General features: G+C 39.8%; 1 protein-coding gene across 1 annotated transcript; it reads right to left on the bottom strand.

Moving 5' to 3' along the window:
- Positions 1 to 4,606: 4,606 nt before the first annotated feature.
- On the bottom strand, positions 4,607 to 64,915 carry LOC113037702 (5-hydroxytryptamine receptor 1E-like). The gene is made up of 2 exons (XM_026195038.1): positions 64,756 to 64,915; positions 4,607 to 6,101 (listed from the first exon to the last, which is right to left on the bottom strand). The coding sequence occupies exon 2, from the start codon at positions 6,017 to 6,019 to the stop codon at positions 4,901 to 4,903; it is 1,119 nt and encodes a 372-aa protein (XP_026050823.1). The 5' UTR covers positions 6,020 to 6,101; positions 64,756 to 64,915; the 3' UTR covers positions 4,607 to 4,900.
- Between the last annotated feature and the right edge of the window lie 47,247 nt (positions 64,916 to 112,162).

Below are 112,162 nucleotides of genomic sequence, written 5' to 3'. Positions count from 1 at the left end.
GTTAGGAGGACAATATTTGAACTATTGAACTATTTGAAAATCTGGAATCTGAGGAAGCAAAAAAAAAAATCTAAATATTGAGAAAATCATCTTTAAAGTTGTTCAAATGAAGTTCTTAGCAATGCATATTATTAATCAAAAATTAAGTTTTGATATATTTACAGTAGGACATTTACAAAATATCTTAAAGGAACATGATCTTTACTTAATATCCTAATAATTTTTGGCATTAAAGAGAAATGTATAAATGTGACCTATACAATGGATTGTTATCTGTTGCTACAAACTGCTTTTGTGCTGCAGGGACACAGATAACACTGTAAGCAGTGGTCAAAAAATATTTGGACATTGGGAATTATAAACTAATGCCCTATGTGTAATTTCCATAAAGGTAATTAACCAGGGAAGATACACTCTTAAAGACACAGGCCTTTCCATTAAATTAAGCTGTACAGAAGGTAAAGGTGAGCACAGCTTCTTAAACCAGAAAACACACACACACTTAGTCTGTCTGAAGAAAGATTCAAGAAGACTTCAGTTCTGTCATCATTAACTCACAGTCACCTGGATGAGTTTCTTCCTTCGGTTAAACACAAGAGAAGATATTTCAAACAATCTGTCTAACCAAATACTTGATGGTTTCTGTCGACTTCTGCTGATTTTCCCCCTATAATATGGAAATCAATGGCTACCAGAAACTGTTTGGTTACCCACATTCTTCAAAATATCTTCTTTTATGTTCTGCAGAAGAAGAAAGAAGAACGTCTGTACTATTCAAACACATTCATTAACAACAACAACACAATTATTTCTCAGTATCTTTATTACAGCCTGGTCAGGGTTATGGCATACTGATATTATCAAACAGATGTTCAGTCTGACACAAACTAAGTGAAACATAGCAGAATTCATGGACTGCTGTGTGTCTGTTCTCCATCAAAACATGCCACCACTTCCTTATGTTATTTAAATAGATTTTACAAAAGAAAGAAGATCAGATGAACTGATTATCAATGAAAACAATATTCCCAACATCTTTAATTGAAAACATTCAAGGGAAGATAAAAGGAGGGAACTCTGGGATTCTTCTGAGGTGAGTTTTGTCAGAACAGTGATTAGAGAACTGACTTCAGATAATATGACTTCTGCCTTTGTTTTATTCAGTTTATTAAGACACATATGAACATGCACTGCATAGTCAGGTTGACCCAGACTTAACTTTATTACTTTGTCTTTTGAAGTATGTGCTGGGTGTTGTCATGACTGAATGATATATTAATAATTGATCGTTCAGTTAAAGTTTGGCTGTGCAGATTCAGAATACAGTGAGTAGAGACCTTTAAAGAAATCATTACGTTCAGAATTATAATGTTGTGGCTTTCAGTCTCTCTCTCTCTCTCTCTCTCTCTCTCTCTCTCTGTGTGTGTGTGTGTTAGCTTTAATCCTATTTTAGCCTTCATTTTCAGAGGCATATTCACTGCTGGACCAAAGTGTGAAATAGTTACAATTGTATAATGTTTTTGTCTCTTCTGTTCACCCAGGCTGCATTTATTTGATAAATAAATATATAAAAATTATATTAATTAATTAACTATATATGTATATATAGTCTTGTTTTTCAAGAAACATTTCAGATTATTATCACAGTTTTGCTACACAACCATTCAATAATTTGGGGTCAATAAGATTAAAACATAAATAGAGAATTTTTTTTTTTTTTTTTTTTTTTTATTCAGCAAGGAAGCATTAAATTGATCAGAAGTGACTGTAAAGAAAAATTATAATGTTACAAAAGATTCTATTTCAAATAATTCTGCCCTTTTGAACTCTCCATTCATTAAAGAATCCTGAAAATTATTAAAAAATAAAATTTATCACAGTTTCCAGAAAGATTTGCAGCAGTTAATCTAAATGACAGTTTAACATGTAATCACATAGAACACATGATTTTTAATAGTAATAGTAATTTAAAACAATTTATTTTTTATTTTTTATTATCAATTAAACACAGCCTTGGTGAGCAGAAGAGACTTCTTTCAATATATTAAAAAACCCTCTTAGTAATGTCCAGTCTTTAGCTCTCTAGAATCCCAGCAGTGTGAAATATCTCAGTGTCTCAGTCTCTGTTAACTCTCTGAGCAGCGGTGGTCAACGTCTAAGAAGCCAAACAGGTGATGTGATGCCTCTGGAGTGCAGTGTTCTTGACCACATGCTGTTCTCTGAGTGTACACGCCACACGCTCAGAAAACACATCTGGAGCAGGTGCAGATGTGTTCCATCAGGTACAAACATGCACCTTTAAGGTACTAATATGAAGCCTTTTGGGGTAAATGAGGTACAAATGCATGCCTTTTGAAAGGATACTGCTCCAGTGACAAATTTTGTAGCTTTTTTTTCTGAGTGTGGTAACACATAATTGAAAAGGACAACAGACACAACAGTATCGTAACAGTATTAAAGCAATGCATTTGGAGACAGGATTTTGAGTTTAATAATGTGTTTGAGGTATGTGCATTTAAAGATAATAACAAAAGAGAGCAAGAAAGATTAAGTAGTTAATAACTTAAAAGCACACGTCTGTGTACTTAAAAAAAACTGTTGACAATTTTAGGGAATGAAATGTCTAACTACTAGCTTGCTGATTTTTCTTTATTTTTACTTTTATGTGTGTTAAAGGATTGACATATTGCATCAATTATATTTGCCTGAAATGCCTGTATTGTAATATTTCACATTGTGATGAAACTGTTCTAGATAATGAATTTTGTGTGCTTTTGATATACAGACCCAACAACTGTGCTCATATCCAAATGATTAAACTTAAAGTTCATTCATTTAAAATCAAGGTAATTAGTAGCCTTAATGGTTTTGAGTTCTGTTAACTCTTTCCCCACCAGCGTTTTAGAAAAAAGATGTTAGCCGCTGACAGCATTTTTGATAATTTTCACTAAAACTTCATGGCCCCCAGAATATTTTGTTGCATGGTTATCTGAACATGCAGTACATTAAACATCAGACCCTCTACTTTCAAACTAAGTTTTTTATCAACACCTAAATGTAGGTAGGTTTCATAAAAAGCAACATTTTGAGTAAAAAAGCTGAGAAAATCATTTTATCAAACACTACATCTGGATCATATTCAGTAACATTATCAAACCAAAGATGCAAATATACGGCTTCCATCAGGGCTCCCAAAGCTTGCCCAGGCCTTTACCACTTTCTGGATTGACAATTCACTCGCTAACATAAGGCAGTTTTAATTTATATGCAGTTAGTGTTGAGGATCTCATAAGTTTTTCAGATGCATATGCTTACATAACAGATGCTCATTCCTGCGCTTCCTCACCTGTGTTTGTATTTGAGTGATTCTAGACTCATTAAGGAGATAATTTAGGTATAATAGCACCCCCTAGTGTATAACAATGAGAACGAGGAAACCTGGAAAATGCTGTGTTTGGTGGGGGAAGAGTTCATGAACTGTACTAGTATTATGAGTATTTTATAGTCTTTCTTTACCTGAAAAGCAGATTTAAATGTTTTTTAAATGTTGTTTTGACCAATCAGAAGCTCCCTAGCATGAGCATGTCTCCACCCCTCTATGAACATGACCGGAAGCCTATTGGTTACATAAAAAAGCACAAGACGAGCCCTTAGGATGGATGTGTCCCACCCAAACCTCTTGTTTGAACAGGAAGTGCATTGGTACACTTGTCAAGTCATTTCACATCATTGATCAGGAATCAGATGATACTGTGCTGTAGAAAAGCAGGCAGTGGTTTTTCATTGGATTTTATTAAAATGTTTTCCATACTGCTGCTAGACTCATGAGAGATGTACGAATCCATCTCAAATGGAGCTCCAGACTATCCTGAACCCAGTGAAGCCGCTGCCCACGAAAAGATGCATGTCCATAGCCCCTTTCACACAGCAATACCATTAAATTACTGTAAAATTACCGGAACGACTTTACCTGTAAATTAAAAAATGTGCTGTTCACACAGGCAACAGTGTTCTGTCTTTTTTTCCGGTAAAGCACCTTTCACACATCGGTTTCAAATCATCAGTAAGTGCTGTGATATCATTAAACAGAAATGTCCTCTAAATGGCTGCGCCTCCCAGTGTTGTGTTTGTAAACATGGAAGGGTATGCATGGTCATTTTTTATTAATATTTTCATTTTTGTTTCAAATGTTCACATTCATGCTGCTTTTGGCCCAGAGACATCATATTAAACGCCTTCAAACCGAACCAGACCAATGCTGTGACTGGCCCAGAGTCTGAATCATTGGCTCAGATGGGCCCGGAGTAGACCTCTTACATCACCGTGCTCTGAACACATGCTTTTGAGACAAGCATATTTGGGTTGATGTATATGCTTTGCTTTCTTTCTTTCTTTCTTTCTTAAATTAACTGCCCCCCACCCTAAGCATTGCTAGTTGCCAGTGTTTCCTGTAGATATGTTATTTCTTTATTATCATCTCATTTCAAGTGATGAAGGATTGTGAAAGTCTGACAGTAATCAGTGTAGAGCACTGCTGTAAGGTTATCCCCTGCCCGCTTTACATGTTTCAAAATGATTAACAGTTGAAAACATTAATTAGCAAATTTAGAAAAGTAATCATAAGTAGTCAGTTAAATTACTTTAATAAAGTAATTGAAGAAGTTACACTACTATTACGTTTTAGATAGGGTAACTCGTAATCTGTAATCTGTGACCAAAGTAACCTGCCCTGGTCCACACTGGTCTTCAGTCAGTGCTAACTGGTTCCTGCTAATACCAGCAATCTTCATTCTGTGTTCACACACAGCATCATTCTGGCAATTTACCGGTAATTTTAAAATGAGCCTGTTCAAACATGATCTCTTTACAGCAATTTACCGGTAACATGTGTAAAAGGGGCTTATGTGTGCTCCTTCCACCTAAACAGTCTCTTGAAAGCCTGCTTGAAGTCCTCATTGAAGATAGTGTACAGTAGCGGGTTAATCAGCGAGTTGATGTATCCCAGCCAGGTGAGCGCATCGGACACCTGAGGCGAGGGGCTGGGCACATTCAGTCCCACCAGCAGCTCTTTCAGGAAGAACGGGAGCCAGCACAGGATAAAGGCTCCCAGGATGAGCCCCAGGATCCGAGCCGCCTTCCTCTCCCGAGACGTGCAGATCTGGTTCCTCTCGTCCAGCTCCGGTGTCTCCATGTCGAGCGGCGCACGGATGGCAGCGTGGTTGCGGTCGAACTCTGTGGTGTGGTCAGAGGTGGAGACGCAGAAGGCGTGCTTGACACGGCAGCGGTTCAGAGAGTTAGTGCTGTCTGTGCTGCGACTGCTGAGGTAGCGCGAGGAGCCGCGCTTCTGGTACAGCGTCTTGGCGGCGCTGTAAATCCGGGAGTACAGGATAAGGATGAGAGTCATGGGGATGTAGAAAGCACCGAATGTGGAGTAGATGGTGTAGCCCACGTGATCGTGCTCGATGATGCACTGCTGCGGGCCAGTCCCGTCCCCGCGCTGCCTCCAGAACAGAGGCGGGATGGAGATGAAGATGGAGATGAACCAGACGGTGGCCACCATGACACCGGCACGCCGGGCCGTCCTCTTGCGGGCGTACTCGATGGCTTTAGTGATGGCCCAGTAGCGGTCGAGGGCGATCACACACAGGTGCAGGATGGAGCAGGTGCAGCAGGTCATGTCCACACTCAGCCACGCCTCGCACACGAATGGCCCCAGCAGCCAGCTCTCAGTGGTGATGTAGAGGATGCTGATGGGCATCACCAGCACAGCCACCAGGAAATCAGTGACGGCCAGGGAGCAGATGAGGTAGTTTGCAGGCAGGTGGAGCTTCTTGGTGGTGCAGATGGCTGCGATGACAGCCCCGTTCACCACAGCCGTCAGCAGCGTCAACAGCGCTAGCAGAGCCACCACAGCCAGTCGCTCCATCAGCAGCTCCATGCCAAAGGCCGACCCTGGGGTGGCGGTGGTGTTGGTGTTGGTGAAGTTGGCCAGAGAGCCCAGGTAAAGCTCCATCTCCATCCCACAGCTTCTCCCTCAGTCAGGAGGATCCCTCTGCCCAGGACTAAAGCCCCAAAGACCTGCGTGCTGGATCAGTGACGGCCTGCCACACACACAGATAACAAGCCATTAATGTCAAATTAGTTACTTAAAAGGTTTACTAATGACTAGGGTTGCTGCAAAAAGGTGGAACATTTCCAGGACATTTAGGAAACATTCTAATTTTTTATTTTTTTATTTTCCTGGATTTTTTGGAAACTTCCAGGAATTTTGTGAAATTTTCCAGAAATGTCCCACCCCTTTGCTACCCTACTAATGATTTAAACACAGTGGCACCCAAATTCACTGTCTATGCAGTAGAAATGTGAAAACATTTTGAAATCGGTGCTAAATGACTAGAGACAACAGAAAAAGGCCTTGACATTTGCTTTTTCCAAAAGCTTTAACACATTTATGCACTTTAGAAGTTCAGTGACACCCCTCTTTCAATCCCTTTGTCTGTTCAATCTGCACAGTTAAAAACAACTAAAATTTGACCAAAGTGCTGCACAGTAATAGAAATACAGAAACAAAAATATTCAAAACAGCAAAATAATATGAGAGACTGTATTAATTTTTTATAGTACATTAAAAACCAAGGAAAATTGTAGCTGTCCGAGTGTTAAAAGGGTAAAGTGCATGTGTCTCGTTTGGGGAGATGCTTCTGCTGAGGTGGGTGGGGGGTGGGAGAAAAGGGGTTTTGTTGCTGTTTTCATGTTTTTTTTTTTTTTTTTTTTTCGCTTTGTTTTCTCTTCCTCTTTCCTTGGTCTCCGCTCAATTTTTGTCAGTTTCACAGTAAATAATTATTTCACATTCAAAATTTGATCCATATCATGTATGCCACAACCTAAAATGACGCAACATCTAAGTGGGAGGAGTTTTACATTTATTAGTTGGAACTGTAATGGAGTGAACAATCCCGTTAAGCGTAGCAAGATACTACATCACCTCCAACATTTAGGAGCTCACATTGTCTATCTTCAAGAAACACATCTTAAAATTCACGACCACCTATTGTTGAGGAGAAGATGGGTTGGGCAGGTATTTCACTCCAAATTTCAGGGTAAAGCCAGGGGTGCTGCAATTCTTATACACAGGTCAGTTCCTTTTGTGTGCTCTGATGTCATAGCAGATCCCAATGGTAGATTTGTCATTGTCACAGGTAAAATCAGTAATTATTCTCGCCAATGTTTATGCGCCTAACTGGGATAACGATAATTTTTTTAGACATTTATTTTCTGTACTACCTGATACTTCTTCTCAACATCTTATTTTGGGAGGTGATTTTAATTGCTGGATTAATCCCAAACTTGATCGTTCCTCTGTTAGACACAATACACCATCAAAGTCTGCAAAGGTGATTCAGTCTTTTATGGAGGAATTTAAGGTCTCTGATCCTTGGCGCTTTTTTAACCCGTCTGGGAAAGAATACTCTTTCTTTTCTCAGGTTCATCATACTTTTACTCGGATTGACTTTTTTTTGATAGATAACAGGTTAATTTCTTCAGTTGAGTTATGCTCATACAACGCTATTGTTATTTCAGACCATGCCCCGGTTAGTATGAAGATGTGTATTAAGGAACTCGAGGGCACACGGCCACCGTGGCGTTTAAATACCCGTTTGTTGTCAGATGAGCAATTTGTGGAATTTGTTTCTAATCAGATAGATTTGTTTATATTGACAAACAAGTCTTCAGATGTTTCAGCATCCCTCCTTTGGGAAACCATGAAGGTGTACTTAAGAGGGGAAATCATCTCATACACTGCATATAGGGAAAAAATGAGGAAGCATAAACTATCAGAGATCATTCAGAAAATCGCCCATATAGATAATATCTATGCAGTTTCTGCATCCCCAGATATATATAGGGAGCGTCTTGCTCTACAGGCAGAATTTGACATTCTTTCATCATGCTACGCAGAGAATTTAATGCTTAGATCTAGATACAAATACTATGAAGAGGGTGATAAGGCAAGTAAGTTGCTGGCCCATCAATTAAGACAGGATTCATCCTCGCATCTCATTCCTCAGATTCAAACCTCATCAGGGGTAACAACAAACCCTCAGCTAATTAATGATCATTTTAAAGAATATTTTATTTCCCTATATACATCTGAACAAACTGATAACCCCCTTGCTTTTGATGTCTTTTTTAGCAAACTGAACATACCCATTGTCGATTCTGCTGCCCATTTGGAAGAACCAATCACTATAGAAGAACTCACTCAAGCTATTACCTCTATGCAAAATGGTAAATGTCCAGGGCCAGATGGGTATCCAGTAGAGTTTTATAAAAAATTTCTAGACAAATTGGCCCCCATGATGATTGACATGTATTTTGAATCATTTGATTCACTCAAGCTCCCCCAGACACTTAATCAGGCTTCCATCTCTTTGATATTAAAGAAGAATAAAGACCCCTTACACTGCACTTCTTACCGCCCGATCAGTCTTCTTAATGTTGACTTTAAGATATTATCAAAGTTGTTGGCAATACGTTTAGAGTCCATTTTACCATCCATTATCTCCCCGGATCAGACCGGGTTTATAAAAAATAGACACTCTTTTTTTAATATTAGGAGACTGTTTAATGTCGTATACAATCCCTCTTCTTCTGTTGTCCCAGAGGCTGTCATTTCATTAGATGCAGAGAAAGCATTTGACCGGGTGGAGTGGAGGTATCTTTTTTTACACTTTAGAAAAATTTGGTTTCGGTTATAAATTTATCTCTTGGGTGAGGTTACTGTATTCTGGCCCACAAGCTTCTGTCAGGACCAATAATACTCGTTCAGGTTATTTTCCCCTCCATCGGTCCACTCGCCAGGGATGCCCTCTGAGTCCGCTACTCTTTGCCATTGCTATTGAACCTCTCTCTATTGCACTGCGATCTGATTCTTCTATAATGGGCATAAAAAAAATGGGTACAGAACAAAAGGTATCTTTGTATGCGGATGACCTTCTTCTCTACATTTCAGATTTGGATAGGTCAATACCTACAGCACTTGGTGTCTTAAAGTCCTTTGGTTCAATTTCTGGTTATAAATTAAATCTAAGCAAGAGCGAGATTTTTCCACTGAACTCTGCTGCTAGAAATTACCCTTTACATAATTTTCCATTTAAGATCTCTCATCATAGATTTACCTATCTTGGAGTTTGCATCACAGATACATTTAAAGACCTTTTTAAATTTAACTTTTCTCAGTTGCTTCTACAGATGGAGAAAGATTTTGAGCGCTGGTCACTGCTTCCCCTGTCCTTGGCTGGAAGAATCAACTCTGTTAAAATGAATATTCTTCCAAAATTCTCTTATTATTTTCAGTGCATACCCATTTTCCTTCCTCAACACTTTTTTCGTCAAATTGATTCTCTAATTTTGGGTTTTATTTGGAATAAAAAGATCCCCAGAATTCGTAAGGCTTTTCTTCAGAGACCCAAAATACTTGGGGGAATGGCTTTACCTAACTTTCAGTTTTATTACTGGGCTACAAATCTTAGGGTCATGCAATACTGGTTAAATCAAGATTTTTCACATGATTCATTTGTATGGCTTACCATGGAAGCTACCTCGTGTATGCCTACTTCGCTAGCAGCCTTAGTACATGCTCCCATTAAATGCTCATCTTCTCCCTACACCAAAAATATTATCGTTAAAACTACATTGAGAATCTGGAGGCAATTCAGACTCCACTTTGGTTTACAAACCTCTTCTATTTCTGCACCTATAGCAGCAAATTTTGCTTTCTTACCATCATTAATGGATAGGACTTTTTCTCAGTGGTCGGCATTAGGTATTATAACATTTAAGGATTTTTATATAGATAATGTATTTGCGTCTTTCCAGCAATTACGGGAAAACTGTGCAATGCCCAAACACAATTTTTTTAGATATTTGCAAGTTCGTAGTTTTGTTCGGGACACGCACCCTCAGTTTCCTAGTCTCCCTAGTGTTACTCCCATTGACTCCTTCCTCAAACCTATTCATGTTATGAAGGGTATGATCTCACATTTTTATGAAGAAATCTGCTCCTTACGTGAAAGCTCACTTGCATCTATTAAATCTCAGTGGGAGGAAGACATAGGAGAAAATATTCCAGAAGAACAATGGGAAAAGATTCTAAGTCGTGTGCACTCCTCATCATTCTGTGCCAGACAGGGTCTGATGCAGTGTAAAATCCTTCATCGCAGCCACTGGACCAAAGTTAGACTTTCTAAAATATATCCTGAGGTAGATCCCATGTGTGATCGCTGTCATCAAGCCCCTGCATCTACTGCGCATATGTTTTGGTCTTGTCCATCTCTACACAAATATTGGTCTTTGATCTTTAAAACATTATCTGAAGTTCTTGGAATTTATGTTCAACCTTTGCCTGTCACAGCTCTATTTGGTACTCTTTCTCTTTCACTTGACATGCCCAAATATAAGACTGATTTTGTAGCTTTTGTTACTCTTCTGGCGAGACGCCTAATTTTAATAAATTGGAAATCACCTACACCTCCCACTCATTCTTCATGGATTAATGATATCTTTCATTTTATCAAACTAGAAAAAATTAGGCATACAATAAAGGGGTCTTCTGACAACTTTTATAAAATTTGGGGCCCTTTTCTAGATTGTGTAGGGAAGTGAAATGGTTTTAAACACCTGTCTATATCCCCTCTGGCAGTAAAGAATCTTCTTACACGCAAGATTAACCTGAATATGTCTTTGGATGACCAAGCTTTATATGGCTTCTCATTTTTTTATTTATTTCATCATCTCTCCCTTTTTTTTTTATTTTTTTTTTTTTTTTTACTTTTTACTTTTTGGTTTATGTTGCTGTTCTTGCTTATTGTTTATACTTATGTCATTGTTTTATTCTCTCATGCTGAATGCTGTTTGGACGTAAGGTGCATCATATGACGGATCCATAATTGTATATTTCCTTTTTATTATTCCTTTTTTCATAACTTAGAATTAACTTTATTCTGTCTCTATTTGCTATTTGGTTCTTTTTATGAACAAAAGAGACGGAATTGATTACATTTATGTGATATTACAATGGTATCTGTAATTGTGTGATGTACTCTGTTTATGTGAAAAAAAAAAAAAAATCAAAATAAAGTGAAAAAAAAAAAAAAAAACAAGGAAAACAAATTAGTTTAAGCAGAGATTTAAAATCAGAAATGGTTTGAGCAGCTTTTACACACAGTGGAAGACTGTTCCACAGTTTAGGGCCGATAACAGAAAAAGCTGGATCCAGGGCTTGACTATTGCCACTATGCTATTGTATCGTTATAAACACGAGCCGCGTCTAAAAGGCAAAGGGGGAGGAGTTGCTTCAATTTATAACAACGTTTTCAGGATTTCTCAGAGGGCAGGCTTCAAGTATAACTCGTTTGAAGTAATGGTGCTTCATATAACATTATCCAGAGAAACCAATGTTAAAGATAAATCCCCTGTTATGTTTGTACTGGCTACTGTATACAGGCCACCAGGGCACCATACAGACTTTATTAAAGAGTTTGGTGATTTTACATCCGAGTTAGTTCTGGCTGCAGATAAAGTCTTAATAGTTGGTGATTTTAATATCCATGTCGATAATGAAAAAGATGCATTGGGATCAGCATTTATAGACATTCTGAACTCTATTGGTGTTAGACAACATATTTCAGGACCTACTCATTGTCGAAATCATACTCTAGATTTAATACTGTCACATGGAATTGATGTTGATAGTGTTGAAATTATTCAGCCAAGTGATGATATCTCAGATCATTATTTAGTTCTGTGTAAACTTCATATAGCCAAAATTGTAAATTCTACTTCTTGTTACAAGTATCGAAGAACCATCACTTCTACCACAAAAGACTGCTTTTTAAGTTATCTTCCTGATGTATCCGAATTCCTTAGCATATCCAAAACCTCAGAACAACTTGATGATGTAACAGAAACTATGGGCTCTCTCTTTTCTAGCACTTTAAATACAGTTGCTCCTTTACGCTTAAGAAAGGTTAAGGAAAACAGTTTGACACCATGGTATAATGAGCATACTCGCACCCTAAAGAGAGCAGCCCGAAAAATGGAGCGCAGCTGGAGGAAAACAAAACTAGATGTATTTCGTATTGCTTGGCGGGAAAGTAGCATATCCTATAGAAAAGCATTAAAAACTGCTAGATCTGATTACTTTTCTTCTCTTTTAGAAGAAAACAAACATAACCCCAGGTATTTATTCAATACAGTGGCTAAATTAACGAAAAATAAAGCCTCAACAAGTGTTGACATTTCCCAACACCACAACAGTAATGACTTTATGAACTACTTTACTTCTAAAATCGATACTATTAGAGATAAAATTGCAACCATTCAGCCGTCAGCTACCGTATCACATCAGACAGTGCACTATAGACCCCCTGAGGAACAGTTCCACTCATTCTCTACTATAGGAGAGGAAGAAATGTATAAACTTGTTAAATCATCTAAACCAACAACATGTATGTTAGACCCTATACCATCTAAGCTCTTAAAAGAGGTGCTTCCAGAAGTCATAGGTCCTCTTCTGACTATTATTAATTCCTCATTGTCATTAGGATATGTCCCCAAAACCTTCAAACTGGCTGTTATTAAGCCTCTCATAAAAAAGCCACAACTTGACCCCAGAGAACTTGTTAATTATAGACCAATCTCGAATCTCCCTTTTCTGTCCAAGATACTAGAAAAGGTGGTATCCTCACAATTATATTCCTTCTTAGAGAATAATGGTATATGTGAGGATTTCCAGTCAGGATTTAGACCGTATCATAGTACTGAAACTGCTCTCCTTAGAGTTACAAATGATCTGCTCTTATCATCTGATCGTGGGTGTATCTCTCTATTAGTTTTATTGGATCTTAGTGCTGCGTTTGACACAATTGACCACAACATTCTTTTGCATAGACTTGAACACTTTGTTGGCATCAGTGGAAGTGCATTAGCATGGTTTAAATCGTACTTGCATGACCGCCATCAGTTCGTAGCAGTGAATGAAGATGTATCATATCGATCACAAGTGCAGTATGGAGTACCTCAAGGCTCAGTACTAGGGCCGCTACTCTTCACGCTTTATATGTTACCCTTGGGAGATATCATCAGGAAACATGGTGTTAGCTTTCACTGTTATGCTGATGATACGCAGCTCTATATTTCCTCGCAGCCCGGTGAAACACACCAATTTGAAAATCTAATGGAATGCATAGTCGATATAAAAAATTGGATGACGAGTAATTTCTTACTGCTAAATTCAGAAAAAACAGAGGTGTTAATCATAGGGCCTAAAAACTCTGCTTGTAATAACCTAGAACACTGTCTAAGACTTGATGGTTGCTCTGCCAATTCTTCGTCATCAGTTAGGAACCTAGGTGTGCTACTTGATCGCAATCTTTCCTTAGAAAGCCACGTTTCTAGCATTTGTAAAACTGCATTTTTCCATCTCAAAAATATATCTAAATTACGGCCTATGCTCTCAATGTCAAATGCAGAAATGTTAATCCATGCATTTATGACTTCAAGATTAGACTATTGTAATGCTTTGTTGGGTGGTTGTTCTGCACGCTTGGTAAACAAACTACAGCTAGTCCAAAATGCAGCAGCAAGAGTTCTTACTAGAACCAGGAAGTATGACCATATTAGCCCGGTACTGTCAACACTGCACTGGCTCCCTATCAAACATCGTATAGATTTTAAAATATTGCTTATTACTTATAAAGCCCTGAATGGTTTAGCACCTCAGTATTTGAATGAGCTCCTTTTACATTATACTCCTCTACGTCCGCTACGTTCTCAAAACTCAGGCAATTTGATAATACCTAGAATATCAAAATCAACTGCGGGCGGCAGATCCTTTTCCTATTTGGCGCCTAAACTCTGGAATAACCTACCTAACATTGTTCGGGAGGCAGACACACTCTTGCAGTTTAAATCTAGATTAAAGACCCATCTCTTTAACCTGGCATACACATAAAATACTAATATGCTTTTAATATCCAAATCCGTTAAAGGATTTTTTAGGCTGCATTAATTAGGTAAACTGGAACCGGAAACACTTCACATAACACCGTACTTGCTACATCATTAGCAGAATGGCATCTACGCTAATATTTGTCTGTTTCTATCTTGTTCCGAGGTCACCGTGGCCACGAGATCCAGTCTGTATCCAGATCAGAGGGTCACTGCAGTCGCCCGGATCCAGTACGTATCCAGACCAGATGGTGGATCAGCACCTAGAAAGGACCTCTACATCCCTGAAAGACAGCGGAGACCAGGACAACTAGAGCCCAGATACAGATCCCCTGTAAAGACCTTGTCTCAGAGGACCACCAGGACAAGACCACAGGAAACAGATGATTCTTCTGCACAATCTGACTTTGCTGCAGCCTGGAATTGAACTACTGGTTTTCGTCTGGTCAGAGGAGAACTGACCCCCCAACTGAGCCTGGTTTCTCCCAAGGTTTTTTTCTCCATTCTGTCACCGATGGAGTTTCGGTTCCTTGCCGCTGTCGCCTCTGGCTTGCTTAGTTGGGGTCACTTCATCTACAGCGATATCATTGACTTGATTGCAAATAAAAACAGACACTATTTTCAACTGAACAGAGATGACATCACTGAATTCAATGATGAACTGCCTTTAACTATCATTTTGCATTATTGAGACACTGTTTTCCAAATGAATGTTGTTCAGTGCTTTGACGCAATGTATTTTGTTTAAAGCACTATATAAATAAAGGTGATTGATTGATTGATTGAAGAGCCTTAGGTGGTAAAAGCTTTTTTTATGATTTATAAACGAAAGATAACCGTTCCAGATTAAAATTTTGCATATTATTCCAGTCAGGGAGACAAAACACAACAACCAGTCTAAATTTACAGCAGGGCATGAAAATTCGGTCTGTTTTTGGCCAGATAGAAATTGCACACAGGTTGAAAGTAAATATAAGTCTCTGTAAATCCACTCATTGACAGCAGGTGGCGCTAATGGAAAAGCTGAATTAGAGATGTTTCCCGTAACCTCCGTGAACTAAGCAGTACTGCGATCAAGAACACTTCCTTTAGGTATTAAATGGAGCGAAGATGAAAACAAAATGCCATTTAATATTTTCTGAAGACTGTCAGAACCTTCCGAGGTACATTCACATAATTAATTAATTCATATATTAATTTGATTAATTCCCTTAGCACTGTTTTAATACCCTTCCAGCTGTTCCACCCTGTTTTCATTTAAAACAAAGCTACTTTGCATGCTGTGCACACGTGAGACTGTTACTAAAAACTGTGCTTTATGCTGGACAGTATTTATTTATTTACAGTTGTTCAAATCGCGGTAGTCTAATATGGTTTTAATGATAATTAAAAGATGAAACAATAACACTAACCGTAGGGAATTTTATCATGATTTATTGTCAAACCGCTAATCATTACATCCCTAGTTGCAGGGATTTTTAACGCATTTATTGCAACTAAATTTTTTACATGCAGATGAAATGTCGTTGCAAGAAATGCATTAAAGGATCCGTACAACTGCGGAAGAACTGATGACGGCATGGTTTGACCAATTTGCAGAAACGGGTGTTTAATTCCAACTCATGTGTAGAAATCGAATATTCAAGCTGTTTATTCATTTTTCTACCCCTGAACAAAAAACTAAAATTTAAGCTGAATTCTCTGTTTTTATTTTTTTGGAAAAAGAAAAAAACAAGTGAAAAAGGAGACATTTTCAATATTAAATAAAAAAAGGAATGAACGAATAAGGACTTGTTTACACTGTGTTACAGTGTACGCTGCCGGAAGGAACAAGGAGCCGAGGATAAACGAAATAAGGCTTTTATTACATACAACAAAGGGGATATCCAACATGGAGCACAGAGGTAGACACACGTAGGTGGTTAGTAGCAAGTAGACAAGACAAAACTGAACTGAGAGGACAAGGCTTAAGTACATGGGGTAATTGGTGAAACACAGGTGGATGGAATAACTAAATTAACAGGGACATGGAACACATGGGGAAGAGAATAGACACACCTGGGAACTAATCAAACCAAACACGGGAGACGGAAACTGGGTCACATGGGCAAACACACACTAAAAGAGTCCAGGGGTGTAACACACTGCAGGTATTTATGCCCAATTTCTAATGTGTTGCCTATATTCGATTACACGTTCTTTCAAGTGTGACCCATATCCGATTCATGTGCTTACACTTGCTATACCACCTGAAACATTGCGCATGAATTGTTGTTATTTACCACCTCCACATGTGCTCCTCATAAGAATACTGTGACTTGTGCTGACAAAATGAGTCACAATGAGCAATTAAGAGAAAAAAAGAAAAAATGGGGGGAAATTACTTCTCTCCATTAAAGGACCTTCAATATTATTTATGATTTGTTGGAATCTGACAAAAAAATAACTGAGCCACCCATTTGAAGTCGATATTGAAGTCCTCCATCTTTTCTTATTATTAATTACTGTATTAATAATCACAAAACAGCTATTTTTTATTTAATCTTTACTATTATAAATAAGAACAGATGCAAAAAAAAAATAAAAAAATAAAAATAGTACAAACCAACTAACAGAATTTTGTTATAAGAACATTCTCCAAATATTCAGTGTTGGTTCTAGGAACATAGAAAATGTCCAGTTTTCTTGACGTTAGAGGAACATTTTTAAAAGGTATGGTGTTCCCCAAAATGTTCCTTCAACTAAATTTTGATTTAAAATTCAACATTCCAGGAACATTACTTTGTGACATTCCAAGAACATAAAAATATCCAGTTTCTTTAATGTTAGTAGAATGTTATTTAAAGGTTAGTATGATGTTCCTGAAACACTCACTGCTGTGAACAAACACTGAAAGAAAGAGAAATAACACAAACTACAACTTTCTTCAGCCACAGCCTTAGATGAACTGAAGATACAATACTTTAAATCTCTCAAGATCTGATTAAACAACTCCATAAACAGCATCACCAGCTTCAGTTATTACTGCCCAGATTTTTTGCCCAGATAATTTACTTCTGTTAGACATCTACATAAGTTCTTATTGAGAATTAACAGAGGTTTAGATGTTGACATTATATGTTTCATTCAAAATCACCATCATGGAGATCAGAGTTATACCGTTTTTTTTTTTTTTTTTTTTACGAAAATTGCAGGTGTTTTCAGAAAATATTTCTGTGTTGATGTCTGTTTTAGTGACAGACAAATGGCTGCATTAAAGAGACTTTAATAACTCAACCAATATGAAAGGAAACAACTAGTAATCTGTAAAGTAACCATGCATAGCGAAGAGTGTCATTTCCTGATTTCTTTATATATTAGTTCTATAGCTTCAGGTAGAAAAGTATTTCTGTATTGTCTAGTTGTCCACCTAGGAGCCACGAAGTGACACCCAGAGGAGAGAAGCTGAAACTCAGCAAGTAAGGGATGGGAACTATTTCTAATAATAAAACTTGCCTTACACTGTAAATGGGTAGAATAAAGACCTGCTAAATCAAGTTGATGTTCACCTATAATCTTACTTGCCCACCTAACAATTTGTTTCAAAGAATTTTTGTTCTTCAACGACAAATTACCAAACCATGCCACAAGAGAAAATGTCAAAACTGATTTAATAAAAGCCTGATAAAAAAAGAGTCATCATATATTTATCAATGTAAAATCTGGACAGCTTTCTGAGACAAAACTGACCGTGATGTCCCTTTTTATATACCATCCCACAGTTCTTTTCAAAAGACAATTTAGAATCTATGTCCTAAGATATTTGTAGCTTTCTACACAATCCACCACCTTGTCTTTAATGATCATAGTCTCAAAACGTAAAGCACAAGTTCTAAAATCTATAATCATGTCCTTTTTTTAGCTATATTTAACTCCAAATAAGATTCATCACACCAGGTGACAAACTCCTCAACAACAGGATCATAACTGGACTCATTATCGTGTAGCAAACTCACAATAACTGTGTCATCAGCAATTTTCAATATAGTCTTATTTGCATGCTTACTTTGGCACAAATTTGTATAGAATATATAAAATTACGGTGAAAGAACACAACCCTGGGGTGAACCAGTGGATGAACATAATGGATCTGATAAAATACCATTTACTGTACACACATTTCATAACTGAGGCCCCATGTTTCCTAAAAATGGTGGAAGCATATATAGAGAAAATAATTAAGGGCTAGGATAGATCCCTGTGGGACACCAAATATGAGGGGAACTGCAGCAAGACTTATGTTTCACAGATAAGGCCTCTACACCATTTTAGGGCATTTCCTTTAATCCCTACACAATACTCAAAACAGGAGATAAGAATATTTAGGTGTTTAATGATGTACTCAAACATAGTATGATCACCTGGGTCCACAGTTAACTTGTGCTAAGTCACACTTCATTAGATAATACAACATCAACCACAGAGGTAGTTTATCACATTAACTATCAGCATGTTCCACTAACCACAAACAAACAACTATTTCCATTGTTTTAGCATGTCTAATCCAACAAATTCTGTCTGTCAGATGTTTTGATTGTGAAGTGCCTAGCCTAACCCTAACTGTATTTGATTCAAAGCAATTATCTGTACATATGCTGGTCAATTATTAAGATCTTGATAATTATTTTGTTTTATTAATTAATGTGTGCTAGCCTGTGTCTGGTTTTTACAAAGCATCTTTTTTTCATATAAAAATCTCTAATGTCATATCAGAGTTCATTTACAGAAACACAGCCCAATAGCAATATGTTCATTGTAATAATATTGACTAAACTTAATAAAATTATTGATATGTGTTAACACATTGGGTGGCGCTGGATCTATAGCTGCCCACTCTTCCGGGTGTGTGTTCACGGTGTGTGTGTGTTTTTACTGCTCTCGGTGTGTGTTCACGGTGTGTGTGTGTGTGTGTGTGTTTGTTCAATCCTCCAGGTGTGTGTTCATGGTGTGTGTGTGTGTGTGTGTTCACTGCTCTGGGTGTGTGTTCACGGTGTGTGTGTGTTTTCACTGCTCCTGGTGTGTGTTCACGGTGTGTTCACTTCTCACTGCTGTGTGTGCACTAGGATGGGTTAAATGCAGAGCACCAATTCTGAGTATGGGTTAGTATGACTTTTTTTAAGTAACGCGAGTTGCGTAATCAGATTACTTTTTTCAAGTAAGGTAATGTTTCAAGTAGTAAAGTAACACATTTAATCTTATTTAAAGCAAAGAGTGGAGCTAATTAATCTCCATCAGTTATGAGCATAGCACATACTAAATATAACCTCTCTAACATGAATTTAATTTAGAAGTAAGCCATTACTAGTCACTGGTATTAGCAGAGCTAATGTGTGAAGGGACATACTCTATAGTTACTACTCTTCTGAGCAATGGTGACCACAAAGGCATGGCACACTAGCAGGACTCACAATCACATAAAATAACACTTCATTTCAGCATTTACAATCAGGATCCAGCCGTTTGCAAAGTTGGGAACTGGAAATCCACAATCCTGCTTTGGTTAATGCAACAGAGTTGATTCATATAGTCCTTCATGTAATTCTTGTGAAGGGAAGGAAAGAAAGAAAGTAAGAAAGAAAGAAAGAAAGAAAGAAAGAAAGAAAGAAAGAAAATATCATTAAAGGGGTCATCAGATGCAAAATACACTTTTACATGTTTGAACTGAAATGTCTCTTGGCAGTACACAATCACGCTATAATGATAAAAGTCTACACTGTTTTTTTTCTAATCCAGATAATCCAAACCCTCTTTCTCATATCAAGCTGTTCATAGATTCTTGGCAGAATGACGTAGTTCAACACAGGCCTCTCCCACCATTTCTGTAAACAGAGCTGTTTTTGACAGGGTAAAACGAGTATTGTTTTACACTAACATTGAGAAATTTTAACAAATATATGTTATAAACAAATTCATTAAGACCCTTAAGAATCATGTCAACTTGTGGAAAATGGGCATCAGATAACCCCTTTAAGACATTTTAACATCAAATCATTTCACCTACATATTTGTTCATAACCCTTTTGGCTTGTAAACAGATCTGTGCATATTTCTCTCCTGATTCAAACCAGATGACTCTTTCACTGGAGAACACAATATTATAGATTATAGTTAAAAAGCATCTTGATTAAGCTGTTTGTTACAAACATGCAGCTTTTGGCTCCACTAAACAGTAATTGATGGAGTGCTGTGGATTATTGTGATGTTTTATCAGCTGTTTGGACACTCAATCTGACGGCACCCATTCACTGCAGAGCATCCACTGATGAGACACTGATGCAATGATACATTTCTGTGGCGAGTGGGGCGGGGCCGAGAGGCGTGGGAACGAGGAGTGAGGCCAGGTGTAGTGATTGGAGATGAGCTACACCTGAGCCCCACCGCTAGTATCGAGTCCCACGTAGGAGATGGAAGGATATAAAACTGGAGCGACGACCATGAAGGAGGAGAGAGGACCAGGCCTGGGACATTATTTTATGTGTTTACTTTTAATTTATGCGCGTCAGTCGCCGTGAGGGGCTGACGCGCTGTTTTGTGTTTATTTTTGAATATTAAAATGTTTTTGATTGTGCGCCGGTTCCCGCCTCCTTCTTCCCGATGAATATGGAGATTTGTTTGTTACAGTGGTGCCGAAGCCCGGGAGAAGGAGGGACGCGCTGCTGAAGATCCCTCGCCGCTGTGGTGAATCCGCGGTGCCCTCGAGCTGGCGAGGTATGTGCCGCCATGGACGCTCGAGGCGGTGGGCTGGAGCGAGTTGCCAGGGACGGGCGAGCTCGCTACCGGCCGTCCACGATATAGAGGGGCGGCTGCCGTCCGTGAGGGAGCGGAGGAGTCGGCGCCGTTCGCCAGGGGGCCGGTGCCTGCTGCCTCCGCGAAGGAATCCGGAGGGGCAGGGAACAGGGGACTCCTGCCGGCTGCCCAAAACCGGAGGAGCCGTCGCCGTCCATCGGGCGGCGGAGGAGTGTCGCGCCGTCCGCCGAGGGCCGTCCAGTGCCACCGCCAGGCACCGCGGAGGAGATCACCCAGCTGGTGGAGGGCCGAGCAGCAGTGCGTCTGGGAACCGGAATTTTTTTTTTTTTTTTTTTTCCTCTCTCCCCTCTCTCGTCCCTGTCGCTGCTCCTTCCATCTCCTTTTCTCTCGCCTCGTCTGTCCTACCCCCAGGTTCCCGCAGGTCCCCGTGAGCGGTCTCCCCCGGAGGGAAGGGGGGGGGGAGTAGAGCGCAGTCTCGGGAGTACCCCCCGGCCTGCGAGGGGCGATGGGGGTATGTGGCGAGTGGGGCGGGGCCGAGAGGCGTGGGAACGAGGAGTGAGGCCAGGTGTAGTGATTGGAGATGAGCTACACCTGAGCCCCACCGCTAGTATCGAGTCCCACGTAGGAGATGGAAGGATATAAAACTGGAGCGACGACCATGAAGGACGAGAGAGGACCAGGCCTGGGACATTATTTTATGTGTTTACTTTTAATTTATGCGCGTCAGTCGCCGTGAGGGGCTGACGCGCTGTTTTGTGTTTATTTTTGAATATTAAAATGTTTTTGATTGTGCGCCGGTTCCCGCCTCCTTCTTCCCGATGAATATGGAGATTTGTTTGTTACAATTTCTACAAACCTGATGAAGAAACATATTCACATACATCTTGAATGGCGATAGGGTGAAGTATTCCTTTAAGATCATTAAATTTTTCAGATTTCTATAACAAACTACATGACTGAATAGCTTCTTAAATTATCTTTCAGACACATAATCACACAGCATGTACCACTAATTGTGCTCCGTAATTCTGCTAAAGTTAGGTCATTCTAATCCCAACAACTGAATTACAATAGTTACATTTGTTGGATAATGAAATAATTAACAATTTAATTACTTATCTTCTATTGAACATAATTTTTTGTCTCTAATTGCATGTTGTTTGCATCAGAAAGAAAGTCAAATTTCAGTATCCATTAAGTAATAGCAAAAAAAAAAAAAAAAAAAAAAAATAGCAAATGTTAGCCAATATGTGTGGGATAAAGTGCAGTTACCCAGCCTTTATCAATGAGTATTCATGCATTTTTGCATTATAACCCTCTGATGATCTGGACAACGGGCAGTATTCACAAATCGTGAGCTATGTAAAAGGTAGTGTCCTGTGTCATTAAGGAAAGTAAGCCGAATTAAAGCATTAAAACTTAAATGATAACAAACTCACCCAGTTGAATGTGCAGGTGAGCTGCTGTTAACTCTCTCCCAGAGACATGCTCTCTCTCTCTCTCTCTCTCTCTCTCTCACTCACACAGACACGTGTTTTCAGAAGACTGAATATCTTTCTAGAGGTTTGGTGTGTCCTCCAGGACCCGTTGCAATCACACTAATGATAAAGACATGAATGTGCAATCACACAACAGTAGCCTGTAATTGCACAGATTTGATCGACAGCTTGGCCGGTCCCTAGAGGTCAGAGGCGGCTCTGAAATCATTCAGAAGAGGTTCAAGCCTCACAATAACACAATCACCTCTGGCACTCTTCACAAGCAGCATTCTGCGATGTTTTACGTGAGAGCTGTGTTTGCGTGGGCCGACTCATTACTTGTTGTTGTTGGGATATTTCTAAAGTGGCTGTCGTCATACACGGCCTGAGCTCTCGTCTGTACGCACATCTCTAAGTGAAGCCCAGGGATATGAACTCATGAGGTGAGATGATTATGTTTGACATGGTTTGACATGTTTGACATGTATGACACGGTTTGAAAAGTAGTGAGGTCTGGGGTGAGGTTAAGTATTGTGCAATAATCCATTCCCCGACAATCAATGCTCCAGTGAAGACTCCGAGGCGACGTCTCGTCAGGACATATCCACAAACAGGTACATTACAGCTTCTTGTTAAGTTACGTGCTCTAACAAAGACATAGTTTGAACCATTTCTTTATCAATGACACTCCTATTGGGTATGAATAATATTTGGTGCTAAGCTGAAGTTGTTGATAACAGTAGAAAACTGTAAAAAAAAACAGCGCATAGAGGAATAGCTAAAATTAAAATTTTAGCAAATCTTGGGTCTCATTCACTTCCATAATAATAAGAAATAGTATACTATGGAAGTGAATAGGATCCAAGGATAGTTTTGTATATTAACATTATTCAAAATATAGTCTTTTGTGTTCAGTAGAAGAAAGAAATGTATACAGGTTTAGAACAAGTCAAGGTTGAGTAAATGATGGTGAACTATCCCTGAAAGCCAGGTAACATTACTGTGTTTGTATTAAATAAAAGTATCACTGTACTGGGACTGGAACATCATGGTGCCATGTACAAAATACTTTTGCTACTTTTTGTAAATAGGGGCTGGAGAATTGATCAGTTTCTCCTGAGCATCTGGCTGTCTTCAGTGTTGTGTTTTGCAGATGATGACCATGAGACCGCACAAACGGAGTCATTGCAGCTGCCCCTTCAGTACAGTGATGAAGTCCAGGCATTGACAGACCACACTTATGCCTCAGGGGATAAAATAATGTTACACAAACCAACACAGTTTCACAGTGATGATCCCTTAGCCCCTTGCCCTTCTCAAGAATGACACTAGCTCTTCATTGTACTCTGTTAAATTGTACTCTTCCAATTTTAAGATACTTAATGGATCATAATGGATCAAATTCTGATGACCATGATGAAGCTGAAATGGAATTTATTTCAAGGAGTTCTTGCTGAATGCTTTGAGGAGGAGGAGCACTTGAGTCTAACAATTCATGGAACAAATGGAAATCATTTCGTATAGTACTACAAAATGAATAATTGCATCCAAAATAAAGAGTTATATAAATAAATAAATATATAAAATATATTTATTTTAGTTATAACCTTTATTTTAGATGCAATTCTGCATTGCCTAATTCTGCACTTGTTACAGGTGCATCTCAATAAATTTGAATGTCGAGGAAAAGTTCATTTATTTCAGTAATTCAGCTCCAATTGTGAAACACATGTATTAAATATATTCAGTGCACACAGACTGAAGTAGTTTAAGTCTTTGGTTCTTTTAATTGTGATGATTTTGGCTCACATTTAACAAAAACACACCAATTCATGATCTCACCAAATCAGAATATGGTGACATGCCAATCAGCTAATCAACTCAAAACACTAGCAAAGGTTTCCTGAGACTTCAAATTGGTCTTGGACAATCATTAACACCCTTCACAAGGAGTTAAGTCACATAAATTAATTGGCAATAAGCTGGTTGTTCACAGAGTGCTGTATCCAAGCATGTTAACAGAAGGTTGAGTGGAGCGAAAAAGTGTGGAAGAAAAACATGCACAACCAACTGAGAGAACCTCAGCCTTATGAGGATTGTCAAGCAAACTGGATTCAAAAAAATTTCTAGAACTTCACAAGGAATGGACTGAGGCTGGGGTAATACTGACATGTCAAGGAATTTGGCTACAGTTGTCGTATTCCTCATGTTAAACAACTCCTGTACCACAGACAATGACAGAGGTGTCTTATCTGGGCTAAGGAGAAGAAGAATGGGACTGTTGTCCAGTGATCCACAGTCCATTTTTCAGATGAGAGCAAGTTTTGTATTTCATTTGGAAATCAAGGTCCTAGAGTCTGGAGGAAGGGTGTAGAAGCTCATAGCACAAGTTCCTTGAAGTCCAATGTTAAGTTTCCACAGTCCGTGATGATTTGGGGTGCAATGTCATCTGCTGGTATTGGTCCATTGTGTTTTTGGAAACCAAAGTCAATGTACCCATTTACCAAGAACTTTTGGAGCACTTCATGCTTCCTTCTGCTGACCAGCTTTTTAAAGATGCTGATTTCATTTTCCAGCAGGATTTGGCACCGTCCCACACTGCACCAACAGTTGGTTAAATGACCATGGTGTTGGTGTGCTTGACTGGCCAGCAAACTCACCCGACCTGAACCCCAGAGAGTATCTATGGGCTATTGTCAAGAGGAAGATGAGACCAAACAATGCAGATGAGCTGAAGGACACTGTCAAAGAAACCTGGGCTTCCTTACCACCTCAGCAGTGCCACAGACTGATCACCTCCATGCCATACTGAACTGAGGCAGTAATTACAGCAAAAGGAGCCCCTACCAAGCACTGAGTACATGTACAGTAAATGAACATACTTTCCAGAAGGCCAACAGTTCACTAAATGTTTTTTTTATTGGTCTTATGAGGTATTCCAATTTGTTGAGATCATGAATTGTTGGGTTTTTGTTAAATGTGAGCCAAAATCATCACAATTAAAAGAACCAAAGACTTAAACTACTTCAGTCTGTGTGTATTGAATTTATTTAATACACGAGTTTCACAATTTAAGTTGAATTACTGAAAATAACAAACTTTTCCTCAGCATTACTACTTTAAAACAATAAGTGATTTCAAAGATGAAAGAGAAAAAGGAGAAATTAAAAATTTATCAGTTACATAAATCCTCAGTGCAATCACATAGCTACAGGGATTCACGTCTGCTTTTAAAAACATAAATTTCGCTTAACGTTACTGATAAATGCCTCAGTGCTTTTATAATTCTGTGTCGAAGACCCGTCTACTCCATGTGCCCAACGAAATATTTGAAAAGTTATTGCAGGCCACTTCTTCATTTCATCCTCCCACTGTGTCATACACTGCGGGTGTGCTAAATATTTACCATCACGGAGTGTAATATAGTGTTCTGTCTGTGTGCCCACCATATCAATCCTAAGCTCCTTATCTACCGGCTAGCGAAACAGAAGTTTAACACATTATAAGAAAATATATCATCGTACATGCTTTATATGTTTACGTATATGTTTAGCGTCACCATTGTGGAGATCAGTGTTTGCTTTAGTTGGGCTCCTGACCCTTGAATTTTGTACTTTCAATGTTGTTTCATTGCTATATTTGTATCTTTATGATACATATGTTACAGCAATATTAATTGAGATGGTCAAGTGATTATGATTGTTTCTGTCAGGCATGATCTACTAGACTGACTTAAAGCGTTTTTTATAGTAATCAAATATTAGTTTGGTGTTGAAATATGTGTGGGAATTAAACATTTTTTTGTTTCCTCAATTTTATAAGCTTGAACCGTAATGTGATAACCAGAAAATATGTTTTTAACAACAGTTTGAGTTTTACATATTTGGGCAGCGGTGTCCGCAACACTCAAAGAGAGACATCAACAATCAGATGAATCTCAACAATGGTGACAATCAAAAGGTTCATGATGCAATGCATGCTGGGTACCAGCACAGGATAAAACTCATCCATGAATCCCAGCATGCATTGCGGCATGAATAAATTATGCCCCTGAATTGTTCACTTATTTTCTTGAATTCTTATGTGCTTATAATTTTGCATTTGTCTTAAGTTTTAGTAGCATGTGTTGTGATGTTCAGAACTGATCTGTTTAATATTTTGTGGATTGTCAACATTGTTGTGATTCATACGCTGATTGTTGATGTGTCTGTCTAAATTTCAGCAAAGGTTCTTTTTTATGAGTGAATTTTTTTTTAACAGTCTTCCATAACTTATGGCTCAGCAATGTTTATTATTTTGCTGTAGTATCAATAAGAGAAGGGACATAGGATTGGATCAGAAACAATAGTGTTTGTTCTTGTCAATCTATAAACAACAACACCAGATTTTTTTGCTATAACAAGTTCCAAAGATGCATTGTTACAGCATGCAAAAAAAAAAAAAAAAAAAAAAAAAAAATTTTCGTTGTTGGAAAGTCACTTTCAAGAGCCCAGCTAAAGTAAACACTGATCCCCATCATTGTAGTGAAACAATAAGACTCTCAATGAGATCTTCTGTAGACATCTAGCAGAAATAAAGTCAGTCTGGTTAATAATGTGAATCTGGTGAAGCTGTTTTAGTAGTTTTTTAATCAGATCTTGAGAGATTTGATGATTTATTTTATTTCAATTGATTTCATCTAAGGCTGTGGCTGAAGTCAGTTGTAGTTTTTGTGTTTCTCTTTACTTTAATGATCCTGTTTGTTAATAGCAGGTGTTCATCACTAATGCTCAATCATCAATTAATCACCGAATTATCTCATTAACTTCACTGATTCAGTGTTACTCTAACACTCTGTAGTGTGCACACATTATAAGTGTTCATTTAAAACTGAGGATTTTGTTGTGGGGTTTAAAGGGTTAAAGATTTAAGATGAAGAAAAACAGCATGAAACATAATTTAACAGTAATAAACTGTAATTTACAAGAAACAAACTGTAGAAAAACTGTTATTTACTGGCACCCCTGCTTCCAGTAAATAACTGTTTTTCTACAGTTTGTTGCTGTAAATTAATGGTTGCCAGAAAAAAAGTGTTTTTTTTACAGTTTGTTTCTTGTAAATTAATTACTTAATTAATTACCAAATGAAAAAAGTTAATGTAACTAAAATATTTGTGAACATCCATAGAAAAAAAGTTATGCAAAGTCATACACTGATAATGACAGTAAATACTGAACTCAACTGTATTAATGTGTGTTTGCACAAGAGAGATCTGTTAAAGTAGTTTTGTGGTTCACCATTGTGCTGGAGATTAGAGCCTGTGCTTCAGTCAATGATGAGCCACAAACACTGATCTTCTGCTGCTTTATATAAGCACAGTAAATGTGGAGTCGCTGATACAGTGATGATCTCTATGTTAAGTACTTCAGCACATACATGTGTGCTGTAGCTGACAATGAGCTGCAGTGATTTGAGTAAAAGTCATGCATTTAGTTACTGTCACGTAAGTGTAACGGGAAACACAGGAGAAGGAACCAATTTGCAGGTACGTCGTTTATTAAAGGGGTAATCCAATAGAGTAAACAGTCCAGGCAGGGTCAAAACCAGCAGATCAAAGCAGACATAAACAAGACACTAACGCAAGGCAAGACAAGGATGACGGGAATGAATAACGGTAACATTTAAACAAGGACTCCGTAACACAGACTAAGACAGACTGGGTATTTATACACAGAAGGATAATGGGGAAACAGGAGACAGGTGGGGGAAACAATCAATTACGTAACAAGGAGGAAGGTGACCATATAAGGATACAGGAAGTGCTCTGGGACAGACACCGTGAGAAGGAGGACATCTAGTGGAACCCCGGGGAACAACAACCCAGACACTGTGACAGTACCCCCCCTCTACGGAGCGGCTCCCAAACGCTCCAAGACAAAACACAACACAGAGACCAGGAGGGAGGCGGACAGGTGGAGGCTCAGGGTGAGGGACGGAGGGCCGGAAAAGGAACACATGGGGGACAAACACCAGAAATGAAAACATAAAACAGGGAGACCAGGAGGGAGGAGGACCGGAGGAGGTACAGGGGGAGGGACGGAGGGCCAGACAAACTGAGGGGAACAGACAGAAAGATAACAAAACCCAAAACAACCCACAGAAATCCCTGAAGGACCTGTTGAGGCGCCCACCAGGACGGAGCGGAAGACCACCACAGCCTTGTGGTCAAAGTCAAAGGCCTCCCGGGCGGAGAGGAAGACCACCACAGCCTTGTGGTCAAAGTCAAAGGCCTCCCAGGCGGAGAGGAAGACCACCACAGCCTTGTGGTCAAAGTCAGAGCCCTCCAGGGCGGAGCAGAAGACCACCACAGCCTTGTGGTCAAAGTCAAAGCCCTCCAGGGCGGAGCAGAAGACCACCACAGCCTTGTGGTCAAAGTCAGAGCCCTCCAGGGCGGAGCAGAAGACCACCACGTCCACGTGGTCAATGTCGGAGTCCCCCAGAACGGAGCAGCAGACCACCCAGTGACTTGACTTGGCTCTGGAGGGTAATTGGTGACTAGCCCTGGCTCTGGAAGGTCCTCGGTGACTGGCCCTGGCTCTGGAGGGTCCTCGGTGACTGGCCCTGGCTCTGCAACAGCCTCTGGCACCACCTTGGCATCAGGCACCGCCTCGGCCTCCAGAACTGGATTGGGCGCCGCCTCGGCCTCTGGAACAGCCTCGGGCACCGCCTCGACCTCCGGAACAGCCTCGGGCACCACCTCGGCATCGGGTGCCACCTCGGCCTCTGGAATAGCGTCGGGCACCGCCTCGACCTCCGGAACAGCCTCGGGCACCGCCTCGGCCTCGGGTGCCACCTCGGCCTCTGGAACAGCAATGGGCGCTGCCTCGACCTCGGGCACCACCTCAGCCTCTGGAACAGCGTCGGGCACCGCCTCGGTAACTGCATTGGGAACAGCCTCGGGCACCGCCCCGGCCTCCAGAACTGGATCGGGCGCCGCCTTGGCATCAGGCACCGTCTCGGCCTCCAGAACTGGATCAGGTGCCACCTCGGCCTCTGGAACAGCGTCGGGCACCGCCTCGGCCTCCAGAACAGGATCGGGCACCGCCTCGGCCTCTGGAACAGCAACGGGCACTGCCTCGGCCTCCGGAAAAGCATTGGCCACCGCCTCTGCCTCCGGGACAGCATCGTGCACCGCCTCTACCTCCGGGACAGCATTGTGCACCTTATCTGGAGACTCAGGCTTTGAGTCTGCCATCTTGTGCTGTGGCGCTGGGCTGGCGGCCATCTCGTGCTGTGGCGCTGGGCTGGCGGCCATCTTGTGCTGTGGCGCTGGGCTGGCAGCCATCTTGTGCTGTGGCGCTGGGCTGGCGGCCATCTCGTGCTGTGGCGCTGGGCTGGCGGCCATCTCGTGCTGTGGCGCTGGGCTGGCGGCCATTTTGTGTTGTGGCGCTGGACTGACGGCCATCTTGTACTCTGGCGCTGGACCGGTGGCCAATTTGGGCATTGGCGCTGGGTTGGCGGCCATCTTGTACTGTGGCGCTGGGCTGACGGCCATCCTGGGCAGTGGTGCTGGGCTGACGACCACCCTGCCGGAAGAGACAGGAGTGGCTGGGGCATCCCACCGACACCGAAACTGCAGGTAGCGCACGAATTCCCAGAACTCCAGCGTCTCCAACTGCTCCATCTCTGCCTGAGGCACTGGATCATCCAGGCCGCCATTGAAGTGGTCCTTAAGGGCCGCATCATTGTATCCCAGGCCTTCAGCCAGGGACCAGAACACTTGAGCCAGGGCACCCACTTCGTTGCCCTCTTGACGGAGGGCGGTCAACCGAAGATACTTGACCCGCCTCTCCGCCATCTTGGCTGGGGAACGGAAAATTGACATACCGCTGGTTCCTATGTTGACGGAGTCCTTCTGTCACGTAAGTGTTACGGGAAACACAGGAGAAGGAACCAATTTGCAGGTACGTCGTTTATTAAAGGGGTAATCCAATAGAGTAAACAGTCCAGGCAGGGTCAAAACCAGCAGATCAAAGCAGACATAAACAAGACACTAACGCAAGGCAAGACAAGACAAGGATGACGGGAATGAATAACGGTAACATTTAAACAAGGACTCCGTAACACAGACTAAGACAGACTGGGTATTTATACACAGAAGGATAATGGGGAAACAGGAGACAGGTGGGGGAAACAATCAATTACGTAACAAGGAGGAAGGTGACCATATAAGGATACAGGAAGTGCTCTGGGACAGACACCGTGAGAAGGAGGACATCTAGTGGAACCCCGGGGAACAACAACCCAGACACTGTGACAGTTACTTTACTACACATTAGTGTTTGCTTTTAGAAATGTTCCTTCTCAGTGGACTCAAATTAAATAAGTTCATAGTACTAACATCGTAGGAATGTTTGAAGCAGTGGGAGTGGAGTTAATTTCCACGGTAGAATTTACGGTAAAATACTGTAAAACAAAATAAGAGTGGTAAATCAATGGTTGAAAGCTGTAAATTAACAGTACTTTACTGGCACCCCTGCTGCCAGTAAATTACTGTTATTTACCAGCACAATATTTTACAGTGCAGTAGATTACCCTTAATTCATGGAAAAAACAGCAATATACTGTAAAATGTAAAAGTCAGATTTACCAAACAAAACAAGTTAATTTCACTGAAATATTAGTGAATGTTCATAGGAAAGTCATGAACAGATAAGGAGAGTAAATACTGAACTCAACTGTATTAATGTGTTTTTGCTTAAGAGAGATCCGTTAGTTTAATGTAGCTTTGTAGGTCACCATTGTGCTGGAGAGTAGAGCCTGTGCTTCAGTCAAAGAAGACAATTAATGACTGATTCAATTATCATCTTCTTACTAAGCATGTTAGTACTTATTTGTATTATTGTACTGTAATTTGTACTATTGCTAATAGCTTAATGACAATCTACAAAAATTTGAATAAAAGTCATTTTTTGGTTGTATTATTACTGCATTATAAGTGTTTGTGTTTTTTTTTTTTTTTTTGGATGAAATAACTTCACTGTACTAACACAATGTAAACACATTTTCTTTTTATTTAATGGTTTGAAGTTATTGGTTTCCTAAATGAAATGAGTTACCACATGGTATAATATTGGTAACATACTATTAAAATGTTGTGAATTAATGGTAGGGAGCTGTAAATTAACACTACAGTGCTGGCAACCACAGTTGCCATTGGATTACCGTTATTTTCTAGCACAATTTTTTTACAGTGTACAATACTCAATGAAATAGTATAGACTTCTTTTTGGCTAGTGCTTGTTTTTTTATTTTGTAACATACTTGTTTGACAGATCTCTGCACTAATGGCAATCATTGCAATGTTGCCAGATATTGCTGTGAACAGAAAAATATAGAAAATAATAATAATAATAATAATAAATAAACTGAAATTAGTTAAAATGTTTTGTAAATAAAATAAGATAAATTTTTAATAAATTTTAAGATAAATTTTAGCAAACTGTCTAAACTTAATCATACATACAGACACCGAGTTTCAAACAGCAGATTACTCATTTAGAGAACACATTTATTTTTCATGAAAGAAATTACCAAGGTCTACTCTACAGGGAAGATTACAGATATGAGGAAATGCTTCAATGGCAATTTCTTTTGAAAGAATAAGCTTCATTACAGGTTTAATTATTTAAATGTTCCCTTTTAAAATGGTCTCTAAGTAATACTCTGAATACTGAAGCCTGATTTTGTAACGTTTTGTTCCGATTTTGAAGTAGAGCAAATTTCCACTTCTAATTTAGCAAATTTTTGCATTGTTGCACAATGAGTGCGCTGCTTGCCTGGGCTGTCCTCACATTGAGGCAGCACTTACACTGGATTGCTCTCACTGCATGAACATGAGTCTCACCTCGCTATGCTCGCAGATCACTTCTTTCAAAGAAGAGCCTAGGAGGAAGAAACAGTGGAGTCAGAGGGCTGAGCGGACAAGCTTGAGCAAGCTCATGCCGCCGTGCAAAGCTCTTCCTGCAGCGATATAATTTGCCGGTGCTCTTCTTCCATGTGGATCAGCTCCCCTCTTCTGAAGGGAACAGCATGGTCTCTTTTGAAGGATGTTGCTGATGATTCCATGTCTCTGGCAGCCTCTGATTTGTTAGATTGGTCATGCACCATGGAAGACCCCAGCTCCTTTCTGCCCACAGAATGTGGTGGTGTATGGCCAAGTGTGGATAGGAAGCTCATCTGCATATTCACAAAGGCCGTTGAGGAGCTCAGCTTGTAGTGGTTGTCCATGAAAGAGTACCCCAGGGAAATGGTTCCTTCCAAAATGACTGCCCAGGTGATCAGCATTTCGATGGAGATTAAGGAGACGGACAAGAGCACCTTCTTCTTCTCCCGTATCCCCTACCGGCTGTTTGGCCCTGCTGTATACCGTTTTGTGAAATGCTTTACTGTTACTGTAATACAGTTAAGTTGTTGCAAGCCATGTGCCACTTCCTGCCCAAGTCCTCTAGCCCTGTCATCCATAGATCTCAAGCAGGTTTCAGGAACAACTAGAAAATTCATTTGAAATGATCATAATCTGTGATTAGGAGTTTAAGGATGTAGTTGTTAAACTGTTAAATATTGTGTTACCAAGCCATGCAATGCTTTGTATGTCAGCATCATAATTTTAAAATGAAGTAATATGGTTGCATATCCTGGACCCAGTGTTCTGTCTCGTTTATTCTTGATGACCACGAAATGAAACTAAAAATACTTTGTAATTTTTGATCATACTGATAAGAATAATGTATCTTTTCAAATTGCTTTCACGTACGGTGATACAAGAAACACAGGAGAGATCCAAATGCAGGTGCGAGGTTTATTTGAGGGGCAATCCAAAAAGAGTAAACAGTCCAGGCAGGGTCAAAAACCAGAAATTCCAAAAACATAAAAACAAACAAAAACACACGGGAAGAGCAGACTCTGGAAAGTATCATTCATACGACAAGGACTCAGACAGACCGGGTATAAATACACAGAAGGATAATGGGGAAACAGATGACCAAATAAGGGAATAGGAAGTGATGAGATGACATACACCGTGGGAATGGAGGACACCTAGTGGACACCCAGGGAATATAACCCAGACACTGTGACAGAACCCCCCCCCTCTACGGAGCGGCTTCCAGACACTCCACGATAGACAAAACAGAGACCAGGAGGGAGGCGGACAGATGGAGGCTCAGGGGAAGGGACAGAGGGCCAGACTAACAGAGGGGAACAGGGACAGGAGTGAAGACACAAAACAAGAAAACAAACAGTAACATGAAGCCCCCCCAGGGCGGAGCAGAAGACCACCATGTCCGAGTGATCAGAGCGGAAGCCCCCCAGGACGGAGCAGAAGACTACCACGTCCTCGTGGTCGCCGCCAGAGTCCCCCAGGGCGGAGTGGATGACCACCACGTCCTAATGGTCGACGTCGGAGTCCCCCAGGGTGGAGCAGATGACCACCACGCCCCTGTGGTCGATACCGGAGTCCAACAGGGCGGAGCAGAAAACAAGCACGCCCCTGTGGTTGAGGCCGGAGTCCCCCAGGGTGGAGCAGCAGACCACCCAGTGACTTGACTTGACTTTGGAAGTTTAACGGTGACCCGCCTTGTCTCTGGAAGGTCCCCGGTGACTGGCCCTGACTCGGGAGGGTCATCGGTGACTGGCCCTGACTCGGGAGGGTCCGCTGGCACCTGACTCGACTCTGGAGAGTCCACAAACACCTGACTCGACTCTGGAGGGTCCGCTGGCACCTGACTCGACTCCGGAGGGTCCGCTGGCACCTGACTCGACTCCGGAGGGTCCGCTGGCACCTGACTCGACTCCGGAGGGTCCGCTGGCACCTGACTCGACTCCGGAGGGTCCGCTGGCACCTGACTCGACTCCAGAGGGTCAGCTGGAACCTGACTCGACTCCGGAGAGTTCACTGGAACCTGACTCGACTCTGGAAGGTCAACAGGAACTAGCCCTGACTCTGGATGGTCATCTTGTGCTGTGGCGCTGGGCTGGCGGCCATCTTGTGCTGTGGCTCTGAGCTGGCGGCCATCTTGTGCTGTGGCTCTGGGCTGGCGGCCATCTTGTGCTGTGGCTCTGGGCTGGCGGCCATCTGGTGCTGTGGCGCTGGGCTGGCGGCCATCTTGTCTGGAGACTGGAGGTCTGGAGGTGTGGTTGCTGCATCCCACTGAGCACGATGGCGCAGGTAATGGGTAAACCCCTAAAAGTCCAGGATCTCCAACCCCTTCATTTCCCATTGAGGCAAAGGGTCATCCAGGCATTTATTAAATAAGTCTTTCAGTGCTGCATCATTATACACAACAATTGCGCCAGGCCACCCACCTCACACCCCCTTTGACGAAGGGTGGTCAAATTTGAGAGTCTCTCCCTCCGTTCCTCCATGGTGGCTGGGGAACAGATATGAAATCCCACACCGCTGGATCTAAGCATGACGGAGTCCTTCTGTCACGTACGGTGATACAAGAAACACAGGAGAGATCCAAATGCAGGTGCAAGGTTTTTTGAGGGGCAATCCAAAAGAGTAAACAGTCCAGGCAGGGTCAAAAACCCGAAATTGTAAAAACATAAAAACACACTGGAAGAGCAGACTCAAGAATCATTAATACGACAAGGACTCCGTGACAAAGACTCAGACAGACCGGGTAGAAATACACAAAAGGATAATGGGGAAACAGGAGACAGGTGGGCAACAATCAATTAACTAAAACAAGGAGGAAGGTGACCAAATAAGGGAACAGGAAATGATGAGATGACAGACACCGTGGGAATGGAGGACACCTAGTGGACACCCAGGGAACATAACCCAGACACTGTGACAACTGCAAATTGCGTACTTTTATAGGTGTATACTCATAATAACAACAAAACAATGTGCTTTTGTAAAATAAAGAAAACACACAGGGTGCACTCTCTGCTGTCTCAGTCTCTGTCACCTTTCTTCACAGACACATAAATAAAACAGCCTGAATCTCAGAGAATACCTCCCAAAATGAAGCAATTCACATCGAAAACAAATATTAACTGGTATTTTCTGAAGTAATCTGTAGGGCTTCCAACAGTTCCTAATATAACTCCATATTTACCAAGAATTCACGTTTAACATATTTAGCTAACTTGATACAGATCATCAATCTGAAAGATCACTCAAATCAGAAAGAATGTGATGGCTATGATGACGACAATGGACATGAACAGGATGTTATAGTTCTCAAGGAATTTGTTTGTTATTTTCAGCATGATTTAAACCAGTACAACACTTATTCACACGCAGTCGCTCTCTCAATAATGCATTGAAAAAAATGTAATCTTACAGTGCTACTTCATCTCTATGCGATTTCGAATGAAACATATTATTTTCATCACAAACAAAATTTGCTCTGTAAAAAGCAGCAATTATACTTTTTAAAGCTGTCAACCATGTTATTACAGTAGCTTGTCATGTGGTAGGAAAAAAGGTTTGCACACTAGTATTCTAATAAGCCACTTTGAAACTACACTCCTGTTATTTTATTTTTCTTTTAATATACATTAATGAACAGAACTGTGATATTTCAAACATACTTTAGCGGCGGAGTGAAGGCAGAGTGGTGTTTCTATTATAAGTGAGCGCGGAGTGGAGCTGAGATTACATTTAGTAACTGGAGTGTTTCACTGGCTGTTATTCCTTTTTACACATGTCTGAAATATGTAATGAATTACAATTATGAGTTTTTCCATCTTTTATGGTTTTGGAATTGTATTTAAGCAAAGATTTGAAGTTAAAAACATCTTAACATTTTTATGACTTTTTACTTGATGGCTATACACCACTTAACAGTCATAAAATAAATCTTTGTCCCAAATCGTCACATAATGATGCGTGGTCAGGACCCTTTGGTATCGCTTTTTGTCACTCAAGGTCCCCTTTAAGCATCATTTTTTTTAAATGCAAAGGTTACATATTTAGCGCCACTTTTTGACGTGCAGGGTCCTCCATTGCTTTCAGTTCTTTGCCTTAATTTAATGGGTTGCATGCATTTGTAAAAATAGAAATCATTTTATGTAAATGTATACTTTAATTGGAGCACCTGACCCCAACAGGAAACAGGAGACAGGTGGGGGAAACAATCAATTACGTAACAAGGAGGAAGGTGACCATATAAGGATACAGGAAGTGCTCTGGGACAGACACCGTGAGAAGGAGGACATCTAGTGGAACCCCGGGGAACAACAACCCAGACACTGTGACAGTTACTTTACTACACATTAGTGTTTGCTTTTAGAAATGTTCCTTCTCAGTGGACTCAAATTAAATAAGTTCATAGTACTAACATCGTAGGAATGTTTGAAGCAGTGGGAGTGGAGTTAATTTCCACGGTAGAATTTACGGTAAAATACTGTAAAACAAAATAAGAGTGGTAAATCAATGGTTGAAAGCTGTAAATTAACAGTACTTTACTGGCACCCCTGCTGCCAGTAAATTACTGTTATTTACCAGCACAATATTTTACAGTGCAGTAGATTACCCTTAATTCATGGAAAAAACAGCAATATACTGTAAAATGTAAAAGTCAGATTTACCAAACAAAACAAGTTAATTTCACTGAAATATTAGTGAATGTTCATAGGAAAGTCATGAACAGATAAGGAGAGTAAATACTGAACTCAACTGTATTAATGTGTTTTTGCTTAAGAGAGATCCGTTAGTTTAATGTAGCTTTGTAGGTCACCATTGTGCTGGAGAGTAGAGCCTGTGCTTCAGTCAAAGAAGACAATTAATGACTGATTCAATTATCATCTTCTTACTAAGCATGTTAGTACTTATTTGTATTATTGTACTGTAATTTGTACTATTGCTAATAGCTTAATGACAATCTACAAAAATTTGAATAAAAGTCATTTTTTGGTTGTATTATTACTGCATTATAAGTGTTTGTGTTTTTTTTTTTTTTTTTGGATGAAATAACTTCACTGTACTAACACAATGTAAACACATTTTCTTTTTATTTAATGGTTTGAAGTTATTGGTTTCCTAAATGAAATGAGTTACCACATGGTATAATATTGGTAACATACTATTAAAATGTTGTGAATTAATGGTAGGGAGCTGTAAATTAACACTACAGTGCTGGCAACCACAGTTGCCATTGGATTACCGTTATTTTCTAGCACAATTTTTTTACAGTGTACAATACTCAATGAAATAGTATAGACTTCTTTTTGGCTAGTGCTTGTTTTTTTATTTTGTAACATACTTGTTTGACAGATCTCTGCACTAATGGCAATCATTGCAATGTTGCCAGATATTGCTGTGAACAGAAAAATATAGAAAATAATAATAATAATAATAATAATAATAATAATAAATAAACTGAAATTAGTTAAAATGTTTTGTAAATAAAATAAGATAAATTTTTAATAAATTTTAAGATAAATTTTAGCAAACTGTCTAAACTTAATCATACATACAGACACCGAGTTTCAAACAGCAGATTACTCATTTAGAGAACACATTTTTTTTTCATGAAAGAAATTACCAAGGTCTACTCTACAGGGAAGATTACAGATATGAGGAAATGCTTCAATGGCAATTTCTTTTGAAAGAATAAGCTTCATTACAGGTTTAATTATTTAAATGTTCCCTTTTAAAATGGTCTCTAAGTAATACTCTGAATACTGAAGCCTGATTTTGTAACGTTTTGTTACGATTTTGAAGTAGAGCAAATTTCCACTTCTAATTTAGCAAATTTTTGCATTGTTGCACAATGAGTGCGCTGCTTGCCTGGGCTGTCCTCACATTGAGGCAGCACTTACACTGGATTGCTCTCACTGCATGAACATGAGTCTCACCTCGCTATGCTCGCAGATCACTTCTTTCAAAGAAGAGCCTAGGAGGAAGAAACAGTGGAGTCAGAGGGCTGAGCGGACAAGCTTGAGCAAGCTCATGCCGCCGTGCAAAGCTCTTCCTGCAGCGATATAATTTGCCGGTGCTCTTCTTCCATGTGGATCAGCTCCCCTCTTCTGAAGGGAACAGCATGGTCTCTTTTGAAGGATGTTGCTGATGATTCCATGTCTCTGGCAGCCTCTGATTTGTTAGATTGGTCATGCACCATGGAAGACCCCAGCTCCTTTCTGCCCACAGAATGTGGTGGTGTATGGCCAAGTGTGGATAGGAAGCTCATCTGCATATTCACAAAGGCCGTTGAGGAGCTCAGCTTGTAGTGGTTGTCCATGAAAGAGTACCCCAGGGAAATGGTTCCTTCCAAAATGACTGCCCAGGTGATCAGCATTTCGATGGAGATTAAGGAGACGGACAAGAGCACCTTCTTCTTCTCCCGTATCCCCTACCGGCTGTTTGGCCCTGCTGTATACCGTTTTGTGAAATGCTTTACTGTTACTGTAATACAGTTAAGTTGTTGCAAGCCATGTGCCACTTCCTGCCCAAGTCCTCTAGCCCTGTCATCCATAGATCTCAAGCAGGTTTCAGGAACAACTAGAAAATTCATTTGAAATGATCATAATCTGTGATTAGGAGTTTAAGGATGTAGTTGTTAAACTGTTAAATATTGTGTTACCAAGCCATGCAATGCTTTGTATGTCAGCATCATAATTTTAAAATGAAGTAATATGGTTGCATATCCTGGACCCAGTGTTCTGTCTCGTTTATTCTTGATGACCACGAAATGAAACTAAAAATACTTTGTAATTTTTGATCATACTGATAAGAATAATGTATCTTTTCAAATTGCTTTCACGTACGGTGATACAAGAAACACAGGAGAGATCCAAATGCAGGTGCGAGGTTTATTTGAGGGGCAATCCAAAAAGAGTAAACAGTCCAGGCAGGGTCAAAAACCAGAAATTCCAAAAACATAAAAACAAACAAAAACACACGGGAAGAGCAGACTCTGGAAAGTATCATTCATACGACAAGGACTCAGACAGACCGGGTATAAATACACAGAAGGATAATGGGGAAACAGATGACCAAATAAGGGAATAGGAAGTGATGAGATGACATACACCGTGGGAATGGAGGACACCTAGTGGACACCCAGGGAATATAACCCAGACACTGTGACAGAACCCCCCCCTCTACGGAGCGGCTTCCAGACACTCCACGATAGACAAAACAGAGACCAGGAGGGAGGCGGACAGATGGAGGCTCAGGGGAAGGGACAGAGGGCCAGACTAACAGAGGGGAACAGGGACAGGAGTGAAGACACAAAACAAGAAAACAAACAGTAACATGAAGCCCCCCCAGGGCGGAGCAGAAGACCACCATGTCCGAGTGATCAGAGCGGAAGCCCCCCAGGACGGAGCAGAAGACTACCACGTCCTCGTGGTCGCCGCCAGAGTCCCCCAGGGCGGAGTGGATGACCACCACGTCCTAATGGTCGACGTCGGAGTCCCCCAGGGTGGAGCAGATGACCACCACGCCCCTGTGGTCGATACCGGAGTCCAACAGGGCGGAGCAGAAAACAAGCACGCCCCTGTGGTTGAGGCCGGAGTCCCCCAGGGTGGAGCAGCAGACCACCCAGTGACTTGACTTGACTTTGGAAGTTTAACGGTGACCCGCCTTGTCTCTGGAAGGTCCCCGGTGACTGGCCCTGACTCGGGAGGGTCATCGGTGACTGGCCCTGACTCGGGAGGGTCCGCTGGCACCTGACTCGACTCTGGAGAGTCCACAAACACCTGACTCGACTCTGGAGGGTCCGCTGGCACCTGACTCGACTCCGGAGGGTCCGCTGGCACCTGACTCGACTCCGGAGGGTCCGCTGGCACCTGACTCGACTCCGGAGGGTCCGCTGGCACCTGACTCGACTCCGGAGGGTCCGCTGGCACCTGACTCGACTCCAGAGGGTCAGCTGGAACCTGACTCGACTCCGGAGAGTTCACTGGAACCTGACTCGACTCTGGAAGGTCAACAGGAACTAGCCCTGACTCTGGATGGTCATCTTGTGCTGTGGCGCTGGGCTGGCGGCCATCTTGTGCTGTGGCTCTGAGCTGGCGGCCATCTTGTGCTGTGGCTCTGGGCTGGCGGCCATCTTGTGCTGTGGCTCTGGGCTGGCGGCCATCTGGTGCTGTGGCGCTGGGCTGGCGGCCATCTTGTCTGGAGACTGGAGGTCTGGAGGTGTGGTTGCTGCATCCCACTGAGCACGATGGCGCAGGTAATGGGTAAACCCCTAAAAGTCCAGGATCTCCAACCCCTTCATTTCCCATTGAGGCAAAGGGTCATCCAGGCATTTATTAAATAAGTCTTTCAGTGCTGCATCATTATACACAACAATTGCGCCAGGCCACCCACCTCACACCCCCTTTGACGAAGGGTGGTCAAATTTGAGAGTCTCTCCCTCCGTTCCTCCATGGTGGCTGGGGAACAGATATGAAATCCCACACCGCTGGATCTAAGCATGACGGAGTCCTTCTGTCACGTACGGTGATACAAGAAACACAGGAGAGATCCAAATGCAGGTGCAAGGTTTTTTGAGGGGCAATCCAAAAGAGTAAACAGTCCAGGCAGGGTCAAAAACCCGAAATTGTAAAAACATAAAAACACACTGGAAGAGCAGACTCAAGAATCATTAATACGACAAGGACTCCGTGACAAAGACTCAGACAGACCGGGTAGAAATACACAAAAGGATAATGGGGAAACAGGAGACAGGTGGGCAACAATCAATTAACTAAAACAAGGAGGAAGGTGACCAAATAAGGGAACAGGAAATGATGAGATGACAGACACCGTGGGAATGGAGGACACCTAGTGGACACCCAGGGAACATAACCCAGACACTGTGACAACTGCAAATTGCGTACTTTTATAGGTGTATACTCATAATAACAACAAAACAATGTGCTTTTGTAAAATAAAGAAAACACACAGGGTGCACTCTCTGCTGTCTCAGTCTCTGTCACCTTTCTTCACAGACACATAAATAAAACAGCCTGAATCTCAGAGAATACCTCCCAAAATGAAGCAATTCACATCGAAAACAAATATTAACTGGTATTTTCTGAAGTAATCTGTAGGGCTTCCAACAGTTCCTAATATAACTCCATATTTACCAAGAATTCACGTTTAACATATTTAGCTAACTTGATACAGATCATCAATCTGAAAGATCACTCAAATCAGAAAGAATGTGATGGCTATGATGACGACAATGGACATGAACAGGATGTTATAGTTCTCAAGGAATTTGTTTGTTATTTTCAGCATGATTTAAACCAGTACAACACTTATTCACACGCAGTCGCTCTCTCAATAATGCATTGAAAAAAATGTAATCTTACAGTGCTACTTCATCTCTATGCGATTTCGAATGAAACATATTATTTTCATCACAAACAAAATTTGCTCTGTAAAAAGCAGCAATTATACTTTTTAAAGCTGTCAACCATGTTATTACAGTAGCTTGTCATGTGGTAGGAAAAAAGGTTTGCACACTAGTATTCTAATAAGCCACTTTGAAACTACACTCCTGTTATTTTATTTTTCTTTTAATATACATTAATGAACAGAACTGTGATATTTCAAACATACTTTAGCGGCGGAGTGAAGGCAGAGTGGTGTTTCTATTATAAGTGAGCGCGGAGTGGAGCTGAGATTACATTTAGTAACTGGAGTGTTTCACTGGCTGTTATTCCTTTTTACACATGTCTGAAATATGTAATGAATTACAATTATGAGTTTTTCCATCTTTTATGGTTTTGGAATTGTATTTAAGCAAAGATTTGAAGTTAAAAACATCTTAACATTTTTATGACTTTTTACTTGATGGCTATACACCACTTAACAGTCATAAAATAAATCTTTGTCCCAAATCGTCACATAATGATGCGTGGTCAGGACCCTTTGGTATCGCTTTTTGTCACTCAAGGTCCCCTTTAAGCATCATTTTTTTTAAATGCAAAGGTTACATATTTAGCGCCACTTTTTGACGTGCAGGGTCCTCCATTGCTTTCAGTTCTTTGCCTTAATTTAATGGGTTGCATGCATTTGTAAAAATAGAAATCATTTTATGTAAATGTATACTTTAATTGGAGCACCTGACCCCAACGCTACCTTAAACCTACCCACGTCTGAATAATGTGAAGCATGTAACGGGCAAATAGAAATATTTATTGCAAAAACTGAATATAAAAAAGCAGAATAAAACTATTATGAAGTCGTGTTGCATTCCAAGTTTTCTGAAGCCACACAATATCTTTAGGAGAAGAAGAGAATAAAAAAAATTATCCCTTTGCATTAACACGCTCCTCTCTCGTTCAAAAAGATACTCCTGTAGCATGATGCAATCGCCACGAGACACACAAGAGCCAGTGTCACTTCACAATCAAAGGCTACTTCTGGCTGCAATTTGTTTTACATTTGAACACAGACTGCAGCACACAGGATCATCATCATTTTATCATCACAGGATGATAAAATTCCCAATGCCTTTCTGATGCCAAGGGATGATGCTAAAAGCTGAGCAAGCGTCAATATGTGTTGAGTTGGGAGTGAGAATGTGTTGGAAAATTCTACATAAAAGTGATTTAGAATCATATGAAACTAGCATGAACACAAAGAGCCCATTTCTAGGATGCTGGCTCATGCTTTTGAAACCAGTATGAATTTCGAAATGCATTAAACTAGACTTTTCTTTTTCATGTCTCTTATGTCTTCATTTGTCATGGACTCATCTGTCAGACACTGCTGTGTTTGTTGTGTCTGACTGCTGGTCAGAAACATGCTGATGACCCCTCTCACATCTCTCAGGATCCCTGAAACTCCAGGGAAGAAGAAGAAGAAGAAGAAGAAAAAGAAGAAGAAGAAGAAGAAGAAGATCCAGAACTGATGAATCTTCACTCCTCCACTTGGTGGGGACAGAGACAGAAATACAGTCACATCTATCACAAGTGAAGCAAGGGGTTGAATGAATGTCAGTAGAAGGGATATTTTGCCTCAAAGAGCGTGAACGATTCTCATTAGATTGTTATTTTATTTTATTTATAACACAACTATGCATTTTTGTATCCAGTTCAGTAAAACAAATCATCATGATTAATTTTCTGAAAGCTAAATATAATTTCTCTTGGGATTTTGTATTTGTATTTCCTGTCAAAGATAATTTGTGAAAGCTTCGTATTAAATGACAGAATAAAAGTGATATTGGATGGTTTTAGGCCTGTATTCATAACAATGTGAATCTCCTCCAGAGATCACCTGGAAACTGAATATGTTTAAAGTGACTCATGAGCAAAGAGATCACATGGATACTGATGAACCTCATGACTTCATCCTGGTGCAAAATGATTTTAGATTCTCTTTCTGTCCAGTTCTGCTGTTCAGTTCAGTTTAGTGTTTTTAAGCCTGATACTTGGTATGTTTTTATCATTGTATTTTATTATAATATATTTAATTAACTTTACTGTATTCATCAGTTTTAACCTTTTTTTAAAACTCTATTCATAAATATTATTGAAAATGAGGATTGGTGGTTGTACTTGAACAAGTCTGTCACAGTGTCTGGGTTGTTGTTCCCTGGGGTTCCACTAGATGTCCTCCTTGCTCATGGTGTCTGTCACCAGATCACTTCCTCCTCCCTTATTTGGTCACCTTGCTCCTTGTTGTGTAATTGATTGTCCCCCACCATTCTCTTGTTCCCTCATTATCCTTCTGTCTATTTATACCCAGTCTGTCTTAGTCTGTGTTACGGAGCCCTTGTTTAATGTCAGTGAATTATTCATGTCCGTCAATTCTTGCCTTGTCTTGCCTTGTGTTCGTGTCTTGTTTATGTGGATTGATGTTTTGGTTTCGACCCCTGCCTGGACTGTTTACCCCTCTGGATTATCCCTTAATTAAATCATACTTACCTGCAATTGGTTCTCTCGCCGTGTTTCAAGCATCTTGTATCGTGACAGAAGGACTCCGCCAAACAGAGAACCAGCGGTATGTCTGCTCATGCCTCATCCCCAGCCACAGAGCGGGACAGAGGCGGTTTTGAGGGAACTCGCCTGGTGGTCTTCCGGGGGACCAGGGGAGGTCGCCGAGGAGGGAGTGGTCGAGAGGAGATTAAGCACCACTCTCAACCATGGCCTCCCTTCGACCCGGGGCTCATGTGGGATGGATCAGAGCCACCCTCTCACCATGGCGGACAGAGAGGTGAGAGGAAGCGCACGCCCGCCATGGTAGCGCCACAACCCAAGATGGCCGCCAACCCAGCGCCACAGCCCCAAGTGGTCGCTAGCCCAGTACCACAACACAAGATGGCTGCCAGCTCCACACCACAGCACAAGATAGCCGCCAACCCTGCGCCGCTGCGGTGCATGGCCACCAAACTCACATCACGAGGCAAGATGGAAGCCAGCCTCACACCACAGTACCCGATGGCCACCAGTTCAGCGCCGACGCCCAAGATGGCCGCTGACTCATTCTTGGATTATTTCGCTACGCTATCAAGGATCCTAGAGGTTCCCAAGATGGTTCACGCCATTGCTGCTGAGCCAGTGCCTCAGCACAAGATGGCCGCCAGCCCAGCGCCACAGCAAAGAATGGCCGCCAGCCCGGCGCCACAGCACAAGTTGGCCGCCAGCCCAGCGCCACAGCTCAAGAGGACTGCTGAGCCAGCGCATCAGCACAAGATGGCCGCCAACCCAGCGCCACAGAACAAAATGGCCGCCAGCCCAGCGCCACAGCTCAAGATGGCCGATTCAACACCTGAGTCTTCAGACAAGGGGCCACCGACTCGCCATCATAGAGGACGGAGGAGGAGGAGACAGGCATCTACCGCTCCTCAAAGTCCGGAGGACGTTTCCGAGCAGCCCACTGTCGTTCCGGAGGACGTTTCTGAGTGGGCCACTGCCGTCCAGGAGGACGTTCCCGAGCGGGTCACTGCCGTCCAGGAGGACGCTCCCGAGCAGACCGCTGCCCTCAGGAGTCGAGTCATGTTCCCGTGGACTCTTAGGAGTCGAGTCATGTTCCCGTGGACTCTTAGGAGTCGAGTCATGTACCGGTGGACTCTCAGGAGTCGAGTCAGGTTCCGGTGGACTCTCAGGAGTCGAGTCAGGCTCCGGTGGACTCTCAGGAGTCAAGGCAGGTTCCGGTGGACTCTCAGGAGTCGAGGCAGGTTCCGGTGGATTCTAGGGAGGCAGGGCTAGTCACCGCTGACTCTCCAGAGTCAGGTCAAGTCACCGATCTTCTGGAGTCCAGTAAAGACACCAGGGGGTTACCGGAGTTTCGTAGTCCCGTTGGTACGGCCGCACAGGTTAGCTCCGCCTTGGGGGGCTCTCGTCCTGACCACATGGCTGTGGTGGTCTTCCGCTTGGACCTGGGGGGCCCTTGCCCTGACCACATGGCTGTGGTGGCCTTCCGCTCCGCCCTGGTGGACTCCGGCCTCGACCACAAAGATGTGGTGGTCATCCGCTCCACCCTGGGGGGCTTCCGCCCTGACCACAAAGATGTGGTGGTCTTCCGCTCTGCCCTGGTGGACTCTGGCCTTGACCAGGTGGACGTGGTGGTCATCCGCTCCGACCTGGGGGACTCTGGCAGCGACCACGAGGACGTGGTGGTCATCCGCTCCGCCCTGGGGGACTCTGGCGGTGACCACGAGGACGTGGTGGTCATCCGCTCCGCCCTGGGGGACTCTGGCGGTGACCACGAGGACGTGGTGGTCTTCTGCTCCGCCCTGGGGGGCTTCTGCCCTGACCACACTGTTGTGGTGGTCCTCCGCTCCGCCCTGGTGGACGCCTCAACATGCCCTCCTTGGACTTTGTTTGGTGTTCTTGGTTTCTGTTTTGTTTCTGTCTGTTTCCCTCAGTTAGTCTTGCCCTCCATCCCTCCCCCTGAACCTCCTCCGGTCCTCCTCCCTCCTGGTCTCCCTGTTTTATGTTTACATTTCTGGTGTTTGTTCCCCATGTTTTTCTTTTCCGGCCCTCCGTCCCTCCCCCTGAGCCTCCACCTGTCCGCCTCCCTCCTGGTCTCTGTGTTTTGTCTTGTCATGGAGCGTCTGGGAGCCACTCCGTAGTGGGGGGGTACTGTCACAGTGTCTGGGTTGTTGTTCCCTGGGGTTCCACTAGATGTCCTCCTTGCTCAAGGTGTCTGTCACCAGATCACTTCCTCCTCCCTTATTTGGTCACCTTCCTCCTTGTTGTGTAATTGATTGTACCCCACCGTTCTCTTGTTCCCTCATTATCCTTCTGTCTATTTATACCCAGTCTGTCTTAGTCTGTGTTACGGGGTCCTTGTTTAATGTCAGTGAATTATTCATGTCCGTCATTTCTTGCCTTGTCTTGCCTTGTGTTCGTGTCTTGTTTATGTGGATTGATGTTTTGGTTTCAACCCCTGCCTGGACTGTTTACCCCTCTGGATTATCCCTTAAATAAATCATACTTACCTGCAATTGGTTCTCTCGCCGTGTTTCAAGCATCACGTATCGTGACAAAGTCAAAGCTGTTTTGAGTGGAACAAGTTTGTGATCCATTAAGTTCAGCTACAGAAAAATATTGTCATTATCTATACACACTGTTAAAAATTGCTGTAAAAAATGGCATACTGTTTTTCATTAAAACAGTGCATTCTGGGTAATATTCATCATTTTCGAGAGGGTAGCCTGCTGATATATATCGTAAATTAACAACGTTCAAAGTTGACATCAGCCTCTGTTTCAAATCACACCCTACTCCCTCATTCACTATTCCATACATGAGTTTACTAATATAATCCACCTGACAGAGAGAATGAACACTTATGAGTGAATTCAGACACTGATCAACAGCTGCTGTTAACAAGTAGAATCACTGAAGAAAAGAGAAACAAGACAAACACATGAACTACAACTGACTTCAGCCACAGCCTTAGATGAAATCAACTGAAGATTTATGCCCCGTCCACACGAAGATGCATTTCTGTGAATACGCACACATTTTTTTATCGGATAGGCGTTTCGTCCACACGCATCCGGTGTTTTCATCAGGTGAAACCGCTATTTTTTTTAAACCGGGTCCCAGAGTGGATAAATTTGAAAACGCCGTCTTTGCGTTTTCGTCTGGACGGCTAATCCGTATATTTTCTGAAACAATGACGTCATCAGCCCACGTCTACCCCCTAGTCAGACACCTCTACGTCACGTAACAGCAACAAAAACATGAACAAACACTGAACGATTGTCTTTTTATTAACTAACATTAACACTGATTAATAAATGTATTGTTCCATGTTCGTTTGTGTACCACGCGCAAGGTTTATGAGCATAGTCCAAGTCTTCTTCTCTTTTTTTAGTGTATCTCTGTGGCAGAATTACAGCGCCACATACTGGTTTGGCATGTATACTACATCATTTTGCGGTTTCGTGTGGACGCGGATATTTCTTGAGACGAGGAAAAAAAAGATCGGATTGGGGTAAGCTCCCCGTCTCCGTGTGGACGGGGCCTTAAACAATCAACAAACAGCTTTACCAGCTTCCCTCATTACCAACCAGACTGACTTTATTTCAATCAGATCAGAGATCAGAAAATCTTATTGAGAATTACAGAGATTTAGATGATGCCAGTAAATAACTGTTTTTCTACAGTTTGTTGCCGTAAATTAATGGTTGCCAGCGAAAAAAAAAAGTGTCGGATTTACCAAATAAAAAAAAAAAAAGTTAATTCAACTAAAATATTTGTGAACATCCATAGAAAAAAAGTTATGCAAAGTCATACACTGATAATGAGAGTAAATACTGAACTCGACTGTATTAATGTGTGTTTGCACAAGAGAGATCTGTTAGTTTAATGTAGTTTTGTGGTTCACCATTGTGCTGGAGAGTAGAGCCTGTGCTTCAGTCAATGAAGAGCCACAATCACTGATCTTCTGCTGCTTTATATAAAGACAGTAAATGAGTGACTGATACAGTGATGATCTTTGTGTTTAGTACTTCAGCACATACATGTTTGCTATAGCTGACAATGAGCTGCAGTGATTTGAGTAAAAGTCATACAATTAGTTACTTTACTATTACACATTAAGTGTTTGTGGTTTTATGCTGAGAAATATTCCTTCTCAGTGGACTCCAATGAAAAAAGTTCATAGGAACAACATTGTAGGAATGCTAGCTTTTAAATGTGAGCTATTTGGTGATTGCTGACTGCATTTTTACGTTATAGAGCCCAGGCCGTGTCCGACAGCTCATCAGAATTACCGGCCCGAGCCCCCACCCTCCTTTTCCCAAAACAGTTTACACCACTGTTTCAGTCATTAAAATATTTCAGCTTTGTATGTAAAGGCAAAGTGATTCTATTTAATTTTTTATGAAGTTCATTTTGAAAAAACTGGGTGCATTTTTTGTTTGTTAAATATAAGTTTTTGTATTTTAAAGTAACAACCAATCAGTCAGCAGCAGACAGTGAGCCTATGTTTGATCAATGTAGCCTCCTCAAATCATCACCACTTGCCTCAAATAAAATACAGGTCAAGCATATAACAATGTGGCATTTGGACCAATCAGACACACAAGACTTTGAATATTTAACAAATACTATCTAATGTCCCCTGATCTAACAAAAGGGTCTGTGGACGCTTCCCTGAAATGCAACTATGTCCTCAAAAATGGCAGAAGAGCCTCTGGTTACCAAGGTAACAAAGACGCACTGTTTTACAACTCGAAGGAATGAAGGAAAGTTTTCACTCTAAATTCACTTTGAAACAGACAAATGTACCCTTGTACTATACAGTCCATCCTAATTCTATCTCCCTCTGGATATAACCACTTAAGAAATTTAGAACATGTACCCAATTTCCCCATTTCATTATTTTTCCCCTTAAAGTGTTTCACTTATGTATTGTACAAACTGTTTTTAAATTAACATTTTAGAATAGCATACTATTGTTAACAGGTCACAGGTAAGCCATGTTTGGTATCTTTCAGCTGCATTTTAATGGTCTAAATGTGTTTATATTATATGTTGTTACCTATGGAAGGTATTTGTTTTACCAGAATCTTTATAGTCAACATCCAATCAAAGACCAGATGTGAAACATGTGCCTGAGGACAAATGGTTGTAAAACTTCCCTCCAAAAGGCACCGTTCCTCATTGGCTCACTCAGATCCTGAGGGTGTGACATCATCCCCCTGTATACATCACTGATCACCAGATCAGGGGCTTCTTCTAGATTCAGGAATCCCAGGAGAAGATGCTGAGCTAAGAGTCTTAAAAACCACCCTAAACTTGCACCAGGCTTCAGCCTTCACTATTCACTATTCATTCATCAAGATCCTCTGATTCAAACTGGTCTTTCTCATCAACTCACTTCAGTCCCAGAGTGCATCAGGACTCTTTTTTAAACAGGAGAGACGTACAGTATCAAACTTAGTCTTATTAATTGATACATTAAGCATCATATGCACCGTTTACAAATGTGTGTTTGAACTAAGAACTGATGTTTCCCTCAGGCTGTAGATCTGCTGAATATCAAATTGTATGATAGTTTAAGTGTTTATGTAGTTAATAAAGTCTTACTTGTATCACACTTGAGGTTGTTCATTGTTTGCTCATAACTTAAGATCCTAATCATGCAGATTTTAGAAACATGCTCTGAGTAGCATTGTACAGTAAGAAAGTTGATGGACCGATGGAGTTTCAGTTCCTTGCCGCTGTCGCCTCTGGCTTGCTTAGTTGGGGTCACTTCATCTACAGTGATATCATTGACTTTATTGCAAATAAATGCACAGACACTATTTAACTGAAGAGAGATGACATCACTGAATTCAATGATGAACTGCCTTTAACTATCATTTTGCATTATTGACACACTGTTTTCCTAATGAATGTTGTTCAGTGCTTTGACGCAATGTATTTTGTTTAAAGCACTATATAAATAAAGGTGATTGATTGATTGAGTTGTTTTCCTTAAACAGGAAAGTAACGTTCTTAGAATTGACAGAGAGGTCAAATAAATACTTACAGCGAACCTAAATATTTATAATTTCTCATAACTAGTTATGACTGATTATTCATTTTTCCCCTTTGAGCTGATTCGCTACACAATGTTTAAAGGTTAAAACTTGTTAAATGTGCACTATATACAATAGTTGGTGCAAGAGAAAACTAAAAAGAGAAGCTAAAGCGCACTTTGCAGGTCATGGAGGCATCAGCGAGAACACTTGCATTTCTTCTGAGTGGATACACTGTCATTTTTGCTCATAAAGGTAAGAGTAATACATAATTCGTAACTATAAAGGGTCTACTTTTATTTGTGTGCACTCACAATATCAAAACGTTGTGCTTTTTATAAAATAAAATAAAACAAACATGCTGTGCTTTCTGCTGTCTCGTCTTGAACAGAAGCCCTTCACAAAAATTAACTGAAACTCAGTGAATACATGCCTCAAAGACGTAATAAATATATCTATAGAAAGCTTTAAATCACTACTTTACAAAATAAATCAAATTGAAAACAAAAACTCTTTCATTATAATCATAATCCATAAAGATGCTCTTCTCTCTAAAGGTGTGTCTGTGGAGATGGCGAGTCGGGTAATGAAATAAGGAGAAGCCTTAAACAGGCCGATGTCTGGGCCTTTAAAGACGCTGTAGATGAGACCGGGACACAAAATGTTCTGCTTATTCACTGCACCTCACTAACTACTGACTGCTGACACTTTTATTTTTCAAAGCCATCTTCATTACTGACTGTATAAAATGTATTCTGTTAAATTCTATTTACTTAATAAATGTAGAATCTATTGCTATTCTGCGTGTGGTCTTTCCCTAGTCTGTTGCTTGCTTTGAGCCAGGCTTGTGTAACAATACCAACCTTACAAACTGTGTGGGGGAAACCTAAACTACCTCATGCACTACAAACACTACGAGCAGGGCGTCACTGAAATTAAGTGTGGAAGTTTGTTTACAGAATGCTATTGTCACTGCTGCAAACTCTCATAAATACAAATAATTATTCAAAAAATAAAATTTTTGCATGTGTAGGCCCCTAGGCTTCAGTCCCTTACATCCTGTGCGTTAATGCACCTTTGCACATATATAACACATTACATTCATGCCCAGTTTACAGCAGACTTAAATGCCTTTTTGGTAACTTCATGCCTTAACTGACCACAGCAATGCATGCTCGTCAATTTGATATGAAATAGTACAGGCTACAGCGCACGTTGGCGTCTGTGCATGCAACTGAAGAGCCGTTTCCGTGTTATTTGACTTGTGTGTGGCGCTGAACTGAAGTTGAAGCGTGCGACTGAAACTTCTCTCATTTGATGTCCTCATAAAGACGTTCTGCAACTAAATAAATGCACTTTTTGTCATGAAAATAGAGAGAGAAGCAGCAGTTCTGAGCTGGGTGGCCAGCCCTAGCTCCACCCCTCTGTTAACAGCATTAAACAACTGTAACACATTAAGGTGAAAAAATGAATCGCCTGCATTAATGTGCTAATTTTGACAGCACTACTTATATTCATCTAATCTCTGACCCTCAAGATCCACTTTCCTGCAGAGTTTAGCTCCAACTTTTGAGTTTGGCAATGGGCTGAAACAAAATACAGTGATATTTGAATTATATCTTATTATATTTCTGATGAAAAACATGGCAAGTAACAAAGATGTTTTTATGGTTTTAATTAACTATCCTGATTGATTAGTGAAGGCATCAAATCTGTTTCCTTTGCTGTCTATGGTATCCCACAATTCTGTGCGATCATTTCCACGAATGCCTTCTGAAAGTTATGGACGCTGGTCAGTTTGTATTTAAACAACTGCTATTCATTTCTAGTGAAAAATATGTGTTTTGGTAGTGAAATAAATGGCCTAGTTGTCACCAAAGCTGTGTCCCTTCAACCAGAAACGCTGCTCATGAACTCATCATCTTTACCCCTCAGCAGTCTGAGCTTCGGGACGCATCTCATTCTGAGGCAGAGACAGAGCCGAGCTCTAATAACAGACATCAGCAGATACATGTGTATTATAATGCTGCTTATTTCCTGCAGCAGCATGACTAAACGAGCACAGACACAGCCCGCGATTGACACATCAGCTGTGGGCGCACTGATTATTCAGAGCTGTATTTACGGGAGATTACTCCTCTGGAGGATCAGAGCGCTGCGTATGATCAGCACACGGCCGGTGGATCTCTACACATCATGAATTAGGGCCAGGTGCGCAGACCACTGGAGATGCATGAATTATGCAGCAGTGGCTATATTGGATTACACATGGCAGACGATATGCTGGCCGCAGCGCTTTATACTGCCAAGCTTCTCAGCAGAGCGGTCATCTTCACGGATGGCACGGCACTAAATCTCCTCCTGTCACCGCAGAACTCGGCTTGATGGATTTAGACTCGGGGAGGGCCGGTTCAGGACCGGTGTCATGAGAAACCGTTCAGATTGATGAGCAGGACTCTCTTCCCCAACACACGGATCCTGAGGGTCTGAGGGGTGCAGGAAATAACCCCTTCAGAAACACCCAGTGTCAGGAGGTGTCTTCAGTGACCGTTTACTGCATAGTACTCTGTGTGATGAGATAACATGACTCAAGTGAAGGCATCGGGGAATGGATGTGCTGTAGAAAAGAGACACATTTAGTGCTTTTAACTTGACTTTGAAGATGACAAAATAAACTGACACTGATTCTTGAGGCAAAACATTTCCGCCAAATACACCTCATACATTTATTCTTCAATGTTACAAATGTAATGATTCTGAAAACTGTAAAACAAATACAGCTATATATTTTAAAAAATAAGGTTTATTTACTATATATAGATATAAATAAAAAATATACCTCTGTTATAAGATGCATGATTTAAGCATTTGTTTTACGTGGAAGATTATCTGTCAATAATCACTGCGAAAATTCAAAAATATTTAGAAAATTTAAATAAAATTACAATCCATTTGGATCACACCATTTTAATGCAAGCAAACTTGCTAATAAACTTAGGATTACTATTAAAGTACATATTTAATTTGATTAAACATTATTTTTCAAAATGTATTTATGTATTTAAATCGCCTAGGATCAGCATGAATCTGTTTATTGTGAACTGAATTACATGTACATGTATCAGTTAAATAAATGAGCATGCTTAAGATGTGGATCAAGCAATATTCAATTAGTTCAAATGGATGAGATTAAAACAATTTAGATTTGTTGATGACAGATATGTACATTTGTGTGCTACTGTGCATATAAAACACATTACTATTACAGAAATCTGACCTCTTTCATTTATGCATGATCCACAAATATGCATCACATTTATGCTTATGTTAAGAGAACATTATATGCCATTTAAATTCATGAATCTTACATTTCAATTAATTTTTTTTTTTTTTTGAGTGAACATTCTTGAGAAATTCACTGAAGAGAAACGAACAGAAATGATAACAGAACCATAATGAAGAATGTCTTCTGTACCTCTGACAAAACAAGCAGCTTCTCCAGCCCACTGATCTTTGATCTGATCTGTGTTTCATCATGATTTCATCTGAAGCACACATTAATGGCCCTCCACAGAGACCTGCGCTGGGGTCAGAGTGAGCTCGGGACACACACAGCTGCCTCGTGCTCACACTGCGCCGCTGCAGGAGGAAGTGTGCCAGGATAATGAGAGCCACTGAGTGCTCAAGTCTGGATACAATTCAATCTGAAAGCCCATCAGATTGGCATGATTACAGTCCATTTGCCGTCCCAGGCTTCTGATTGGCTAGCCATGCCAATGGAATGTAAATGTATGTAAATGAGTCCAGCTAAACCGGGCTTGGGTCTGGATCTCAGTTTATGTGTCCACAGTCTATTTGAGGTGTACTAGAGGAGGCAATTACAAGTAATTATAGGCATCTAGTCAGCACAGTATTCTCAGCGTCCTCCAGCAGAGTCCTCAAGATGCGAGTTTAGATACAAGATCATACAGAAAGTTAGCCTTGACTTGTTTTAGTTACCATGTCAGTGTTCCCTTTAATTAGGAGCAGGCACTGACGAAGCTGGAACCCTACTGTGCTGGTGCTGACCACCTTCTTCTTCTTCTTCTCATGCCCCACATATATATCCCAATCATGCCCTGCTCACACAGACACACATCTGTCCAACACTGAGGCAGTTTGTGTCTTGGATCACAACTCTGGAACCATAAGCACTTAAAATAAGCATGTTAAAATAATAACGTGTGAGAGTGTGTTATAGGACATAAGATAGCTATGACAGCGCTAATGCGGCATGCAATTAGCCGATGATCAATAAGATGCAACGCATATCTGTTTCTTTCATTCATATGAAGATTATTTTTAGGAGAAGCATTTATGTCAGCATTAAATCAGATGGATATCAGATCAGAGAAAAGCATGAAGTGAGCAGGTGTAAACAGGCCCTAATGACTATCCTGAGCTGTCACAAATATAATATTACATTAACAAGTTCCAAAAAATAAAACTTACACTAAAACATGAAAAAAAAAACACCCAGGTATTTCTGAATGACTGTCCAAGATGCTTTCTGAAAGCAGATGGGGTCTACTAGCACATACAGGATGGTTCATGAGTCATCAGCTCTGACCTGAGTCAAGACACACATACTGAAGGACTGGTCTCTACAGCATACAGTATGTCTGCTTACTGAGAGACGAGGGTCCATCAGAAATCAGAAATCAGAAATCAATAAGATCTGGACACAGTTTCATCAGCAGCACAGCACGGTTTCCCTCTGACACAGATGGAGATGTGTGTTTGAAATATAATAAACAACCAGATTTCCCAGCAAGTTTCTCAGCGAGACTCGATAGAAACAACCCTGGTGTGTGTGTGTGTGTGTGTGTGTGTGTGCTGACTGACAGTCTCTTTAAGGCCATAACTGAAGGAGAGCTGGACAGCTGGAAAGACGTCTGAGGAAACACATCATCATGTCTAAATGTGTTATTATTAAATGTGTCATAATAACCAGTCACATCTCGGCAGAACTTTTTTTTAAGCATCAGAGTATGGATTATGAAATAACAGATATTAAAGTGCATTACTAAACATCATTTCATGTATTTAAATATATCTGTAATAACAAATTTGTAATGATGATGTTCCTTTTAAAATATACTTCAAATACACTAACTTTAAATATAATATCAATATCAACACACTGCACTTAAAATACTAATCAAGTTCCTCATATGTGCTTTATGTTAATCAACACATCAAAATAAGTGTACTTCTTTAAAGCATAACAAAAGATTATTAAAAGCATGTTTAAAGTAAAAGTAAAGTAAAACTTCTATTTTGACATTTTTAGAAAGTATAAAGACTGCTTAAGTGTGTTAGAAACAATCATGAAACTGTGTCTCTTTGAGGGCACTTAAGTGGCTTTTATTTAATTAATATTACATGATCTGTAATTACAGTTTTTAAAAGTTTTTTTTTTTTCATTAAACATAACATCTTTTTTTTTATTTACATCATCTAAATTAAACACTTAGAATTATTACACAGAATGCTTAAATGTTTCCCTCCAAACACTGTGTGTGTGCTGACAAGAGACCAGCGTATAAACACTCATCAGTGCTCGGCCTGGACTACAACAGCTGTCTGTCTGCTTTTCTGCTCCAATTTCAAATGCATTTTGATTGAAATCAGAGTTTGTGTAGAATGGTTCCTAGCATACACTCTACTGAAGCATTGCCTGAACTCTCCACACAGCATGACATATGTATGACACAGTATGACATCCATCATACATTCTCTACGAGGACTTTCACCGTGAAGTCTTACTCTAAACGCCTGTCAAAGTAGCTTCTCAAAGAGCTTTGGATAGTCAAAACAACCGTTAACAAAGCAAACATGACAAACTGATCAAAATACATAAGCGTGCATTATAAACATGAATCAAAACTCAGAACCAAACCAAGCACTGAGCTCCACTTTAAGGTGATCTAGCATGAATCTGTCCTTGAGCTCATCCTCTCTCTCTCACACACACACACACACACACACACACACACACACACACACACACACACACACACCTTGGTCTTGGAAAGAGCATAAAGTCAGTGTCCACCTGGGGGTCCTGAAGAGCGATCTGCAAAAACAGCCTCCCAAAAGCCCAGAAGTGCTGCTAGAAACATTTATCAGGTTGTCGGCTCCTTGCTGTAATGTTCTGCTGTGACAGCTGTGTAACCTCAATCGCTCGGGTGACCTGATAAAAACCTGCCGTGATAAAGTCCAAGAGTGAGTTTGGGAAAAATACATATCACATACAACAAATGTTCCCCCTGCAGTCACTCCTTTTATCCCTAAAAAACCATTGATTTATAAAAACTACTTAAATGTTTTTTTGTCTTTAAATTGCTTTAATTCAACTCTACTCTCTTACCTCATTAAATCACACATTAAATCAGTCCCTCCCTCAAAACCCATCACACACCTGCTCCACGTTCACTCAGGAAACACTACACAATGGCATTATTGGACTCACTGTATGTCTGAACCAGAAACTGATTGTAAAGAGTAATACTGCATCATCTACAAGTCCACGTATCAGAATGGTCATGCATTTCTATCTTCCTATCCTTTGGCTTGACTATGATGTCAAAAAGCTAATTCTGTGTTGCTTAAGTTTCACAAACCATATTCCTGTGATGTGCTGATGATATTTCACGAGTTCACCCTTACATATAATCTGAAGGCGAATAGTAGGCATATTTTGGCGTGCTGTCCTGAGGGAGGGGTCCGGGCCCGGAGCATAGCCCGAACCCAAATAACTCCCCCTAACCCTAATTTGGGATAAAATGATTAGAAGTGAGGAGTTGGGGTGGAGGAGGGATGCCGAAAAACTGTCGTGGGACAGGAGGTAGGAAGACTGGATATATATAAGCTTGTGTGCTAGTTAAGATGATTAGCTAAACGAGATGCACCTGTGCCAAATTAGATGATTATCTGATCGTGCTCCTCCTGAACTTTATTAATAAAATCACATGAATTGAAAAGCCTCATCCTGCAGGGGTTACAAGTTTGTGATGGTTTAAGTGATGTTGACTGATGAATTTGCACATGATTTGTCTTATCAAGCATATTAAACCACTAGACAGACATGTAAACGACTTTAAAAACACAAGAGCTCTTAAATGTACAGCCTGATTAGCAGATGAACGTAGCATCAGATTAACGTGTTTCCAAGCCTGTTTCTGAAAGCACAGCACATTAATCAAATACACCGAGTTGTGTTACAGTTCAGAAGAGACTAGCATCTCTGTGTGTTACAGAGGCGAGACGGGAGTGTGTGCTCTCTAGATGTGTGTGTTGCAGCAGGTCATGTGAATGTGTGCATCACGTATGACGCACATGCATTTAATGACTTACTTATTTATTATAAAAACCTTATTTAAATATGAGTTTATAGAAGTGTCTGCTCAAAATAAACCCACATAATTGAGCAGAGAAATGTCTGTTATACACATTGAAAAGCATAATATGCAAAAGTTTAGTGTGCAAACAGTGCACTATAAAAATGCTGTGTTAATAATTCAACCCAAATTATGGGTTGAAGAATTTGGCCAGTTTGATTTGATAATCGTTCATAATCAGTTACCCAACAGAGTGCTGAGAAGTGGATGTGAAAGAAAGCATACACACACACACACGCACGCGCATGCATGCAAACACACACACACACACACACACACACAAGCTCAAACGCAAGCTGATGTTTGCAGCTCTTATGACAGGAGAACTGAACAAATGTTAACCTAATATCTATATGAACTGACATTACTGAATCATCTAGCTCTTAACATTAGTGCATGTCACCACTTTTTACAGTGTGTGAAAAATATAAGGAAACTATTTTATAAAAGAGATTTTTGAAACTGAGAGGGTTTTCTCTCACGATGACTCGAGTGCTGAGCAGAAACTCAATCCAGAATCAGGGTGATTATTACAGGCTTTCAGTCAGTCACTGATGGTCCAGATGTAGTGTAACTAGTGTGTCCACTGGCAGAAGATAAAATGAACAAAAAGTATGCAATATTTACCTTTTCAAAAGTGATTTTGTTGTACTTTATAAGCTGTATTACAGTTTTTTTTTGATTGCTAAACGACAGTGAGCACAACTGGAGCTTCATGTGCAAAACTCTAACTACAGTCTGCACTAGCAACAGTCACCTGAGCTAAACAGTTCACATCAGCTGCAAAACTCATTCCAAGCAACACAACTCTTAACACACGGCTCAAAACAGGCTCAGTGCAGCCAAACACTACACACAACCCTCACTGAGAGAACACACACCGTCACTCAGAACACACTGAGAGGAAAAACACTAGCATCAAACACCAATACAGAAAATACTAACTCTTCATCTTTACAGTTTGAACAATTTCAGTGACATAGATTTTCTTCAAAGAAAAGAGTGACATTCTTTCACATGATTTATTTACATTTTTAGAACATAACAATTCTTTAAGGTAAATGAAAATTAGCAGTTTGCTTCAATAGTCTGCAGTAATTTACATAATTACAGTATTGAGAAAAAAAAGAAACTAAAAGTACATACTGTGATTGGTACAAATAATTTTCAGGGCTAATCCTGAATTTGCAATCGGCAGTGTTTGAAATCTCTTCTGTTTTGAATGTGTGCTTCACAGTTTTGACAGCAGTGTGTTAGCATTTGAACAAAGTGCTGTAAATCAACAGTGTTGTGCAGGTTGTGGTTAAAGTCATGGGATGAGTGTGTAGAGTTTTGAAAACTGTGTTCAAGCAATGAAAAACGAGCTAGTGTTTGGCCCACATGAACCGCTGCTGTGTAGACTGTAGTTAGAGTTTTGCACATGTGACTCCAGTTGTGCTCACTGTCATTTAGCAATCGATAAAAACAGTAACTACTAGCCATTCTTTTCTGCTTTTTTTGTCGTCTTTTTGGTCAATTTCTGGGTTAATACTTTTAAACCTTTTGATTATGTTTCCTGTATTGTCATTCTGTGCATGGTTTTAATTTCCAACAAATTTTGAGTTCATTTAAACACAGCAGAATAGTAATTTTTAAACAGTAACTGAATTAAATAAAACACATTGCACTTTTTCCCAAATAATGCAACATTGCTGAAATAAAATAATATTTTGGTATCCACAAATATATCTTAAGTATGCAGGTGATTCATAAAACATTCTGAATAATTTAATAACCTGAAGTAGTGAAAGTAGTTAGGTTTCAAGCTTTCAATGAATCTGTCCTGTGGTGAGTAATGTATTCAGCTACTTGAGCAGAGGAGATGACTCGGTCTGCTGTTAGGAACGCACTGCAGCGACAGCAAGGACAGAAGAAAGACGAGCAGAGCATCATCTGATCAAGTTCATAGTCAAGCTTGGACAAGCACATCTCCAGAGACAGCCATGCTCCTGTTTCCAGCGTACAGAATGTTCTCAGGATGTTTGAGGCACACGGCACATAGCTGACCTCGCTGGACGAGGCCACGAGAGAAACCTGAGGGAAAGCAGAGGATGATCTGGATGGTGGAGATAGATTGTGCTGACCTTCAAACACAAGCTGCCTCAGGTTGAACCCACAGCGTCCAGCACCTGCTCAATGACAGGAGGACCCACTGCAATTCTCCAAAACACCTTAACATGCCAAAATCCTTCTGGGATAATGTGCTGAGGACAGATGAGAGCAAATTACAGCTTTCTAGGAAGGCACACCATCTCTTTGTTTCTATCTATCTATCTATCTACACTGGGTACGGAAAGTAACTCTTTGTTATATTGCAGCCATTTTCTAAAATCATAAAGTTAATTTATTTCCTCATTAATGTACACACATCAGCCCCAGAGCTCAAGAGACAGAATTGTGGCAAGGGTCAGATCTTGTCAAGGTTACAAAAACATTTCAGCCGCACTTAAGGTTCCTAAGAGCACAGTGGCCTCATTAATCCTTAAATGAAGACGTTTGGGATGACCAGAACCCTTCCTAGAGCTGGCCGTCCGGCCAAACTGAGCTATCGGGGGAGAAGAGCCTTGGAGAGAGAGGTCAAGAAGAACCCAAAGATCACTGTGTCTGAGCTCCAGAGATGCAGTCGGGAGGTGGGAGAAAGTTATAGAGTCCACCATCACTGCAGCCCTCCACCAGCCGGGTCTTTCTGGCAGAGTGACCCGACGGAAGCCTCTCCTCAGTGCGAGACACATGAAAGCCCACATGGAGCTTGCTAAATAACACCTGAAGGACTCTCTGCTCTGATGAGACCAAGATAGTACTTTTTGGATAGAACCAGGCACTGCTCATCACCTGTCCAATACAGTCCCAACAGTGAAGCATGGTGGAGGCAGCATCTTGTGTGGGGGTGTTTTTCAGCTGCAGGGACAGGACGACTGGTTACAATCGAGGGAAAGATGACTGCGGCCAAGTACAGGGATATCCTGGACGAACACCTTCTCCAGAGTGCTCAGGACCTCAGACTGGGCCGAAGGTTCACCTTCAAACAAGACAATGACCCAAAGCACACAGCTAAAATAATGAAGGAGTGTTCACAACAACAATTGAGCATCTCTGGAGAGACTCTCTGAAAATGGCTGTCCACCAACGTTTACCGTCCAACCTGACAGAACTGGAGAGGATCTGAAGGAGGAATGGTAGAGGATCCCCAAATCCAGGAGTGAAAAACTTGAAGCATCTTTCCCAACAAGACTCATGGCTGTATTAGATCAAAAGGGTGCTTCTACTAAATACTGAGCAAAGGACCATGTGATATTTCGGTTTTTCTTTTTTAATCAATCCACAAAAATTTAAACAATTCTGTGTTTTTCTCTCAATATGGGGTGCTGTGTGTACATTAATGAGGAATAAAAATGAACTTAAATGATTTTAGCAAATGGCTGCAATATAACAAAGGGTGAAAAGTTTAAGGGGGTCTGAATACTTTCCGTACCCAGTGTAGATATATTGGCATCCATTGCTATGGCACAAAGAGCGCTCCATTCATAATCACTAATAAACTGTCACCTATTTCAGTTCATCACGATCTCACAAAGATACTTTATTATCAATAAAGCTGTCTACACTGCACAACACATCAACACTTGTGCTGAACACAATACCAGAACAAAAACTAATTTCAGTGGTGATGGATTCTAACTTATACCCCTCTGATTTAAGAAATCACCAGATATGTCCACCGCTGCAGAACGGGTGCTCTCTAGCCCCCCGTAGACCCGGCCTGAGTTTGGATGAGAATGGTTCTGTCAGTGTCCTTTCTGTTCATTTCCTGATTTACCTTTACATTTACAGACACATTTACAATAACGTATACATTTATAGATTCCCTATTCCAATCAATAGAACAGCTTTTGTTTGAAAATGAAATCTGTTCAAACATTATAAATATCTTTACTGTCACTTTTGATTATTAATGCATCCTTCTGAAGATCACGTGACACAGAAGACTGTGCATCACAGAAATAAATTACACTTTAATAGATATTCACATAGAAAACATAAAAAAACTGTGTATCAATCAAAAACAAACAAACAAACAAACAAGAAGAATCACAGAGACTAAATGCTTTAATGCAGAATATTGTGAGTAAAAAATGCAAGGGTGCCAATATTTCTGGCCACATCTGTGTGCAAGAAAACATCCTGCACCAACAAACATGCTTCTATTCAGGGTTGTGTTTATTACACATAACTCACTGATTGACCACTGCTGCAAACACAACCCCAGGTATTTATTCAATACAGTAGCTAAAAAAAAAAAAATGTATATATATACTATTAGAGATAAAATTGCAACCATTCAGCCGTCAGCTACAGTATCACATCAGACAGTGCACTATAGACCCCCTGAGGAACAGTTCCACTCATTCTCTACTATAGGAGAGGAAGAACTGTATAAACTTGTTAAATCATCTAAACCAACAAAATGTATGTTAGACCCTATACCATCTAAGCTCCTAAAAGAGGTGCTTCCAGATTGAAACAGCTGGTCTCATTGGGCCAGAGGAGACTGACTTCTGTGTAATACTGTTCACAATCTGTATTATAAAAAGTGCTAAATAATGGTGACTTGACTTTTGAGAAACTGACCAAGTGTTTGGTAGTAACATGACAGGATGAGAGTAATGACAGAACGTGAAACCACAGTTTGTTAACGCTGCTTTTGAGAAGCTCTCTCCAGTTCTGCAGCGCTCCATCAAGCGGTGTAACAAACCCTTCACTTGTTAGATTTGCTTCATGTACTTTAAAGGTTTCTTCCATTATCTTTGCAATGTGAAAATATTAAAGCCGCACTGGATGAATTTTGAGCAGGTCATCCACTAATGTACGGCTCTAGCTGTCGCCGTGCTCCCCGTGGCCTCATTCAGGGTGTGAAGCCTGTGTTTCTTTCTCTCTGTGTGTAAGAGGTCAAAGTATGACTGCATTGATTTTCTTGATTGAAAAGATGCTCTGCAATCAGGCAGAACTAGAGCTCAGGATCTGGACACAGACTGACCGCAGGGCAGCAAAACAGCATGTGGGCGGACAAACTTGACAAACTTCACTGATAAACAAACCTCAATCTCTGGACTACAACTAAAACCAGATTTGCATTAAATTGAAGTGAGCAGAGGATTCAGTATTTGATTGTGTGTGAATCAGCAGCACGACACTGTAACCTGAAAAGACACGACAAGCAGGAAGCGAGGGTTTATAGATCACAATGACATCAGGAGTCACAATCTCAGCTGACACTATCCAGATCAACACTGTTCTAGTTAAACACTGTTAATTAAATGAGCGCACATTTAACTGGTTTAATATGGAAAGGCACTGAAATGTAGACCTTCGTTTATGTGTTTTTGACCTACACTGTATACATGATGTGAGAAGTCTCACAAACTTGAATATATTATTAAGAGATACCTTGCTGAAGCACAAGATGACTTTAAAGTTATGCTTGCACATAATAATTGTAATATAAATTAATGAGCGTATGAAAACCAGAAAATGAATGTTGAATAATAAAATAAATTCCTACTTCTATTGGGATATACATAATTTATGACAAAAATCAATCTATGGATTTTGTTGATATTGATTTCATTTGATTTATAATAGGCAACAGTATTTTAAATAACTTTATTTACTCATTAAATTAAAGAGTCTGATATAAGAGGACCCAGATTTGAGAACAGGTTTTTATAATACTAATGCATCTCTGGTTTTTGTGTTCAGAGTTATTACAGGGTTTTGATCTCACACCTGAGAGAACACATCCTGTTTATTGTACAATAATTGCTACTTAATATTACATCTAAACTTTGACTAGGCTGTTGCATATTAATTGTACTCAAAGCCTATTTCAATGTTTGTGTATTTTGTGTTATTTCATAATGGCGTTCTAGTTGAGGGAATTTAAGTGTTTAAGAGATCATCTGTCTGATGACTGTGCTCACATCCTTCACTAACAGCCTCTTCAGAAAGCTGCATCACATTGTAACAGACTCATGAATCAATCAGAGCTGAAATGAGCTGTTTATATGGTCCAGATCAGACTGAAAAGAGCAGAGGTGTATCTGAAGAAACTTCAGACCAGCACAAACCTTCCTACACCTGTTTCTGTGTGTGTGTGGAGAAGATCCAGGAATCACACAGGCACACAGTTACAAATGTGCATCTTTAACGATTTTCAGTCATTAACATCATGTGACTGATGAATATCTGCAGGAACATATCGCCATGACAGCACTGATGTCTGATAACGGCACAGGATCACAAAAACATCATACCTTTCCCCCAAAGCTCTAAGAAAAGTGCAGCACCACAGGATCCGCATTATGGTATTTACATCCTCAATATTTTGTACAAGTTTGTTTAGCATGGTCAATTCTATGCAACTGTTTAAATGATACTTCCTTAAATAGCTATAACTTTTGAAACCAATACAAAACCACAAATGGTGGCATGATCAACATCTTTTCGAAGAAGGAGAATGAAAATGCAATACATCTAACATTTAAGACCAGTCAAACTGGCAACTGTTGGTTATTAGATTTGGCTGTTGATCAAACAGCATTAACAAACTGAGCTGTAATATTTATGAGAAAGTCAGCAGTTAATTCAGCTAAAACCCCGAATTGAGGCAGAATCTGTTGATTGTGTCAGTAGAGACAGCTGTGAGGAGGATGTTTCCTCTCAGGTTCTGCTCGTCGTGTATGATAATATGATCTCTCTCTTCTGAGCATCTTTCCCTGTCGAAAGCGTGCGTGTGTCAGGATCACAACACAAACCCGAGGAACTTCCTTTAACTCGAGCTTCACGAGCTCTTCTAGACTCTCTCCCGTCGAGTAATTACATCACATGGGTCAGAAAAGTGTTCAAAACCCGTGTTCTGTCTAGAATCACTGTGAAAAGTCAGCTTTAACCGAGACTATCGATCATTTCTCATAAAGTTTATGCTTCGACGCTTGTTTTAACCCTCTTTCTTTAGATGCAATCGACAAATAAAAAAACTGCAAACCAGAATCGGTTTACCGAGGCGAATAAACTTTGACTGACCTGCATCTCAAGCGTCCACGCGCTTCTGTAAGGTCAATCAAATATCCATGTCCAGTGGGAGAGAGACCTGGCGAGCTGCTCGATCAGGTGTGTGTCTGTGAATGTCCCGCACACACCTGAGCAGAGCCTCTGACAGCTCCATCCTCCTCGAGTGTGTGTGTGTGTGAGCTGAAGCCCGAGAGCAGCGGAGGGCTGGGCTCCTCTCATCAGCTGCTGAGGCTGGAGTCATGGAGACGAGGACACGCTTCTCTCTTCACATCGCTACTGTACACAGCGGGTCTAAACATCTACTAATCATTTAAACCTGCTAATGACAGAAGCTTTAGGATATTGACAAATGTAAATATATGTATAAGGCTATATTGATGATACAGATTTTGCACTTTGTCTATGTGTCTAATCAAATGAAAGCAATTATATAAGCTTATTTCTGCTTATTATTCTGAAAATTATAAGCATGCAACTTATTATGAACATTTCCTTCAACAAAACTACATATCAGTGTCCTGCAGCACAGAAGCAGTCATCAGTAGCACAGGTGTAGACAACAATACACTGTATGAGTCACAATTATACATTTCTCTTTTATGCCAAAAATCATTAGGATATTAAGTAAAGATCATGGTCCATGAAGATATTTAGTAAATTTCCTTCCATAAATATATTAAAACTTAATGTTTGATTAGTAATGTGCATTGCTAAGAAATTCATTTGAACAACTTTAAAGATGATTTTCTCAATATTTCTCAATATTTTTTTGCTCCCTCAGATTCCAGATTTTCAAATAGTTTTCTTTTTTATTAGTATGTCTTATCAGTATTGAAGGTGAATAACAGCATTTCACTTTATTAACTTTACTGAAGCCTGTCAAGGTGTCCTCCTAGCTAACCAAATGATTGGCACAATCTTGATCAATATTTATAGGTTTACATGGCACTCCAAGACACTTCATCTATATAATATGGCATAAAAGAAAAGAAAAAGAATACACACATGCACACACACACACACCCACAAACACCATTAGATGAACTTTTGTGTGAATCCATAGACATCATTTATACACATTTCTTTACTTCTAAATTTCGTTCTGTGTGGGTTGAAGGAAAAGGGACGAAACTGAAGTGTAAGATGAGAATCATCACGCTCTGTTATTGAAAGCTATCAGTGTGTCTCTGACTTATTGAAAACTAAGGTTTATGCATAATTAATATTCATTGTTGCAAATATTACACCTCCTGAAAGCGTACATTATTTATATTCAGCTGTCCTGTATGCTGTAATTAAGCCTGCTGTGTGCTTTTAAGGATCTGCTATAATTTAGAGTCAATGCAAAATTATCTGAGCTGTCAAAAAGCCCCAGGAGCAGTTTAAAAAAGAAAAGGGGCAATTTAATTACCAGGGGGAGAGAAAACCATCCAAAGCTGTGGCTTAAAGGCCTCACAGTGACCAGTGTAATTATTAGTACGTTTGTATTCACAGATGCTTCATTATTGTTCAGCAACCTGCTTCATCTGTGAGTGCTTTCTCACACTCATCTAATACAGTCAAATATTGCCTCATTTTTATCTCTCATTGTCATCTGCTCATCACATGCTGTTAATGCATTTAGCTTCATCTTCCTGTAGCTGATGTACAGTGTGTTTCATTATGAAAAAGACACAATGTGATGCAGGAGAGGTGTTCCTGTCCTCTACTCACCCTGGTCTTATTCAAACACAGCTATCTAGTAGTTTAGCAAAATGTCCATGCTGTTTTTCACACATAAAAAAGGGAATGAGGACCGGGGCATTAAAAGAGCATCATAAAATAAGCTTATACCACTTGTGCTCGATGTTCCAAGTCTTCTGAAGCTATAAGACAGTTTCTCGCTCTTGACTGAAGTAAGTATAAATGGCACAAATCCAGCAGTACATTCCCTTAAAAATAGACAGAAATGTGTTTACTTCGTTCCAGAACACATTGATTGAAGTCCAGAACTTTGGCCCATATCAAAAATCAATTCAGATGAAGGCTTGCCAAGATCTCTTCTGCTGTATTTCTCCTCTGCTGTTTTCTCTAGAGGTGCACAAATAGAGATTACACAGATATAAGAGCAGGAGACAGCACTAGTCATGCATTTAGGGTAAACAGATTCACACTGAAACACTGATTTCTAGCCTGTGTTGTAGCATCTTAATTTACAGACTATCTACTGTACACAGAATACAAGATTAGAAATAGATCACATTGTGTGCCAAGCAGACTTTGAAAGAGCCCACATCAGCTAACCTCTACACACTAGTACAAGTGGTTTTAATTGTCTATAATAATAATAATAATAAGTGCATGTCATTAGATTTTGGCTATGGTTAAGTTTTCTGTTTGTATTATTACTGATGTAATGTTGACTGAGGTATTATTTAATACAATGTACAATAATAATAATATATAATAATAATAACAACGTTATTTATCTGTGGAATAGATTATATTGAGTGGGTCAATCATATCATTCAGCATTAAAAGATTTCTGAATAATGACAGTTATCATATAATAACACTGTATAAGTGTGTGTTTATCTGGATAAGATGTTTGTGTTCGGTTTATCTTGAATAATGTACTCAGTTGGTCATTATTACAAAACTGATCGCTTCAGGGATACAACATCTGATTAACCCTTTCCTGTACAATGTTTTTTTTTCTTCTGTGATAATGCCATATTTCAGAGATGTATGAATCTGGATGATTAAAATGCTTATATAACTGAGCTACTGAAAGAGTGATAATCATCCAAATATAGCGGATGCATTCCCTGTGTCACATCTGGTCTATATATTAGCATAAACAAATGTTGAAATATTACAAACCATTAGAAAGGTGTTTGTGTTTGTCATATTTTTACTATTGTAGTTTATGAAGGGAACGACATTCAAGCTTTACAGAACAGAACAAATGTCTGAAAACGTCATTGAGTTGTCATTAAATCAACAGCATCCCACGAATGCTGTCAGTCAGACATCTGTGTAGACAACACCTCAACACTGCTTTTTATGTCCTTGCTATCATACGCAAGGATGAGTGTTAACTTAAAGACTGGACTAATGATGAGAAGGACTGTAAAGAATAAGCCTATCATATTATAACGTTCTTAAAGGAATAGTTCACACCAAAATGGAAATGAACTGAAAACGCTCCCCCTCTGATCATCCAAGATGTAGATGAGTTTGTTTCTTCATCAGGTTCAGAGAGATGTAGCATTGCATCAGTGTGTCATCAATGGATGCTCTGCAGTGAATGGGTGCCGTCAGATTGAGAGTCCAAACAGCTGATAAAAACATCACAATAATCCACAGCACTCCAGTCCATCAGTTAACATCTGGAGAAGACAAAAACATGAAAGAAATCTGTTTGTTGGTGGTTGTTTACTGTCCCACTCTCAAATCTCTGTAATGTTCTCTACGACGGTCTTCGGCTCAAGTCTGTAGGTTTTGAATCAAAAGAAAGTGAACCATCTGATTCATCATTATGCTACATAAGCTGGTCATGAAAATTGATCTTCAACAAAGTCACAACAAGAGACAAACAGTCGGCCAACAAAGACATGTTTTATATGATGTCAACCGGATGGACTGATTGAAGCCACCTGTGTGGAATTATTAAAACCTGCCAATCAGATCAGATCTTAGTTGAGAATGTGATGTAAAACCGTCTGTCCTACAACTGAAGCTTAACAAAGGTTGGATGAGAACAGTGTCCATAAATCTTGCACAAGAGAGACTCGCAGAAGAGTAACATGACACTTTGCCTGTCTGTGCCTAATGAGTCTGTGTGTTCTGTGTTTGAGGAGACTGGTCTGAGCTCTTCTGAATAACAGCATGAGGACTAGTGGAAACCGCAGTGGATCCTGTCACACACTGTGCGCACAGGCGGTTTTTATTTTTTGTCCAAATCTCCAGTTCAAAGATGTTTCATTTCAGAATGTTGCTGTTTCTTCACCTTCCATTCGTCCTCTGAAACAGAAAGCTTGATATTTTAGCTATGATATATTATAAGAGTTAATAACATTTTCTAACCCCCATCTTGCAAAAAAAAAAAAAGATTCTTGAAAATCTGGAATCTGAGGGTGCAAAAAATAAAAAAAAATAAAAGAAAAAAATTCACCTCTAAAATTATCTAAATGAAGTTCTTAGCAATGTATATTACTAACCAAAAGTTAAGTTTTGATATATTTACAGGAGGAAATTTACAAAATATCTTCATGGACCATGATCTTTACTTAATATCCTGATGATTTTTGACATAGAAGAAAAATGTATAATTTCGTCCCATACAATATATTGTTGTCTATTTCTACAAATATACATCTGTGATAGTGATGACTGCTGCTGTGCTGCAGGGACATGTTTTGAATAGAACATTGAATGATGCCAACAATTCAGCTTCAGTTTCCGGTTTTACTGTCCTGGTGGGGATATTTAGACCTGCATGTATTTGTACTGCATGACAGAAGAGTCGGATGCAAAATTCACTTTTAAATGGTGTGTGGACACAACCACCATACAATGATAAAAATCCATTCACTTCTCAGGCATATTTCTGCCCTCAGCCATTTGTACACTGTCTGTCAGTTTCTCTGCGCTCGAGCCATACAGCTTTATAAGAATAAACCTCCAATTTATCTTAGATATTTTTGCTGCATATGCTCCAGAACAACAAATTCAAACATGCATAAATGCTGTCAGCATGTTTCCTACTGACTGCTTGCTCCGCTGACTGTCTATCCGCTGCCGAGCTCTGTCTGGATCTGGTTTCCCCGTTTTGCTGAGCGATGCCAGCCAGAGTTATTTTCTGTTCATTTCCAGTCCATTCAATAAAGACAGTTAACATCTTCTGAGTATTAAGTTATTAAGCCAACAATAGTGGGGTCAGTAAATTTTTTTCAGTGGGCCGCGCAAACATGTGTTTGGTTGCGTGGGCCGTGAGTTGAAAAAGTTGGGAACCAATACCCTAAATTATCATACAAACTTGTGGAAAATTGGCATCTGATATCCCCTTCAAAGAAGTCTCTTTACAGGAACAATACCCCTGGATATTTTTTGTTGAAAGACGCAAGGGTGAGGTTTAAAACTTAATCACGGAGGAATTTGATTATTAATCAATATTATATGGAATTAAGATATGTTTAAGTTCATACTGAGATATTTTTGTCACACTTTAGTTTGGGGACCAGTTCTCATTATTATCTATTAACTCTGATTTTGCCTCAATAAATCAGAAATCAGAATCAAAAATCAGAAAGAGCTTTTACTAAGATGTGGGGTGATAAATATGTATAAGGTTAATGCACATACATTTATTGCACAATGGGAGAATATTTAACTGTTCATGAGGTTGATTGCCTGGGGAAAGAAACTGTCCTTGTGCCTGGCTGTCCTGATGTCCAGTGAGTCCTACAGCTGATCCGGTAGAAGATTGTGTGATGTATACTGCCAAATGTTCAGCCGTTCATCCCTGGTGAAACTGATCGTGTTTGAGAAATAAAAAACAGGAAAAACAAACAAAAACAGCACAAAAACTTAAAAGACAAACACCGATGCAGCCGTCTGCAAAATATGGTACTGCAGAATAAGGCATAAGGCAATATGTACTTTACAAGTACCAATTTACAGCCAATATGCTAGTAATAGGCATGCTAATACGCAACTAGGTTAGCGTAAGAATTGGCCTATAAACAAAAGCGTTACCAATATTTTCCTTGCTGCACAGCGTGATGTTTTTGATTTTTCAGAAATATTAGAAGAAACAGATGACATGTTTTTAAGATAAAGAGAAAAATGTGACAAGCAAGAGACTTTTGCTCAAAAGAGACTTATGGCAACGTCTTAGTTTGCTTTCCATTTAATCACATTGCTGTCCACAAGAAACAGACCATCCTAAAACACCTGACGTGCAATGTTTCTCCAGAATGGCGGCATTTTAGAGCCATGTAAAAATAAAACAAATAAAAATCTTAAACCATTTTTGACTTTATTCTTGAAAAACATTTTGACTTTTCACAATTTCTACTTTATTCTTGTAATATTTTTACATATTCTTGTAGTATTTTGACTTTATTTTCATAATTTTGACTTTATTCTTGAAATATTACAGCTTTATTTTCATAATCTTAGATTTTTTTGTTTTATTTTTAAAATAATCACCTCCTATAAATGATCTGCCTGAAACGTTTCTTCCACAGAGCCTGTGAGAGGTTTCTGTAGAGTAGTGCATTCACCTAACATGCAACAGGTCCTTGATTTCAAATAGTTTTGGTGAAAAATATTTTATAGTGGACAGGAGAGGACCAGGGACCGGATTCACCAAACAAGAAGAAATTTATCCTCAACTGCAATTTTCTTGTTATTTTTTAACTTAATGAAAAAAAGTTACAAATATTTTGTATTCCTTAAAAATCATCTTAAGAATTTTCTTTTTCTTAAAATTGTTCTTAAGACAAAACCTGAGAAGAATTCAAATTATTGGAAATAATCTTCTATAAAATCAGCGTAAATAACTTCTTAAATTTAGGACAGTCCCAGGCCTCTTAAATACCAAACAGTAATAATTATTTAATTAATTTATTGGGTTATTTCAAATGAATTATTATATTTAAGCATTACAACAACACTAGCTATATATAACACAAAATAGGACTATTAATAGGGATATGCATGAGTTTCCTGAAGTGACAGCAATTTCTTAAGACTGTTATTTATGTTCTTAAGAATATATTTGAGAACTTAAGAATTTTTCAAGAATCGCATTTAAGAACATTCTTACGAACTTCGTGGGACTTATCTTAAGAAATTTCTTAACTTGCTTCTTAAGAGGATTTTCATGAATCAGGCCCTGCTTTTTAAAAAGTGTATGCTCTCTGTTGGTTTCCGCTTCTTTCCATGGAATACAATGAATGAAGATTCATGCAGTATTCTTTTATGATGAAAGAAAGTCAAATATGTTTGGAAGAGTGAATCTTAAATTACTGGGTGATGAAAGTGTTTTGTTATTTATTTTACCTTTAGAATAGCAGTCCAATTAAATGGCTGCCAGGCATACTATGTCAGCTCTCAGTAAAATGAACACTGATCTAAAGGGAGAATATGACGTCGGATCTGGGACATGAGTAAAGCTTGTGATAGAGACTTCAGAGCGAGTGTCAGGCTTTGGGTCAAGGTTAGTGCAGTTACAGTTCTGTCTGTCCCCAGAGCAATGTCCGCTTCAGAAAACATACATTGCAAGTGGACAGAGAACTGTGGTGTTGACTTGTGCTGAAAGAGCACTGGTTTGTGTCTAAAAGGACAAATAATCACACATTACTGTAAATCTGCAGTATATTCACCATGTGACCCCACCTCAAGGGCCACACTGATCTTATAAATAGGCCGTCACATAATAACCATTTTATGTATAGTTTCACGAGTTCCCCTGCCCATCCAGTCCTGATGGTTAAATGGCTTGATGTCCTTGACAGAGGCTTGGCTTGAGCTCAGAGTTCAACTCTTTCGTTGCAGTACTACACCGAGGGAGAATAACAGGAAGGAAGGAAGAGATGGGGAGGGACGCTGGGGTGGTGCAATGACTGCTGCTTACACATTTAACATTGCAGTTATATGGTGAACAGTATTGGGTTCATCAGATAGAAAACAAATTCAACTCTACCAAAGACAACAGTGTCGTTATTTATCTCTAATCAGTTCATGTTTTGTTCTCATCTGATAGTGTCAGTGTAATTAAATGGATAATATTACAGCAAAGTCACTCTATTTCACTGTTCGACTGTCAGCTTTCATTGCATGAAATGCATTACGCAAAGCATCTCTTTTTGTGTTCTTCAGAAGAGGGAACATCATCTTAAAATAGCATCAGTATCTGACTTCACATGATTGGCGTGTTAATATTCGAGCAGCTGAGAAGAGTAAGGGTGTGAGATGCCAGCTGACGGTCCATGCTCAGTACGCAATGAAGACGTATTAAACACGCTGCTATAAAACACAGATTCTGCCTCTTGAGCTGTCATGGACCCCACAATCCCAACACAGCTGGAGCCACAGCACGTCTGGACCAGGACTTGCTTTGGCTTTGCTCTCAACCCAAACACACAAACCTCTTAGAGATTACTAACAGCCCACTGCTCTCTCTCTCTCTCTCTCTCTTCATCTCTCACCATCCACCCACCCCTCTCCCTCTCCCGCTCTCTCTCTTCTTATCCACATATCTTCAGACTCTGTGGAGGGTTATCGTCCGTGATGTTTCTGCTCAGACTGTGGCCAGATGGCCATTCTCATTTTTATTTTTCAGGTCTTTAGCTGAATTGCACCCAGAACGCTGACTCACTCACAGTCCCACGGCGGCGTTCGGGTCGGAGGCGATCAATCTCAGATGATATTAGCATTCACTTAGTGTTTGAGTCAGTGGATTGTTGTGGGCTTGTCTTTGTAGCCACAGTAAAGTCAAATAAAGCTGAAAATACCTGCTTGTCATCTGTGGGAAGAGAATGAAAGGCAGTGTAAAATCTGGTTATACTGAAACCCTGGATTGTTTTTCTAAAGGTTTTCAGATGTTAAATGCATTGGTTAATTCTGCAGTTGCTGTGATTGTAAACGTACACACATGGTCAGCATTGTTGGTGCCCCTGGTAAATATGATCGAAGAAGGGAATATACCATTTAGTATATGAAATGGTATAATAATACATACAAGCACCTAGTCAGCGGATGTCTGCAAACACATGCCTAAACAAAACCCCTCACAAAATACTGGGTGTAATGTTGTTTCTGTGAGCGGTTGTAAAATTATTTTGTTGTAAAAAGTTAATTAATTGCTTTTAATTTAAGATTCTGGAGCTGTTCACTGAGGACTGGGTTACTAACCCACGCTGTTTAATACAGAATCAGTATTGAAGAGAAGTGTGTTTATATTAAATCCACACAGATCTAACTGCCATATAATAACTGTTGTCAGTGCTGCAGTGTTCATTGCATTTTAAATTCATTTCACACTGATTCTCTACAGATTATATATATATATGGGGGGCAAAACAAAGTGTCTTTACACATTACACATTTTCTTGTGTAGAATTTAGCTAAGTCAACTAACTAAGTCAAAGTTAAAGGGATACTCCACCCCAAAATGAAAATTTTGTCATAAATCACCTGCCCCCATGTCGTTCAAAACCCATAAAAGTTTTGTCTTCAGAACACAATTTAAGATATTTTGGATGAAATCTGGGAGGCTTTTAACTGTCCCATAGACTGGCAAGTAAATAACACTGTCAAGGTCCATAAATGGTATGAAAGAAACAAAAATAATGAGCTTATTCAACAATTCAGAGAATATGAGCTGAACGCAGGCAGCGTACTCTATTCCGAGTCAACCGCACCGCAAGGATCATTTTTTAAGTATATTCACGCTTTGACAACTGAGGGACTCATATGCAGCTATTATAGAAGATTCAAACACTCACTGATGCCACACAGACACATTATTTTCCCTTGTGGACTATATGTAAACTTCTTTTGAAATATCTTATTCAGGTCAATACTAAATAAACAATAACACTCATTTTGCATGATCCCTCTTATTTTGGTAAAAATTTTACATTTTGCATATTCGTAAACTTTTGACTTCAACTGTATATACTTTAAAGCCAATATATATTTACAAACAATCTGCAAATCATTGTTTTAGAAAACCAACCCTTTTATTGTGGAACAAAAATTTATTTTTGGAAGTTTCATAAAAAATTAACTGGACTGATGATTCATGACAAAGGGGAAACCTGGAGGTCGCTTTGGATGATTAAAAAAATAAAATAAAATAACTATGAATTTCTATTTGGAGCATAAATGTTTTAAATGCCTTATAGCACCTGCAAAAGAGCAGTTAAGAGAAATCCATTCAGCTGTCAAAAGTGGGAAATTACTCCAATGTTTTCTAGATACATTTACTTGGAGCTCCTCCAGACTAGGATGTAGAGAAATACTGAATGATTAAGAGAGATTATCTTAAGACCATGTTGACTAAAAAGGATGGAAATCAAGTTCCAAATAACATGCAAACAATATTTTAAAGAGTTTGAACATGAGGCTGTATCCCCGCAACGCTTTAATGTATTTAGACCAGACCTGGTGTGTGTTATAATAATCATGACCCAAGGGAGCCTGTGCAGGTTCAGCACAGCACCACCTAGTGATCAGGGGATATGAACAATGGCTATTTTCCCTTATAAATTCTGAAAGGTTTGGCCAAGAATCACAAGACTGGTGTCTTTACCATGTTGGCCATTTGGAAGGTCAACAAAAAAGCTTTATTTTACAAATGCATTGGCATATCATTATGAAACTTGGTATGTGTCTTTGGTTCCAAGCCCTGAAGGCAGTCAAAAGGTTTTAAGGCAGCGCCAGGTTGTAGTAAAAAAAAAAAAATGAAATAAACAAATGCTAATAACTTTTTATTAATTTTGCCTATTGTCTTGATAGATTCCTTGGATCATGCTGAGAACACTGATACTAATTTTGCTATTACCTGCTGAATGTCCAGTACAAGAACATTTTATGTTGAAAACATACTTTTTCAGACTCCTTTTAGAGTTTTTGTCAGATTTCCACCAAATAAGACTCGGATTATCTTCAGCAAAAATTATTATTATTATTATTATTATTATTATTATTATATATATTTTTGCTGATGGCATGAAATTAGACATGAAATTTGATGGCATGATGCCAAAGTGCATCTGCTAACATGTGATTTTACTCAAAGTGGCTGATAAATCATAAATGTTTAATTTCTCATTGTTGCATTTGCTCTGATCCTCCCTGCATGGTTTGCTCCTCATTCTCTGTTGTTCTTGGCCCCTGATTTGCTGCTTGCAGCTATATTCTTTATTTGATTCCTCCCTTGCTGGTAGCCCTCAGTCCCATTGTTGATTGATTGATTTGTTTTGTTGTTTCACAGTTTGTTGCCTTTGTGATGTCAGTAATGTTTGTGTATGTGTGTATTTTATTATATGATGTGCTTATTGTCAGTGAAGTGTAAAAGTCAGCGCTGTACTATTTTCGTAATGTGCTGAATATTCTTTGCTCCTTCTGTTACATATTTCTGTGGTTTAATAAGAGTAATTTATTTGTGTTCACCCACATCTTTTTGTGCGGTGCAGGAAAATAATCTGTGTTTATTGGATTTCATTGGTAATAACAAGTAATCTTGGGTTGTGGGTTGCCTGGTGGGGTAATTATACGAAGTTATACCAGGCATTGCAGAAATCCTCCTCTGGGCACATTATTTTTGGGAATTGTCTCCCACTCTTCTGGGAAGGCTTTCCTCAACATTTTGGAGTATTTCTGTCAAATTGGTTGCCCATTCATCCAGTAGAGTATTTGTGAGGTCAGGCACTGATGTTGGATGTGAAGACCTGGCCCACAATCTGTGTTCACGTTCATTCCAAAGGTGTTTGATGGGGTCGAGATCAGGGCTGTGGGTTAACCCTAACCCAAACTCATCCAACCATGTCTTTATGAACCTTGCATTTTACACTGGGGCACAGTCAAGCTGGAACAGAAAGGGCTTTCTTCAAACTGTTCAAAGTTGGAAGCATAGTATTGTCCAAAATGACTTGGCATGCTGAAGTTGAAGCCGAGCACAACACCCGAAAACAGTCCATTACATTATCCTTCCTCCAGCAAACTGTACAGTCGGCACAATGCAGTCAGGCAGGTAACGCTCTCCAAACCCAGACTCGTTCATCAGAGTGTGACTGATCACTTCACACAACAGGTTTCCACTGAGGCATTGTGTTTGGTGATGTGAGGCTTCATGCAGCTGCTCGATCTTGGAAACCCATTTCCCGAAGCTCCAGCTGCACAGTTTGTGTGCTGATATTAATGGAAGGATGGAGATCTTCAACTCTGGAATGAGCAGGTCGTTGGTGACTTTTACGTACCATGCGCCTCAGGCTGAGTTTCTGATGTCCCTAAACGCTTCCACTTTCCAATAATACCACTTATAGTTGACTGTGGAAAATCTAGCAGGGGTGAAATTTCACCAACTGACTTATTACAAAGTTGGCATTATATCACAGTACCACACTTGAAAACACTTGAGCCCTTCAGGATGACCCATGTTTGCAAATGCAGACTGCGCAGCGGGGCGCTTGATTTTATACATCTGTTGAAATGGGTCTGATTCAATGGCAATGGGTCTGGTCAATATAGTGGAGATAGACAAACTGTTCTGATAGCAAAGTGACAACATCACAACCTAAACTCATTGCTGAAGCTCTGCCGCCTCTGAGGACCCTTCACACTTCACACTGCCGTCTCCTCGTTCATGGAGTGTCTCTCTCACACTGAGTGGAGGCGCTGAGAGGACGAGCAGCCATCCATCTTTTCCCAGCTATGTGAATGCAATGATGCTTTTTATCCGTGAGAGCTGTTGGAGAGCAAGGAAATGTCTCAAAATGAGAGGGTCATGCTGGAGTGGTCCGCTGGTGAGCTGCTTTAAGAGCAGCTGGGATGTGAGTCGATTACAGAGACAGCAGCGCTCTTCTGTATGAAATGAGACATTCTTCATTTCACTGGAGTTCATTTTTTCACACCTGACATTCCTTAAGTCACAGGCGTCATTTACGGTGGGGATGAGCACCAGCCATTTCTGAAACAACTCATTAAGAGGATGTGTCAAACACAGAGAAGCATGTCCAGTCACCATCAGGAGTTTTGTGTCATTAGTGTGTGTTATAATGAGTGCTGATCTGGCACTGCAACAGAGTTCTTAAATACATCCCGTAAGACGCACTAAACACTATGTACTTCTGCATTATGTGCTCAACCCTGTAGTGTATGAATTACATAAGGTTATTTTGTCATTCATAATCGGAGTCTGATTGCCGTGGACGTAATTAAAGCTGTGACAGTTGAGTGAGTGAAGAGTTCAGCATTCCACACTTCATTATTCCAGTTATTTAAATGCATCCTCTGGTTACTTACAGTGCTTTTTTTCTTTTCAGAACTGTCAGTGTGAACACACAACTCACACTATCTGTATTACAAAATGTCAAAAATGTATTACAACAGTAGTGCATAATTACGCAATTTTCCGGTGGTTTTCTCACTGTTCTAGTGAAACCACCAGACAAAATGATAACAGACATGTCCGTGCTGCAGGTATACATTCAAAAAGTTTTATGAGTTATATGAGTGGCTGTTTCATAATAAGTGTGAGGTGAATTGCCAACGAATGGTGCTTTCACACCGAGCACAAAATGATCGATAGCCTTTTGCAACTGTATTAATGTGTGTTTGCACAAGAGAGATCTGTTAGTTTAATGTAGTTTTGTGGTTCACCATTGTGCTGGAGATTAGAGCCTGTGCTTCAGTCAATGATGAGCCACAAACACTGATGTTCTGCTGCTTTATATAAAGACAGTAAATATGGAGTCACTGATACAGTGGTGGTCTCTGTGTTTAGTACTTCAGCACATACATGTGTGCTATAGCTGACAATGAACTGCAGTGATTTGAGTAAAAGTCATATTTTTAGTTAATTAACTACTACACATAAAGTGTTTGCGGTTTTATCCTAAGAAATATTCCTTCTCAGTGGACTCAAATGAAATAAGTTCACAGTACTAACATTGTAGGAATGCTCAACCCATTCTCACTCCAAAGGCGTCAAAAACCGAAGCATGGTCAAGCGCCCCTAGCGTCACTTTTAAGACGCCAAATGTGCCTCTCGGCATCGAATATCGAAGCACTACGACCTTCATTGCTTTCAGTGGGAAACTTTTGGCGTCAGAATTCGACACGAGGACATTAGATGTTTATCGCTATGAAATCACGTTCAAGAAGTCTCATTCAGCACACATCGCGATACTTGCTATCAGTTCCACAGTTTGGGTGAGTAGTCGTAAATACGCTCTTTTAATGCCTTTTATAAAATGTATTCTGTCTTCTTTATTAATCAGATTAGTGCCATATGTTTAATCGCTGTATTATATCGGTCATCCGCGGCTGTCTTTGAGTTTCATTGCGTTTAAATAAATGAACACAGCTGCTAATTAGTGTGATTAAACTCTATCTGTCACGTGATGTGCCATAGACCTTCGATCCGTTTTATATTATTATTAATTTCAGGATCAGTGATGTAAGTTGTATTTGTAGTAAAATCATGGTAATAGTAATACATAATAAAAGTTACAATAGTAATAAATGAAATGTGAAGTTAAAACAGTAAACGGGACATTAGTAACTGTAACTGTAGTTTTACTATGGTATATTAATAATCAGTACAACAATACAATAATCACCAAACCAGCTATGTTTGTATTACTGTAATGTTAGTGTTTTTATGTGCTGTTATATGACAGATATCACAGTAATCATATGTTCTGTACCTTTTAATGTAAATCCAAAAAAAAATAAAAAAAATGAAATAAATAATTAAAAAATATATTTTTTCATCTTGCAGTTCATTCATATCAGTTTATATATATATTTATTTATTTATTTATTATATCTAAATATTTTGCTCACAGATCATTATTAAAATTCTGTATATAATTCAATTTTATTTTCTCTCCCCTTTTTTATTATTTTTATTTTTATTTATAGCTGAAAAGACGTAAAGGAAGCCCAGTGGTGTTTCTGGAGAGGGATTCCTTCAGAAATGGAGAAGACAGAAAGCTGCGGAGGCAGATATTTGCAGCAGTAAGTCTGTGATAGTTTGTCTCTTTTATCAAAAATTCCTGCTGTTATAATTTGTACAGCATTTGTTGTTTCTTAAACTGTTGCACTGTCCAAATACCCACACTTGCCATCTTTGCACTTGACCACTTGATTACTTATTTGACGTCTTTCCTGTATTTGGCCTAGTGTTCAAGTGAGCATGATGACCACGAGTGTGTGTCGAACTTTTCATGACCTGATGACTGTGTTTCCCAATCAAATGCTGTACAAATTATAACAGCAGGATCCCTCTCCAGAAACACCACTGGGCTGACTGCCTTTACGTGTTTTCAGCTAAAAATAAAAATAATAAAATTGAATTATACAGAATGTTATTAATAATGATCTGTGAGCAAAATATTTAGATATAATATATATAAACTGATATGAATGAACTGCAAGATGGAAAAATACATGTTTTATTATTTATTTTTAATTTTATTTTTTTTGTTTGGGGGGGGGGATTTACATTAAAAGGTATTAAAAGCATGGTACAGAACATATGATTACTGTGATATCTGTCATATAAAAGCACATAAAAACACTAACATTACAGTGATACAAACATAGCTGGTTTGGTGATTATTGTATTGTTGTACTGATTATTAATATACCATAGTAAAACTACAGTTACAGTTACTAATGTCCCGTTTACTGTGTTTTAACTTCACATTTCATTTATTACTATTGTAACTTTTATTATGTATTACTATTACCATGATTTTACTACAAATACAACTTACATCACTGATCCTGAAATGTAATTATCTATGAAGATTCGGGAGGAGCGCGTCAGATACTTAGCCTAATCATCACAGGTGGACCACAATCAAGTAATCAATCCCACAGTATAAATATCGCTGACTTACCTCTATCCATTGACGGTTTATCAGCATCCCTCCTCCACCCCATCTCCTCACTTCAAGTTCACTTTACAATATACGGGGAAGGGGGGGTACTCTAGCTTCGGGCAATTCCCGAGCTCGGAGCCCTTCCCCGGACAGCACGCCAAATACGCATACCATACCTCAGCTAATTATATGTAAGCGTGAACTAGTGAAATTAATAATAATATAAAACGGATCGAAGGTCTATGGCACGTCACGTGACAGATAGAGTTTAATCAGACTAATTAGCAGCTGTGTTCATTTATTTAAACGCAATGAAACTCAAAGACAGCCGCGGATGACCGATATAATACAGCGATTAAACATATGGCACTAATCTGATTAATAAAGAAGACAGAATACATTTTATAAAAGGCATTAAAAGAGCGTATTTACGACTACTCACCCAAACTGTGGAACTGATAGCAAGTATCGCGATGTGTGCTGAATGAGACTTCTTGAACGTGATTTCATAGTGATAAACATCTCATGTCCTTGTGTCGAATTCTGACGCCATAAGTTTCCCACTGAAAGCAATGAAGGTCGTAGTGCTTCGATATTCGATGCCGAGAGGCACATTTGGCGTCTTAAAAGTGACGTTAGGGGCGCTTGACCATGCTTCGGTTTTTGACGCCTTTGGAGTGAGACACCCGGAGCAGTGGGCAGCCATTTATGCTGCGGCGCCCGGGGAGCAGTTGGGGGTTCGATGCCTTGCTCAAGGGCACCTAAGTCGTGGTATTGAAGGTGGAGAGAGAGCTGTTCATGCACTCCCCCCACCCACAATTCCTGCCGGCCCGAGACTAGAACCCACAACCCTTCGATTGTATCACTTCCCCACAAATGGTAAATGGACTGCATTTATATAGTGCTTTCAATAGACCATCCAAAGCGCTTTACAAGTTGCCTCACATTCACCCATTCACACACTCATTCATACACCGACGGCGGTGTCTGCCATACAAGGCGCCATCCAGCTCGTCGGGAGCAGCTGGGGTTAGGTGTCTTGCTCAAAGACACCTCGACACTTAGTCAGGTGGAGCCGGGGATCGAACCACCAACCTTCCGGTTTGTAGACAACCTACATGAACCACTGAGCCACTGCCGCCGCGTCCCCATGCTATGATATTCGACGCCGAGAGGCACATTTGGCGTCATGAAAGTGACGCTGGGGGCGCTTGACCATGCTTCGGTTTTTGACGCCTTTGGAGTGAGACACCCGGAGCAGTGGGCAGCCATTTATGCTGCGGCGCCCGGGGAGCAGTTGGGGGTTCGATGCCTTGCTCAAGGGCACCTAAGTCGTGGTATTGAAGGTGGAGAGAGAGCTGTTCATGCACTCCCCCCACCCACAATTCCTGCCGGCCCGAGACTAGAACCCACAACCCTTCGATTGTATCACTTCCCCACAAATGGTAAATGGACTGCATTTATATAGTGCTTTCAATAGACCATCCAAAGCGCTTTACAATTTGCCTCACATTCACCCATTCACACACTCATTCATACACCTTCCCCATACTTCCCCATGCTTGGATATTCGACGCCGAGAGGCACATTTGGCGTCATGAATTTGGTTTTTGACGCCTTTGGAGTGAGAATGGGTTGGAATGCTAGTTTTTAAACTCAAACAGTTTGAAGCAGTGGGAGTGGAGTTAATTTCCATTTACGGTAAAACACTGTAAAAAATTAAGAGTTGTAAATTGACGTCTGAGAGCTGTAAATTAACAGTACCTTACTGGCACCCCTGCTGCCTGTTAATTACCATTATTTAACATCACAGTTTTTTACAGATCTTATCGTAATTAAACCAGAAAAATGTAAAGTAAATGAACAAAAACAATTTTTAAAGTTTGGGCTCATAAATATTAGATCACTCGCACCAAAAGCAGTTATTGTAAATGAAATGATCACAGATAATAGTTTTGATTTACTCTGCTTGACTGAAACCTGGCTAAAACCAAATGATTATTTTGGTCTAAATGAGTCTACTCCACCAAACTACTGTTATAAGCATGAGCCCCGTCAGACTGGTCGTGGCGGGGGTGTTGCAACAATATATAGTGATATTCTCAATGTTACCCAGAAAACAGGATACAGGTTTAACTCTTTTGAAATACTTCTGCTAAATGTTACTCTGTTAGACATGCAAAAGAAATCTAATGTATCTCTTGCTCTGGCTACTGTGTATAGACCACCAGGGCCGTATACAGAATTCCTAAAAGAATTTGCAGATTTCCTCTCAGACCTTCTAGTCACAGTTGATAAGGCGCTAATCATGGGAGATTTTAATATTCACGTTGATAATGCAAATGATACATTAGGACTTGCGTTTACTGACCTAATAAACTCCTTTGGAGTCAAGCAAAATGTCACCGGGCCCACTCATCGTTTTAATCATACACTAGATTTAATTATATCGCATGGAATCGATCTTACTGCTATAGATATTGTACCTCAAAGTGATGATATTACAGACCATTTCCTTGTATCGTGCATGCTGCGTATAACTGATATTAACTATATGTCGCAGCGTTACCGTCTGGGCAGAACTATTGTTCCAGCCACCAAAGAAAGATTCGCAAATAACCTGCCTGATCTATCTCAACTGCTAATTGTACCCAAAAATACACACGAATTAGACGAAATTACTGACAACATGGGCACTATTTTCTCTAATACATTAGAAGCTGTTGCCCCAATCAAATTGAAAAAAGTTAGAGAAAAACGTACTGTACCATGGTATAGCAGTAATACTCACTCTCTCAAGAAATTAACTCGTAGTCTTGAACGCAAATGGAGAAAAACTAACTTAGAAGTTTTTAGAACTGCATGGAAAAACAGTATGTCCAGCTATAGACAGGCTCTAAAAACTGCTAGGGCAGAGCATATACACAAACTCATTGAAAATAACCAAAACAATCCAAGGTTTTTATTTAGCACAGTGGCTAAGTTAACAAATTACCAGATGCCACCTGATTCAAATATTCCACCAACGTTAAACAGTAATGACTTCATGAATTTCTTCACTGATAAAATAGATAACATTAGAAATACAATAGCGAATGTAGATTCTACAGCGTCTAACACTTCAGTTTCATCCATCGCACCCAAAGATAAACTGCAGCGCTTTACAACCATAGGACAGGAAGAGCTAAATAAACTTATCACTGTATCTAAACCAACAACATGTTTATTAGATCCTGTACCCATTAAATTACTGAAAGAGCTGTTACCTGTAGCCGAAGAACCGCTTCTCAATATCATAAACTCGTCGTTAACTTTAGGACACGTCCCAAAACCATTCAAGCTGGCGGTTATCAAGCCTCTTATTAAGAAACCAAAACTAGATCCTAGTGTACTGGCAAATTATAGGCCTATTTCAAATCTTCCATTTATGTCTAAAATTTTAGAGAAAGTTGTGTCTGCTCAATTGAGCACCTTCCTGCATAAAAATGATCTGTATGAAGAATTTCAGTCAGGTTTCAGGCCCCACCATAGCACAGAAACTGCACTTGTTAAAATTACAAATGACCTGCTCCTTGCGTCAGACCAAGGCTGTATCTCATTTCTAGTCTTACTTGATCTTAGTGCTGCGTTCGACACCATAGATCATGACATACTCATAGATCGATTACAAAACTATACAGGTATTCAAGGGCAGGCTCTAAGATGGTTTAGATCCTACCTGTCCGATCGCTACCATTTTGTTTACTTAAATGGGGAGTCATCTCATTTATCATCAGTAAAATATGGAGTGCCACAAGGATCCGTCCTAGGTCCCCTTCTATTTTCAATATATATGTTGCCCCTTGGTAATATTATTAGAAAATACGGAATTAGCTTCCACTGTTATGCTGATGATACTCAGCTATATATCTCAACGAGACCAGATGAAACTTCCCAATTATCTAAGCTAACAGAGTGTGTTAAAAATGTAAAAGATTGGATGACACACAATTTTCTCCAATTAAATTCGGATAAGACAGAGATACTAATTATTGGACCAAAAAACACTACACAGAATCTTGTAGATTACAATCTGCAACTAGACGGATGTACTGTTACTTCCTCTACAGTCAGAAATCTGGGTGTTATATTAGACAGCAATTTGTCTTTTGAAAATCATATTTCCAATGTTACAAAAACTGCATTCTTCCATCTTAGAAACATTGCCAAGCTACGAAACATGTTATCTGTTTCTGATGCAGAAAAGCTAGTTCATGCATTCATGACCTCTAGACTGGACTATTGTAATGCACTTCTAGGTGGTTGTCCTGCTTCGTCAATAAACAAGCTACAGGTCGTCCAAAATGCAGCAGCTAGAGTCCTTACCAGGTCAAGAAAATATGATCATATTACCCCAATTTTACAGTCTCTGCACTGGCTACCTATTAAGTTCCGTATCAGTTACAAATTATCATTACTTACCTATAAGGCCCTAAATGGTTTAGCTCCAGCGTACCTAACTAGCCTTCTACCACGTTACAACCCATCACGCTCCCTAAGGTCACAAAACGCTGGACTTTTGGTCGTTCCTAGGATAGCAAAGTCCACTAAAAGGAGGTAGAGCTTTCTCACATTTGGCTCCAAAACTCTGGAATAGCCTTCCTGATAATGTTCGGGGTTCAGACACACTCTCTCTGTTTAAATCTAGATTAAAAACACATCTCTTTCACCAAGCATTCGAATAATGTATCTCTTAAATTGTGAGTGTAGTTGCATCTGTTCAAAGGTGCATTTTTATTCATTAACTTGGGTTAAACTAATTTTACTTTGTTGGATCAGCTATGCTAATGATGTCTGTATTTTGTTTCTATGTTTCGCCACGGGATTTACATCCCGTGGTAACTAGGATTTAAACAAGCTCCAGTCTGGATCCAGAACACCTGAGAAGAGATGATGCTGACCCTCAGAGGACCCCAGATGATGCTACCTTGAATCAACAAACAGAACTAACAATTATTGCTAAATGTGTGACTGAATCATATAATAACTTAATTAATAATATTGATAGTTCATCGTCTAGCTGACTACGTCTTGTATTATTATTATTATTTTTATTTTTTCTAAAATCCTGTCAAATGTGCACAAACTACTAGCTACTACTAAATATTGTAGAAACATAATTTTCTTTAAAGTTGCTTTGTAACGATTTATTTTGTAAAAAGCGCTATACAAATAAACTTGAATTGAATTGAATTGAATTGAACTAAATGACCTAGGACCGAAATATATTGCAGATATGTTCACTGAATATAAACCTAACAGAGCACTCAGATCATTAGAATCGAGTCAGTCAGAAATACCAAGGTCTCACACAAAACAAGGGGAGTCCTCCTTTAGTTACTATGCTGCCTGCAGTTGGAATCAGCTTCCAGAAGAGATCAGATGTGCTAAAACACTAGTCACATTTAAATCTAGACTCAAAACCCATCTGTTTAGCTGTGCATTTATTGAATGAGCACTGTGCATTGTCTGAAAAGATTGCACTATATTTTCACAGTTTTATTTATTTTTTATTTTTTTAATGTAAAATCATTTTCTAACTGTTTTTAAATGTTTTAATCATTTTAAAAGTTTTAAAATTGCTTGTTTTATTTTTGTTATTATTTTTCTTCATGATTATTTTACTTTCTTTTATGTAAAGCACTTTGAATTACCATTGTGTATGAAATGTGCTATATAAATAAACTTGCCTTGCCTTGCCTAGTATGATATCTGACTGTACCGTTACATTGGAATTTAGATTCGGAAGTGAGGAAAAACTTAAATGCAGAGCTGATCTCTGGATCCATATACCATAAATGATTTTCCTGAGAAATAACATGTCTTGGTTATTGTGCATAATATTCAGCATATGTTAGTTGTCACTGCTTGTCCTTGTTCAGTTAATACAGTACATTTCCTGAAATGTATGTATATATATATATATATATATATATATATATATATATATATATATCTTTTTTTCTTCTTTGGCTTATTTGTCCTTTAGTGAAAGCTGGTGGCTGGTTTCCATGGTAATCCAACAAATGATGTTGTGCAACAAAACAGAGGCAGCGACATTATCATCATCATCATCCATACACTACAAATGTGACTGTGATTCTTCAGATATTCTGAAAGATTTTTCATTTGCTAGCATTCACATTATGTTATAAAACCAAGACCTCAAACCCAGACACAATCCAGGGACATTTGCATTCATTTATTGGGAGTTTCAGGTGGCAGACTGGTTTTATGAATATCAAATCTAATCTCAACAGTCCATGAATGTTGCTGGGACAGTGAGATGATCCGGTGTTATAGAGCTCTAGTAGGAATGTTGAGGAGGAGTACTTTATAGTCAAATTAAATATAATCAAATAAGAGCTAAGCTTAACTATGACTGGAGTGGAGTAAACGCTTGAGTGGGAGGTGAATCTCTGTCGCTTTCAGTCTGTGTGTTGATGTGTGATAAACAGCTTCTTTGGGAAATATTTTCTCAGACAGAGAAGAAATAAATGGCCTAACTGGCTACTTTTAGTCTGGAACAGCAATATCTCACTCGTGCAGAGCTGTGTTTATGTGTGCTCCCTCAGAATCAAAGGAATGATCATCCATACAGCAAAAATACAAAAACAAACACCTGAAGTATCGCAGAAGGCTTTTGTCATTTAGTGTCAGTTAGTGTCTTCTGCTGTAGGTAGGCAGCACACTAGGTTTCGGAATAGAACCAGTCTCTCTGTCTTTTATGATGGGCTCCAGTAAAAAGCTTTCACACCTATTACTCCTGAATTTCTTGGAGAGTATTCATGTGTTAGTTCATATATTAATTAATTCTTTCTCCCTTTCTCTCTACTTGTCAGCACACAGTTACATCTTTAATAACATGGCGAGTCCTGTGGGAAGTGTGTCCTTGAGAAGGACTTCATTAGAGCGCTCTCAAGTTCTCTGGCTGACACTCCACAGTCCACACATTCTCTCCTGCAGTCATCTTCCTCATGGAAGAGCGGGACATAAAATACTGTCATCAGCTCCTGTGAACTTCAGCACTACTGATTATTTACAAGAGACATTTCCATCAATTCCCGGTTTACATGAACTTCTCTCTAATGAAAACTATATGAAGCCATCTAAGGTTGATTCATGGACCGCATGACTGTGATGATGATGAATCATGTGTAGTATGTGTTTTATGCCTTGAAATCATAACCACTTGTTTTGTGATGTACTGAACATTGTTGTGTTGTGAATTCTTCTGATATTATTGTCATTAAAATGTTTTAATAAGAACTGTGACATTGATGTATTTAATGTTTATCTGAGTGAAGCTAGTTTAAACCTATTATAGTATAGTATTATAGTATAGCTAGTATTTGTATGATTGCATTACATAACAAAATATCAAAGCTAGTGTCATTGAATGAAAAGAAAGATGCATAAACACACTTTACAATCAAAACATGTGAAAGACAGAAGTTTGTTGGGTTTGAATGGCTAAAAGAGCCGGTGCAGTGTTGAAGATGAAGACAGTTAGTACCAGTGCTGGGGAAAGATACTTTAAAAAGCAATGCATTACAATATTGCGTTATTCCATAAAAATTAACTTATGATGTTACTAAGTTACTTTTTTATGAAAAGTAATGTGTTATGCATTACTTTTTGTCACCTGGGCTGGGATTGCTTATTGGTTTTTAATAGCACATTTTTAATGTAAATTTAAAAGTAGTGTTATTTCATTAGCTGTTTGGAAAAAGTAATCTGATTAATTACTACCATTACTTCTAATGCATCCCTTACCAAAAAGTAGTATACTTCAAGTATTTTTTTTTTTTAAGTATACTTAAATAAAGTTCAAGTATATTTTATGTAACAAGTATACAAATAGCAGTGTTCTAGTAGTATACTTGTAAATGTACTGTTTCAATAATCCTTGGGACTAAATTGGTCCACTTTCTAGTATGTAAAAGTACACTTTTAAGTACTTTAAGTTTAACAGTAGCAAACTGAGTACACAATTAGTAAACCTCTATGTTTGTAGTTTTTACTGCAATTATACACTCAAAAAAATTATTTTTTACATTTGTTCACTTTACCTGAACAATTCATGTTGAATTAATGCCATTTTGGCTATTTTTCAGTTCAACATGATTGTGTCATGTTAAACTGACTTAAAACTGTGACTCGTTGGTTTAACATAAAGTTTTCTTTTTGAAAGAACATATTTCAATCAAGTACCTCAAAATAAGTTTTACACTTCCCATCATGCTTTGCACAGGACTGGATATGGGGAGAGAAAATGTTGAAATAAAGTGTTATTTTATGCAGTTTTTAGTAAAATGTGATCATAAGGAGACTTTTTCATGTCTAATGCTCTATTATATGGGCATTTTAAAAGACTTTATATTGGTGTATTTTGTGCGAGTTACCGTTGTGGTGAAGTGTGGAGCTTGTGGTTGGGTTGAGGACCTGCCAAGTTAGGTAAAATTATAAAAATAGGGAAGTTGCGGCCCAATGGTTAGAGTCGAACTGGCAATCGAAAAGTTGTGAGTTTGAGTCCCGGGCCTGCAGGAATTGTAGGTGGGGGGAGTGCATGTACAGTGCGCTCTCCACCTTCAATACCACGACTTAGGTGCCCTTGAGCAAGGCATCGAACCCCCAACTGAACCCCCAACTGCCACCCTGGGTACCGCAGCATAAATGGCTGCCCACTGCTCCGAGTGTGTGTTCACAGTGTGTGTGTGTTCACTGCTCTGTGTGTGTGCACTTCGGATGGGTTAAATGCAGAGCACAAATTCTGAGTATGGGTCACCATACTTGGCTGAATGTCACGTCACTTTCAATTACAACAATAAAGGTTTGAAAATGTAACATGTTTTGTCCATTTATTCAATAGAATTAAGAAAATGTTAGGTGCTTATATAAAGCAAGTAACAATAAGTTATTGAAAATGAGTAAAGTTTATGTATTATACAAGCTTAAATCACAGTTCATCAGTTTTCATAAAATGTATTTAATTCATTTACGTTAACTGAACATGAAAAGGTGAAGCTTAAACAAATATTAACTTTTGCGTTGGATTTATGTTATTACATTGGATGGAAAATTGACATCTAATTGAATTAAATGAGTTTTAACTTTTGGGGTTAAATATTTTTTTGAGTGTACTAAAAGTGAGCATATATGTATACTGATAGTTTACTAGTTAAATACTTTGTACTCTTTGAAGTATAGTCTCAGTAAACTACTAGTTTAGTAGTTTTATACTGCAAGTATACTCATTAGTTTTCTTTAAGTGAACTTTACATCATACTTTAAGCATACTACTATGTCCCTACTTAGGTTTGAATGTGTATATATTTTGTTACATGAATATCTGAACATACAAAACATCCAAAGAAAGAACAGGGTATCTGCTTGTTAACAAAAAACATTTTATTCTAGCTTCATGCATTATTTTTTAAACACTTTAATGTGGGTAAGTTTAATAAAAAAAATTAAGAAATAACATTTTGAACAAGAAGCTTAAAAAAGACTATGAAATGGATTCAGAATGATAATCAAAACATGGATGGAATCGATCAACACCCCAAAGCTTCATCAGTCGATTTTTTTGTTTCATAATGTTACGGTTTTGATGCTGTTTCATATCAGATGATCGTGTTACATGCGTTAGTATCTGGTGTTTCTTTTTCTTCTTCACTTGTGTTTTTTTTGGAAATTCTGAACAGAAGATGTGTACTAGCACCCTCTACTGTATAATAATGAAAACATGGATTCTAAGAGTATACCTCAAATATATTTCGATTTTTTGTTAGTATATCTAAATGTAATTTTAAATATATTTTTGAGGAGTATATAAAGTGCATATCTGAGAAGTACATAAAAGTAAACTAAAAGCATACTTTACTATTTTTAGTTATGTATGTTCCCCAGACACAGTTCAAATTTATTACAGATTTAGATTGCAATGGAAAGCTGAAAAGTGCACATGGTTTTTAGAAGCCTCTCTATAGGGTATTTTAACAGGTAATAAAAACCTGTGCACTCATGAGGGTCCTCTGAGAGAACAGATGTAGTCCCCCGATATGAACGTCTATATCCTCTATCTAGTGAAAAAGAGCACTGAAGGAGGAGCAGAGAGCTTGTGCCAAGGAGACGCAAATGCTGGAGGCAACAATGGGTCGAGAAATGGAAAAGCATTAGTCTAGATGAACTCTAGAGATCTAGAGACAGCAATTACGTGCCCTCACAAAACAGCGGGCTGCAGAGGCATTATGGGTAGCCGAGACTCCCTCTCCTTTATCACACAAGTCTTTGTGGCAGCCAACAAAACAAGCACCTGCTGCTTATTATAGACGCACACACTGAAATAAAGGCGTGTTCAAGTGTTTGTCCAGTGATGGGCAAAAATAATGTGGTCTGAAGAGGGGGAAGGACAAAGATACCCTTTGTGTGTGTGTGTGTGTGTGTGTGTGTACCACACTCTAAGCTGAGAACTCACCACTGCAGGAGTGACCCATAAGAAGATCTCATTAGTCTGAGTTTGAAGCACTGGGAATTCTGGGAACTATCCCTCAGGGAAAGAGGGACAGATAGGTAAAAGCATGGAGTGTGTATGGATGGATAGTCTTGAGCAGTGATTTCCAAACAAAGGCTGCTGGAAAGAGTCAGTTAAGAGCCATCAGAATAACTGAAATTCAGTTATGTGCATCCATCAGAAACAGGAATCCATGGAACAAAACATTTTATTTGTGCAAATAAGCATTGAATGCTTACACACACTACTGCACATGTCCTGTGCTCACATCCCAAATACCACCAAACATACACTCATATTGAGCTGAAAATTAGGTCTATAAAAGGAATACTCAAAACTCTTTTTAAAATGTGAAATCAACAGAAATTGCTCTCAATAATAATAATTTTTTTTTCTTTTTTTATTCTTTTTATTATTTAACCAGGAAGGTCCCACTGAGACACAATATCTAATTTATCAGGGAATCCTGGTCAAGATAGGCAGCAAAGGACAAATTGACATCACCACACATAAACAAACATAAAACACAATTTTCTTAAAACAATACAAGTCCTAATCAGTTATTAAAACATGTACACTGTTCTATATGTACAGACTTAAAAATATTTCTAAACATAGCAAGAGATGGTACAGATGCCATGTAATGTACCATGAAGCTCACTCCATGCACACAGAGCATAATTAGAAAGAGCAGATCGACCTATCTCTTAATGAAAAATCAGCATCACAAGTAAGAATTTATCTGTTGATCTGCTATTATTAATATTTGTGCAGTACAGTATGTCAACAAACTACATATATTCTGTGGTAATTTACCCACTAAAGCTTTTCAAATAAAAATTAACATATGCTTTTTTTTTTTTAAGGAAAATGCCGCCATTTTTTCATATTTCACTATGTTCTTCCCTCAACTTAGACGAGTTGATACGTACCTCTCCAGTCTCAGTGCATGCACTCAATCGCTGTAGTGCGGGGCACCACTCTACTAGCGTTTAGCTTAGAACCATTCATTCCTTAGGATCCAAACAGGGAAGAATTTAGAAGCCACCAAACACTTCAGTCAGTGTTTTCCCTATTTAAAGACATTTACACAAGTAAGTATGGTGACACAAAATAAACAGTGGCGATTTCCTAAGCGAATAAAAATGATGACTATAATGTATGGAGGAAGAGCACTTCAAACTCGGCACAGTAATACATTTACATTTAGTAATTTAGTAGATGCTTTTATCCAAAGCGACTTACAAATGAGGACTATGGAAGCAATCAAAAGAGCAATGATATATACAAGTTATATAACAAGTCTCAGTTAGCTTAACGCAGTACACATAGCAAGGGCTTTTAAATAATATAATAAATAAAGAAAACAGATAGAATACAAAAAGATTAGAAACCTAGTTAGATTATTTTAAAGAATATAATTAAAATAGTGAGTGATAAAGTTAGAGGTTCAAATAAAGATGGAAGAGATGTGTTTTAAACCAATTCTTGAAAATGGCTAAGGACTCAGCTGCTCGGATTGAGTTGGGCTGGTCATTCTACCAGGAGGGAACATTTCATTTAAAAGTCCATAAAAGTGACTTTGTGCTTCTTTGGGATGGCACAATCAAGTGACGTTCACTTAAGTCACTTAAGTTCACTTAGGGCGCATAAGTCTGAAGTAATGAATTTAGATAAAGGGGTGCAGAACCAGTGGTAGTTTTGTAGGCAAACACCAATGCCTTGAATTTTATGCGAGCAGCTATTGGTAGCCAGTGCAAATTGATAAACAGGTGTGACATGCATTATTTTCGCCTCATTAAAAATTGATCTTGCTGCCATGTTCTGGATTACTTGTAAAGGTTTGATAAAACTGGCTGGAAGACCTGCCAAGAGAGCATTGCAATAGTCTAGCCAGGATGTTGAATGAAGCAAATCTGCAGGACCAGACAGTATAAACAATGTGGTCTGAGAAAATCAGCCGATCATCAATCATAACGCCAAGGTTTCTGGCTGTTTTTGAAGGAGTTGTGGTTGATGTGCCTAACTTGATGGTGAAATTGTGATGAAACGATGGATTTGTAAAAAAACATAAGCAGTTCTGTCTTGGCAAAGATGAGTTGAAGGTGATGGTCCATCATCCAGCAAGAAATGTCTGTTAGACAAGCTGAGATGCGAATAGCTACCGTCGGATCATCAGGATGGAATGAGAGGTAGAGTTGAGTGTCATCAGAATAGCAGTGGTATGAAAATCCATGTTTCTGAATGACAGAACCTAATGATGCCATGTAGACAGAGAAGAGAAGTGGTCCAAGTACTGAGCCCTGAGGCACCCCAGTAGTTAGAGGTTGTGACTTTGACACCTCATCTCTCCAAGATACTTTAAAGGACCTATCTGATAGGTAAGACTCAAACCACTGGAGTGCGGGTTCTGAGATGCCCTTTGCCAGTAGGGTTGACAGGAGGATCTGATGGTTAACCATGTCAAAATCAGTGGACAGATCAAGCAAGATAAGTATTGAAGATTTGGATTCCACTCTTGCCAGTCTTAGGGATTCAACAACTGAGAGCAAGGCAGTCTCAGTAATATCAGAGTAATATTATCACTCCTGAAAACTCTCCCTCTCCGTTGAAAGACAGGAGAGGTACGTATCAACTCGTCTAAGTTGAGAGGAGAACATAGTGGAATATGGAAAAAGAGTGGCATTTTCCTTTAAAGGTGCCATCTGTAATGTTTGGCAAAAAAAAATCAAGTCATACTCCACATTCCATAACAGATGGGGGCAGTATGCCTCAATAAAGTGAATTGGTCTACTCTAGAGTAACAAACGAGAAACGGCATAGTCTCTATGCTCCGCCCCTACTTTCACAACAACACTACAGCCATAGCCGAAGCCTAACTGTGCGTTCACACCGCCGGCGTCGAGAGCGTCAAAAATCGATCTTGCCGCTCCCTCTTCACGACGCTGCAGAAAGATTTGTGAGCGCTCAGACGCTCTAATGTAAATCGAATGCTTATTTTGTATTTAAAGCGGCCGCAAAGCAAACAAGCTTGTTGATCTCGTGCAGACTAACCACAAGGAGTTATAAGTTAACCTCATTAAATATTGTTGTGGGCGAAATATTAGGATCCTTTACTTAAAATTAACAATCTCAGACACCTTGGTCCACGTATCAGTTTTAATTTATTTTTTATGTCCCTGTACGCAAACAGGGACACATCATAGATTAATACAAACGCTAAACAGCAATAATCAACCTGTCCTTTATTCTGCTTGGAAACTAATGTGCTCTCAAGCATTCACCGTGAGACACACGCAATTGACTTTTCACACGCTTTCACGCCACACATTAATTTTTTCACGCACAGAAAAACCACGAAGCAAAGAGGACACGGAGACCAACAGACTAGACAGAGCAGGTTAGTTATGAAATAATAATAGGGCTGTGCAAAAAATCGAATGCGATTTTCATGCACCTCTCATCAGAAAAGACGCTCCTGTAATTAGAAGTATATCTCCAGCATGTGCATTCAGATCAGGGTTGCCAGGTTTTCACAACAAATCCTGCCCAGTTGCTTCTTAAAACTAGTCCAAAACTAGCCCAATCGCGTTTCCGGGAGGTTCCCCGATAAAAATTGCTTCCTGGGGTTAAAATATACATTTTTGGGAAGGGTTTCCCTGGTAAAATTAGCATTTTAGGCGCTAAATATCACGTTATTGGTATTGTGATTGCTTCAAACCGCGGACATGAAAAACAACCGTAGATTTGGCAACACTGGTTCAGATGGAGCGGCAGTTACTACACAGAGCCGTAGTCTACCGACAACTACCACAAAATCGCTTTCAAAATCGACAAAGAATCGCCTGCGATTTTAACATCGATTTTGTGTAGATTGTCAGTGAATTACGGCTCTGTGTGGTAAATGCCAACCAGTGTTGCCTATACGACCCCAATACAAATAGTGATCTTTAGCCCCTAAAATGCGAATTATACCAAGGCAACCCTGCTAAAAAACATATATTTTAACCCCGGGAAGCAATGTTTTATTGGGGAACCTTCTGGAAGCGGGATTGGTCTAGTTTTGAGAAGCAACTGGGCAGGATTTGTTGTGAAAACCTGGCAGCCCTGATCTGAACACACGTGCTGGAGATATACTCCTAATTACAGGAGCGTCTTTACTGATGAGATGTACATGAGTAAAGACATGCACAGCCCTGTATAATAAAATGGGTAACGTTAAGTTATAGCTAGCTAATTATCAAACGCAGCTACGGTTAGCCAACGCTAACATTAGCACGTTTATCGAACAGCCTTCGATACATTTCTATGTTATAACTTCCCGAAAACAAATACACAAACATATAAAACAAACTTCTAGCGAAATACTAACAGCATCTAACTTACCAATCCAAAAGAAATGTTGCAAGATCGGAGTCGAACCTCATTTCTTTCAGGTCCATCAGTTGTCTCCAGTGATTAAAAGCAGTGCCAATGTTTACTCTTGATTTGTGTTTCCGAGCGCGGTTGTTTCCCTGTAGCGGGTGACGCTCTCTTCCATGAACTGAAATGAACTAGTGGGCTGTACTTTCCACATGATTGACATCAGGTTCAAGTACACGCCCAAAAGCCGTGCGAGTTATTCGTGTATTGTAGGTTGGCTGGTGGTTAAGTTGCCCGCATACCGCCTCCCATGGCCGAAACTGGTCTTACGACACCTGTCGGGCCGGGGCTAGTAATGCTAATGCTAATTAAGGTTGATATCTCTGCAGCACTATAACTTGACATTTGTTTAATGACATCATTGCCCTTATTTCTTCTCATTCATTTGATGCGTGTAGGTCATGTTATGGATATTTTTACCTCAATTTTTGCATATGGCACCTTTAAGTCTATTTTGTTATTTCATATAAATTACAGTGATGTGTGCGGACACCTGTACCAGTAATAAATCGTAAAGGGGTGGTGGGGTGGTGTTAGTGCAGTGGATAAGACACACGTCTGTGGTGTGGGAGACCCGGGTTCGAATCCACTGTGAGACACCAATGTGTCCCTGAGCAAGACACTTAACCCCTAGTTGCTCCAGAGGCGTGCGACCTCTGACATATATAGCAATTGTAAGTCGCTTTGGATAAAAGCGTCAGCTAAATGAATAAATGTAAATGTAAATGTAAAGCAGCATGATAAACTACATAAAATTTAAAAAAAAAAACAATTCATAGAGGTGCATGCATATAATTTATATCACCACAGTCCAATGCTGATAGAAGAGTACTTTCTACTAAACGTTTTCGAGCAAAAAGGAAGAAAATTTTCAATTTCTTTAAAAGACTATCGATATGAGAACTGTAACTCTTATCACCAATCCAGATACCAAGATATTTGTAAGATCAATAGTAATGATAATCTGGAGTCTTGGATCACAACTCCCCTTCCTTTTTAGCATGATCTATACTATAAACATTATATCCATCAATGTGAATAATACTGTTCATAACTGATGATTTCAGCCACGTTTCTTACAGAACCATAATATCATGATAATGGTTTTAGATTATCTGGGTTCACAACTTTATGGACTGGATTTGGGGGAATGTTACTTGATAGAAGAAGCAGAAGAATCAACAAGAGTTTCTTAACTCAAGCAGCTCTCCATCTTTGGAAGCAAGCAGCTGGTGAGACAACCTGCCCTGAACTCGTAGTCCTTCTACACAACTAGTATGGTTGGATTGGAGAAGAACAAGATTGCTTAACCGGGAGGGCTCTTGCAACATTCGACAGGAGTTCAATACTCAGTGCATTGATGGGTAACCAACACCGTCAGTTGAAATAAAACATTAATTTAACCGGGAAAGCTCTTGCAGCATCTGACAGGGGTTTGATACTTGCGACGTCATGAGTAAGCTTTGCTGGTATTTGAACGAAAAAGGCAAAGGTTTGCTCGACCAGAAGCACTCTTGCAGTGTCTGACAAGTAGTTCAATACTAAGAACAATATGGTTGTCTAAAAGGGTAGATGCTATGAGGATTACTTGCATAATTGTTTAACAAATCCAATGAGCTTCTTCCGATAGTAAGTCAGAAAATTTTGGTGCAGTCATTGTATTCGAAAATTAAGCGTGAGATCGACGATACATATGGCCGATATAATCGTGCACTGGTGGAGTAAGAGAGAGACTCTTTATTCTTGTCATAGCATAACTATTTGCCATTTTAAACCATGTTGGTGCATGAAAGAGAGCCTATGGAATCACAAATAAATATAAATATTAAATACTATATTTAAGACAGCTAGTTCATATAGTCGGGCACGACTGTTATCTCGCTTGTCCTGTGACAAATTTGCCGTATCTGTAGTAGATTTAATCTAAAGAGAGAGCTCGTTTAAAATATGGCACATATCTAGGCCGTTCAGATTACCCGTTAAGTGCAATGAAATACCTTATATCTGCAGACGATGTACGTCTGTTTGTGGATGGAGACTTCTTCACTAACTACAGGCTCAAATCATCCTTGCGTGCACGGGCGAGCGTGAAATGCGGTGCTGAAATGGAATAACAGAGCAGTTTGATAGCCAAATTTTAGTAGGCCATCTAATAATGATAATAAAATACATAAATATGAGAATGAGCCTAATATAGTCTTGACTATCGTCGATACACAATACTATCACCCCAACCTAAGATGCATAGGCATAACTTTAAAGCGAAGGTGATGTCGACTTTTACCAGAAAAGTGCCAAGACCCCTGGAATGAATTTATTATTATTTTCTTTTCTCTTTCCTCTCTCTCTCTCTTCGAGGTGATTAATCGAGGTGATTATGTTTGAAAACGGCGAGTTATGTAGAGCTGAAAGATCGATTAGGAATTTCTTACCCCAGAATTATCCAAGTAGCTGCTCCAATGGCTAATGCAAAACTGACAATGTGGGGCATCGAAAGGTGATCATGAACCCTTGTTGAAATTCATGTCACCTATTGGGTAAAACTGAACAGCTTATTTCGGTGAAATGACTTAACGTAATGAAAATCAGAAAAATGGCAACTTTTGATGTCCACATTTGGAGGATTTATTTTTGATAATGAGCATGTACATTAGATTGTTAGCGATGCATTACATTAAGTTTGTCCCATGGAACAGTATAATTAATTGCTTTTCGAGAGTAGTGTCTAGCGGATAATTTTTAATTTATTTTTATATGCTCCTGCGGGAGCAAGAACTGCTGCAGTAGTAGGGAAAGGCAGAAAAGGCTCCTGTGGGAGCAAACACTGCTGCGGCAGTGGGGAGATACGGAAAACAGAGAAGTAAAGGGGAGCATGAGAGGAGGAGGAGAGATAGCTACTTGAGCCGCCTGTGTAGCTTGCTTCGGCTGCTGTAGTTGTTGGCTGGGGAAAAAGTAGAAGGGTTAGTAACATTTGATGGGGCAAGCTAAAAAAAAAAGGTAGCCTACCGTGTTGCCAGCTTAGCAATTGGTTGCCTTATTCCACATTAGTACGTTCCTGTTGGAGAGGATCTTTTCCTCACGTTTTGGCATTCCGGCCTTTTTAAACAGCCTCCAGAGCGGATACATTTGGAAAGCTTTTTTCAAATTGTAGTATAGACTTTGGAAACAGAGCTTTTAAAAACGATGAAGCATGTTTAGTATTGTAAAACATTGTACCAATAGACATGATTATAGCAGTAACGTTAATTGCAGTTATGTGCTATTCACTTTCAAGCAGTTTCTAAAGATATTTATTTTGCATGCTTTTCATATTACAGTCCTAAATAAAAACAACATAAATTTTTACTCACACTTGCTGTCCTGCGGCAAGACACGAGTGTGGTTGCGTTTTAGATAAATTCTGAGTGATCACGCCAGTAAATGGTGAAATATGTCCCTAAATGGTCCTGCCAGAATAATTCCATGCAACTTATGTCTGTATCATCTCAGTGAGGTTTACACATGCACAGTAAGGCAAATGCATTGTTATCCATTGTTATCGAGCGAGGCGAGCTCGGGGCTTGGCACGGTCTATTGGCGACAACATGTGGCTTGGCGAGAAGAGCAGCTGTCGCGATAACACTTGATGGTGCTCAGCTGTATTTATACCCTTGTGTTGATTATCTTAAGTGTGCTCTACCTATGCTAATTAGGCTAAGTATCTGACATGCTCCACCCAAATCTTGATAATGAAACTTCATTTAGACTGTTTGTAAAATATTCAGGATGTATTTTTAGTAAAAGAGAGACTGTGAGAGACTAAAGGCACACTACATTTTTTCCCAGATTTCTGTTCCATTTTGCAGTCTATATGAGCTGAAAGCCAGAGCAAGGCAAGGCAGACAGAACATTTCAGAAAACAGAGTAGTGCATGATGGTCTATAACGTTTCAGCATTGATTCCATCCCGTTGAATGACTTCAAACATGTCTCATAATTTGCACCAATGTATCAATAATATGAGTTTAATCTAAAGCAACACAGGTCTACACGCGGCACAATGCCCATCAGAGGTGGCTGCTCGCTGAGCCCTGTGGATTTCCATGCACAGGGATATTTGCAGTTGCCCAGCTCAAATGCCCATATCTTGGGTACCAGTTGACCAGATTTTGCAACGATGGTTAGGGGTAAATGTGTTAGTTATTCCAGCAAAAGGAATGCTTGAGAAGGGGTGCAGGTGCTCTCTGGGATATTATGAGGTACTGCAGATTTTCCCTCCTCAGGGAGCTGCCCTTGAAGCATGCCTTTGGCCAAGTGCAGGCTATTGATGGTCTAGCCCTGTTTGTCAGTAATTAATGATGTATAAAGTGATGCTGGACATTCATACTAAGGAATGACACAACCCAATTGCTGATATAAAAAAGATCCTGGGAAATGCTATTTCAAACACATCTTAATCTGATTGCAGACATTTGAAGGTAGAAAAACAATAAATCATTTGATGACTCATTTATCAAATTGACAAGACAGCAGCTGAGACAGTTCCTGTGGCAGGCTGGCCATCATAAAAGGCTTGTGTTATTTGGACATCACTAGCCTGACTGATCTCGCTAAAAAGGTAGCACCAGGCCAGAATTTAACTAGGGTATAAACTATGCCTTGTTACACTTTCTCTTTCTTGTTTTACAGACAGATCTCAGGGCATTGGAGGGGAGGAGCACCTGAACATCAGCTGAAAGAGAATGTCTGGCCATCAAAAGGGTGTTCCTCACTCTCCTATATTACCTCCTTTTCAAACCATTCAGTTTTTTCTTTTCATTTAAAAATATCTCAGTACACTAAACTTCACTCAGTCCCCTTCCTGATAGCTCAACACTCGTCTAGTGTATTCCAGCTAAGGCTGGATCATGATTTGTGGATTGATTCTGAGATTCTTTGAATGCATCACGATTCTCTCTGGAATCAATTTCTAAGCTGAGTTTTTAACAGCTGATGGTGCTCTACTCTAGTTTTTAACTGCACACCTAAATATTCACAAGGTAATTTAAGTGGTAAAATGTACTTGCCCCTCAGCTTTTATGCTTTTATAAAGCAATATTAATTTAAACAGTGCCAACTGTAAACACTCTTGTAATTCGCTTCAACCTCTTCAAACTTTATAAATTATTATTTTAGGTTCAAGTGGTGTGCAAGTGTGACAGAGACCAGCAAGTAGGTGCTGTGCAGGTAAATCTCACATCTGCCTCTCATGTTGGAGACCTGGGTTCGAGACCGACTAAGAATGAGAATGGAGAGTGGCAGTGGAGCCAGAGGAGAGGGGTTACACATGTAAGGAATTGACAGCAATCAGAATGCAGCGGTTTCTTAAGCAGTGCCATCTACTGTTAAAAATTAAGCTAAAAAAATCAATCCCAGAGATTCGTGATGTATTACTCTGTGGGTGCAAAAAAATTTAAATATTGAGAAAATCGCCTTTAAAGTTGTCAAAATGCAATTCTTGGCAATGCATATTACTAATCAAAAATGAAGTTTTGATATATTTATGGTAGGAAATTTACAAAATATCTTAATGGAATATGATCTTTACTTAATATCCTGATGATTTTTGGCATAAAAGACAAATAGATCATTTTGACCTATAAAATGTATTGTTGGCAATTGCTACAGATATACCTGTGCTACTTATGACTTCTTTTGTGCTCCAGGGACACACATAAGTACTCTGTGTGACACACTTTGGCTTCAGTTTCTCCTTCTACAGTCCTGCTGTAGTCTGCTTCTGCTACCCTTCAGAAAACCCACTGTAGACTCAAGGGACAGAAATCAGACTGTAGTGGAATTGATCAATATTGAATGGTTCACTTACTAATACTTTAACTTTTCACAGGTCCAGGTCCCATGATGGTGATTGAGAGACCATTTATGAATGTGAAGAAATTAATAACCTTAACACAAAGTGACTCTTTAGCAATCAGTCAGAGTTGCAGTTTATATAAATTACTCTTACATGGTAAGGACGGTGGCAGGAGCGCTAGAGGTGACTGCAGTAAGTCATAAGTCTCACACACAAACCACGTGGGGTTCAGCCTTCCCTTCAGCACACCACCACAGCCAGACAGCAACAAGAGCAGGAAAAAAACTAGGTGGTAAGACATTAGGGCGTGGGCTGTGTTTAGACTGCAGTAGTTTCAAGCAGTGAGATGATTTTGTACAAGTCATTAAATCACACAAGGCATGTAACACTCACAGTGACACTCTCATGCTCTGAAATTTCCCGTTGTAGTGGAGGAGTGAGGCGTACTGTCATTAATTCACACTTTGCTGCTGTTAGAATGCCATGGACAGCTTGAAATGAGAGTACTGACGGTGCTTTAAATCTCTCTCCCCACCGACAGTCTTTGGCTCTCATTCATCATCAAACTAAAAATAAATAATCAGTTTTATAGTCACTGAGCACTCATCCTATGGCATAAAAATCTGAGATGAATGTCAGTGAAGGAGAACAATGGTGATATGGTTGAGATGGCAGATGGCCCTCAGGTACACCCAGGAATGGGGAGTAATATTTTTTACATACAAATATAACTGTATTTTGTTATAGTTGTAACAGTATTACTGTCACATTTATTCCCAGTAGTTCCCTTTCAAGGGAACTTCGAACTGCATCCTCTAGGGGTCGCTATGGGGAATGCCTCATTATGACCCGTGTCTGAAACATACATTGAAAAACAACAGCAACACGTTGGCCGACAACAGCACATGACATCACTACCGATGTGACTATAGTATAATTAGGCACCGGGAGAACACGCCATGTTTTTCTTTGTTGCCTTTCGTGGGAATAGTGATGCATTTGCGGCAGCAGTTTCACTCGCACTTGATTCTGTGGTAATTTAGCAGTTGGGCAGAGCATCTTTAGCTCCCACATGAGCTGAATGCATGCTGCGTGTTGCGTCACGGTGAGAACATGGAAAGGATCTGACGGGTAACTTCTCCCTATCAGTAATTTCCTTTTGTTTATATAGGAAATGTATAGTGTGGGCCTGTCTGTAGTTGTTTAACAGATGGTTTATATCATGTCTTTCTCAGATAATGTAAGACTTTCAGGATACATCTTGACTTTCAGACTTTTCGATACCTCTGTCAATACCTGGCCCGTCTCAATCTAAGGATCAGAAATGGACACAGAAGGCTAGTGTCACGGATTGCGACCCTCCCCTGCCTGTGGGTAGGGGTAGGAGGAATTGCGGGTCAAAGGGAGGTAGGCAAGATAAGAAACGTGATCCAGACAAGGCGTCAGCACTTTCATCAGGATTAGAGTGATACTTAAGTATCTAATCATTTCCTTCAGGGGTTTAACCTGTTAACCAGACCCCCCCATTATGGGACTAAGAGCTGAAAGTGCCCTACATAGATTTAAATTGCAACAGTTGCTTATTTCAGTGTATTACACACATAATTTTTGGTGTCTATGGAAAGAATACCCTTTGGGCTTTACTTTTTATCAACCAGAGTTTATAATGCTCAAAAATATTGAAGTGAATACCCTTTGTACCACCAGAATTTTTTTATTTGATATAAAAATACATGAAATCAGTCCTGGAGCAATCTAGAAAAGTAATGGGTTGAAAGTCACATGAGTTTCTATTTCAAATCAAAAGAAGATACCATGAAAAATGAGACTCCTGTAACCATTTTTCTGATACAATGTCTAGTCCCCCCTTGTTACGATTCATCAAATTATGGGAAGGAAGCAAGTGCCAGTTAGTAGTATTTAATGAAGATACACAAACAATGAACATGAAGACAGGGGAACTGGTGATTCTTAGCGGGGGATACCCAGTCCGGGAAGAGGCAGGTGTTCAGATGATCCAGAGTGCGATGGTGACTTCACACCTTCACACAATCTTTATTAAGTTTGCGGATGCCATGACTGTGGTGGGTCTCATTAGCAACAGAGATGAGACAAACTAAAGGAGCGAGGTGAGCCACCTGGCTGGATGGTGCAGTGACAACAATCTCTCTCTGAATGAGGAGAAGACGAAGGAGATTGTTGTTTACTTCAGGAGAGTGCACACTCAGCATGCTCCTCTGTCCATCAACAGTGCAATGTGGAAAGAGTGAGCAGAAGTTCCTGGATGTGCACATCACAGAGGACCTCTCCTGGACCGACAACACCGTACCACTGGCCAAGAAAGCACAGCAGTGTTTCTACTTTCTCCGCAAACTAAGAAGAGCCAGAGCCCCGGCCCACATCATGTACAACTTCTACAGAGGCACCATCAAGATCATCCTGACTAGCTGCATCACTGTGTGGTATGGCATCTGCAACACATCCTGCCAGAAGACCTTTCAACGCATAGTGAGAGCAGCTGAGAAGATCGTTGGTGTCTCCTTCCAGGACATTTATGGAACCCATCTCACCCGCAAAGCCCTCTGCATTGCAGGTGATCCCACCCACCTTTCACACAACTTCTTCAGTCTGCTGCCATCATGGAGGAGACCGCAGAGTCTCCAGGCCAAGACCAGTAGACTGAAGGATAGCTTCATTCATCAGGTTGTCAGGAAGCTGGACCCCCTCCAGACCTTGCCCCCGCCCTCCTTTTCCCCATTAACCACTGAACTCTGAACCTCAGTCCCCCCAGCTCCCACTAACACACTAGGACCTGCACCAGACACTTTGTAAAGCATTGATCTGCTCACTAATTCTAATTCAACAACTAATCTAATATTCAATAACTAATCTAATTCAACTAGGCAACTACATCTTCCTGTCAATTTAAATAAATAACTGCTCTCTGATATTTTTGACACTTTAATTAGACTGACAGGCTCCCAGCATGGCACTGCAAAATTTCCTGGATGTCTGGCTAGGTCACCCTGAGGGGCTTCCTGGTCACCTGGGTATCCCTTCTTACTAAAGCATCGAGTGGGAAGTATAGGTGACATTTGCGAGAACCTTCTTGTGTAATGCTGTCTCAAGCACTGCTCCCTTGCCTTAGAGGGTTGTATTTGAGCTTGGCTCTCCCCTTCGGTTCAGTACCTCTGGGTATCTGTGAACAGATATTTGAGAAGCTTTAAGTACACACGCTGTCTCCCGAACAATGTTAGGTAGGTTATTCCAAAGATTAGGCCAAATAGGAAAAGGATCTGCTGCCCGCAGTTGATTTTGATATTCTAGGTTTTATCAAATTGCCTGAGTTTTGAGAACGTAGTGGACGTAGAGGATTAAAATGTAAAAGCAGCTCACTCAAATACTGAGGTGCTAAACCATTCAGGGCTTTACAAATAATAAGCAATATTTTAAAATCTATATGATGTTTGATAGGTGGCCAGTGCAGTGTTGACAGGACCGGGCTAATATGGTCATACTTCCTGGTTCTAGTAAGAACTCTTGCTGCTGCATTTTGGAATAGTTGTAGTTTGTTTACTAAGCGTGCAGAACAACCACCCAACAAAGCATTGCAATAATCTAACCTTGAGGTCATAAATGCATGGATTAACATTTCTGCATTTGACATTGAGAGCAAAGGCCGTAATTTAGATATAATTTTGAGATGGAAAAATGCAGTTTTACAAATGCTAGAAACGTGGCTTTCTAAGGCCAAAAGGGGCTAATTGTCTTCATCCAGCCATCTACACATCTTATTCTATGATCAACAAATGGATGAATTGTTTGCTAAATTTCCTTGCTTCATTTAAGGACTGCTGGTCTCATATTTTACCCCAAACCAGCAGGCTCATGACTTCTTCATCCCTAATAGTTAATTCTTGGCCTCATCGCCGTATGTGCTATAATGCATACACAATTGCACCTATTTTGGACTTAACAATGCTTTCAATGTCATCTTCCTCCATTTCAAAAGCGTGTGTTCAAAATGTAAAGAAATGCATATATTACGGCACTGGCCATTGGCGCAAACCAACCTCATGACCTCATATATATTTTTATATATACATGTATATACAGTCAGGTCCATAAATATTGGGACATCGACACAATTCTAATCTTTTTGGCTCTATTCACCACCACAATGGATTTGAAATGAAACGAACAAGATGTGCTTTAACTGCAGACTTTCAGCTTTAATTTGAGGGTATTTACATCCAAATCAGGTGAACGGTGTAGGAATTACAACAGTTTGTATATGTACATCCCACTTTTTAATGGACCAAAAGTAATGGGACAGATTAACAATCATAAATCAAACTTTCATTTTTTAATACTTGGTTGCAAATCCTTTGCAGTCAATTACAGCCTGAAGTCTGGAGATCAATTAGACATCAGCGTACGCTGGGTTTCATCCCTGGTGATGCTCTGCCAGGCCTCTACTGCAACTGTCTTCAGTTCCTGCTTGTTCTTGGGGCATTTTCCCTTCAGTTTTGTCTTCAGCAAGTGAAATGCATGCTCAATCGGATTTAGGTCAGGTGATTGACTTGGCCATTGCATAACATTCCACTTCTTTCCCTTAAAAATCTCTTTGGTTGCTTTCCAAACACCAAACTACCCGAAAGACCATGGAAAACAACTGTGGTGGATGATCGAAGAATTCTTTCCCTCGTGAAGAAACCCTTCACAACAGTTGGCCAGATCAAGAACACTCTCCAAGAGGTAGGTGTATGTGTGTGTCAAAGTCAACAATCAAGAGAAGACTTCACCATGTGAATACAGAGGGTTCACCACAAGATGTAAACCATTGGTGAGTCTCTAAAACAGGAAGGCCAGATTAGAGTTTGCCAAACAACATCTAAATAAGCCTTCACAGTTCTGGAACAACATCCTATGGACAGATGAGACAAAGATCAACTTGTACCAGAGTGATGGAAAGAGAAGAGCATGGAGAAGGAAAGGAACTGCTCATGATCCAAAAAATGAAAGTTTGATTTATGATTGTTAATCTGTCCCATTACTTTTGGTCCCTTAAAAAGTGGGATGTACATATACAAACTGTTGTAATTCCTACACCGTTCACCTGATTTGGATGTAAATACCCTCAAATTAAAGCTGAAAGTCTGCAGTTAAAGCACATCTTGTTCGTTTCATTTCAAATCCATTGTGGTGGTGTATAGAGCCAAAAAGATTAGAATTGTGTCGATGTCCCAATATTTATGGACCTGACTGTACATATTTTAAATTGAAAATGTTTTCCTAAAACGTGACTGACTGCTCCATTTCCACTTTAAAAGATTGATTTCATTGTGACAAAATGCTAATTATGGTCATATCTACGAAATTATGGACTTAACTGATGTTTCCTCAACTCTGGAAGACTTTATATGCTTATGTTTGGACTTGTCGATGTGAATGTGTGACTTTCACGCTGTCTGGTCTCTGTTTCCCTGAGTCTCCACTAGTGGTCTCACTTCCCTATAGGCATCTCACCATAGGCACTACAATTCCCACAAAGCCTTGTCCCTTCATCACAGTAATTACACTCCTGTTAATTGCACTCAGGCACCTTCACTTGATAGTCATTACCCAGCCTATATTAACCGGTCTTTTCTGTTTGTCTTCATGGAGTCCTTTCTTTCCGTCTCCCAGTTTGCTCACCTTCCGAGTTCCTCGTCTTCCGAGATCCTGTTCCCAGACAGGTCACCAATGATCTTCATGAGCAGAGTCAAGTCACCATTGATCTTCCTGAATCCAGTCTAAACACCACGGAATTACCAGAGCCTCTCCCCGTCTCTGCTGAACTACCAGAGCCTCCCAACATCTCTGCTGAACTACTAGAGCCTCTCCTCGTCTCGGCTGAACTACCAGAGCCTTTCCTCGTTTCTGCGGAACTTCCAGTGCCTTTTCACGTCTCAGTCGAACTCTCTGAGCGCTCGACTGATCCTGTCGTGGCCACGGAGGCCACCCTTAACTTGTTCATGTTCTTGGTTTCAGACTTGCCTAACCAGAATTGCACTCCTGTGTCATCTGGCTTCTGTCTCAACCACACGGATGTGGTGGTCTTTCTTTGCCACCCGGGTGGGCTTCTGTCTCGACCGCACGGATGTGGTGGTCTTCTGCGCCGCTCTGGTGGGCTTTTGTCTTGACCGCATGGCTCCAATTCCACCTTCTCTCTGGATTCCTGCCCTGTCGGTTCGGCACTGGGACACTGAACGTTATGTCCTTCCTGGACTTTTTTTTGTTGGTTTGTTTTTGCTCCTCTTCTCTCTGTTTCCATCTATGGACCTGGCCCTCTGTCCCTCCCCCTGAACCTCTGCTGGTCCACCTCCCTCCTGGGCTCCTTGTTTTTGTTTTTTGCACTTCTTGTCTCTGTTTCCCCATTTTACCTGGCCCTCCGTCCCTCCCCCTGGTCCTCCGCCGCTCCACCTCCCACCTGGTCTCTGTGTTCCTTGGTCTCTTCTTGGGTTCGGATGGAGCATCTGGTAGCTGCTCAGTGGAGGAGGGGGTAATGTCACGCTGTCTGGTCTCTGTTTCCCTGAGTCTCCACTAGTAGTCTCACTTCCCTATAGGCACCTCACCATAGGCACTACAATTCCCACAAAGCCTTGTCCCTTTATCACAGTAATTGCACTCCTGTTAATTGCACTCAGGTGTCTTCACTTGATAGTCATTACCCTGCCTATATTAACCGGTCTTTTTTGTTTGTCTTTATGGAGTCCTTTCTTTCCGTCAACCAGTTTCCTCGCCTTCCGAGTTCCTCGTCTTCAGAGTTCCTGTTCCCGTTCCTGTTCCTTCCCTGTTTGTTTATTTGTTGGATGGATTTATGGTTTTGACTCCTGCTTGTTGATTTCTGATTTGGATTACCCATTAAAACCCACACTGTGATTGGATCTCTTGTCTCCTGTGTTTCCTTGGGTCTCTGATCGTAACAGTGACTCACAGTATGTCTTTAATACACACTGGTCACTGAAATGAATCAGTCTCTGTGGTCCCTCAATCTTTATGTAGCATCAAAAAGTTAGGTGTTACATTCCAAATATTACAGTTACATCTAAAGAGCATTTTAGTCATTTAATATTAATGACAAATTTTGTCATGGAAATGCAAAGACAAATACAAATTTTACTTAGAGCTGTGAATGAGGACACAACATTAAGTGTAATGCAAGCTATGTGTCTACCTGCAAAAGAGCATTCAACATCTAATCTGAAAAAAAAAAAAAAACATCTTGAGGTCAGCTGTTCATGATCTTTGAAAACCAGGGCTGCCAACTCTAATGCAACTTACACTCTTCTCACGCTCTCATGAGAACATTTTCTCATGCAATCCCAGTGATGTTTGTCTGTAGGTGTTACTGTTTTTTATGTTTATAACAATAACAGCATAGTTAAGCAATATCTTATGAGGAAAAAGAGTGCTGTCTGCAAATATATTAGACATTGATGTTTTTCAATTAAAAATATTTAATTTTAGAGACATGAAGCTTAGTTTTAGGTTTATATTTAAAAGTAAAAAAAAATTAAATCTCCATTTCATTATATACTTGCATTATTAACACCTATAGCATTACTAGTGCAAGTATAATTGGTTTATATGCATTCATACCACCACATTAAACACTGTGTGTGTGTATATATTCCGGTTAGGGAGAGTACGGGATTGTGAATCAGTTGCTTCACTGCTAACAGAAGTGGCAACAGGTGCACTGTAGAGAAAACAGCAAGTCAATCCCTGAAAAAGGGAATGGTTTTGCTGGTGGTTGCCACAGACAATTGCTCTCTCCTTATTCTTATCCACAGATAGCTGCCTACTTGTTCTTCAATGCAGGATCTGTTATCTTCAGATGTCTGTATCAGTAAGGAACTACTCTACCCATAATTCTGAAGAGAAATTCCCCAATCAGAGGTGTCTCGGTTACTACAGAAACATAATAGAAATGAAATGTTATGAATGACCTTTACCCTACACTCTCAAACTATACACAGTATTTGTATAGCCCTGAAAATGTAACAGTATGTTTATATTTACAATCAGTCTCTATAAGGCAATAGTTTTATTCTGAACTGTCATATCTAGTCAAATAACATTATTCACATCACTTGGGATTGTAGTGCATTTCCTCAAAACGAATTAAGTACATTTGTGTCATTAATATACATATGCTGATTTTTTTGTTTGTAATGTTATTATTCTCAGCACTAGTAGGTTTGAATTAGAACTGAAATATCTATAAAGAAGCTAAAGTTACTTCTATTCTGAAAAGGTGTTGCTCACTATATCCTTAATGATTTAACTACAAAACTGTGACTCCTAAATTCAGAACTTGATTTGATTGGACTTGACATGATTTAAAGTGACCTGACACGACAGAAACCCTGTTGCCTGAGGCTCTGCATTACGATATAGATTTGTTGTGAAACTAAGTAAAGTTTTAGGGTACAGCATTAAGCAAAGTGCTCTGTAATTTTCAGTGCAGATTAAAATTGTAATATATCCTAAAGGATATGAATCATTCTTCTAAATGTATCATTAGTTCATTGTTATCTCACTGTGTTGTATCTTCCTCAAAGTAACATTTTAGGCTAGATATCATTTAATGATTTCACTGAAAAAAAAAAGGAAATAAAAAAAAAATCAGTAAAAAAAAGGTTTCTTTCTGTTGACTTAAGTAGTTATCATCTGATTCTCTTTCCTTTATTTATTTACATTTTCTCAATGTGTGCTGAAATCTCTCAAGGGCCAAATGAGAGCAATCCTTCTATCCTTGTAAGCATGCTTGGATCAGAGGACGTTTGTCTGAACCCTCGGCTGAACTGTCATGCTGCAAACTTTTTAAGAGGCCTGGCATGCTGGGAAAAAAACAGGAGCTGTGAGAAACAGTACTAGTGTTGATCTCAAGAACATCTGTCTGCACAGTCTTTAAATATCTCAGAATAAAAGCATGAGTAGAGAGGAAAAGCTTTGTCATTAGTGATTATTATTACAAGGCAAAAGTGACATGACAGGAGCCAGCGATAAAATCTTGTCAAATGAAAAAGTAATAACAATTAATCAATGTGAAATTTAAGGGCCGATTCATTTTCCACTTTGCCAAAGCAGAACTGATTCAAAAGACTTCTGCTGGAGAGAAAAACACTTGCTCAGATCATGGTTGTGCAGCACTAACAACTTCTGAAGAATTTCCTTTACAGATTGACCAATACATTTCATCTTAACGTCACAGCTCCTGATTGTCACTGCTGAGATGATGTCTTTAGCTGATCAGCACATGACATGACACATAAATAAATATAAACTATAATTTAATTAAAAAAAATCAGATTCAGAATAAACAGATACGACTGAACAGTCGTCAGTGAAAAACGGTGCTAAATCTACCAATAGACCTTTTATTAATGCACGATTAGACATCTTAAGAATTTTTGAACTATGTTAAATTACAGTTTTGCTAGGACACATTTCTCAGTATAGGTCACTTTTTCAAAGCAAACAATTCTTAGTATGGGACTGCAGAAAATTCTCATCCAAAATGCATTACTACACATCTTAAATCAACACATTCTTCCATGACACGTGCAAAGACTATGTTTCCATCCACCTATTTTGTATGCGCATTTGGGATTATCGCATAAAAAAAAAACTGGATGGCAATGCCAAGCTGCAAATAAATTCTAAAAATGCTCATAAAAAAATGTATGTGCACAACTGAGTAGGATAAAAAAAATTCTGATAAGAAAAGATTTGCATAAACTACGATGGAAACATGGGATAACTTGACTAACCAGCGGACCGACCTTATTCACAGCATCTATATGTTATTTTGGTCTATGTGAAATGCCTGAGGAAAGTCTGTCATCAAAGTATTTCTGTATAATTACTGTCTTACACGACTGAGTTCCCAAACAGCAGCATCCACCTCTAAAAGCAATGACCGCATCCTCTGTGTTATGTCTGCTCGATCTGAAGCACAAGTAATTCATTACATATGAATATTATTACATTTAGTGGCTTCTCTTAGTTTTCTTAAATATATTTAGTGCCAGTTAATCAGGAAATTACGATTTTATTCTCTTTGGCTCGTTGGATGGAAACAGTGCTTTATTCAAAATGCATATCATAAGGAATCAAATATGAGGCAATATGCTTCCATATGTTTTATGCCCTTTTTTACACTGACTGGCTGCAAAATGCATGAATGTGTGTATACAGCATCAATTGACATAGATACAGCAGCAGTGCTATTCAACAGACATTCAGGAAGGACATCCGATCATGTCAATGGTGGTCATAAACCTTCCATCTCTATGAGAAAAATGATTCTTCTGTGGTGTTGAGGAAAGCAGAGAAAAGTGACTCCATGCAATCCACTCTGTGACAGCAAAGGAGTAGTGAATGCCACAGTGTCCCATACAATAATAAATGCTGGCCCACCACATCCCGTTCATAACCTGGCACAATTCTTCCACAGAGCTCATCCAGAAATGAAATGAGACGCTCAGTGTTGTATGGGCCAATTAGCGGTCTGTGTAACAGCGGTCTATCAGTGGATACTGCTGCACACATCGTGATGTTGGCACCCTGCACGTCCACTGTGGCTCTTTTCCCAATTACACTCCTTCCTCGCTGCTGTGTTTTGGCCTAGTTGAAACCATTCTTTTCCACAAAGATGAATATGTGGGTGTTTTGCCTGACTCTCTAAAATAAATCCACAAAGCAGCAGAATATTAGTTAAAAGTTAAAATTTTACCTAAAACCATGACTTTGTGCACCTCTGCCCTGTTTCAGTATTTAATATTCCTCTTACCTGGATGTATTGGCTCGGGAGTCGCTCGACTCGTTCAGAATTATCTCAAAGGTGATAAGAGTGCAACTGCTTCATCCTCATTTGATCTGACTGACTGACCTTCCTCAGGAATCTAGAAAGAGTTGTTATGTTTTCAGTTCAGAACACACTGTTGTTGAT

This window comes from Carassius auratus, chromosome 20 (assembly GCF_003368295.1).
Source record: "Carassius auratus strain Wakin chromosome 20, ASM336829v1, whole genome shotgun sequence".
In the NCBI taxonomy this organism is placed as follows: Eukaryota; Metazoa; Chordata; class Actinopteri; order Cypriniformes; family Cyprinidae; genus Carassius; species Carassius auratus.
Note: the sequence above shows the minus strand (reverse complement) of the source record. Positions and strands in the feature narration are given on the sequence as shown.

Bases quoted from the DNA above. Each gene is read 5' to 3' on its own strand.
- LOC113037702 (XM_026195038.1), bottom strand. From the start codon at position 6,019: ATGGAGATGGAGCTTTACCTGGGCTCTCTGGCCAACTTCACCAACACC.